The sequence below is a fragment of the Thunnus maccoyii genome, chromosome 12 (genome assembly GCF_910596095.1).
Source record: "Thunnus maccoyii chromosome 12, fThuMac1.1, whole genome shotgun sequence".
In the NCBI taxonomy this organism is placed as follows: Eukaryota; Metazoa; Chordata; class Actinopteri; order Scombriformes; family Scombridae; genus Thunnus; species Thunnus maccoyii.
The window spans coordinates 11,099,757-11,243,935 of record NC_056544.1 but is presented as its reverse complement, the minus strand read 5'-3'; the positions used below and the strand labels follow the sequence as shown (position 1 = coordinate 11,243,935).

Here is a 144,179-nt window from a genome sequence, read left to right as displayed (position 1 = left end):
TGTAAAGAAATGTAAGAATTCGGGCCACAATTCTCCTTAAACCAATAAGATTGTGTTGAGCTAATAGGATTAGAAAAAAACCCCTAAAAACTAAAATAAATCTTCATTAGTTTCTAAAATGGTTAGAATAAGCATTGGAGGATTATTTATACCACCATCAGGTGTGCAAATGTCACAACAATATTAATTCAGTATAAAGACCACAGACCTCTAACAAATAAACATTTCACAGCCAAATCGTGACATTAATCTCAATATGTTAAACCCAATGTTTTTGTGTGTTACTGCATAAATCAGACGTTTAGTGACAAAGAGCTATGGCATATAGGCCTGCATTAGTAACTGTGAGAACACCGTATATTTGAAACCTAAATGCCATTACAGGTTTATTACTGTAGGTTTATTATAACTGTCCAGCATCCTCATTTTCCACATTATTATTATACACTCTATAATTCTGCATGATTTTTCGACACCATTATTTTTCAAAGACGTGTGTAATTTAAGACTGGTGTAAAAAAAAAAAGACAAAAAAAGAAAAATCATGCTAAATCAAAGAAAGCAGTACCGTCCTGTGTGGAGGAAATGACACGGCGCTCCTTTTTCTGTTTTTCCTGGCTGTCTGGTCACGATTCAAAGCCCTCACAGTGGGGAGCTTTGTGTTGATGCTGCTGCAGTTGAAGTCCCCCCCCCCCCCCCCAACACCCTCCACCCCTCCCCTCTTTCTCCTCCTCTTCTTTCTCCTCTCCTCTTTCTCCTCTCCCTTTTTCTCATCCCCCTGCTGCTCCTCCTGCTCCTCCTCCTCCTCTTCTCTCTCGTCTCTTTCTCTCCTCCACCCACGCACGGCTCTCCACGACCAAGAGTCTAAAAATAGCATCAGGAATCCCCGCATCAATTCAGAGGGAGGAGGAGGAGGGGGAGGAGGAGGAGGAGGAGGAAGAGAGGGGGGGACGTCAGCGCACACAAGGTCATAAAACCCCCCTCCAGTGCTTTTCTTGATTTGTCACAGCTCCCATCAGCGTTTTTTTCTCCTCCGGGAGACCCATGTCAGATTTTATTTTATAGTCCTGAATTGATAAAAGTCGAAATCGTATCGATCCCTTGTAAATTATATTAAACGCCCCCTCCTATAATTAATTTCATGTCACAGAGGTGGCAATGAGATTTCACTGCAGATTCAAGGCAAAAAAACCCCCCAACAATAAACAAACCCCCCCCCCAAAAACAACCTAAAACAAAATAAAAAAAGACTTTACATGGCTGAAGGTGGGGTTTCTTTTAGTGCTTAAACAGGTGGAGGAGAGGAAGAAAAATACACGAGCAAAGAAGAGGGAGCAGCCAATAGCTGTAACAATAAACTGAGCATGTGCTTGCAAAAAAATCCAGAGCGTGTATTCCCCGTTTTTCCATGCTACAAGCGACAGGGGACTGCAATGACTGGGAGAGCCCCTATTCTTGGTAGAAGACTATTGATTTTCTTGCTGTCATTTATAATTATCGTTGATGTGTCTTCTGCAAGGAGAGAGCCTGTGCCACCTTCATCAGATAAAAGGTATGTTCTTCTTCTTTTCCTCACTGCCCTGCCTTGCAGTTCATTTTCTATCAGTATTAGTTTAAAAAAGGGTGTGTGTGAAAAGATTGCATGATGAAATTGCAATTGCAGGGTCTAATTTCTGTAGCTAATAACCTTTATAGCCCACCTCATTTGCATTTTTACATCTAACAGCACTAGTGCATGACTTTTTTTTTTTTTTTAAAGGGATGAATTTTCTTATCAGACACCTTGAGGAAGCAGAAATGGACCATACAAAGGGATGTTCCCAGCTTTAGATTACTCTGATAGTGTGAGGTCGCCTGTGTGTGTTTACACTTTTCTGTCCTTGTGCGGATGGTGTGAGGTGATCAATTGAAGTAGGAAAGATGTTTAAGTGTGTGGTTTCTAAAGGATGTTTCACAAGATGTGCTTTTTACAGAGTAGGGTACAGTCCATCTCTGCCTGCTGGTGGTGAATATGGGGGGTCTGTTGGTCATCTCCTTTGTGTTTGTTGTGGCTCTGATGATGAGACAGGGACCGAGTCTTTGAACCTTTGCATTAGTGATGAGCTTTCTCCTCTCTTTATCTCTCATCACCATATTTTACAACTGGGCAAACTGAGCCTCTCTCGTCAAACGCTGGTCCCATCCGCCCACACAGGTATGCACATGTGTTCACATGTGCACGCTGATGCACAAACACACACCCGAAGGCACATGTTTTGAACACACAAATCCTTACACCTATACATGCAGGGGCACACACGTACTGTACCTCACACACACACACACACACACACACACCATTATAAATTATCCTGTTTTTTTTCTGTATCTCTTTGTCCTCTTCACTTCCTCTCATCATCAACTGCTCCATTTAATGCAGTGACATCATTGTGCTCTGTGAACAGAGGTTGATGGTCCAGTGCTTCTGCCAAGGCCATGCCGGAGAAAACAGGGCAGGTGTTTGTTGTTGTGCACCAAGAAGACGTCATGTACAACCAGCAGCAGACAAAACCCAGAGACACTTCTGTCATTGCTGCATAAACACTGCTGCACCTTGATTAGAGGTAGGAAAGAGATGACGTGTAACGTTTTAAAGCTAGTGAGATAACGTCTCAGATGGAGATAGATGACTTCAACAAAAATGGAAAAACTTTGAAGAACATCTAAATCTGTTCTTTTTTTATTTTCTTTGTATAGAGATTTTAGAATCAGTTTTTTTCTGGCATTGCCACTGACAATAAGATTTTTCCTCCTATTGTCAGTCATAATCTCATAATTAAACACCAGAGCAAATCTAATATTACAGTAAATGAATAGAACTGTGCTGTGATAGCCCTTCCTTTAGCCAGCTGAAGAGGAAACAAGCACAACAACGTGGTGGTATCTGTGTGTGTATGTGTGTGTGGTGGGGGGCGTTTTGTGTGGACTAAGGTGACTAATTGCTCTCTTGTTCATCCTCTGAGATGGATGAGAACACTCACCCCTCTGCTCCTCTAAGCTTATGGCCTTGTGTCAGGATTACCCAGGGAGGTTCTTGAGTACCTCCTTATTCCTTCAATGGGATCTCATCTCATCTCATCTCATCTCATCTCATCTCATCTCATCTCATCTCATCTCATCTCATCTCATCTCATCTCATCTCATCTCATCTCATCTCATCTCATCTCATCTCATCTCATCTTGGGTGTTTACCTGGCATGTCTGTGCATTACAACTGCTGCCTGTACAGGCCACTTCATCATTCCTTGCACCTTGGCTTTGCTTGTGGCGGTAATAGAAAACACTTCATCACAGTTGTCCGCCTTGCGCAGGTCTTTTCACTCATTTATGGGACTTTGGGATGCTAACTTGTCACACTGATATTTAACAATGGCTCTCCCTGTACCTGCCTCCTCCTGAATGATGGCGAAGCTGCTTAGTCATTTGAGTAGCCGGAGCGAATCTAACTAATGATCTTAGCTGTCAGAGATAAATTCCACCACTGGGCGCGGGGCCCTGCCACTGCCGCTGCTGTGGCTGGCAGCTTGTATCTCCCAGACGCGCTGTCTCAAGCCTGCCCCTCAGTATCATCTCACACTGGCTGCACCAAGTGCAATGATGCCGCAGCCAGGGTTGAGTCACGACTCGTCTCGTATCTCTCAGATCACAGGTTGTTATCATGTGTGAAGCATATCAGCATTTACACAGACCAGCCGCATCAGTCCAGCTGAATATGTGTCACATTATTCACTGGTCACAAGGCCTGCTGTTGCTACTGCAAGCCCCCAAACTCTTTATCCTTGAGGCATCACTTCAGTTAGTCATAGCTGAGTGAGATGACAGCCAAAGCTGTGACATGCAGCAAATTGACAGAGCAATTCAAGATGGCTGCCCTCAATGCAACATCACACAGCAAGGCAAAGTGAATCAATGCAAAGAGGATCTGATTTTGCTCCAAAATGCATGGCCAAGAAGAAGTGTTCTTGTAAACCTCTGTCTGCTGAGTCTGTCTTTTTAGCTAATTCCTCAAAGCGCTGTACAGTTTTTGTTTCTATTTTGTTGCCACTCTGTCTAATGTATCCATCTCCACAACGGTTGTTGGTTGCACTGCTTTATCAGACAGAAAAAGTTCTTAATACAACAAAGAGGAAGATGAAAAGAGTCACATGTGGGGCATGTATCTGCATGAGAGATTCAGAAATAAATATGAAGTTGTATCTTTATTATAGGAGGGCAGAAAAAGTTGATATTTCTCTCACTCAATTCACTTTCAAACCCATGATATTAACATCATTTCAACTTCTAAAGTACAGTATCATAGTAGAGTATAGGAGTAAGTCAATTCAATTTTCATTTATAGAACCCAAAATCACATATTTGTCTTGGAGGCCTTTAAAATCTTGCACAACATCCGACACATCTATCCTTAGACTGTTAGTTCAGATAAGGAAGCTCTTTAATGGGAAATCCCAGGGCTGGAGGAAAAGGAGAGGATGGATCCAACTTCCACAACTAACAGACATAGTGTAGAGACACAGAATAATATTAAGTATATTTTAGGGATTTGCAGAGGGCCAAGTATTTGTATTTGTATCTGTATTTGTTGAGGCAGCAAAATTATTTGTATTTGTATTCGAATAAAAGTGGAAAGAGGCTTAAAAATCCTGTTATAGTTTTTACTATGCTTTTAATTTTAGAAAATTAAAGTGTTTCAACAAGTGTTCATGAATAAACTACCTTACAAAGGAGAGCCCCACACCGGGTCTCGCACTGGAGTCTCCCTGATCATAGACGACTGTGCTGACTACTGAGCTAAAACTTTTCTCATCACTTCATTGCAGACAGACCTCTTCCTATTTATACACCCATAACACAGAGACAGCACACCGTGTAACATGTAGGGAAGAACTTCAAAGGTGATTCTTGCTTTGCACTTTTCATTTATTGCCTATTTTTTACAACCCAACTTTGTGGAAAGGAGAAGGGGAACAACACGTTATTTAGAGTCCCGTGAGAGCACTTCATGTGTGTCAGTAGCTCAGTTTTATCTCTGGGGAACACCCCTAATTCTGGGAGTGATGCCCAAATAAGGAAATGTGCGTCATGTAGCAGGTGGATGTGACTCCCCTCGTTGAGACCTGCTGATAGATGTAACAGCGGAGCAGAGGAGAGAGACTGAGATAGTGATGTCATCAACCTGCATGCTGGTATTTGACATGTTTTTTTGACAATGTTTTTTTTTTCTTCCCAAAAACAAGTAATTTTTAAAATATTTGTATGAAACAAATATTTGTAAAAAACCCACTATTTGTGATTTGCTGCATAATGTATTTGTTTTCAAGCACACCTCTAGTACATATTAAATGTAATGAGTTTAAGAATTTAAGAGTGAAAATATTGGGGCAGTGATGTTCCCATTTTTTTTTTTTACAATCCTGCCTTTTATTAGATGATCTTCTTCTACAACTGCATACTTTAAAAGGACAAATTAGCTTAATTATTTCATCAAGAGATATCCTACTGAACGTAAATGTGGGACAATATTTGCAGACACAGAGACAGAGTCACCTGGATAATTTCAACAGGATAAAGCTCTGCTTAAGCAAATAAACAAAAACTGCCGTTCACTATTAGAGGAGCACAAACTTGTCTTGGTGACATTATAGCAGTTTGGTGGTCAAGTGGTTAGAGGGAGTCTAATCAGCAGATGGACTCTAGTTTGATCCCCCCAGACAGCCATTTGTTATGTCAAAGTGTCTCTGAGCAAGGCACAGAGGCTCTACCAGTTCAGTATAAGTCACACCATTTAAAATCATGGAAAGGTAAAACTGCTGAGATTAATATTTATTAACACCCGGTGGACACATTTTGCAAAATACAGTAAGATGCCAAGAACAATAAAATACCACACTGTGGCCTGCATATATCTGCAGGAATAGAGATTATAGTCACACATGTGACTGTTTTCTTATCTAGATGATTACGTGTTGAGATAATAGGCTAATCTCTGTACCTGAGTGTAATTATTTCTGGTTTACTTCACAGTACAACACATTTTCTGTCTTCCTCTACTTCTTTTCAATTGAACTCTTTTGATCTGTTTGGTGCTGGCACACCTGCTCTTTTTAGATACCCCCCCCGTCCTATTTCTCTCTCACACACACACACTTGAGTGTGTGCGTACTATCAGTTTCTCTCTCGCTCTTTCTCTCACACACATGTATACATGTACACATCCCTCCGCTTCACCCCGGTTGGTTTTCTCTTTCTCTGTAATTACAGGGTTCTTATCTACTTCCTATGTTACGTGCTGCAGTCATTGGCCCCCTCCATGTTTCCTCCTCTACCATTTTAGTGTCACAGATCTTCCGCTGCTCTCACTCCAGAAGCCAACAATGACAGAGACAAAATATATGCTTTTTAACATGGTTGGACCAGCCAAGTCTGACGGCTGCATTGGACAAATCCAAGATGCACTAAATTCTGGTGGCAGTTTTTGCTAGAAAGAGGCAATTTGAGTGAAATATTGCAGTTTTATTATGGCTGTGTGTGTTTGTGTGTGTGTGTGTGTGTGTGTGTGTGTGTGTGTGTGTGTGAGGGAGAGAGAGAGTGGAAAAAGCATGTCAGAAAGAAAATGTAGGCTTTGGTGTACACGGCTGGTTGGTGAATGAGTATTTGTGTGTGTCCAGCAGTTGTAAAGTTTGATTTAATTATTCATGTGGAAGCAGTAACATTGCTTCCCAAACTAGCAAATGAAACTCCATCTTGCCAAGGAACTCACACAGGTCGCAGCAACCAATTACTTAATGAAAATGATCAGGTTTCTAATGCAGCCCTGGCCAGAGCTCTACTCCAAATTCCTGCAGTACTTCATGTAGCTATAAAACAGAGTGTACCTCAGCTTTCTTCCAGTGGTTAGAAGAAGTGTGCCACCGCTGCAGTCCTTAGACCCATCAAAACTCCAAATGGCTGAGCTAGCTTTAAGGAAAGTATTATTACTTATTAAGAATGGCTAATGTATGATGTAAAAGTTGGCTCCCTCTCCATCTCTATCCCCTCCTGTCTCTTTGGCTTAGTCTCAGCTTCCCTCTCTCGTGTGCTAACATGGTGTGTTTATGTTGCTTGTGCTCATATTTCCCCATATAAAAGGGATGTTAAAGGTTCAGGAGAAGCAAAATAAGAACCCCCCCCCCCCCCCAAAAAAAGACAGTGACCACTCAACATAAGCCTATCATAGGCCTGAGAAAATAGAAAAGCTATCAGTTTGTCTTGAATATGGACACCGTTGTGACAGATCTCAGGTCATCATGTGGTTTTTTCCAAAAGAACCACATTTTATACTTGGTAAAGTTAGAAAACCACCACTTGATGAGCTGAGAGGTCTAATAGAAAGTTCAGCCAAAGCAGAAGTTCAGAATATGAAGCTTCAGAGGTTGAAGTCCCCCTCCACTCAAAAATGTGTTTACTTATTTTTACTTCACTTGGATATTTGAGCTTCACTGCGCAGAATGATGTATGTGCAGAGTTTGACACTAGAAGGCTGTTTTCAAATTCATCTACAGAAGGAGTTTCTTTGCTCACCTTAAATCTGAGTTTAAGACATAAGCATTAAAGCATTTCTGGAGGGGATCTTCACGTCTTGAAATCTTTTTTGCATGACATTCCCTGTGTGTTACTATCTATCCACTGCAGGAAAAACTCTCAGGGGAAACACAGAGGGAGGATTGTGGATATTGTCTCCTACAGTCTTACAGTGGTCACCTACCGAGGGATGATTACAGCAATACATCATAACTTTTTCAATGTATATATGGGCATATAAGTATTTTTACACTAATACAAGCTTGAAAAAACCCGAATTTACTACTTAATCCAAGTTTTGTGTTAACAAAAGAATAACCCTAAGAGGTGATTTCTGATCGAAATCCGCTGAACTATTGTCCCTCCTCTGCCTGTTTGACACCACAACAAAGGTTAACACGCGCCCTGACTCCTTCAGCACCAGGGACAGCGCCGTCTGTGCCCAGTGTCACTCTGTCTGCATCTAGCCCCGTGGTCACTAACCCTGCATGTTTATCTCCCCACTCTAACGCACCTGATTCTAATGATTAATTCCTTATCAAGCCGCTTGATAACGAGTTAATAATTAGAAACATGTACGTTAGAGTGGGGAGATACCTAAAACATGCAGGGCAGCTCCAGGAGCAGGGTTGGTGACCACTGATCTAGCCGGTTTCCCGGCTGCCGTGACATTAAAGCATTTCCCATGTCACTGAGAGCATGCAGCAGCAGCAGCAGCGAGCAGCGAGCAGCGGCTCAAACACACACCAGACCTGCGCGTCGCCCGAGCCGGCTCTGCATGCAGCACCCATTCTAAATATTTCTGCCTGGTAATACAAAACCAGGCATATTCTGCTAAATTATTTAATACCAGACTGCAAAGCTCAGGCTGTAAAGCATGAGGTAATCGTTACAGCCCTGTTCATTGTATGCTTTTCTATTGGCCAACAAGTGGAAATGTGTTTTGTGTTTAGATATCTAGAGTGTGTGTATTGTTCCTTTTTATGATTTTTTTTCTTTTTGGACGTCAAACTAAGAGGGGAGGTGATGATTTAGAGTTTGTCATAAACAGTAGTGGCGTTCAGATATATCTGGGCAAAGCATAATGTTTGACAGGCCCGTGGATCTGTTTGGGTGACGTAGCAGTAAAAGTGATTTCTGATTATGCAGGGTGGTTATGGCAACATTGACAAAGTCGATCCACTGGGTCCACAGTGGATTAAGATGATCGACCATGTGAGCAAGATTAAAACACCTTTCTACATCTTGATAGTCCCATTCTTGTAATATCCTAACACCCTTAAGTGATCGATCCGCTGCAACCTGTGCGCATAGCAGGCAATGGACCGATATTCAGTCGAAGGCGGTGTTTTGGCTGTACAGTGACGTTTTAAGGCAGGTCCTGGTCAAACCTACCAATGATACAAGTCGGTCCTATTCTGCTGGGACTGATCGCAATGAACGGGTGTCGGAGCTCTGCACGGCAAAGGAGCAACCACAGCGAGACGAGGCGATCAAGGGGATGCGGCATCGGTACGCGGGAGCTGTCCATCAGCACCAAATCCCCGACGAAAAGCAAGGAAGCAGCAAGCAGAGCCGAGACCCAGTCGCTCCTGTTTTCAGCCTGCCGCCCCCGCCCTCTTCTCACCACCGAGACCGCACTTCGACCACCGCCGCTCACCGCCAGAGCCTCCAGGAGCTCCCCTGTCTGAGCCAGCCCTCCCGGAGACCTGTTCACAGCGGCGACCCACTACCTCTGGCGTGCTACGACACCGCCCAGCGACCTTCACACCGAGGCAGTGAACCCAGCACCGGGCAGCCGGCGCACCTGCAGCAGGATCCCTGGGCCCCGGCCGGCTCTCAGCAGCAGCAGCAGCCGCCGCCGCAGTCGGAGAAGCAGCCTGTTTTTCCAAGCTGCCACTGCAGTTTTTCCGAGCAGGAGGCGAGCCTTTCTCAAGATCAGCACCATCCTTTCGATCCTCTCCCACCGCAGCCCTCCCCACCTTTTCCGCCGCCTATACCACCGCCACCAACGTCGTCCTCCTCCTCTCTGCTGTTTTCCCGGGAATCTAAAAGGGGGGATCGTCTCCGAAGGAGTGCCAATAATTACCAACAGGCAAGCATCGTGGAACGCTGCAGGGGAGGAGGAGGAGCAGGAGGGCACCGAGACCACAGGCAGTTGTTGCAGCAACAGCAGCAGCAGCAGCAGCAGCAACAGCATCAACAGCACAGTCATTTAAGACTCCAACAGAGGGACCCCTCCCCTGAAGGAATCCGTGCAAACTCGCAGAAAGGGTGCTCTTTAAATGTATGTGAGTCAACCGAGGCTAACAGGAGAGCATTCGAGTCTCAGACTCAGGACCTGCAGCAGCAGCAGCAGCAGCAGCAGCAACAGATCCCACAATTACGAGCGCAGCAACAGCTACTGGTGGGGAGCAGCTTGCCTATCAACTACTGCGCCAGCGGCTCAGGAGAGCTATGTAGGACTCACCAGGCTCCACTGCTGCAACAGCAAGAGCAGCAGCAGCAGCAGCGGCAGCAAGGCGCACTGGGGCTCTGTCCCCAGCGTCCGCAGCACTGTGAACAAGACCGCAATAAGTCTGGGAGGATCACCGCGCAAGGAGATCAGGCGCAGCCACACAGCCGCGACTCCCGCGTAACCCCCCCGGTAACACAACAGGCATACGCGGAGAACTCGTCTGCGACTGGCAGCAACAGCAGCAAAGACAGCCCCAACTACGGCTCGAGCTATCACCTGTGGCCAGAGAGCCCGCATAAAGGAGAGGAGAGGATACGCATCGACCTGCATAAGGTAGATTTTTCATCTTGTCTCATGCGATATCACGGCTAATCATCCTTTAATGACACAAACAAACTGGTCTTAACGTTTTCACTCAATGACCACGCCTGTCATATGATTTTGATAGAGCACAGGCGGCTATGTGTGTGGTGTGCGCGCGCTTGGTATTTGTGTGTGTGTATATGTGTGTGTGTATAAAGGCAGCTATTTGAATCGTCATTTTATGTCGAGCAGCTTCTCCAAAAAGCACAGATGCAACTATGATACATGTAACCAAATGCATGACATTTCTTATCTAAAACGATTAGTTTCATTTGGTCACACAAGCACGCGCGTGCACGCACACGAATTCTCCCGCGAACACACAAACACACACAGGCGCGCGCGCACACACACCTGTTCCATGTTGCAGTGTTGTTTTGGGTAGAACAGCTGAACATATTCTAATGACGCTGGCTGGCGGGTGAGTTAGAAACAAAGCGTATGTTGGTTCATCAGATCAGAGAGGTATCTGAACGGCGGAATTTTAATATTTTGGCTTCCAGACAAGGCTCTGACACAATGGTTGGCTTCGTATCATTAGGCCTGTACCTGTCAGTGTGACCGCTTCTTGGCAGGGAGCTCAACATACTTCCAAACTCACTTTACAGTAGGCTATGTACTCTATGTGCAGCTTGGGGAGCACTTAAAACAACATCCAACACCATATAATACATTATTTGTATAATAAAAATAAAAGTAAAGACATTTTGTGGAAATAAAAACCTCCAAAGGGATTTTTTCATCTCAAATAAACGACAATCAAGAGGACAAACCCGTTGATCGATTGAAAGATTCTGAATAACAACAAAGATGAAAACATCTTGAGGACATAATGTCAGGCAAGGTTCACAAAATAAGTGAAATAAGTGGTGAGTGGGATGTATGGGGTGTATGTGTGTATGTCAGCATGTACATATGTGTTAAAATAGAGAAAGAGAGAAGGAACAAGGGAATAAAGTTATTCTGAGGGATAATACAAGGTCGGTTCAACAGATGAAACATCTAGGCCTATTTCAGATTATTAAGAGATATAGATTAACTGGCAGTCCCGTCGAGATCCATATCTTATGGAGAACTAATGATTTTAGGAGGGTGTTAGCTGCAGCATGAGAAATATTTGAATAGCTGTATAAATATGTAAAAGTACAAGTTTGTCATGTGTTTTGTTGGGGACAGAATATTTTGTCAATGGAAGTCTGACTTCAATGTTCTTTGGCTGCTCAGAGTTGTAGAACAAATTGTTTTGGTGAAGTTTGGAAATCGAAGGGATTTGAGTAAACCTGGAAACCAAACTGACATTGTAAGGTTAAACCAGAAAAGCTAAATTAAGCTACAATGTTTTAAAAGACATAGTTGAACCAAAATGATGATTTTTATTTTCAAAAAATAATCAGCTCAGTTGCCACTACTGTTATTGTTTTTCTCCTCAGTATTTACTCCAGGTGCTGGCGAGGTGAAGCTTTTATATCACAGGATAGGAGAGAGAAGAATAGGAGGCAGCATCTAAATAGGCGCACAAGGCTCCTTTTTAAAATGCTGCAGCTGTTTTCAGGGGCTGAGCTGGCACCAGCAGCAAAAGGTGGTACATCGAACCACCTTGACATGACTGTTCTGAACTTGGCTCAGTTTTGGAGCATCAGCAAAACACCAAAATGTCCAAATGACTGAAGTGAAAGTAAACTTTTTTTTTTTCTTGAAGTTGCCACCTTCTTATTTCTGGTAAAAACCAGAGGGACAACTGTACATTAAAGCAAAGACATGAATGTGGTAATTTTAGAGTAGTGTAGCTAATTCCTCTGGTTACATAACATTACAATTGTTCAGATGTATTTTTTCAGAATATAGAGTTTGCCACTTTTTCTTCAAATACCTAAAGGTAATGTTATATAATCTTACTATTAGACTTCAGGGCTCCATTTTCTTCCAATCTGTTGCCTATATTACATCTTAGAAGTCAGTGGTGTTGCACAATGTGCATCAAAAATCACTGTAAATATGTTTGGATGTTGTGAATCATCAACAAGTAACCAAGACTGAAAAATGCTTGATATCTGTCCATGTACCACTATAAAATGTGGTCTGTTAAAGATCCCCTCCAGACATTTTTCAAGATATTTAAAATGCTCTGCTTTAAATAATTGTTTGTGTCTAATATGGTTTTTTCACAACAAAATGTTTAATTACAATCCTTAAAATGAAATGTAATCCATCTCCCTCATTGAAATATTCAGAATCTATGAATATGCAAGTATTTTTCATTTCAAAAGTTTAACTGCTGGATACAAGATGTCTTCTACATCACTAAAAAGTCCACTCGCAGTGTTTGTGCACTGCAGGCTTCAAGTTTCATACTTGTGCGTACTGTTGCATACTGGACCATGATTAGCTTCCAAACTACATATCACAAATCCTGCTTTTAGGCCCACCCATTAAAATCAGATTTAAATTGGGCACAAAGAAACTTTCCACTCTCAGCAGATTAATTTTAAAACAGCCTTCTAATGTTAAACTCTGCACATACATCACTCCGCACAGTGAAGCTCAAATATCCAACTGAAGTAACGAGAAGAAAAACACATTTTTGAATGAAGGGGCACTTTAAGAATGCAAGGATGTGATACTGTGTAAAAGTCAAAAAGAGTCAAAGAACATTCATTGTTGTTTAAAGCAGCTGGGATTTGTTTTATGTCTTTTCAGGTCATTCTGAATATGACACCACAGGATTGTTTTGTCTTTTCTAAACTGATCTGATGGCTAAAGTGAAATTAAAAGCTGGAAAATGCAGCAGGGTATCAGTCATGAAAGACTATATTCCCAGATACTGTAGCAAAATGAGGCAGCAATATGAAGGAGTCATTGAAACAGACAATTTATTGACTTTTCCATAACTAAATATATTCAGAATGGTAATATGACTTAATTATCACAGCTGCCCAGCATTTAATCCACACTGTAGACTCCAGATTAACTGTACACATTTATGTATTACACAACTATTGCATAATCCCATTTTGGAAATCTGAAAAAAAAAAAAACACAAACTTCCCACTGTTCCCATGACAGACTGCCTGAGTATCAAACCTTTTCCATTTGCTCAGATCCAAAGTATTTTGATACAGCTAGACGTGCTTATCTTTTCACAGATATTTGTGGGATCGTGGTTACATCTTATTGACTCGCCCTTAATGAGACAGCCTCTACCCCTGCTCCCCGTTTGAAATCCCTTAAACAAAACACTTGTGACAGAACAAGCCTGATAAAGTGTATACGATTACAGTAGCCACACAACACACCCTGAAACTTAATAGCTAGCCCACTGAACTGATGGGAGGGAGTACGAAATTGTGTCCTGCCTCAATAACATTGTGCTTTGAAAGGTGCATTGCTGCTCCTATTGTGCTAGCCTGTGTAAGTACTCTAATGCGCGCCACTTACTGCTATGGTGATATCCCCTGCAGGGACACTGTAGTGGCTACATAAACACTGGTGGATTTGTTTGCGTTTAACAAGGCTATTTTTTGAGGATACACAGACATAAGATTTAGCAAAAACCTGTGATTTTCACTTTACAGTTTGGCATCTTTTTCTGTAGTATGACAGACCACAAAATGCCAAAATGCCAAGTTTAAATGACAAGAAAACAAGAAATACAGCAATAATAGGAATTCCACTTTTATCTGTTTACATTTTAGCCTGTTAACATTTTGTTGCTTTGATGATTTATAGGAACCCAAGCCTGCAGAATCCCTCCTGGTGCATTCTGGGTGACTATATGGATCAATGATTTACAGCTGCAAGTAACAACTATTTTCGTTATTGATCAATCTTGTGGTTGTTTGTACAATTATTAACAGGGGAATGTTTTTTGATGATTATGTTAAACTGTCAAAATGTGGAAACAGTGTAAAATCACCACCATCATCTCCCAGAGCCCAAGGTGATATTTTCACATTGTTTGTTTTGTTAAACTAACACTTTGAAACCCCCAAATATTCAATTTTCAATGACATAAAATTGAGAAAACTAGCAAATTCTCTCACTTTAGAAGCTAGAAGCAGAGAATGTCATGCAATTTTCCTTAATAAATGAGGATTCGTCGTTAGCAGGCACAGTGAAGCAACAGAAAATGTCTGATTGTTATTCAGTTTATGTGATGCTGTCTTATGGTTTGAAATACAACAAGTCTTTGTGCTGCTTATTCACTATTTACTAGTATTACACGATGCAAATATAGCCTTTCATAGTTTTGCCCTTGAAGAAAACGCCAAAGTAGAAATCAGATGAAGGGTTTTAAAAAAAAAAGAAGAGAGGAAAATATTCATAGCCTGGCGTCTTCTCCTGTCACATCACCCATGTTTGTTGGGTGTAGCGGGCCTGTAAGCTGCTCCGCCGTAGCGACGTGTGTGTGTGTGTGTGTGTGTGTGTGTGTGTGTGTGTGTGTGTGTGTGTGTGTGTGTGTGTGTGTGTGTGTGTGTGTGTGTGTCAGGCAAGTGCCAGCCCACCTTTCAGGAGAACATAAGGTTGTATGTGTCATTGCAGAATGGATGGCTTGAAAGAGGAGCAAAGCTATTACAGTAAAGCCTTTTGTACAGCTCCTGCCAAACTGAAGTCCAACACGCTTATAATCACCCCATATGATCTAGAAAAGGTCAACACAGTATATATCAGAGTGGCACTTGCAACCAACTTAGTGTCTCTTTGACACTGTCTGGAGGATTTAGTGTGGTTGTGTTTAGAACTGGTTAAGCTTTGAAAAGTAGAGAGTGTGTGATTGTGTTCCCCAGAAACATGAAGATTAACAAAAGTGGAAGCATTTCCTACAAGGGAAAAAAAAGCAATCTAAAGACTTCTTATTCCTTTAAAAAAAAGTGTTTGAAATATTCCCAGTCTGCTGTTTTCATCCATTTAAATCATATTGTTTAGTATTTCGTTTCTTCTCTTTCCAGTCTTCGGTTTTTCTCATCATTTATTTTAAGTGAATCCTCGCAAAGACTGGTGTTTTCCACTTTCCTCCTGTCTAAATTAAGGAAAATGCTGAGGTAATTGGGTTGCCGGCTTTCTTTAAAAAGATAGTTTGTCTTATCAGTCGCATGTTTGTGTTGGCCCTGAGATAATGCTGAGGTAACATTCAACGCCGGAGCTCGGAACAATTGATGTCGACAGATCTGCTTACAGCATTATGATTTACTAGCAGGCTATGCCAAGAGAGACATTATGTTGATTTAAACTTTCTCTATCGGTCATCTCGGCTGTTGTTACAGGGCCCCCGTTTGTTCCATGTTTCCACTGCCTTCTGCGTCTTACAAGGGCAGCCAACACCTTTAAAGTAAACACACTGCTGAACAATTAAATGTCAGACATGGGGCTGATCCTAGCTCACATCCTCTATATATGATGAAGGAGTGCCTCTGCTGTAGATCTCTGATAACACTATTGTATGAAGAGACCTAGGTGTGAGCTGTGGGAGCCTCTTAGATTCGGCTGCAGCTGGCAACACACAGACAGTAAGTATGAACATGAAGCTCTTTAAATAATTGATTGCTGTTTTCCCTATTTTTTTATTTATTTTTTTTTTGTCCGCTGTGTTTAAGTGCTACGCTGTGCTCCTGCTCTGAAATAGATTTGTGTGTTACCATGTGTGTTGCTATGGAGAGATCAGCTTGGTATTGTGTAGCCGTCTCTCTCTGGGGTATTGAGTTTGGTCAAGGAATCATGTGCAGAACAAGATTATCTTTTGGATTTACGATTCATTTCACACTTGCCTTTCACACATGCAATGCAGACATACGGCACCGGTTCGCACACACGCGTACACGTCACACATACACACGCTGTAGGGTAGCCCACACAAACACTGATATTACTGTAAGTGGTGTTCAAATAGTGCTCCACTTGATATAGTTCATTCGCTTTGCGTTTCATTTGAGTGAGCCGGCACAAGGAGAGGTGTATTGAATTACTTGCAGTCCAGTTGAATACAAAGAGTGGAAAGAAAAGCGTGTTGGGGGTTTCCTCAGTCACCGCGAGCCTCGCTGTTTACTTACTGTGTGCTACACGGGTAGAGTCTCAGCATGGCAGATGTTTTCACTCTGCCAGCAGTCAGTGCAATTTGTAACTTGACTGTTCGACCTCTCAAGATGTTTTCCTTTTTTAATGTGTGTTGCACCTTACAGTTTCCTTTTTTTACTCCATAGCATGCCAAGTTCCTACCACAGCTCTTTGCTTAATAAATGGCCGTAGTTCATTTATATGGTAATTCCTGTGAGATGCTAGCCAAGGGATGCCAGGCATATAATGTATCACCACAATGCATATGCTTTATGGCTAATTAGGTTATTGATCTGAGGCTGTTCCCGCGTTAGGGCATGATCACAACACAAAAGAGTATGAGAGTATGAGTAATGCAGCTGTAAGCAGATATTTGTCATTCATTACAATGCTGGGACCTGGAGAGATTCAGATGTGCAATGATGGCTTCATATGTGTGTGGGTGACTGCGTGTGAAAGTGCCGGTGTGTGTTTGTGTGTGTGTGTGTGTGCATGTGTCTTTCTACATATCTTCTCATACTGTCGATGTGCAAGCTCAGTGAGTCATTTCAATATTGCCTGCTGGCTGTTTTCAAATGTTTGTTAAACACAGTGTTTGGTAGTAGTGCAGAGTGCAGTAACGAGATGTGAGATATGTGATTTCATCATACGTTGCTCACACAATTGACTAACGCGTTGCTTGCCGCCTGCCCTTGAAAATGCAAGTTTTGGAAAGCTTCCCCTGCCATTGTGAAATTCCACACAAAGAATGTTTGCTTTGAATGGCACCAGTTGTGCATGTGAATACATACATGTGTGTTTTCTGCCGTATATTCACAATGAACTCTCTGCTCTGCCTGCACGCCTTCTCATCAGGTCTTTTTGCCCTCAGGTCAGAGTTTGACTGCTGATCCCCTGAGCTGCCGCGCTACTTAATTTACAGCACATGATACACAACCGTTCCCCTGTAAAACTCAATCACAGCCTCCTCTGGCCACTGTTAAATATTCAGCGAAGAACAAAAAGGCTTAGCTGATCCACATCTAGTCAGATCACTCTGCCTTTAGCTGTTTATAGAAAATGTGGGGTCTATTTGTTACCTTTATACAAACAAAAATGTTTCTATGGGAATAAGAAAATTATGCCAGACTCTAATCAGGAGGCTTGTGTGTATGTGTGTACAATTTGTGTGTCTAACATATGCAAAGTACTGTGTGCATATGTGTGTGTGTGATTCTCTATCGCCAGCCATAGTGGCTCTTTTCCAACAAGCAAGCTTTACAAATTGAAACAGAAGACGAGTTGAATGAAGCTGCTTTCCTTCAGCTTTGTCAGTCCTCCCTCCCTTCCTCTTTAGTTACCTCAAATCACCTAGCTGTAGAAATACAACAGCTATCAAGGATAACACAGCAACTGTGTGATCAGTTGAGGTTCTGCTGACGTTGACTAGAGGTGATGAAAGCTGCCTCTTTTGCGGAGAAATATTTTTCATGTATGTGTTTTGTGCATTGTGCACATGTTTGTGTGTACCTGTGTTTATGCATGAGGGAAAGAGGAGAAGAGAGTGAGTGAATGAGTGGGAGGATAGCGTTAGTATATCATTATCATGTGGATGCCACAATCTTGTCTTAAGATGGTAAAGGTCACATTAACTCTATTGCAGCCTCCAGTCATGTGGAAGACCCTCTTCTTCAGGAATCTTGTATCACTGCGTTGTAGTCTTCCCCGAGAACGATTTCCTGTTTCACAGCATCTGGCCTCTATGCTTAATTATGCATCTGCAGTCATGTTTAGTAAGAGTGTACAGTACATGTGCGATGTCCATGGATAAAAAAAACTTTGGTTTTTAACAATGTTGTTCATATGTGAATGCTATTTTTTCTCAAATATCTTATTTGGTGAATGAGTGTTCACACAACAAAGAAGCGTCTCTTTTCCTCCCTCACTCCATCTCCCTCTATTTTTCTGTGGTTTATGTTCGTGGTTTCTATGGTGTTTGGCTCTCTGCATGTTGTAGTTCCTATACAGCTGCTCCAGCCTCCATTATCGGCTTCCCTTCCGACTGTTAACCCCATAATGGGCCAGCGGTCTGCGCACTTCCCCTTTTGTCGCTGCCATTTTCTCTTTAACCCTTTCATGAACAAAGCTGCCTCCCATTCTCTCCCTTCTCTTTCTTTGAGAGTCCATTTTCCCAGCACTCATTTCTGCTCCCCAGCCACCTCTTTTTCTCTGTCAGACTGAAAAAAAAAGCTTTTTTAAATAGAATCAATTTACACTAAAGGCCCCAGGGGGCATTAGAGAACTGCAGCACTTAATTTCATAACCAAAAAAGAAGAAGAAGAAAAAAATCACACAGGGAAACTGTAGCTTGAGGCTGTTACCACAATTCACTGAACTTTTATCATGTGAGACATAATAGACTAGCATGAAAGACAGCTTCTCAGTGGAGGACCACAGTTGACTGTAGTACAGTTCAGTGTGGGGTCTGGTTATTGGTACCTAAAAGATTACTGGCAGTGCAGTTAAGTACAGTGTGTGTATTACATTTGGTCTGGAAGCGGTCTGTTGGTGAATACAAATGTGCCGCTTTTCCAGCTGGCCTCTGTTTCACTTCACCAGAGAAAAAGGGGGTTCAGAGACAGATAAGGATATTCAATTAGCTCGACTCTATGGAAGACCGCTGCACCAGTCAGAGCATGCTGGAGCTGGATGACACATGGTAAGGGCTCTCTGTTAGAGTGGAGAAGCAATGAAACCTGATATCTTCTCATTTCATCTTGTCACTGTTTCAGTAATTTTCCCATTGGAATGTCAAATATATACTGTCTGCTTCAGTAGATATCGCTTTTTCCCCTTTTCTCAGCAGGAAGGTCTCATCTCAGAAACCAAAATGGAAGATAACTTGAATACAGAGGAATAAAACTGAATGGTTTTCAGATTAACACGGCTGTTTTTATTGGTGTTTATTCTCCACGTTAAATTGCACACAAGGAAAAACCCATTTGTGTCCATTCATTGGTATTTCAGATTGATTTATTCTCTGTAAGACATTGGTGAGGATTCACTTGACCCTGAAATGCAAAAAAAAAGAGAGAGAGAAATTTCCCCTGATTCCCCCATCACTCTCTGTTTCTCTCCCTCTCTTGTCCTCTAGCTTCTCCCATTGGCTCGTGTCCTCCTCCCGTCATAAATCTCAAGCAGGACGTTTCCAGGCAACTCTCCAGTCAATCTTTACTGAGTTTGTTGTGCTATCGATCTGTCCTGTGCTATAGGTTGTCCTGGCTTCTCTCTCCGCTATTGATGTTTTTCGCCTCGGGGAAAGAAAGAAACTGCCTCAGCCTGAATTTACCGAGGGCTCGTTTTCAAATGACTTACAATCACCTCACAATGAAAATAGAAGTTGTCAGGCGGTGGCATTTATACATTGATATTGTTGTTGGGTCTCAGAATAGTGAAGGCAGTTTGATAGGAGGTAAAGATTGTGGGAATGTAGTGTGTTTTATGGTGCACTTAAGGGTAATAATGTCTGTGAGGAACATATGGATATTGTGGTCCTGTTGGGATGTCAAATAGCCGCCAGGGGAACAGTCACCTAATGAAGACGGTTTAGTCTTCTGGGTCCACATAGACAAAGCTGTATGTCAAGATTTTGGTGGTTTTGTGTGTTTGTGAGTGTGAGTGTGTGTGTCTTGTTTCTTTGACCACATGCATTATTGGTCATTTTCATAGGCGGGAAAAGGTACATTGGTATGAGAGGCCATTTAGGTCATAAATCATACTTGCTTTCATCCTGATGTTACATGATGTTACAGTATACTCTCCTAAACACTTCTATAACTGTATATGTACAATCATAAATGACTAACTACAATATTATCACTAACATTCAACTCTATTTATATGTTATGCTCTCCCATAATATGAGAGGATAATTGTACATGTGAAAGTGTGTGAGAAACTAAGACAATGGAGGGTGTACACATGACATTTAACGCTGAAGTGGTTACAGTCACTTTCTCACACACTATTATTTGACATCGTTTTTCACACACTTTCATCACTCATAGGTTTTTGTCCTTGTCAGTACAGTCTTCTGCATCATAATTTCTCACCCACAGAATAAAAGTACTAACACACACAGTTACAGCATCGCATCATTTCCTCACACACAGACACTCCTGCTGTCTCATACTGTAAACTATTAGTATCCCACACATACACACCAGTTTACCAATTTACTCGCACTACTATTCTAGTATTCTTTTTTTCTTAGACATGTTTTCAGTGTTGTTCTCACCTTATCTCTCTCTCATAGAAACATTGTTCTCTCTCACCGTTAACCCTTTCTTTTTCAAATTACTTTCATTTGCAATTCATTTGTAATCGAGATTTATGTTTGCTGTCAACATTTTGTTCCAGTGTAGGAAGGAGTGTGACATTCTGATATTGTACACGTCTTAGAAAGGAAGTTTACGTGGTGTAGTGGTAATGACACATAGCATGTAACTGCAAAATCTTGATTCGACTACGACGGAGGACCTTTGTTGCAAGTCTCTCTTTCAGTGCTTCCTGTCTGTATGTTGACTGTCAAACTCTCCAATAAAGGTGAAAATGCAAAGATGTTGATTTGCCATAACACAAAATGCTTTAGGTGTCAGGAGACAAAAAACATTTATTGTGAACATTTGGCATATATATTCAATATAAAGATTTTGCACGTAGTGTATGTTCAGTATGAACACGTCTTCAAACAAGGTGGCAGTGAACAATTTCTTGATAAAATGTAATCTGTGTAGCATTATATGTCCCCCAAAAGTAAATGCAAATTGTTGAATATAAACATAATTCTTTAGAAGAGATTATATAAACAACTATAGAGGGTATAATAGTATAAGTGTGCTCAGTTGTTAGAGAGAGTCCTCCCCAAATTGCTCACCATGTACCGTATATATATATATATATATATATATATATATATATACACACACAAAAAAATTGTATGCATATGCAAAAAAGTTGCTTTGAACAAAAATGTCACTAAATGCATGTAATGTATGACAGCAACATGTTTGTGTGACTGAGAATGAATATTTTTTAACAGCCTTACCCTCCTCTTGTATGTCTCAGTCTGTGTGGGAATGTGTCAAGGACTGGGTCTGCCTCTTCACGAGGGGGTTATCAGCACAAATCTGGCATCAATCAAGCAATCAGCCACAATTGGAGTCTATGGAGGCGAATGGGGCAATACCGTTGATTAGTTAAAATAAAGAGGATGCTTTAGAGAGCTCATTAGTGCCACGTCGAAATGTTCTTTTAGTCCTATTTCCACGTTCAATGTCAAACCTCCAGGAGCAGGTTTTATGGAGGCTTTCCAACATCGACATCAACACAGCACATCGGATGTAAGATAATACTCACCCAGCCAACCTGGAATAGGCTCTCTTTAAATTCCAGTGACAAGTAATGTGCAGTGTAATATTTTCAAAGACCTTGTCTGATTTTTTTTTTGTCTGTCTTTCACTCTGCGCCAAAAAAGTTATCACACCATCCTTTTGTTCTTTAGAGGTTATGGGCATTTCACATTTTCTCACTGGACAAAACTTTATTGAAATTAAAGGAAAAACTATATAAAATAGCAAGACAGCAGTAAAGCAAAGATTTCAGTGGAAACTATTATTACCCACAGATGAAAATTCTCCTTGCTGTATTTCTCATAACACATAATGAAAAAACGTTATTATTGAACTAATAAAAGTCAGAATATCCCAATCAAAGTAAAATTCCTCCCCTGTTAGAAGAACTGGTCCATTTCAAAAGATATTTTCATCCATTTAACTAATCCTAATCATTTTATTAGCCTACTTAGATTACTATAGATTAAAAAAAGCTATTTACTTTTCCCCCCCTAAATATCCAAACCTCTCATGCACATGCAAATGAATTATGTCAAAGATACTGTCTTGGCCTCATCTGCTGTTGTGTCATTTATAAGTGGTTTTTACCACTAATGAGTGCAAACAAACTTACTGAGCTTTGGCCATTTTCCAAGTCATATGTCTTTCTTCAGGGTAACCATCATGACATTTACAAGTTTGCAGAGTGTTCTGCAATACTGAGTGCTGTTGATGTCTTCAATTCTCCCATTTAATAACTGCAGGATTATATTCTAATAATACTGTTGCTTCATTAGCAAGCACACCAATAATCCAATCATGATGTTAAGAGATTAAAGGGATAGATTCACATTTTTTCAAGTATGTCTGAAAACAATAGTCAGGTGCTCAAATGAACACTGAAACAGGTTTTGTTTGGTGTATTAAGAATTCCCTCTTTGTGTCTCAACGGACAGGTGCAGTGGACGGATAGTAACAAAAAGAGGGAATTTGGCACAAAAATGTCTGTACCTTTCAAAGATATTGATTTGACTAACTCAGATGGCTGAAGCCTCATATTATCTTCAGATAAACTTTTGAATACATTTTTGCTCAAAACAAGGACTGTGGATTTTGTCCTCCATCACTTACATTGTAAGAACATTTGGAGAAGATCTTCTAATGGCCACTATGAATAGGAAGAATGATTACGGTCCTTTAAGGCAGGTCCATGTTTGTCAAAGTTGAACTGTGTTTTTCAGAACATTTCTTTCTGATTACTTATAACAGGACACTACACTTTACCATTTTATGTAGCACTTCAAAGTGTTGCAATTTTATTTGTACAGGAACATTTTGTGTACTTTGGAGTGTTGGTTTATATGTGTGAATTTTGTGGGCAGCCATAGTATTCAGGGGTTGATCTGGTCCAGCAACTTCAAAGTTCAATTTGCTAATCATTTTCACCAAGCATAGTCCATCCTTTATGGCCCCAATCTACAAATCAAGTTTCTAGCAACCCTCCTCCTTAATTTGCTGGAAATTGAAATTGTTCCTAATGAGGCAGCGGGTGTCCCACAGGGAAAGTAAATCCCCCTCCCCACTCCTCCCAATCAGTTCAAACCCCAATCTCCACAGGACCTAGTTTTTAAGACACACACTCACACAAATACACATGAAATAACCTTGTTGGGTCCTAATTATAATAGCATTGTGTCTCTGTTGAACACAGTGTGTTATTAGTCCTAACAATAACACGTTCCCACAGGTATGTACCCATGTCCCTTTTCTCCACCGAGGTTTTGACTTGTTTTTGGCTACTTTTTGTCTTTAATCTCTAATTGAAGAACAAGAGAGCGAGAGAATGAGTTAGAGTAAGGGAGGCTGAGCTTTGCTACAGGCCGACTATCGTTTGAAACTTTTTTGACTCAGAATTACTGTAAATCTCTTTTCCTTTGATACTGCACATCTAGTAGCTGTTTTGTGTCGCCACAATCCTGCATCCTTCCTGCATTATTTACTTGCTTTCAAATGTGATGTTTTTAGAGCCTTTTCAGTTCAGTTCAGTAGTAAATAGTTTCTCTTTCTTCTGTTTGGCTTGTTTTTCTGTTTTTTTACTGCATATTTTTATCACTGTGTAAATTCACTAAAAAACAAACTAACTATGGCTACATCATGTTTCAGATGATTCATAGTTGGAGTGAATATGATCTTTAAATGATGCCAACACTGAATTGAACAGTAAAGAATCTTGTGTTTTTTTTTTCTGTTGTGAGTTAATGCCGTTGTCCCATATTTTAAGTCTAGTTCTTTGCCTCAGTAGAGGTTATAGCATCCCTCAGGCGGCTGCAGTGCTGAACTTTTTAAAGTGTTGTCACAATTTATCGTGTGTAGATTTTATTGTTGCCTTTTATTCTCTTGTTACATGAAATAAGCTGAGCTGCTGTATTGGGTCTCTCCCCCCCATCAAGGCCACCGATAGTTAAAGAAACTATAGCAGACCCCTACTAAATGCAACTAATTGTCCTCACTGAATGAGGGTGAGCATTTAAGCTTTCTTTAGTGGGTGAGGTGGTGGTCAGGGCAGGTTTAACAGTGCGGTTATAAAATATGCCACAACCATTACATATGTTTCATCTGGTTTCACTCACAAGACCTCAAGCACTCAAAGGCCAATTCATATCAATCCTTGTCCATGCCAATACCAAGAATTATCAGTCCAAAGAATTGGCTGTAAATAAAGATGGACGTCATGACAGCTCCCCAAAAGTGAAGCTAAAACATCTTGATCGCCCTCTGGTGGCTGGCTGCAGTATAGGTCATAAATCCCGCCCCCTTCGTGTTAGTGGATGGGACATGAGCCAAAGTAAAATACATTACGTCAAATACATTTTTCCCAAAGATGGTTTCCATCATTTTTGGCAGTTCTTATCATGCTCATGTTTGTTCAAGTGCTCATTTTTCAGATACATTTGTTTTTAATTAGTTGTTTGATGATATAAAAAGGGGACGTGACATCATGATTAACAAGATAGTGGTTTTGGTTAAATAATGAAAAATTAATTCAATCCCATTTAGCATAGACATTTTCAAGATTTAACCAACACTGCAATCTTTTCTTAAGCTTGACCAAGTGCTTTGATTTGCCTATTTGCCACTCACACTTCAGTTGCCATATACAGATATCGTAGGAGGAACAAATGAAATATGTTGACGTGAATGTATGTCTTGTGCTGGCAGAAAAAATTTTGTTGTTATGTTAAATATAAAAATTTCGTGTGGATAGAAAATATCATCTTGGTGCCAGTACTTATTTTAAAAATAATACAGCCTCCTTGATTTTTCCATCTATTGTGTCAAATCTAAAATGTTTCCTCACCTACTTGTCAGATGGTTTACTGTCGCAATCATCTTTTTCTATGTTTGAATGGTAGTTATGATAGCCCAAATCATGGACAATATCAAGTCTAATGTCACAGTGTCAATATTACATCAATATACAGTTTCTGTATTGTGGTTCTAAAACACATTAATTAACGTGGAGAAAAACAAGACCTATGCATTTCATGTGCTTCAACACACATCCTCACATTTGTGTCCCACACACATATGAGCTGCTTACTTTAGTGCACATCAAGCATTTGTCCACAGACTTACTGTCCGTACCAGACATGTGAAGTCAGCAAGAGTGAGAATATTCTGTCAAACCTCTTTGAACATAAGCTGCCTGCTCAATCCCTTAGACTGTCATGTTTTGGTGAAACAGTTATAATAGTCTGCAACTTATTCTACAGAAGGGCAGGAGCAGCCATTATTTAACAGCAGACATCCCTACAGAGATACGAAGGCATGAAGTATAGGGCGATAAGGCTCGGCACACAGAGGCTTACCCTTGCTACTGCTTCAAGGAAATAGTATTTTTCACCTCGACATTGATAAAGATGACAAATTTAATTAATGGCTTTGTTCTTGAGACATGTACAGGTATTATGTTAATATCTTAAACATGCTATTCATTTTTTTTTTACTGTTTGTTGTTCTGATGAGATCCTACATGAAATATATATTGTTTGTTTCCCTCACCACAGCACTCAGGAAGCTGTGATGGAGGATTTTCCTTTATGAATGTGTGGCTGCAGACTCTGGTTTTCCTCTGTCTTTACCAGCGCTGAGTAATGATCCACATGCTGGTCAGGGATGGACGGAGGAGCCCTGATGCCTGCTGGCCTGTCAGAGAAATGTGACAGCGTCTAGTGTGCAGGGACAAACTGGAGAGTGTAGCCTGCAGCACTCAATCACTCCAGGGCCTGGCAAAGACACCCACAGAGAGCTGTCGTCCCTCTCTTTCATTTATCTCTTTCTCTTTCACCCTCTCTATCCTTCATGTTTCCTCCATTTCTAGATATCTGCCTTATTTTGTTCAGTTCATCCTCCCTTCTTCTTCTTTTGTGAGCCTCCTTTCATGTCAACCTTGTCAGCATCTGTCCGACATTAGCAGACACACACACACACACACACACACACACACACACACACACACACACACACACACACACACACACACACACACACGTGTATCTTCTCAAACAATTTTTTCTCGTGCTTGTTTAGTTGCTGCACACTGTCTGCGTCAATATCCGACCTAATCCAACGCCTGGCGGAGGCTCAGCTTGTTCAACTAGCACACATATGTGCACATCCACCCACCCACCCACACACATACACACACACACACATATTTAAACAGACTGGCACCCACATGCTCAAACTCACAAACACACAGTTCCATTTTTAGGGTATATAAGCATTCAAACTGCAGCACAGTAGCCCCATACAACACTAAAGAATGAGGATTTTCTATTAGATTTGAGCTGGCAGGAGAGAGAGAGAGAGAGAGAGAGAGAGAGAGAGAGAGAGAGAGAGAGAGAGAGAGAGAGAGGAGCAGAGAGTTGCCTTCATTTAAACTGTTCTGCACTGAGGCTTTTCAATTTGATTATGAGGCTCCATTTCATAGAGCCTGGATGCTGCGTGCCATTCAGAATGAAATTGAGCCATTGGTCGGCCGGACAGGCAGCCTCTCTCTGTCTCCTCTGCGGGTGCATCAGGGGACGACAAGGGCACCGCTGGCCCGCCGTGCCCTTCCGCCGTACTGTTTAGTTGGGTTGCAGGGGAAATGCGAAAAGTGATGGAGGCTCGAGTGGCTGGTTAAGTGGAATTGATTGAGTGCTTTGAGGTTTTGGAATGTGATGTGAGGACTCCTGCTGCAAAGTCTGTGAAGGGCTCTTTGGTTTTAACAGAGGAAAAGTCATGTATACATCTTGCAACTTGTGTCTCTCTTATTCTCTCTCTCATTTAGCCTCTTCCCACCAATGCAGAATCTTCCTTTGATGTGTAGAAATGCAGAATGTGATCACAAACTGAGGTTGCCCATATTTGGGTCAGTCCTCCTGACGTGGTTCAATGATGAATGATCCAGAAACGGGTAACTAAAGCTGAGGATGTAACAGCAGCCCTGTACTCTTGGTGTCCATCATCAATCCTGTTCATTTACGTTATCTGAGCAACACTTCCTAGGACGTTCTCCATTTACATCTCAGTCTCCTGTTTTCTCCCATGACTTGTCACAACACGGCCATATTACTCTGATCAACTGTCATGTAATTAGTCATCAGATACCTAATTAGGGGTCCATTTTGTGTCTCATTTTTCAGTGTTTATGTTCACAATATATAGTAATGTTTTAAGGTTTTTAAGATAAATTATCTTTGAGAAAAGGGTTCTGTTTTTTATATTTATTGCCATAGTACCATTCTAACATGATGAAGCTAGGAACCTGTAGATTTCCACAGCCATACTACGTCCTACGAGATCAGTCATTACGACTGATCAACTTTGGTTGATTGTTTGGAAAAAAGCATTAAGTTTTTTCTGCAGTGTGAAAATTGGAAGGGAAAAAATCAGTGACAGCCTATGTAAGGAGTGATTTGTTTGACTTCATGTCCGGTGTAGGAGAGAACTGTCACTCATTTATTGCACAGTCACACTTACTCAGAGTTCAAAGTTCAGAGTTTTGACCTGTGAATCCACACCTTAAACCAATAAGAACATTCATTTTTGTGAGTCATGTTATTTGACGTGACAGTGTCTTGTGTATATTTACATCAAAACGTGTGACTCTACCAAGTGTATCCTAAATGTAACTTGGTTTACAGTAAGTTGTGAGAGCTGTAAAATTGAGGGACAAGCGTGAAAAGAAAGAATCCTCTCTTGTCTAAAGCTAGTGCTTGAATATTCCACAAACAAACAGAAATGCCTAATGCCTCTGACAATGACTCTGTATAATCAAGTGTATTAGAGTAAGAAATCATTCATATTTGTACTAAAAGTGATGCTCATTTGGTCTCTGAGGGCTGGAAAAGATACAATAGTTTTGTCTTCAAAATTTGGGCAAGTGACAGCTGGAACTTTTGAAATGGGACAGCAGTTTTGTCAACTGTTTTGTATTTGGTCTTTAAACGCAGTCTTCAGATGTGGCTGCGCCTTAACTGGGACACAACTATACACTCACAACTAAGTAAAACATGTGCAGTGTTTCACTTACTGTAGTAGGGGGGACCAACCACATTTTGACTCATCACTATAACAGTCAAAAGTAGTTTCTAATGCTCCAAAGTTGTGACAAGACAGCAGTAAGAATGCACTGATGTTCTAGAGCAGCACAAAACAATATAACCAACATTTTCTGTTTTGGGTGAGTTTCTTGGATTTTTTTTATATCAGATATAATCGTCCAGGATTCATATTTACATATCAAGCATCTCAGAAACCCTCTGAAAGTTTGACTATGACTAAAAATACTCCAAGCTAGGGCAGGACTACAGAGATATTTACTTCCTACACAAAAGCAAGAAAGTCTCTTTTGAGAATGAATGACACCAACATGTTGTGACTCTCAGAACCATAAAATGAAAGGAATAAAGATGTTTTGTAGTTTCTCAGTAGCAGTTACGCTGGGGATTCAACACATTAAAACGACTGCCAGGCTGATCAACTGTAAATCTTAGATCTTAGATCTTAATTTATGCACAGTTAAAGGCCAAAATTTCTTAAAATAGCCTATTAAAAGGACCAACAGAAAAATTATATATCAACTTCTTGCCAACAGTATCCCTACACTATCTTATGCTGCTTAGCACATGCGTTGGCTACAATAACAATATTGTTGATACTTTGGATTTTCTCTCGGTCTTTTATCATTGTCTCTACACATCTGTATCATGCACAGTGATATTTATGATATTGATATTAAGTTGTTACATTTCCAAGCCATTCCTAAGATATTCCTTCTTAAGCTTGACTACTACAGTATTGCCCTATCAGCAGCTATTTCTACAGTATTTCCTGTCATTCAAACCCAAAGTTCACTCACTGCACAGTCTTCAAAAGTGTAGAGGGGTCCTAATGGCACAGATTAAAAAGCAATTTAATACAGAAAAGGGGATTAGAAACACTATGGGCTGCACTAATCCTTAACCTTTAGTCCTGTTCTCATGGAGCCACAATATGCGCAAGACGATAGCATCACAGGACTAGAGTTCGTAAATTTCCATTAGGGCCGCCCTTCTTTATTCCCACCAGCACATTTAAAGGCATTAGGCATGCTTTGTCAAGGCTAATAAAAAGGGCCAGCGGTGCTATCACACACCCCCGACTTGTTTCGGAAAAAGCACTGTTCCATGTGAAGTTTTCATAACCCATTATGATAATCTGCCTGAGTCTCTGAAGGGCAGGGGATAGACAGGCAGATAGATGCTTCTGGGGTGACTGCTATACAGCCTTTGTGTGGATGGAACATTTTCTGTCTGCATAGCCGGGACAGAAACTCACAGGCTCCTATCTGCCAAAAACAGCAGAAACGATAGACCACTCAATGCAAGCAGAGCGGCGTCTGTGGTATCAGGTCAGAAAACTTTGGAACTTTTGTACAGGGGATTTATAGTTAAAAAAAAGAGTTCAGTGTATTTCTCCTATGTCATTCAGATTAGAAATTCTGTACAGAACATACAATTTATTGGCTGGACATTATATTTATATGCCAAAATATGCATGTATCACCCTGTGTTCTTACACTTGTCCCTAAGTTGCCCTTTACCTTAACAGCTAGACACTAGCTGTACAGTATACAGTATCCTTTGAGTTCAAAAGAAATGTTTTCCCTTGTTTTCCTCTTAAGATAAGTGGGATCTCACATTTGGTCTCTGCAGCACGCCTGATTTGAACATCTCTGCAGGGGAAGAGTGTTTATCTGACAGGAAACAGGGTCATGCCGAGCATTAATCATTCATATCTAAATTTGTGCAGCGCAAAGATTCAATTTTCTGCACTTTGTAGGGTCCACTATTGGTTATATAGTTTTATTTATACATCAAGGTCCATTCATTATTCATTTGTTTTTGAGCCATCCAATTTTGATGCCACTTTCTTGAAGGAAAGCTTGCAAGATACTGTCAAATAAAGGAGAATACAACGGGGTGTTTACTGTTGTGAACAACCTCTTCTCTGCAACCAGCTCTCACTGCATCTTGTTCAGGAAAGGAGACCATGAGTATTTAGGATTTTCAATAAAAAACTGGTGATATTTTGGGTTCATACTGTATGTTTGGGCACATGTCCTGCTGAGCACTAAATCTGTCTGCTTTTATAACCAAAATTGTTTTGCAAGATCCTTCTCTCTCTTTGCCTTCTCCAGAGCCACAAAGGTATAACTCCCACATCAACGCTCTATTTAAAGTCCAAATCTGTGTGTCTCTTCAACCTACTGTCAGTTATACACCCTTTTTGTTGTGATAGTATTGTATTTAAGACTCTCTCCATTTCACAGGCCACTACCGAGCAGAAGAAGCTGAGCCATGCTGGATCCAAGCCCTCCCTCTCTGAGAGCAGTGGCAGACTCCCTCAGATAGCCATGAACACCTGCAAGTACAATGGCGGAGTGGTGAGACCACTAGTGGGCAGTCTGGCGTCCTCGTCGCGCCGCAACCTTGCGGAGCTCGACTCGGAGACGCAGCCCTTGCAGACGCTGCACAGCTCTGGCCTGGAGGTGGTGGTGTCCAAGGGCAACGGCGGCGAAGACCCCAGCAAGGCCTCCAACGAGAGCTTGGTCAGGGAGGGCAGCGGGCATGGCGGAGGCAGGGCGCCGCAGAAGAAGAACAGGGACATTGGCTACAAGCTTGGCCACCGGAGGGCACTGTTTGAGAAGCGGAAGCGGCTCAGCGACTACGCACTCATCTTCGGGATGTTTGGGATTGTTGTCATGGTGACAGAGACGGAACTGTCATGGGGGGTTTACACTAAGGTAGGTTGTGCATATGTGTGATGCATGAGTGGGAGCATTGTGTTGTCATCGCTATTGTTAATGTTTGAGTTGTGTGGGGTTGGCAGCTGTCAGATTTATGAGGAGTGATTATTAGCACAGACACTGACATCTCTATTTAAAAAAGGTGTTGAGAATGTTGCACAGATACAAATAAAGTCTATCGATTGACATCAATAAAACTAAATTTTTACCTTTTTTAATTTTCTATTCACCAATTTCTTGACTGTAGGCCTGCTTTTGATCCACTTATTGGCATCAGATTGGAGTTTATACAAAGAATTGGTTCCACTACTGGTGCCTTTGTGGCTGTCTGTTGTTCCCTTTGAAACTGGCATCTATAAAATCATCTCCTCACAGCAGGAGAGGGATAACTGGGGAAACAGGGGAAAGAGAAAGAAGAGAGATACAAAGATTTAGACAAAGAGAGAAAGATCAAGACAAGTAGAGATGAAGAGAAAGGTCAATAGGAATAAAAGATGGGAGTAAAGATCCAGATGCCTCAAAGTGTCCAGCTGCATCTTCTACTTTTAGGAGATCAGAGTGGAGACAACGCAGCAAGCTATAGGAACAAATGGGACTCTTGAGCAAAGACACCAGCGGTGCATTTTATTTTCAGGGTCATGGTGACCAGGTCACCACCCCTTGACCTGTTACTGTCCTTCTCTACCAGCCAGTTGGGTCTGCTTTTGTCAGGGTATTTTGCGAAGAACATCTTTCTGTCAGAGCAACTTCTACCACAGCATTTATTGGGCTGTTTACTTGGGAGCTGACATTGCAGTGCACTGCAGTATGTAATAGGTCACAGAATAGGTGTCTTTAATCTTTGGAAACAAAAACATCTTTTAATTTGTACAAACTGAGCAGAACTGAGGAATTCATGTATGGATTTGCATGTTTGAGTTCATTATAGTTCACATATTTAAAACTGCTTAAATCAATATTTTTGTATTAACATTGGAGCAAATGGGTAAATGTTATGGGTAATGTGAAAGGGGTCACTCATAATGACAAACCCACAGCTTCACAGAGGTCTATAGCATCCTTCAGCTAATTGTTTTGGTGTTGCAGCCTGCAACTTTACGGTTCACTCTCATCAGCGTCATTTTTAGGCACAGCATGCAGGTATTTTCAGAAAAAAAAGCTTTAAAAACCCACTGCTCACTATCTACCCAGCACCCAAGTTACTGATTTGCTGGTGAACATTTTACTTTTAGTAATTAAATACAGTAGACCTAATTCTTTGCTTGTAAACCACCAAAGAAGAAAGAGTTTCAGTCTTTTTTCAGACAGGAACATTGCAGTATCTTACTGTCGGGAAAATAACTTCTAGGTTTTCATTGTATAATGGCCTTTAGGATGAATATTTTGCTATTTTAATTTTTAGCTATGCTAGTAGCATGGCTCTGGCAATGTTGGTCTGTCAGTTGGCCTGTTGTTTGTTTAGTCCTCCACTTTAGTCCAGACTGAAATATCTCAACAGCTATTTGATGGATTGCCATGTAATACATTCATGGTCCCTAGAGGATACATTTTGATGAGTTTGGTGATCCTCTGAATTTCTTCCTCCAGTGCCACCAGCAAGTCAAGTTTAGTGTTTTATATCTGGTATTTGATACAGATATTCATGGTTCCCACATGAGTTATTCTAATGGCTGACTTTTTCTCTGTTGCCACCACTAAGTTGACTTTTTAGGTCTTTATTATATTATGTAAAATATCTACAATTGGATGGATTGCCTTAGTTCTATTTAGCAAATGTATGCATGTTGACACAGTAAACCAACACTGAACATGGTAAACATACCTGCTAAACCTAACATTATCATTGTGAGCATGCTAGCATGTTGATGTTAGCATTTAGCTCAAGTGGAGCCTTACAGAACCCACTAGAGACCTGTTCTGGCAAAGTTAAGTTATTGTTATATAGTACTGCAACTATGAGAAAAGGCCTTTTTCGAAACTTGATGGTGCTTTCAAGGATGCTTTGACAACCGAGGTTTAAGAGTCACCTGCCAAAAAGCTTTTAATTCATGATCTTTAATGTCAGAAATGTCGTATGTCAGCTGACTCTGGTAGAGACCTAAAATGTTGGGGAATATAAAAGCTTTTGGTATGCATTGGAAAACCATCAGTGTTCATGTCAAGTACATGTAATTTTTAGGCAATGGGCTAAAATATTCAAAACCCCTGGTATGTTCCTCTAACAGCAACAAGGAATAGATTTTTTCCAGTTGTTTCTGTCTGATTTATTTGAATTTTTGAATGCATTTTTGATTACACATAGGTGTGTGTGTGTGTGTGTATGCTATAGTAAGTTGGTGTGGTAATCTATAGCATGATTTATGGGGTTTTAAGAAAGTCAATAGGTTTGCTGTGACTGTTACTGAGTGGGGTTCAGTCCATTCATCAAGCTGACCTCAGCTGAAATGGAAATGACCCCCCTTCTCTGAGCGGCACAGCACCACTCCCACATCAGACAGGTAGCATGTGCTGTGGATGGTCCATTTTCCATCTCACGTCACATCACATAGCAGACACTTGAGGCTCAGTCAAGATTTTCTAAGCCCTGAAGGAAGGAAACACGTTAAGGCAGGGAGCACTGGGACTGAAAAATCCTTGAACCTGTGGCAGGTGGATTAATTGGTTTACTCAATGTTATTTCACCAGGGACTTCTCAAAACAATTTCAGACATTAGAATGTCTTGAGAACATGTTGCCGACCTGAGGGGCAAAGCAATCTAGTTGATAGCTAAAAATACATTTTGTAATATAGACCACCGAAGGACAGAGTAATATTGAGCAGCTCACACTCACAGTCATCACACTGACGATTATGAACGATATTTCCACTTGTTGTTTTTGTCATTTGTTGTCAGTGTCGTTATTAATAATAACAGCCCAACGATCATTAGCTTGCTGCAGAGCGGCATTTTTACACCATGGCTTTTAAATTGATTTATCAAATGGCATTTTACCAACATAGAGGAAGGGGGGGGGGGGGGGGGGGGGGGGGGGGGGGGGGGGGGGGGGGGGGGGGCGCTCAAGTAATACAGGTTCTCATTTCCTAGATCTATGGCCCTCATGTACACACACAACACTGCAGCTCTAGCATCCAGCTGGTCTATTTATCACCAGCAACGCTCACTGTGGTGCCCCCCCTGCTAATGCTAGCCTTGCCTTTTCTGCACCTACCATTAAATGGAAAGTCCCCCTGTTACTGCTGGTCTTTGATTAATTGGTAGTTTAGATGGTGGGGAACAGCGTCCATAGATAATATCAGGCTGCACCTACACCTGCAGCTGCATTGTTTAGCAACATCCTGACTGCACTGTCTGTGCGGAAACCCCATTATCTGGTCTCAGCTAGACTTTTAAGCTAATAGGTGGTGTGTGCATGTGTGTGTTTCCTGTCGTGTGTGTAGCTGTATATTTTTGTGTGCTTGTACTTATGTGCATGTGTTTATATGGGGATATTTATGCTACTCAACTAAGCCAGGATTAGAAGCATTTGTTTTCTTGTTTTTTTTCCCTTCTAGTGATAATGTCATTATTTCCATCTATTCCAAAATATAGAAAATAATAAATAAATGCAAGTAATATTTGTCAATTCCTATATATGAGATTAGATGTGATGACAAAATGGTTGTTTAATCATTTAATATGACTATTTTCTAATATGTTTTTTTCATGTCTTTTTCTCTCACCATAGGAATCTTCATACTCATTTGCACTGAAATGCCTTATCAGCCTTTCCACTGTTATATTGCTTGGTCTTATAATAATGTACCATGCCCGGGAAATCCAGGTGAGTCTACCAAAGAAAAAATAAAACACATTTTAATACTCAACACTATATCATTTATATTATAGCACCAACTTTTGGGATCAGTGTGGTGATGAGGATGATAATGAGGAGAGATTTCTGATATGAGCCTGGCTAAAAAAAAAAGGGGAAAAAAGCTAAAATATATGTAATTTTTTTTTTTACAAATATTGAAATATTATTTTTGTTGTGCAACATAGTACTTGAAAATTAAGTTATGCTGATAATAATATCTGTGTATGCATTCAATCAAATGTAATTGTTTCAATGTGCTGACACACTTTTAGGGTATTTTCATATATAATCTAAAAAAGCAGTGCATTGATTCCTGATATTATATAATATGATGTTTTCTTTCTAGTCTTTTATGCCTGCCTTGTATCTCAGTTTTTTTTTATTTCCTTTCTTTACTTACTTTGCAAGACATTCTAAATCCTGTATTTATAAATATTTTATTCTAATTCATCATAATGTCTTAAGATCTTGATGAGCATTTCAAATAAAATCTGTGGGTTTGTTTCAATTAATTCCTCCTTGATTTATCTCGGCATGGCTTTGTAATGATGGACACATTGAAGGTGTGTGGGGCTGAAGAGGAAAAGTAGGACAACGAGGAAAAAAGCCAAAATTTCAGACACCACACTAAAAAAGTGACTTATGGGAGAAAATGCTAATACAAGTACTTGTATATGTTTTTCTTCAGCTGTTTATGGTCGACAATGGTGCGGATGATTGGAGGATAGCCATGACGTATGAGCGGATCTTCTTCATCGTGCTGGAGCTGCTGGTGTGTGCCATTCATCCCATCCCGGGCCAGTACGTCTTCACCTGGACGGCGCGGCTGGCCTTTACATACACGCCGTCGGTGGCCGATGCTGACGTGGACATCATCCTCTCCATCCCCATGTTCCTGAGACTCTACCTGATTGGCAGGGTCATGTTACTTCACAGCAAGCTATTCACGGACGCTTCGTCTCGCAGCATCGGCGCCCTCAACAAGATCAACTTCAACACACGCTTTGTTATGAAGACCCTCATGACCATCTGTCCAGGAACTGTTCTGCTGGTGTTCAGTATATCCTCCTGGATCATTGCTGCATGGACTGTGCGCGTCTGTGAGAGGTAAACATAGGGTTGTGAATAATAGATGTTGCTGGGGTCAAATTGAAAAAACAAAATGGCTGATGCACAATCACGCGTTGTGGATTACTAGACACCTTTCTTCCTTCACTCTCTCTGTTTTGTCCCACGCTTCTCAGTGTTACCTTGTTTTCCGTCGCTCATTTGCACTGGTCCACTGAAATGTCTGGAATCATCAGGATAGATTACATATATATACTGTACACATGTGTACAGGACGGCATACACACATGCACAGACAGCCCACTTACTACTCCACTGCCTGTTTAAAAACACCCTGACATACGTTTCATTAGCTCAGCAATCGCTCCACGACTCCCCAATCGTTGTTTTTATTGCTATTTTAGATAGCTTGTCCATAATTCATGAGTGTCTAATTGTTTGTTTGCTGAATGGTTTGTTTTGGTAATGCAGAGCAGCCCCCAGAATCCCCTAACCCGTTTTCTACCCAAAACTGCGCATCAGGCTTCGTCTCAAGGGGGCAGCAACTATTCTCACTGAAAATGAAAGAGGCAGGGAGAAATGAAAAGCTTTTTTTTTTTCCTTTCTCATTTTGCATTTGCATAGGGAAATGAGACGTTAATGCCAGCTTTGATGTTTTAAAGTCATTTTTGCATAGTTGGAGTGGAAGGGGGACGTGAGAAGGGTGGGTGGAGGGTAAAAGATTTATAGCGGCAGTTCTTGTCAGACCCAATATGATACTGTACACGTGCTGCACTGTAAAACTTAAGCATCAGCTCAGAGGAAGGCTTTGCTATCAGTCTTTCAGCCATGCCCTGACTACAGATGCTCAGTGAAGTCCTGCAGCTCACTTTGCCTGCTTTTACTAAGTACCACCCCTCCCTTCCTCTACCTCTCCTCTTAACTACCCCCACCGTGTTAACACCTGTCACTAACCACCTCCCCTCACACGCCCAACCCTCCTCTTCGACCCTCAGCACCTCTAACCGTTGGATGGTGGGTTTAAACCTCACCGGGGAAAGCAGCAGAGAAAAGATCAGCTGACCTTTGACAACAGCTCATCTGGAACACAGAGGCAGAACAATGAGGTGTAACTGACATCAGAGATCACCTCAACTTGAAGTTGGCTCATGTTCAAAGCAACTCAGTGCTCAGTGTGAATACTACTAGTTTTTTTTGTTCAATCCAGCTCAGCAACTTAGTTCATAGTTTGGAAATTTAATGGCTAAACACTTGTTTCACTATCACTCCTTCCTATTTTCAGACTTAGATTCAACAATGAAATAATTTAAATTAACCAAACATATATAATTTGGTCTCTAGTGTTTCATCAAATAAAACAGGAATGTTGCATGATTCATACTAGAAAAAAACTACAATAGTGGACACATGACACAGCACATCCCCAATCCTACAGTATGCTGGGGTCAATTAGGAAATATGGACTTAAAAAAATAAATGATTAGAAGAGAAGCACAGGATCTTTAATATAGTCTCTGTAGATTGTTTTGCTCACACACACATTCACACATTCTGTGACACACACTTTCCATTAGCAGTGCATGCCGTTAGTCTTTTGGTTTCAGTTTCAGAATAACATGTGTGTCCAGATGGGCGTCTATGTGTGTTACTGTGGACGGGTGCAAGCATGCACATGTAGGTGTGTGCGTGTGTGTGTGTTTGTGTGCATGTGTGTGTGTTTGTATAATGTTTTGTTGTACTTTCTATTTCCCCACTATGCTGCTCCATAGGGATACCATGTGAGTCCTCGTTCTCTAGCCGTGGAAAAAAAACAAACAACTTATCATTTTGCACCGAGCTGGCGCCACTGCTGCCCTGAGTGGGTTTTTTTTGGGGGGTGGGTGGGGGGGTGGTAGTGGGGAGAAGGGGCAGCCCCTTTAAAACAATTAACTGATTACCCTTTCAAAACTCAGTGTGGCAAAGGGCCCTCTAGTTGGCATGAAGGTGGCACCATCCTTCTGCTAAGAAAACAGGCTTTTAGTGGCTAGGAGCAAAGCAGAGACCAATGGTGTGAGCAGCACTTTGAAGCAAGCGTCTCTTCGCTATCTGTTCTGTGTTAGGCTGTTAGGGGCTGGAGGAGGAGGTGGAGGAGGAGGAGGAGGAGGAGGAGGAGGAGGAAATTTGTGCTAAAATGGAGCAGCTCCTTCAAGTCACCTTCACGAGTCTGCCAGAGGGCAATTTGTCTCTTCTAATTTTTTTTCTCCCTCTCCTTATGCAATTGTTATAGATCCATATTGCACACGTCTTTTTAGCACCTACTCCAAAGATTTGTCGAGGAGCAAAAGCCTTTCTGTTCTTTGTGTTCACACATTACCATCCCATTATGTGTCTCCTGTCACAAAATTAATTGAACAGTGTTGTAATGGTTTTCCTCAGACTTTTGTTGCTTCTACCCCAAAGATTTTGCTCAAGAAATGAAGACAGTTTGTCTCCTGTAGCCAAAAGACAGTCTGAGTATCCACGAAGAAGACTAATGTCAAGTTATTTTGCATTTGACTTGTGTGTGTTTTACTATCCAGCACAACAATGATATGGTATAAACATTGTTACACAGTCCTCTGATAGGCAGATAAGTGAGGTCATTGCTATCTATTGTGACACAGTAGTTTCTTAAATAGAGACACTTTTGAAGAAGGAATTTGTTCAGTGCTGAATGCAGTGTCTCCAGTTTTTGTTTACATCCATTAACCGAACGTTCTCACCCCCTTTCGTCCCCTCCTCTGGTAAACATTAAAACAGCATGCCAGTTTTCATGTTTACTTTTTAATCCCATCATTTCAGGTAAAAAAAAGGGGAAAAAAAGAGGCGCTTGTTTCCCAAAGTGCTGTGTTTGAGTTTTGTATCTTTTGTTAAATGCGCCGTTACACTGTCACAGTGACCACGCTCCTGAGCCAATCAAAGGGCAGTACGGTGTGAGATTGGACGAGCACGGAGTCTACCTGGAAAATGCCTAGATGGGGGGAATGAAAGACATACAGTCGGGGAGACAGAGAGGGATGGAGGGGTGGAGGGAAGGGTGGAGTTGGGAGGAATACTAATGTTACAGTAGATGGATTTAACGCTGGTCACTGGCCCCCTTTCCCTTCTTTCTTGATACAGCCCATCTTCAGAGCTAACCTACCTCAACTAAGCTCCTTAACTAAGCTCTTTTGGCTTCTCCCTCACTACCACAAGGCTCCCTCTCTCTCTCTCTCTTACTCCTGACTGATCCTTTGCAGATCTCCTACTGTACCCATCTAACGTGGCATGCTTTGCCGTTTTTCCTCATCTCTCCCCACTACTGATTCCCTGTCCCTTTGCCTCCCCTTATCCATAACAAGCAGGCCTAATCTGGCTAGAACTCAGTTACACACTTGCATGCATGCCTTGCCTGCCTCCCTGGTTTCTCGCTCCTTTTTCTCTTTAACTGTTATCTAATTCTCTTCCTCTTCTGTTCTTACTCTGTTATCTGAAACAAAATGCTCTATTTCGAGGCGATGTGAGGCTGGTGTTTCTCACCTCGCTTCTCCAGCGAGGACCCGTAGGCAACATAGAAGACAAGCTTTCAGAAAGTTTAGCTGACTTTCTCTCAGAGCACAGCGCCGGATTATCAGGCTTGAGTTACTAGTCAGCTACACCTACACCCAAGGTCTGACATCCAGATTGTGTCATCGCTTAGCCTCTAGATACAAACAGCGCCAGCCAAGAACAGACTGTCCCAATGTCTAACCAGAGAAACACACACGAGTGCAACAGTGCGACAACTGAACGGACAGAGAGTGTTGCAGTTACTCTTAGTTTTCTTTTTATTGAATTCACATTCAAAATGCAGCAACATGGGTGGCAAGAAAAAAATGCGCACACTAACACTGAATCCCACACTCATACTGTGAACTGTCTATATAGTCTCTTGCAATTTGGAAGTGTCTAATACAGCAACCTAATACCTAATACAGCCCTAACTTTATCTTTAAAGTTAGGGCCTCTTCCACAATGACAGATGGATTTTATGCAGATTGTTGCAACCTCAAGGACAGGTGGATTCTCTATGCTTTGATGACTTGATCTGATAACATGGTTTTAAACTATGCACGCTCTCCAGGCAGAGTATTGATTGCAGCCTATGGCAAAGTCATATACAGAGCCCACAAAGCATATTTACATAACAGAGAATCTGTAAGTGAAAATCGTTCCAAGATATGATCTGCATTAAGGATCATGATGTGAACTTGTATCGTTCTTTGCTCACTTTAAGTTAGAAGGTTCCCTCATGTGATACTGACACATGACAGCCATAATTATTTTTATTTTTTTATGTTTTTGTAGGATTGTGTGGTGTTTTTAAAAAGCAATCTGTTAGCTATACTGCCTTACTGCAGAAATTGACTTGATGCTTTAGTCTTGTGCTCTCTTGATTTGTTTTCATGTAAGATTTGAGCCATGGCAGAGGAAAAAACACACAATAATCATAATTCCACCAACAGCTGCAGAGACACAGTGGTTTTAATAGCTTGCATGTGAGTGCTGCATTTCCGCAAGCTTGTACAAATGCACCCTCTTAACTCAGGTAAAATATATTATTTGTTAATATTAAAGCCACAAGAGAGCTTTTTTGGTCCCATTAACACTGTTCCATAAATATGACAAATGCCTTTGCAGAGTTGACCCCCTTGTCCTTTTACAGCACCAAGATTTTCACAATGACAGCATTTAACAAAACACACTAAAATCTAAAGACTTACACTTTTTGAAGACAAAATAACTTCTGTTCATGCTAATTTCTGTTGCCTATATATCCATCCATACTGCTGTGTAAATGTGTAAATGTGTAAACTCACACGCCATTAAATGTCACAGAATGTGCAGGCAGGTGTGGGTGAGCTGATGCACACCTGTTAACACAATGTAACACAAATAATATTGTGTTAATGTGTGGTGATTTTCTTTTCCAGGCCCACACAAGTAGACTAGACCTTTTTTCTAAAATGCTATTTTGCAAATTAAGTATTCATTTGTCCCATTTAATCTGTTTCAGATAATGGCTGCCAAACTCAGGATGAAACTAAACATGTGCAGATCACTAGTTGAAACTTTAAATAACTTTTTCTGATATTTATGAAAAATTTGTGATTTTCTGTATATGCTGTAATGTGTATTCCTTTGAGTAAGTAAGTAAGTAAGAAAGTTATTTTTTCAACAAATATTTAGCAAAATCTTAAAATGAATCTCTCCTAAAGATGTCCAAGTGTGTCACAGCAGCAAACAAAGGAGAACTTTGCCATTTTATAAGAATGACTTAAAACTTGAACATTTTGTGTGTGAATGTTGTCAGAGATTAAGGAGGCAGTCAGCAGTCTCACAGGTTCTAATGAGCAAGTGCTACCTACAGACTTGGTATTGTGGGCAGAAGTAAAACAGATTAACTATTTTGTGTAGTTAAGGATGCATTGGGATGACTGGAAACATGAAGGAAAATGCTTAAGTGTACTGAGTAGGCAGCAGAGGTGGAGCGGTGGTGTTTCAAAGCTTGTCTGTGTCCCCTGAAGTTTTGACGGCTGGAGTTTGCAGCAATGTAAACTCTAACACTACTGGGTATATGAAGAATTCCCTTAAGGATGTTATTTCTGGAAGCAAAATACCTTTTCAAAATGACATTGGGGTCATTGTAACATTGTTTTCAGAGCATGGACACAGGTTTATTCACAGCTGTCTTTAGTGAGAATGGCCCTACAGAGACCGGCATACCAGAACTCACTTTTTTGGTGTCTCCAGCCTAATTCAGTGGAACATCTGTAATAAGGTACTTGCTATCTGATGACCCCAGAGACATAACCACACTCCAGCACTGAAACATTAAGATTAAGGGCTTCGTGAACAGGGCTTCCTGTCTAGTGGCATTGCAGATTAAGAAGGACGTGCACAGCAGGTCACAGAAAGGGCCTGACTTTGTGACAACACTGACTGAAGTGCTCAGCTTCAATATGAAAGTTTGCAAGGGTAGAGTGCTACAAGACTGTGACAAGGGCTTATGGGATGTCTTTTACTTTATTATTCTTAGCAGAGTGATTTGCAGGTAATCTCAGCAGTTATACCAGTGTAGCAGACACTTGATAATTTTTTGACAAAGCTGGAAAACCAAGTCTTTCCTTTTGGATTCACAGCTGAGCTGGTTGACAGCAAGACATAATGTATAATTCATTATTAAAGTGTGGTCATATTACCATTGGTGCTTTGCTCATAATAAATATACAGTAGGTGTAACAGGGAGTGATACATATAGAGGTGATGGTTGTCTGGTTTCTGCAACACAACAAATCACAAAGGCTGTCTTGTGGTTTATGTTTTATGTTCAGTAAACTTGTACAATCATAACACACCTGGTGAGACCGCCATTCCTCCATGTTTGATTTTCAGATGAGGGGTCAGTGTGACATTGAGCCCCTCAACTGGTCAGGTGTGTTTAACAATTAATTGACCAGAGTTAAAGTCAGCCACAATGCCAAGAGATGAAGATGACTGCACATACCACAGTACTTTATGTCCTCCACATATTCAATAATCAATAATCTGCTTGAAATAATAATATGTGTCTAATATGGATCTGAATGAGTCAAATTACCTCATTCAGATCCTTAAGATTTGAAGATCTCCTCCTCCCTCATTGAAAAACCCAGAATCGATGAATATGCAAATATTTTTCATTCCAAAAGTTTAACAACTGGACACAAGATTTCTCCTACTTCACAGAAAAGTCAATTTTCAGTGTTTGTGCACTGGAGGCTTCAAGTTTAAATATCACACTTGTGTAAGTTGCACACTGGACCACATTAGCTTCCAAACTAGTTGTGAAGTCACAAATCATGCTCGGATGCCCATCCCTTAAACTCACATTTTCAATGAGCACAGAGAAGAAGATGAATATGAAAACAGCTTTCTAGTGTCAAACTCTGCACATACATCATTCTGCACAGTGAAGCTCAAACAAACCAACTGAAGGAACGAGAAGAAAATCACATTTTAGAGTGGAGGGGGACTTTAAATGAACGGAACAAAAAGATGAATGAAGATGAGACTGTACTTTCAGTTCAGTTAAAGCCTTTCGTAAGTTTAGTCAAGCTTTCAGTTCAGTTTTTACAGTTGACAGGGAAACCAGTGAAGTAAAGTAGTACAGATGTAAAATGTAGGGTGATTCAAATGTGTGCTCATATACAGATGTTTGCAGTAGGATGAATGTGTTTTTTCCCAAACAAGCTAAAACTTTCCAATTTCCTTTCTCAGTACATGTTCCTGAAAGATGCTATATCAATTTAAAAAATAACTTTAACTACATTAAATAAAACTTAGAAATGTAGATATTACAATGCTTGTATTATGCTAAATAATCATCTCATTTGCTCTGCAATTAAAACATAACAATATAAGCTGGACTGATTATAAATGATTTTTTATTTATGTTTTATCTTGGAAGCATATCATATCATGCACATATCATAAAATTGCTACAGTCTGCTGCTTGCTTGCTTGCTTGCTTTACATATTGGCTGCGCTGGAAAAGAAAAATAAAAACACTGTTAGGTTTGCAGTTTTTTAATTAGGTCATCAACACTTTGAGTTTAATCTGCTTGTGTTTACTGCAACTAACACACTCCCCGAGGAGCATCCCAACATATTTGTCCCCAAGTAATCTTAGTCAGCGCTCAGATTCATTTATATCAACAAGACTTGCACTTGTTGGAAAAATCTTTTTAATTTGTTTTTGTTGATGTGAAACCAAAATGCAGGAAGATGAGGGGAAGCGCTCGCAGCTCTTGAATGTGGTCATTTGCTTTGCTGTAGTGGCTGACCGGCAGAGGAAAGCAAGGATGTGTATATCCAGGAGGAAGTTTGAAATACAGATTTTAGTTCAGGTTTTGCATGTATGAATCTCTATTAAAAGAGACACACTTATTTTCTACCTTCTTCTTCCTGATGTGAATTGTATGGACACAAAACACAGTAGTGAAATTTTTATGTGCTATTGATATCTCAAACAGCTCTCTTCTTTAGCAGCAATATATGTGTCATGGCAGTTTCACAGATTTCATGTATGGTAAGTGCGTTATTCCAGAAAATGACACCCATGCTTTTGAAATAATTGCTGACCTTAAAAAAACTAGACTAAAACTAGAACTAACTTTGCATTGAAAATAATTAAATTGTATAGTCATGCATTTTTTAAGTATCGTGGGATAGACTTTTCTACATTTTCTTAAATTGGAAAAAAATATTGAAGCATTTTTTAACAAACATTTCAAATAATCCAGCTGATTTGTATGTGAGTGTGTGTGTATGTTGGCAGGTGGTGTGTGTGTGTGGCTTTTTCCACATTTGATCCATCATTATTCTGTTTGTTTGGAGGTTGTGCTGTCAGCTATAGCCGTTGTATTTCCTCAGAACTCACCATATGTACCATGAGTTCGTCTACACACAATGGCAGAGGAAATTAACCTTTTTTTTTAACTCTATGGAAGTCGTTCATGAGTGCACATGCTGTCAGTTTTACATCTCAGTGATGGGCAGGGCTGACTAGATCGGTTGATACTTTGTTGATAAGAAAAGTATTATAATGAACTGCGCATCAGAAGTTGATGTTGCTGAATATAATTCTTGAGCAGTTTAATTAACAGATGTAATCATGGAGATTTTACCGTTTTTGTTTTATGTTGTGTGAATCATGCCGTAATCCCTCCTCTAACCCTCACCCACTGCAGAAGCAAAGAGTTAGAGCCCATTTGGATGTAAATTACTGTATTATTTTATACTATATTGGATAAATAATGTCATCTCTGAAATATTTGAGTAAGTGATGGTAGGATAATGCTTTCGCTGCAGAGTGTCTGTCAGGGAGAATTTAAAAGTGGGGGATAAAACTGTCTGTTGTAGACACTATATACCTCTTGTCCTGGAATAGGTTGAAAGTGGTGCCAGCTCTTCTCCATGCTATTCCAAAACTTGACACAGTATATTGAGAGCCCCAAAATGCTATTGATTAGCCCCCCATCAGCCTCTGTCTCTGGTCCCGTATTGCTGTCTCCCGCTCTTTTTCTGAGTAGCGAATCATTGAAATATATGTGTTGACAGATATTGCCACATCTAGCACTAGGAACACAGATAATAAAACAATCACTAAAACCATTTTATTGTTTAAAAAACGATGCTTTCTGCATTTTTGACAAGCATATTTATGGGTTATATTTACAACAGAGAGACAGCCACTGTATTATACTGTAATAAATTGTTCACTGTGCTAAAAGGTACAGCACATTTCTGCCCTGCCTTCAAGACATGACTCACTCTCTGCACGCCTTGATGACAAGATGAATGAAATTAACATACTAGTCACTTGTAATTACAATATTTAGCCAGCTGATCAAGTTAAACCCCCTGGCAGCTATCAAAGGGCAGCTGGTGAAGTGTTGGGATGCAGGTAAAAGAGACAGGGGTGTCAAATTCAATGAGCTTCTTCCTTTGTTACTCATCCAATCCTACCCCATTGTTTACAAATGAAAGCAGTCCGAGAAGACGTACAATCCCCTTCCACCTGGTGATACTGCAGCATTTGTCAGAGGTGGTTTTCATTTCTAAATGGACCCCAGGTTTTCCCATCGCTCCCCTGCTCTCAATATACTGGCTTTGAAGCATGCAGGATGCAGACATCTTTTTTATTCCTGCATGGTATTGTACAGACTGCTTCTCTGCATGTCATTTAAGAAGCTTGAATCCCACAGATCGCACACTCTTTTGTCATTCTAAGGGAAAAAAGTGCTCATAGTTATTTTTCCCCCTGACTTTGAGCATGAATAGACACTTGAAAGTGAGAGTTTTAAGAACTGCAGAAGGCATGATTAGTTCATCTATAAGACTGATAACAATGGACTGTCTTGGAGGAGAGGGAAGTGTGGGTATTTCTACAAACCCAACTCAGGTTTTTGACCTCTGGTGGAAAGAACAACTAAAGAAATTCATAGTCTGGCCCCAGGTGTTCCCAACTGTACGTGTGCGCTAATTAGAGGTGATTGTTCTGGCCATTTTGAGTCCACATGCTGGGTCACTGCTGGATAGTTTGAAGTCATTAGCAATTCATGATTGGCCCAGTCAGAATCCCCTTTAGAAAAGCTTTTGCAAAATCCCAAGAAATTAGACTCCATCTACAATGTCTTGTCAGAAGGATGTTAGCGAGATGTTGTCTCAAAGTGTTTAATGAATATTTGATTTTAACTCCAAAATTAAATCTTATCTGATCTCCTCCTAGACAGCTCATTGGGAATAATCAGGCGAGTTGAATGAGGGTGGGTGGATAAGGCAGATTTGCCTCTGTGATGGACTTTTGTCTTGCCGCAAAAGGTATGGGAATGTCATCATCAATCCAGCTTTGTACACTGTGTTTTTTTTTTTTTTTTTATAGAAATATCTTTGCATATGCACTGTGGGCCTTTGGACTGACAATTCAAGCATGGCTGTCAGCTATTTTCAGCAACCAACATGTTTGAAGTGATGATTTGCATTACCAAACCTTTTTTGGGGGCAGCATAAACTCTATGGAGGAAGATTTGCAGTAAACCGTGACCAATAAGCCAATTGTTAGTTTGATTTAATGCAGCAGTATATGCATTTTTGGATGCACTGACATTACATTTGTTGGGTTGTCAAATCAAGTCTGACCTGCGGTATTCTTTATCCAGTCACTTACGGCAACATGGCCTGTCTCTTTGTCATTTGAAACATGTTTTCAAAAATTGTAATTTCTATGCTAATGTGCAACCAGAGTAAGTGATTTAGCCTCAGACCCATTTTTTGAATACCCTTTAATATCATTTCATATCACCAAATGGTTAATTTTTTATATTGACAGACACTGAACATGAAACACATGTTCAGTGGTTTTGCTATCTCTTTGAAATCATTTCATCAATTTTTTAAAACCGATCCTATTTGCTCTTTCCTGAATACATATCAATTTAAGCTTCCTACTCTTTAAACATGTTTCTCCATCAAACTGTCTCAGAGAGAAATGATCTAAAGGCAAAGCACAATACAAATGAATTATAGCCTCTTTTGCAAATCCATTGAACATATATTTTTACCTTCATCGTTTTTTTTTTTTTTTTTACCCAGAATGGACTTTGGTGCATTTTTAGACTGTGTGCCAAACTGGCTTTTCACAAAACAGGTGTAACACCTTGCACCATGATTTCTTCCTCCTCCTCAATCCTCACCACCTCCACCCACCACCCCTGTTTGATTCACACAGCATTCACACATGCCATTCCTCAGCATGCTCACCTTCCAAAAACTGCGTTCAGTTTTACTCATTGTGTGTCTCCCACCTCTGCTTATCTTCGTTACTTTAGGTATCATGACAAACAGGAAGTCACCAGTAACTTTCTGGGAGCCATGTGGCTCATCTCTATTACCTTCCTCTCCATTGGCTACGGGGACATGGTACCACACACGTACTGTGGGAAAGGCGTGTGTCTGCTTACAGGGATTATGGTAGGTTTCCCTTCTCCACACTCAGTGTAATATAACATTCTCACCGGATAACTCTCATTAGAGTTATAAAACCTCGGCTTTGACTACATTCACTGCCGGCTACATTCTGACTTTGACTGATTTACTGAAAAAAGAAGTACACCTTTTACTTGTGTAATTTAAATAGATCACTTAATATGTGATATTTAAAGCAATTTGTGATCCACAAACATTAAAAGGCTGTGACAGTCTCTAACAGGATATTTTAGAAGCCAGTTAGCTGTCGAATAGAACTTGAAAGTGAATAAATGGCCCCTTGAAAGCTTCAAAAATTTTGTTTGCTGTGTTTTGGGCCTAACTGTGTCTTTGAACAACAGGGAGCTGGTTGCACTGCGCTGGTGGTTGCAGTGGTTGCCAGGAAGCTGGAGCTGACCAAGGCTGAGAAGCATGTCCACAACTTCATGATGGACACACAACTCTGCAAACGAGTGAGTCACTGTTTTGTGCTGTAATTGTCATCATATATTGCTGCTGTTTACAGCAAGAGTGCCCAAACATTTTTGGCTTATAACCCCTTCAAACAAAACTTTGTCCATTTATGACCCCTCATCACAGGCTGCATATTAGTATGTGTTGTGAGCACTTTGACCAAAAAGTTTTTTTTTTTTTTTCATTTTTCAGATTGTAAATTTAAGTTTCAGACTTAGAAATTTGAACAGTTTTAGAAGCCTACAGAATTACACTAAAACTAGACCTACAAGGAGGTATGCCACAGTCCAAGCACCTGACAGATGCCTAAAGAAGTAGAAGTTAGGGATGTGCAGAGAGCCCAGTATTTGTATCTGTATTTGTTGAGGTAACAAAATTATTTGTATTTGAATAAAAGTGGAAATAGGCGTAAAATTCAACATTTTTATTACAGTTTTAATTTTAGGATATTAAAGTGTAAAATAAGTGTTAATCAATAAATCAATAAAAACCTTGCGAAGGAGTTCCCCACACCGGGTCTCAAACTCCAGTCTCTCAGAACATAAAAGCTCAGCTCCCCGCCACTGCATAGACAGACCTGTAGCTATTTATACACCCATAACACAGAGACAGCACAGTGTGTAAGGTGTAGGGAAGAACTTCAAAGGTAATTATTGCTTTGCACTTTTCATTTTCCGCTTATTTTTTACAACCTAACTTTGGGGAAAGGGGAAGGAGAACAATAGGTTATGGAGAATCCCTTTTTGCGTGTCTGTAGCTGAGCTTTATCTCTGGGGAACACCCCCATATCCAAGAGTGATGTCCAAATAAGGAAATGTGCATCATGAAGCAGGTGGGTGACTCCCCTTGTTGAGACCTGTTGATAGATGTAACACAGCAGAGCAGAGGAGAGAGACTAAGGTAGCGATGTAACCAACCTGTGCGCTGGTATTTGACTTCCCGAAAACAAATAATTTTAAAAATATTTGTACAAAATAATTATTTGTAAAAACCCACTATTTGTGCATTTCCAAATACCGGATTCAGATTCAGCCACACCCCTAGTACAAGTATCTAAAACTATCCAGAAGTAAAACTTCCCATTAAACAAGTCAAGATAAATTGGAATTGAAATTGAGAAAGGTAAAACAAACAAACAAACCAAAACAAAAAACAAAACAACCCCCCCCCCCCCCCCCCCCCCCCCCCAAAAAAAAACAGAAGTAGCAAAAGTAAGTTTTTTTCTTCTTTCTTATCCTGTTAATCATCTTGCAACTCCTCAGATTTATCTAGTGATTACTTAGGGGTCCTGACTCTTAGGTTGGGAACCACTGGTTTACAGGGTGTATTTTTACTACATTGATACTCATCTTACTACCTTACATAGTCAACATGGTAACTTGCAATCTCTCTATCAGCATCAGATTAACTCAGTGCCACATTTTAAAAAGCTTATACAAACCCACCTGAATTGGCTGACATTTTATCACTTATTGCATATTAATGGCTTAAATGGCTTTATTTTGTTTATGTTTTAATTTCTCTTCGTTTGACTATTCACTGAAACTCTTGTTATAATTCATATACACCTGTGAAGCACCTTATAACTCTTGGAACCTTTTTTTTCTATAGAAATAAAGTTTACTTGCGACTTTTTTTTTTTTTCCACCTTTCTCCTTTGTTTCTTTTTATTTCAGAGAATTATATTAATAATGCATGCCTTACTCTGGAATTTCAATATGTACCAGTGCAACCTCTTAGAGAAGTTCCTGAAACATCACATTCAACCTTGTTTCACAGGTGAAGAACACAGCTGCCAATGTACTCAGGGAAACATGGCTCATCTACAAACACACCAAGTTGGTCAAGAAGATAGACCATGCCAAGGTGCGGAAACACCAGCGCAAGTTTCTCCAAGCCATTCACCAGTAAGTCCTGCACTGCCTTTGATACATGTAAGCTAATAAAATGTTTAAAGGAAATATGACAGTGTTCTTCACCACCAACCACCAAGGGGAAATACTGAGCATGCCCAAAAAATAATGTTGTTGAAATATAGTTATTAAGATGTTCAATCCATGTGATTGTCTTTAATCTTATTTGTGGTACAAAATATTTAAGTATTAGTTGTATTTCCATTAAACTGCAAGAATGTATAGCCCTAGCTGTGAGTCACCTCTAGTGATTGCTACAATGTCCTCTCCTAGAGTACCATTTCCTGTGATTGTTATGCTCACACACATGTCAACTCTCTTTTCACACGCATACATACACATACACAAGCACACAGACTGCAATCTAGTGTAATGGTCCTTCCTATTCCCCTCCCCTACCCCTACCCTTCTCCCTCCAGCCCCCTTTTTACCCTGTGCTTACAGTGAGAAGTGTAATGGTTTCACTCGTTTCGTGAATGTTGTGGGGTTAAAACTCTGTACTGTGTTCTGTCTTTGTTTTGCTCTATCACTGCAGAGCTCAGAAGTAAGTTGAGTCTTCTATGTATCCTCCTCCTACTGTTTCCTCAACATCCTCCTCCTTCCTCCTCCTCCTTTCTCCATGTCTGCGTTTGACATGCATGAAAAAAAGCGTTTGTTACCAAAAAAAAAAAGGGAAAAAAATGCTGGATGCTGAATTGTTTTTCGTTTTTACTTTACTTCAGTGTTCCATTTACTTCCCTCTCCCTCCCATCCCCCCTTTGAATGGAATGAAACAAAAATAAGCATCAACATTTTGCCACCGGTTTCAATAGTGGAGGGTTGTCTGGAGAGAACGTGTGAAAGAAAAAGCATCTTGCACAGAATGAGCTTGGAGCTTTGTTGGCCTGGCCAGCGGTTCATAATCATCTACAATGTACTGTATAATGTTGCCCATGATTAATATAGCTGCTCTGGAGGCTATATTAACCTGCATCAACAGACTTCATCCTACACTCCTGATGATTTTGTGATGACATAAACACACACACTGTAATGTACTGTAGTTCTAATGAGGTTGAAATGTTTGCTGTTGTTTTAATATTGATTTTGCTTTGGTTTTTTCCTTTCTTATATGAGATCAAATGACAAAGCACATACCATCAAATACATTGTGCAAAAAGACACGACACAACACGTAGGTTGGGGTTTTTGTAGAATAAAATTGTACCCATAATGCATTACACTAATAAGTAGTGCTTTTAGCTTTTAGCCCCTATTCTTCGACAGGCATAAGGGATAACAAAGCCGAGCAAACACACACATATGAGCTGAAACGGTTTCCCACAGAGATAGAGCCGTAAGCAAGCAGTCTCACTCTGCTCTGATATACTGATTTGCACATGAATAAATGCCCTTGAATGTCATCCTGTCTCATAATTTGCCGAACAGGGAAATTCTTCCCCTTGCACATCCAGATGATGGCTGTGTGATGCCACCGCCAACAATGACACATTATTCACATCAGCGTTAACAGTTCTTACAGTGCCATAATGTATTTGATCAGAGATAAGGAGGCACAATGTTGAAAGCATCACAAAACATGTCCAGTCTATCATTGCGCAAGTTATTTGAAATGTCTATGTTGCCGTATGTTCAGCAGTGTCATTGGACAGTTTATTTCTGGTTCCATCTTTTATATGTGGCATCCGCAAAAACACACACATCAACTCATGTACATACGCACAATCACACATACAAATCCACTGAAATACCCACATCTCATTGTGCACAAAGTCACTCACAGTCACTGCACGCTTACTGAATGACCAGTGTGTATATATGAAGTCCTACCACTGAGCTGCGTGTAGCACTGACAAAGGTCATGTCATCTTTTTCTGTTTTTAATGTCTTATTTTGGGGCGGTAAGGGTTGGGAATGTTTTAATTTCAAACATGGATTTTTGGAGTTTTCTTATATGGAAGCATATTGCATTCTTACTGGAAAAAAAACTCATGTTTTGTCATAATAGGAGTACGTTTTTTTTGGCCTTATATTGAGATTTTTTTCTCTTGTTTGGAAACCGATTCTTTTTGTGTTGTAACAAGATCATCTCTCAGTATTAAGACTATTTGTCATTGCAGTGAAAAGAACTTATTTAAGGCAAAAATAACTACTTAAAGCATTGTAGCATTATGAGAAAAAGATCTTGTTATAGCAAGAAAAAGACCATGACAAAACATGATAAACACAGTCTTTCAAAATGAATGTAGTATGCTTCTGTAATTTTGCATGTTTTGGTTGGTATGGCAATGACCAAGACCAGGAATGCTTGTATATGTATACATATATATTTCTCCATATATGTATACATATAGATATGTAAAGTGTATATATTTACGATGCATGCAGGCTGTCCTCTCTCTTTTCAATGTCATCGGCAAGAGAGCACTCCTGATAAAAAAATGTGTTGTTCCTCCTCCTTCTCTTTTCCCTATTGGCCCTTTCTGCCCCTTCATGACCCCAAACAACCTGTCTCTCTACGCTCCACTCCTGCACACAACCTCCTCCCCTCTCCTCCTTTATTCCCTCCTCCCCTCTCTACTTTGTCCACTTCCTCCTTCCCTCCTTTTCCTGTTTCCACCTCCTTGTGCCTCCACCCAGACTGCGCAGTGTGAAGATGGAACAGAGGAAACTCAATGATCAGGCGAACACCTTGGTGGACCTGGCAAAGGTAAGTCTCCCTTCTGATGTATTTTCAAGGATACAAAATCTTTTTACACTGAACAGTCAATTACTAAAAGGGGACATATTATGCTTTTTCTGGTTTTCTGTTGTTTATATACTGTTATGACGTTGGCTATCTATGTTACACATCATCAAAGTTCCAAAACTCAAGGTTAGTGTGTAGACATGCTCCCTGCAAGTCAAAAGCCCAGGCTTCAGCCTGCTGTGAACGCTTCGTTTGCAACGTTTTTTCTACCTTGCCAACGGCATCAGCTCATCGCTCATGTCCATTAACAGTTGTCTGTTTTGTAGTCTTGGTTGCAAATGTTTTTCCAAGTGTTGTTTGTGTTATCCACTCTTATATATTATATATATATATATATATATATATATACATATGAGAAGCTGACATTTCGGATAAAGAATGAAAAAACTAGTGAAATCCTACTACTATAGTTTGTTTCATGTTTTGTTGACGTAACCTCTGGAGCCACTGGAAGTCTCCCGAGGGGCAGCTTCCAAGAGCTGGCCAATCAGAACGGAGTGGGCTCATCAGTAGGGGGGCCTTAAAGAGACAGGAGCCAAAACAGCCTGCTTCAGACAGATGCTGAACTGAGGGGCAGCTTACAGAGCCAGTATAAGATAAATAAGGAGTTTTTTGAACTGTAAATTATTAAAAGATATACCAGTAAAGCTCCAGATTAAAAATATAGACCTGGAAATGTGCATAATATGTCACCTTTAAAGGAATGGGATGGAAATTTGGGAATTACGATTATTCACTTTCTAGCTGAACGTTAGATCTGAAAATTGATACCACTCTCATGTTTGTACGCTAAATATGAAGCCACCACCAGCAGCCAGCAGCACATACCTGTTGTAACATTGCGATGTGATATTTTTAGACTTTGGTTTTTGTATAGATTCAACAAGATGTAATGTATTAATTAGTTAGCTTAAGAGTTGTTGGTGGGTGGGTTTTATCATTTATGGACAGAGCCAGGCTAGCTGTTTCACCCTGTTTCCAGTCATTGTGCCAAGCTAACAGTCTCCTCTCTGTAGCTACATATTTACCATAAAGACATGAGAGGGATATCGAACTTATCATCTAAATCTTGGCAAGAAAGCATGAGTGTTTTCCTAAGTATTGACATATTCCTTTAAATTAAAGTTCAATTACTTAAATTAAGAAGTAGGTGACATGATATAAATCTAAATAGCATTTTGTCCAAAAGTCATATACTGTATTGTTTGGAGGGTTTGATGTTGATTGTGGTGTGAGTGTCAGTGCCAGTCAGGGCTTTTGCCACAGATTATTGCGGTATTCTTTTATGCTTTATCTAAACTCAAGGCCATTGGAGCTGGATTGACAGTTCTTAGTTCACTGGATACTCATTTATCAGGAAGGTCCCAGAAGATGGAGGCTGATGGATTCCTGTCTGAGGCTAAACACATACGGTTTCCTTCATCTCTACTGTGACCTATCTAATAAAGGCAAAATGCCAAAAAAAAAAAACCTTAAAAAAAGATACAGGGCATATTTATGGGAAGGTAGTTAAAATAAGGACCAGGCAATAGCCTTTTACAGTTAGGAGTCATATGAACCTTTAACCTTGGAGCCATTGTGTTCTCATGTTAGCGTTGTCTTGAAAGCTTTAGGATAAATTTAATGACAGAACAACATGTGTGACCTTCGAAGACATAATTATTAAACAAGGAGTGCTAACGACTTAAACCTTTATTAACAGACTTTTCTTACCACTTGGGGACAGTGTAATAAAATGTAAACACAACATGGACATATTATCGCCTTATAAAGTTGTTATGACACATGACAAAGTTCAAACAGACAAAGTTTGTGACTAGCTGCTCATCATCAGTGTTATTTCCAGCATTGAAACTGAACCAAAACACTAAGCTGAAAAATGCTATGAATGACTGCAATGAAGGAATGCAGTCATGCATCAGAAGCTTCTGTCCTGCTGTATATAGACGTCAGCTGACCCACCAGAGCAGAGCAGAGAGGGGGTTCAAAGGGAGGTGCATGACTGCAGCCTCATTTGATGTGGATGGCATTTGCACTCCAGTGTGTATTTTAAAAGGTTCTAAGGTCATCTCCTTTAATGTGTGTTTACTTACCCTTACTCTGCTCGATGATCAGATCCGTCTGTGTACACCCTTCTGTACTTCAACTGCTCAATGTCTCCTTTTTGAGCCCTACAGAGAAGTAATCTTTTTGATTTCTGTTTTATACTTAAGACATTTGATTTCTGTGATGGACAAACATCTGGAAAAGACACACAGAAAGGTATAAAGTAGTCTGTGACCTGAGCTGCACTGGTGGCCAGTAAATTGCATGTCACATAATACATAAAATTGCATTTCATGCAGACACAGTGAGATTACCACATACAGTAACACTGGCCCCACTGCGGAACAATAAGTGCCTTAACAATAAAAACAAGCTAATGCATAAGGCATTAAAGACCTTCTCTGGCTATACATGGATTGGAGAAACTGGTTGTTAAATCAGTGGGAAGATAAGATCTATGCTGACTCGCTCAAACTATACAACTCGCCTTCATACTGCTTCCTGTCATCATTTTCTTCTCGTCAGGCTGTGTAAGACTGATTTAGACCACAGTTTTCGTCTTATCATGTAATTTATGATTACATGACAGGCTATTTTTACTCTGGGGAAGTATACATACTGTAAACAATGACAGTTGTTGTTATTTGTATGTAACCTTGGACAAACTTATAAAAAATGTACCACTAACTGATGCAATATCTCTTCATATGATTTTATTGATTCTAAACTGTTTGCCCTCTTTTTATTCATCCTTGTAAATGAGTTCGATGAACATAATTTAATGTTTAATGTCTAAACTTTTAAACATCTGTCTTGCCTGTGCCTTTGTATCTCTACTTGTGGATATTTAGTTATAAAGCAGCTTTTTTATTTCTTTAATTTTCCCTTTGTCCTGCCCTCCTCCTCTGTCATCTTGTTTGTTCACCTCCCCAAACACATTTACTTTCTCTCCTTCATTAGACCCAGAATGTGATGTATGACCTAGTGTCAGAGCTGCAGGAGCGCAGTGAGGAGCTGGACAAGCGCATCGGCACATTGGAGGACAAGCTGGACTCGGTGACTGGCAGCCTGCAGGCGCTGCCCTGCCTCATCTCCCAAGCCATAACCCAGCAGCAGCAGGACTTTCTGGACGGCTTTGTTCACCGCTTTCGGCCCGCCTCACTAGCCTCGGAGCGCTCTGAACGCTCTGAGCGATCCTGGACTTCCACCGCCCGCAGGCGGCGCTCACCCTCCACAGCGCCACACACCTCCTCTGATAGCGGATAACCTTGACAAACCCTTTGCAATCACCTCCGAGTCCTGTCTTTCCCAAACCAACTCATCACCTCATTCTGTTCCATCCTAAACCGTCCCTATAACCCCTGCAAGTCCATGTCTGGACTAATAATGAACCCAAATCTTGACCCCTGACCTGATCCTTGCCCTTACTCTCTCCCTCCCACCCATTCCCTCTCTCCTTCCTCCCCACCCATCAAATCCAAAAACCAATTCCTCTGTGACTGAGCCTCTCAGCACAGGACTGGATCAGAGCTACTCCAAAAGAACAAAGAAAGGCAAACAAAGACTTAAATCAAGAAAAAACACAAATGCATCCAAAAAATGAAAAAGACAAAAAAATTTAAAAATGACTGAAAAACCGAGATAAAGTAGAGATATGGTTTATGTTTTAGCCATTGTATGGCTGTTCAAGTTAGCTTTTTTGTAAAAGCCCTTGTATAGTTAAAAAAATGACTGAGTTCAGGGTCGCTGGGGTGAGAGCTGGCTATCACACCAGAGAGTCCTTAACCACGAGGGAAGAAGTTGGCCTGTGGAGCTGAGGGCCTCGGCTCACCTGCTGGCCCTCTGAGGCCATGGAGGACATCTGTCCACCCATCCGTCCGTCTATCTATTTGTCCGGTGAGGAGAGTGAGACAAAACATTGGATTTCCCTTTCAAAAGACTAGTGTCATGGATTCTTTCCCATTGGTTAGGAAGAAAGCTTTAGGAGAGGCTATGAAAGCACTGACTCCAAGTCAGTGTTTGGAAATGCACTTAAGGGGGAGGGGAAACTGTCACACAAGAGAAGAGCAAAGGGGATGCATATGGCATTACTACTGGGTAGGAAACATTTACACAATTGCCAACTTCAAGGTTTCAGCTTCCTTGTTCTTACCAAGGGAAAAATGAGAGCGACTATCTTTTTTAGTTACATATTGACATGTGATTTTTCAGTGCCTGAATGTATAAATAGTAGAGGGTTATTTAATTACTAATTTCAGAGCTTTTTTACGATGTTAACAGTCTGAATACAGCATTGCATTCCTTTTTCAGATACATTCCTCTCCAAAAATTTAAAGAAAATGTCTTAATGTAATGCATAACATTGCCTCCATTACACAGCAACTCTAAATGTTTTGAAAATCTTTTTTTTCTATTTATACTAACACCGTGAGAAAAGAAAGTTCAGAAAGCAAGCAAAAGTGAGACCGACTGAGAGTATTCTGTGAGTGTGTCTCGGAGAATGAGTTCACTTTTAGCTCAATGCTGCACACTCATACACACAACAATGAAATATGTAGTCTACCTTTCTCACCACCACTAATTAGAGCTTCCTCTGGTCTTCAGATAATGGCATGGCTTGAGGTCTGCTGGTACATACGGCCACACAGGCAAACATCACTGGTCGAACTGAGAAACCAACTCTGCCCCCTTGCATGGTTCTGTGCAAAAATGACAATGGAACTCTATCTTCCTTGGATGGCTTGATGATTTTACATGATTTTGATTTTATTATGTTCACTTTTGTTTGTTTGTTGCCTTTCTTTATCTGTTTCTTTTGTTTATTTTTTTGCTAAAATTCTTTTTTTTTTTCTTTTTACTAGGACACTTAGGGTGTTTAGAGTTGCGGAACCTAGAGAGTTGCAGTAATGTGATTCTGTAATGCATTCCCTGTTTAAAATATGAGGTGAAGAAAAATCGCTATTACAAAAGAATCCTTAAAGGATACAAATAAAAGTGCTGAAGAAACTTTGATGGTTACAGAACAGTGAATTGGTTCCTTGGCAAGTGTAAAGGAATAGCTCAACATTTTGAGAAAATATTCACTTTCTTGCAGACTTAGATGAGAAGGATATAGAGCTACCGCCAACAGATGGTTAGCTTAGCTTAGCATAAAGGCTGGATACAGTGGGAAACAGCTAGCCTGGCTGTGTGCTAGAACCTCTAAAACTCACAAATTAACATGTTATACATTGTGAAGCGAAAAAAAAGTGCAGGTGTAAAAACGACTACTTCCCGGAGTCTCCACTGGTTGCCCGGCAACCTCACAGTGATGCAAACTCTCCAGGAAATAGTTGTAATCCCCCTCCCGTAAAACCACAATGTGTTGGTTTGCACTTTGGTTTTTGTACAGAATAAATAAATGTGACATAATATGTAAATCAATGAGCTTTTGAGTTGCTGGTAGGTGGATTTTGTTACCTTTGGACAGAGCCAGGCTAGCCATTTCTGGTCTTTATGCTGAGCTAAACTACTGTCTGCTAGCTGTAGTTTCATATTTGCCATACACAAATTAGATCGACCCATATAACTCTCTGCAAGAAAGTGAATAAGCATATTTCCCAAAATGTGGAACTTTTACTTTAACATTACAGGCCTCTGTTTTGTCTTTCTAAATGACATTGAAACACATTCACAATGATAGATGAAAAATTAGAAAATTTAAAATATCAAAGGCATGGTATGATGCATCTTAGAGTTGTGATGACTTGTAAATTTTTGATTTAAAGAGAAATATTTAGGATCTTTAAAGTTATTTTTTCCAATGCACTTATAAAGAGCAGATAAGGAAGTCAGCGGGTTAGCGGGCTAGCATGCTGTCCTAAAGTAGTTTGAATGGTAGAGAATCTGAGTCCCAAAAGGATGTTAGTGCTAAAGATCATCTTTATGGCCCCTTAAGCTAACAGACAAATAGGATCATTATTATTTCCTGGATCTTAATTATTTCCGAAATGCTTCGGGCTAAACCGAGTTGAAGTCCAATACTGTGAGATGGTGAATGAAAACATTCTCCCACAGGCTCTGGACTGGCCAGAGAGCACTCCATTTAAGAACATATTCAGTTTGCTACGAGTGGAACTTAATCAAGCATGAATATTAGCTTTTTTTCTTTCAATTTGAGTTGATGAAGCATGACTCTTTACTGCCCCCACCTCTCGCCACTTCTCGTACAGTGCTACACTCCACCCATCAAGTATGAAAGGATCTATCATGTCATTACAGTCTGTGTTTCAATCAGTGTCATCCAATGAGTTAGGACGGCTAATGGTAGACTCTCTGCTTGATTACGACCTCACCTGCCTGCTCGTATCTAAGGTTTCCACCTCTTCATTACATCTGAGGTTTAGTCTATCGTTTGTCATCTGTCATCATTAAGAACATCAGTCCCCAACACACGAAGAAGCTTCCCAAATGGCCTGCAGCAAAGACCTTTGAGTGGTTTGAATGAAAAAACATAGCGAAAGGAAAGAAGCAGGGGAACCCCCAGGTCATGTTCCATGTTGCACTCAGTGTGTAATATTCAGTTACACCAGGAAGGATCACAGATGCTGGAGTGTCTTCCCCAGAGAGAGGTGATGGCACTGGTGTTAAGGACTTCATCCTTCATCAGGCAGCAGCAAAGAGAGTAGATTAAGAAAAAAAAAAGAAAGATGAGGGCGATAGCTCATTTACTGACAGACGGCTGATTTTGGCCCCACGGGGGTTGTGAACAGCAAGAGTGGGTGTCCTGTAAATATGACCTCATTGTAGATGTCACCAAGTAAACGGGACAAATGGTGAACCGAAGAGGTAAAGGTAGCAAGGTGCAATGCACAGCATGTTGCAGGTATGCAGAAGAAAAGCAAAATCTAAAAAAGATATGAAGGGTATGAAATTCTGGCAAATTAAAAGATAACATTTTAGTTGTTTCACACTTTTTTTAATATCTGCTGATGGAGGTATGATCCAGGTTCTGTTGTTTTTTTTACTCTGTTGTAAAGGTTTGTTTTCTTCACTCCTTCTTCTCCTGTCACCAACAAAGTCCTGCCAAAACACAATTCCAATATTTAATGGTGACCCAATTTTCTCCACTAGAAAAAGAATACAGTCTTTCGTAGTGAAGTGAGGGACATTCATGATGTTATTCTGATGATGGTAGATGAGTCAAAGTGATAAATGCATCCCAGAGTCTTTTTTATTATCCTGAAAAGTAGGCTTTCCTCCTAGAGCAGGCATCAGAACGCACTTCTACTGAACAATATCAGAGTGAAAAACCCCAAAAAGTGAAGAAATGTAACCCAATCATTGTTCTGTGTACACTGCCACATGATGCATAATGTACGTAGTAGCACTGGAATAAATCAACTTTTAATGGATGGCAAATGGGTTTAACATGGTATGTTCTCTGTATACTGTTTGCTGTTCCTTCATTTTGCAGGTGAACTTTTGTCTTAGCAAGGAGAGACACCAAGGTCAAATCATTAAAGACTATCTTCAGCTATGACCATAACTCTCTTCTTTTTTTGGCAGTTGAAGATTAACTTTTAATTTTAAGTAATTTCTCATGCTTTTTTCCCCATCACATCAACAAACTCTGGCCATGCATGTCCTCTAATCTGAAACTTTTCACACTAGCACTGAGCCAAGAAAAAGGGGAAATGGCAGCAGCTTAAAGCCAACTATGACACTAAAAGGTGGGTTGGCACGCGTCTTGACGGATACAGACATCACACGTCTCTTCCTGTAAAAACAGCAAGGCAGGGACGTCCTAAAACATGATTACAGGAGGTTGTATTGACATAAACATAAACATCGCTCCAGAGGACACACAGCTGCTGAGGCGCTGTTCCAAGGTGAACTATGGGCTGTACACAACACACACACACACACATACACACACACACAGCCATTAATGTTCAAATAACAAGCTACTATTCATGTCCACATGCACAAACAAGGCTCAGCCTGGTTAATTACACTGAAATCAGGGGGGACTTGGCAGCAGACCGATATCCCGCAAGAGTGGCAGAGTCAGTCACCCTGTAGTTGTTGCTACACAACCCCAAAGACATGCAGCAGTGGAAACGCAGGGCTCAGTTCCTCTGCACCTTATTCCTCCCATGAGCACAGCATGATTTAATTAAATATTGTTTTTATCATTTCATATATGATTTCAAATATGTACTAATAGATCAAAACCGTGTGGAAAAACAGGTCAAATACACTCCAGTTAGCTACAGATACCCAGCTTAGTTAATTAGGCAGGTAAGTCTTCCATTATTTCCTTCTGTAACAAGGTAGCAATGTCAGTCTCCTAATGAGCACAGTTAATTCATTCCGCTACTACCTATTCTTGTGTTTAGGTGTGAAAGGCAAGAAAAGAGGCATCAAATTACCAGGGATCTTCCCTAGAGAGTACTGAAGATCAGCCCTCAGTGCAAAAAGACAAGAGAGGAAGCAGGTTGCAGAGTACTGAAGATGAACCTCAGACTACTGGGGAAGGACAGGGGGAGGAATCAGCTTGCAGGGTGTTGAGGATCATCCCAGAGTGAGAAAAAGGTCCTTCAGGGACAGCTTGCGGCAGGCACGGGAAGTCATTTATTGAATTTATTACAGGCCCACTTTTCTCCCTGTCTGCCCTGGGAGCTAATAGCTAGCAGCTGCATAATGCTTAATGCCCTCCCTATCACTTTCAGCTAACATGATTTGGCATACACTTGGGGAAATCAGAGAGAATAGGAATATTGATCTTGGTTTTTGGCCTTTTTTTAGTGTACGATGCTGTAGTGGCGGAGAGTAGGTGTGAAGGGCCTTCTCATTCCACCGAATGGTTTTTTTGAGTGTCATTTAGTTCAGCATCCATCGTTTCTCTCTCTTTCTATCTTTCGATCTCTATCTATCTATCCGTATCTCTTTTTCTGTTTCTCATTTCTCTTCTCTGAGAGATCCGAGGCAGAATGAACTGATACAAATGAGGTTGTCTGTTGGAGGCTGCCGTAGCTTCCCTGCTTCATTTAGCTGTGAAGGAAGAAAAGAGCCTTTTTTTCTGAGCCTTAAAGCCATGTGTCAGGACTTGAAGCATGGACGTGTAAATATCTACAGTGTATATGTGCATGTGTACACTAGGACACACACACACACATACACACACAGAATATATACATGTGGACACTAATGTGTCCTCCACTTGACAGAATCATTTCAGCCAAGGCTAGAAATTCAGATCTATGATCACATCTCACATCAAGCGCTGTTTTTTTTTTATCAGTTATATCCATCTACTAATACTAGTGTTCAACACTCATCACTGTCTCATCTATAATAATATATATTCCATATAATGCATGATCATCCTGTGCATCAACATGTATTGAGGCACTCCAAGTCAGATAATTGATTGATATACGAATGTCACCTTTGAAGGAGATTTCTCATCATAGCCCAACTCACAAGGTTAAGAAGAAACAGAGAACATTATGAAGGCTTGAAGAAATGCATGGGGGTCAAAGAAAAAAATGCATTAATAGACATTCTGGGAAATATCTGTATTAATTTTACCACTGAGTGTTAGATGATAAGATTGATACCACTTTGATGTTTGCACAGTAAATATGAAGCTGTGACCAAGAGATGTTAGCTTAGCTTAGCACAAAGACTGGAAACAGAGGGAAACAGCTAGCCTTGCTCTGTCTGAAAGTATCTGCCTACCAGCACAACTACATCTTACCAATATATTTGTGAATTAGTGACCACGGCCAAGAAAGCAAACAAGCATATTTTCCACCGTTTCTTCAATATTTGCATTACTCACACATGCTTTTTCATATCTATCTCATATAGTTATATATATCATATAATAAACAGCATCATTTCATCTGTGTGAATTTTATTTCAAAACATACATTTCACAGTAATTTAAATGTTTGATTCATAATTTATTTCAAATATTCAACATACTTATGTTACACAGAAGAACAAGATATTTATGTATGCTCTTTTATGTAACTATTTTACATGTTAGTCCTCTATTTTATATATAATCCATACCCTTCCCTCCACATGATTTTTGCATTGTTCTGCATATTATTTGCGGCTGAGTAGGCACCTGCGTCAGGAGTAGAGGACATGCAAGGCAGCACCAGATGAGGTAGCCCCGGGCCAAGGCCACTGGTGGGACTCACTACTCACTTGAGAGAGTGGGTTGCATTATGTGTTTACTGTACTGTATTGGCTTATGAGTACTGCAGAGTGTGTGTGTGGGGGTGGAGAGGGGGGGGTCACTACAGATGTCCTTGCCCCGAGCTTTCTCTACATGAAAATCAGTGCTGCTCTGGAAGAATCGCTGGCACAGAGTGACGTCACATTATACAGCAGGAATGATCCCCGGAGTCAAATATGGAGGGTTAAATCTGAATAGAAGCCATAGTGTCATTGCTAAAGGGAAGTGTTGCAGTAAGACAGACTGCAAACTGGGTTACGTTAAAAGTGCCTGCAGTTAGCTCCTTGGAAACATTATCTCAATGTATTTCATGAATTTAGCTACTATTCTTTACACATGGCTGAAGAAACATGTCCTAAAGACACTGGAACAATGATGTTAGCTGATGTTCACAAGGGACAGGTCAGGTATAAAAACATAAAATGCAACAGAGAGTCAGAGAGAGAAAGTAAATGGGATAAAGAGGCAGACCACACTCAATAATATACATATATATATATATATATATAGAGAGAGAGAGAGAGAGAAGGAGAGAGAGAGAGAGAGAGAGAAAGAGAGAGAGAGAGAGAGAGAGAGAGAGAGAGAGAGAGAGAGAGAGAGAGAGAGAGAGGTGGCAATGATGTGCAGGAGAAGCACAGGAGCTTGCTGCCCTCTAGTGCCAAACACTTTAGCTCCTCCTGTGAGTACAACACAATATGACACAGTTGAGATGAAAATGAATTATTCATAAATGACGGGATGATAAAGCAGTATTTCACAGATCTTAGATATGAGATGTAATTGATACCGTAGGACTGATATCAAACATGCTTGTCTCAAAAAAATGAGTGTAATCTCCTGGACAAGCTACTGCTGTTGATAGTCTCAAATGATATCCATAATACTTTAAGTACTACTAGACAAATGGGTTTGTATATGTATCCAGAACTTCATGGAAAGCAATACTGTGAATGATCCTGAGGAAATAAAGTACATTGAATTGAATTGTATGAACTCTAAGCAGCCTAAACAGCTGTCCAGGCCCTATCAAAGCACTTGTGGTGAGTTATTTGGATTTATTTCAGGGTAGCTCACACCTCCTCTCCTCTGTTTTTAAATATCAACAGCTAGCCTCTCTTTCTCTCACAGTCAGATTAACCTAGTAGTGCCAGTCACCACCTCCAGCACAGGGGCAGTTCAAGTTTAATGTTTAAGCTTTAACTCCCCCTTTCAGCTCTCCACACTCATTGGCCAATCACCCTGTGTGTGTGCGGAACTGAGCGTCTAACACCAGCAGTGAGTCACCTGAGAGACTGACTAGCTGAGTGGGCCTGGTGGACAGGGAGGCCATTTCACAGTAGCTATCAGTTCCTGTTTCCTTATAAAGTCCTACGAGAAGCTAAACACCTGCATGACCAGACTAAAGTGAGAAGTAGAGGCCAAGCAGGTAAGGAAAGGTGGTGGTTTTCAGATAGTTTTCATTTTTCTCAACAACAAATGTGCTCTGTGTTGTTAATGTGTTTCCACTTTGGGGTGCTGTGACAGTTTCATGACTGTTGCTGTGTATTAAGAGCTTGTGCGGCAGCGTACTGTGAGTCACAGCTCAGCTTAAAGTCCTCTGTTATTAGTTGAGCCTGAGCAGCGCTGTAGCCTGGGATCTTACAGTGGAGCTCCATGTTGTGTCCTCTGTTTGAGTTGTTCTACCGTGTTTCTAATACTGATCTACACAATATGATGATGATGATTTTAGCCCCTGTAATACAAATAACATATATTTTACATCACAGTTGAGTATTTTGCGAATACTGGTATCAATTGTTTTCCATTCATTTCCATTCAATCATTCAATATAAAATCTTTTTAAAAAAAAAAATCAAAGTCACTTTATTGTTGTGACTGCATTACCATGTAATGATAATGTAAGATTTAGAAAAAAAGTAATGTCTTTATGTTTATTGTGATGGATTATAAACTCAAACCAGTTTAAGTTGCGGTAAGTGGCAAAGAAAAACTCCCTCTTAACAGGAAGTACTGTGTAGATAGATAAGCAACTGTTTGCTAACAGGTTTACAACTTAAAAGGTGATAATATGTCAGTGTTGTGTTTGCAGGTTGTTTCTGCTTTTCTCCAATGGTAGAAAAATCACTTCAATCAGATTATATGATTATACACTGCCCTCCATTCAAAAATGTCAGTACAAATGTGAAGTACACATGTAAACGAGAAACACTGGAAGGGTCTTTTAAGATTAATATGACTGCTACCATTACTTCATGCTGTCTTTATCTTAGAGAATGAAAAAAATCTGGGTATCACAATTATATCTCAGTTCTTTTTGTCAATACAACTTAGACATTTATGAAATCTGATATAAAGTTCAAAATTCATAAATCTGACTCTTGCACAGACTTATTTTGTTGTGATTCAGGAGTGTTAATCATAGATTTCAAAGCATGGTACATTTATACTGTATGCTTGCATGAATAAATACACAAAACTAATAATTTATCTTTGCCCACACAGTTTCTCCTTCTTCATGTCTCATGAAGATTCTGTGATTGCTCCTTTTTCAATGAATCACCAAAATCAGCCCGCAGCATGAAAGGCTGGAGCAGGAAATTCACAAGGCAAGAGCCAGAGAGTGTGGTCGGGTCCTCCTCTAGCAAGAGGAACTCCATTAGTGATCCACCAGTGCCTGTGTGGGTTACTCACACACCCACACCAGATAATATCAAGGATGATAGTGACACTTACTCCACAGGCCGCACATCCAGCACTCCACCTTACGCAGAGAAGGAGGATGATGACAAAAAAGGGAGCATGAAGGACAGGCTGAAATCCCTCATCCCACATTCTTGGGGGGGCATTGTCCATAAATGGTCAAGGAAAAGTGACAGTGTAAATGACTCTGAAGCCAGTACCAGCAGGATCCAGATCCTTCCCAATGGGACCAGGGTGAGCCCTCCTGTGAGTCCACTGGTGGAGCGCAGGAACTGGGATGAATCACTGGATGACTCCAGCCAGAACTTTAAGCCTTTGTTAAGGGAGAGCCCCACTGATGATCTGTTTCATCAGGGCCCACGAGAGGAATCTCTGCTGACTAGCATCCACCCTGCAGAGTACTACGCTGAGAAGTTGGAGGTCTACAACCAGAAGTACTCTTACTTGAAATCGTGGCCTGGCCTGCTCAGACTTCTTGCTGGACTTGAGCTCCTATTTGGGGGGATGGTCATTGCTTGTGTCATTGCCTACGTCCAGAAAGATAGTGAGTGGTCCAATGCCTACGGCCTCTATAATGGTGTATATAACAATGGGCAAGGTCTGTCTGGGTACAGCTACAGAGGTCCTATGACTCCCTTCATTCTGGCTGTAGCTGGAGTCTCCTGGATCATAACACTGATTCTCTTGGTGATGGGAATGACTATGTATTATCGTACCATCCTCCTCGACTCCGCCTGGTGGCCTCTCACAGAGGCCTTCATCAATGTAGCGCTGTTCCTGTTCTACATGGCAGCAGGAATTGTGTACCTGAATGACTTGAACCGCGGGGGGCTGTGCTACATGACTATAGGTATCAACCCCATCATGGCCAATCTCTGTCGAGTTGACGGGGGCCAGATGGCGGGAACTGCTTTCATCTTCATCAACATGGCAATATATCTGGGAAGTTTCCTGGTATGTCTGAAGATGTGGAGGCATGAGGCAGCACGCCGGGAGAGGGAATACTTTGAAAACAAGGTACAGTTCACTTCTGTGGAAATTTTAGATGAAAGACAAGCTCATTTACTTCTAAATTCAAAGTGTGAGGGAAATAATCTTAAAAAAATATAAAAATGCTTATGCCTCTTATTGAAGACCTGCATTTAGTTGTATATGGGAGCTGCTCCGAATAAATACAGTTTTTCGCCCTTTGGTTTAGGGCCAAAATATGGAGATCTGTAAAGACACCGTTGAAGTAGTCGAGCCAACTGAAGATAAATGCATTGACAAGTTTTTCCAAATCCTGCTTAGACATAAGTCCTTTAATCCTTGAATTATTCTTAAAGTGATAGTAGGTTGACTTTGTAATTGTTTGTAATTGTTGAAATTCAGGTCTGAGTGCATGACTACACTAAGATTTCTGGCTTGCGTTTGTGGTTTTTAACACTATTGATTGAAGATGGGCACTAACTTTCAATCACTCTTCTTTGGCTCCAAAAACAATTACCTCAGTTTTATCTTTGTTTAATTGAAGAAAATTTTGGCACATCAGATAGTTGATTTGTTCAATGCACTTACTCAGTGCTTGTATTGGACCATAGTCTCCTGGTGATATGGTTATGTAAATTTGTGTGCCATCTGTATAATTATGGTAACATATTTTGTTGTTTCCATACTCTGATCTAGTGGGAGCATGAAGATGTTAAACAGAAGAGGCCCCAGAATGGAGCTTTGGGGAACTCCACATGTCATTTTTGTCTGCTCAGATGTGTAATTACCCATAGACACAAAGTAGTCCCTGTCCTTTAAGTAGGATTCAAACCAGTTTAGTACTGTGCCAGAAAGTCGCAGTTGAGAGTAGTAGAAAAGTTTTCCAGTTGGCCTAGTGATATGTTGTGGTCGACTGTGTTGAAGAATCACAAGAATATGTGTGGTTAAAATAGAATGCAACATATAGAAAACAGTGCGATGTTCTCCTCTAAAGTGTTCACTGTCACTGGTTTTGGACAGAACAGTCAGCTACTGAAGATTTAACCCATGCTTTTTCCCCTTTACTCTGTCTCTGTTGCTCTATCACACACACAGGTCTTAGGTCACATTATGTGTGAGAAATAGGAAATGTCTAAATGTATATTTGTCAAGTTAAGAGTTATTTTAAGTAGACATGTTATATCAAACACCACATTTATAGTAGGAGAGAGTAAGCAATACTTTTACCGACTGCAAACCAGCCAACAACAGGCCCAAAGCAGCAGGGCAGAGCAAATCCAATTTATTTTAAAGTCAGTCAAGACAATCTGCAGTGAGCGTGCTCTTTTTTGGAATTGATATGTCAGCTTTTTTCTGCTGGCCAATGCCATGGCAAACAACCAGGATTCTTTCTAAAGCTGTAAATCACTGTTTTTTCATACCTTTATTGACCATGCAGCCCTCTTGGTAGAAATGTGCCTGAAGTAGATAAGTTAAAGGTGAAGTAGACTGAATTGTTCTGCTACTATGCGTTTGATGCTTTTTCTCAATGAAGAACATATTGTACCTGTTACAATATATCCAATATATACAATGTGTCCCACTGGTGTGGCAGCAGATACATGTGTCCCATGGCATGCTGGGTAACCCAGTTAGCTCAGTGTCTTTAGTATCCACACTGCACATGTTTATTTTTGATTTGACAGCACACTACTATGAGCAAATAACTCCTGATAGCTGATAATGGTATACTAACATCAACACTGTTATGTTACAGCCATGTGACTTAAATCCTAATAATGGACTCGCCATTGGCATCTGATATGATTTAATTAGCACAATACACCAGATTAGTAATCCAGTAAATATCCAATTCAATATTTTAAAGCATTAGATTAGACTGACAAGAAGTGGTGTCTGCTATCATTGGCACAAACACATAAGTCAATTTCTCTCCATGTTAATTCATACAGATGACTCAGATATACAAGCAATACATCTGCATGCTCAATACAATATAGTGATATGTGCAAATAAAACAGACACAATGTTGTTGATATGTACCAAGAACTTGATTGTTCCCTTCAACAGCTATCAAGCTTATTACTATTTGCAAATGGAGAACATGGAGTGCAGCATCACAGCCACCATGGGTGAGAAACAGCATGGTCAGCTAATATATTATGTCAAATAAGAGAGGCTGAGAGGCCAGGAGTGAACATAATAATTTCATCTCCCAGCTGAGGGAATGCAGCTTCACAGGATTAGCTTGTCAAAGCAAAAGAATGGGCAGGTATTTTTCCCCTCTAGCTGTGCTTTTTTTGTATTTCTCTGACATTTTGCTTAACCTAAATTTTTCCCATCGGCCTCTTAAAAAGCTTGTTGTAATGATGACACAGGCCTGCACACACAGTGGCTTATGTTCATTTCATTCGTTGGTTCATGTATTCTGAATGATACTCTTAACCTTCACCTTTAGCCTCAAGAAGAGCATCATCACTACATCCCACTCGCCCCCCAAAGAACAAAACGCATATCATTCAAGGATGAAACAGATAGGTCTCTGAGTAAAGATCACATTAATCAGCATGCACCAGTCTCTGAGGTCCATAAGCATCCAGTCAGTCTGAACAGAACCACAGCGCCTGAATACATCCCCAAAGTACACATCATCGCAGACTACATCATGTGAGTAAACTTTTCAAGTATAGATGTTAAGATATTCTTTCTTAATCTGACACATCACAAAAAGAAGAATCAGTTCATACATGTCATGCCACTTCTCAGTCTTCCCTAAAATCCTTTCCTGTAGGAAGTATCCGGAGATCAGCTGCGTGGAAGAAAGGGAAAAGTACAAAGCTGTTTTCAATGACCAGTATCAGGAGTACAAGGACCTTCACAGAGACATCAGCACCACCCTCAATAAATTCAGAGAGCTGGATGATATGATGGCTCGACTCCTCAAAGATGGAAAAAGCCAGCAGGTGAACTGATATACTATACCAGGATTTAATATGAGGTCAAAAGGTCATGATTGGACCTCTTAATTGTACAGAGAAATTAAAAATCTCCATTCCTACATTGAGTTTGAGTGTTTTATGTCATGTGCAAACCATTTGATTATCATTTCTTTAGGATCGGCAGAGGATTCAAAACATTCTGAAGAAGTATCAGCAGAAAAAGAGTGTAAGTGATGGAGTCCCGACGCTTTGTGTGTTCACTCTGAAACAATTAAAAAATCATTCTTAAATTTTAACCCAGAGATGTGTTAGAAATGCTACTGTTGTGTAAACATCCAGGTAATATTTGCTTTTTTCAATAATGCTGTCCACTGATGCAAATAATATAACTCTGGAAATTCTCATTTAACACAGCTGCATTATATAAACAAATCAGGCAACAGCTATCAGAAGAAAAAGAAAATAAATTAATAATCAATAAATTATTCTGTGTGTTGGTGTGTGTGTGTTTTACAGGAGCCTGCATTCCTAGAGAAAAAGGAACGCTGTGACTATTTGAAAGCCAAATTAAGCCACATAAAAAACAGAATCCGCACTTTTGACGAGGAAACCATGGCAAATGGTCGGACATGAAGAATACCAGAGAGAGAATATCTGCAGACATCATGACAAGACAAAACAAATAACATATTTTTTGAAATCTGTGCTTTGTCTCTTATTTGTGAAATGTTGCATCAGTATATTGAATGCATTGGGACTATTGTGTTTTAAGTGAAAAGCATATTTTTCTGAGATAGACACATGGATTACGGACATTTTTTATGGGTATCAACATAAGGTTAGAGTTAACATGAAACCTTGTGTATGACATAATAATAACACCTGTGCTACAGCATCATAATGGATACATGATACACTCCATCATGACATACAGTTTTCATTGTATGTCATGATGCATTTTCTTGCTATATTCATGTAATTTGTGTCAATGATGGGAAATAACATGCCGATTTAATGTTTATTTTCAAATTCAAGTCCTGCCAATTATTGCAGTTTTTACAAAATGTACTGTATATGAAAATTTGTTTGATAAAGTTTTTTGTTTGTTTTTTGATTTTTTTTTCTGTATGCTGTTTGTTATTTGCACTACCATTTCATATTGTCTTTACAACTTATTTTTGGTTCTGCGTTGGCAGCTTCAAGACTAATGTAGGCTACTTGGTTTGGTTCTCACCACCTAACTATTAACTGATCATTAGGTAATCAATGTCTTTTATGTTTTTTTATTGTCTTTTCGTTTTGTGATTTTCTGTATAAGCACCAAAGAAAAATATCTGTATTATAATTGTTGTTGTTGAAGAATCAAGTGAGTATTGAAAGCTGTGAATCTCAGCACCCTGTGAAGTGTTTTGAGTTGTTAGTGTTAATCAAACACTCAGTAAGCACACAGTACACATCTTTTTTACACCTTTGACTTATTATACTGATATTTAGCTTACTAAAAAACACCAGAAAGCAATTTGGGTAATAGAAAAACACCAAAGTTGTGTTTTAATCACTGTTTAGGTTTGACTGTTGGACACTGTGGCAGTCGTCTGGGTGTACATTTTAGACAGCAGCTATCATCCAAAGGACTATATCCAAAACATATAACATGACAATTGATTATTTCACCAAACTACAAAACTTAAAACAAATCTATTATTACTTCCCTTGAAACAATTGTAACTGAATGCACACTGCGTAAATTGAAATCTCTTAAAATTGAGTTGTCACTTTGTTGCTTTGTCTGATTAGTATAAAACATCTTAGTGATGACATATTGTAATAACTTTCCATCTCATTTATCATATGGAACCAAATGCTATTAGATGAAACTCCCACACTTCTGCTGAGTTTTACTGCATCCACTCAGCTATAAAAACACCATATATGCCTACATTATCATCAGTGCCTAACCTACAGTTTCATAACAACATCAGAGTGTATCGAGCTATCATTACATTGTTTTTCTCCTCTTTTTTATTCTGTTGCGTCAAAGGAGACAGCAGCATTTCTGGTCATTTGGACCTTTTAGTGCAGCAGTACAAAGCGGTGATGTTTGCTGCAGACTATTGGCTGGTGAAAAGTAATCTAGACACATGTATACTACAGTAGAGATAGTAAAGCCACAGTTATTGCCTACTGTTCAATCACTAAACCAGAAGTATTCTGGGTGTTGGTTCACTGCATGTTGGACTATAAAGATACAGTGGGTGGCTGCTTTCAGTATCACACTGACACTATAAAACATTAGTTTGCACTTCAGTATGTGTGGGGTAAGTTTTTAACTGTATAACCACTTAGGACAACAGCTGGCTACATAATAATGACTATTAAATGTACTACTACTAATTACCACTATAATAATAATGTTATTATTGGTAGTAGTTTTTAAAAAAAAAAAATCATATATGGTACATACTTACTATATACTCCAAATATGTAGGTCATTAGTAAAATATCCAAAAAACATCCATACACTTTCCAAAAGGCACAGGGTATGACATGAACTGGACTGGAGCTGATGGGGAATAATTTAAACTGAATCTAGCTGCAGCCTGTGAACTATGAGACATCATGTGAGAACAGGAGGTCAGTATGAGGTGAAATGTGCACCTGCTGAGACACTGAGTCGCTGCGGGCCCACGGTGAGTCAGGAGACTCCGCATGCTTCTTTCCCGTTTTTTTAGAAGAGAAGGTATCAGCCATGGAAAATGACGAAGTTTACGATCGTCAAAGAGCTTTAAAGCGGACATTACGCCTATAGAGAGCAGACGAGTGTGAATGTGGACGGGTGCAAAGTTGAAGAACGCTTTTTAGTATCTGGGTAAGTTGTGTAATGCCAATACTCTACTTTCATTGTTACTGTTGTTTGAAGGTTTAAATAAATAGCTCCTATTATATTTGTTCAATGATCTAAAAAAATCAAACATTTAAAGTTAAATTTGACTTTGAAGGATTTGAAAATGCCCACTTTTAAATAAAGATGTCAGATCTTTCACTTAAAATGGAAAGTGGACAGAGGGTAAATATGACAGTGTGTTTTGATGTGCTGTATAACAGAGTGGATGAGATTGTCTCGTTCATGTGTTGAAGTACTTGCGCCTCTTTAAGAGGACAGAAAGGGGGTTTACGGTTTACACTGAAAAAAAACTGTGAAACTTTTACTTTTGCTGTTCTCTCTTTCTTTGTACAATTATGTAAAGTTAAATCAGCTACAATATGCAATTAATCAAAAACAAAACAAAACAAAAAAAACCCCAAACAGTTCTGCCATGCCTGCCTGGGCTTATTTTGTAGCGCTCTCTCTCTCAGTGGGGCTGACTCCCAGCAGGTGCACAGGTAACATACTGTAGATGCAGCACAGGGAAGGAACACCTCTGTGTGGCTCTCCCTGCAGTAAACACCATGCATGGCTGCCCCAGCTCGCCTCTTATCTGCTGTCTGTCTGAATTATTGAAGCCTGTTGGGTTGAGTTCCATTGGAGTGATGAAGTGTAGATCAGCAATACCGGAGAGAGGGTTCAGGGATGGGCTGAGGTGAATGAAGGGCAGAGAGGTGCATGCTGTGCAGCAGACAGTGCTGAAAACATTTAGTTACATCAAATTAACAGAAGCGCTGAAAGGACTGAGAAACAAAGTATTTGTAATAAAATTATTTTATTTTTTTGTATTCATAATTTTCATTTAAAGTCATTTATCTAATCAAGGAATCACTTTAAAGTACTTATCACTGTTAAATGCGTTTAAATGTTAGTTTATAGTGGTACTGTGACATGTATAAACTATGTGAAGCTATGTAACAAGAAAACTCCTTTTACCATGAATTAATTTCATCATATTTTCTCCTCCTTCCTCCAGGTGAAACTGCAGGAATATCTACTAAACCATGTATGAGCCTCGGTACTATGATAGCCCCCCTGTGTACAGCCCGCCTTACAGCACCGCCTCCCACAGCTTCTATCCCCCGAGGAGCGTCCACACTCCCCAGAGCCAATATGTTCCCCCCACCTACAATCTCCCACCAGACTCCTACTACATGGAGGGGAAACCTCAACACTTCTACCGCTGGTTTTCTCCCCCTGGTTTCGTCAAAACCTTCCAGGGAGCTACAGTGCTCATGTGTTTCCTCATCTTCGCCTTTGTGGCATCAACCTTGGTGTGGGACATGAATGGATTTGGGTATGGGGGCTACGGTGTTGGGGCCACAGGGAGTGGTGTTTCAGGGACAGGGTCAGGATACTATGGAGGCAGTTATGGCTACAGCGGCTCCTACATGACACCACATTCTGCCAAGTCGGCGATGATCTCCATGGCGGCCATCAACTTCCTGGTTTCACTGGGGTTCCTGGTGGGGAGTTTCTCACGATCGGGGGTCATGAGGGGATGCAGGTTCTACCTCACTGTGTTCATCAGTGATATCATCTTAGCTGTCCTTCAGGTGAGTCTACCTCAGACTAATGATTTAGTCCACTTCCCAGACTGGCTCACAGGACAACATGTGTCAGTTAGCTTTGGTTTATACATGCAGGTGGAGATTCTAATAGTGATGTTGTAGTTAGAGGAAGAGGCCATGGGTGTTTCCAGCTCACAAAGTGTTGCACTTCTTATTCAAAAGCATGTCTTGTAGCCATGTTGCATTCTGGTCTATTGATTCAATCTCTGCCCCTTCTGACACTCACTTCTCTTTGTTGCTACCATTGAATAATTTGTTTCCCTTCTTATGAGTGTGCAAAATTATGAGTTAAAAAGGAAACTCTTGATCCTGACAAATGTATATCAAAGTCACAAAGCTGTTAGGAGTCACCCATATGGACCAGCAAGCACAAAACTATGACCTGACAGAGGCTAAAAGCTGGCTCATTAGCTGCTAAACGCTCCACTATGTTCACCAGCTAGTTGCTAATAGTCGCCTCACTGCTGTTTGGTGATGGGAAGGTAGTATACAGTGGGTTTTAGGAACTTTTTTTCGCTAGAAACATCTGCTTGCTGCAACCAAAAACAACAAGAGAGCAGAGAGAGTGAGTTGAGTGATAATTCTCTGTGGGTTCATCGCTATAAGTGACACCTTTCAAATTTGAGATAGGCCTAGTCATTTGATCAATTGTTAATACAAAAATATGGATTATAGTCACTTTAAGCTTGATCCATTACTATCTAATGTCCACCCCAACATCCTGTTTTAAAAGAAAAGTAAGTACATCACAATAAGGAAGTTATGATACCATTTCATGTGACCAGACATTATACAAAATAATCTGGGCAGAAAAATGAAAAACAACCAGTTCAGAGGGGATATGAAATATTGTTACAATTTCATACCCCCACTTTAAATTAATTGGCAACTATTTTGATAATTGTGTCATTTTTGTAAGCAAAAATGCCAAATATTTTCAGCTCCTGAAATGTGATGATTTAGTGTTTTTCTTTGTCATACATGACAGTGAAGTGAATATCTTTTGGTTGTTGGCTGTTGGTTGCACAAAATAAGACATTTAAAGATATAACGTTTGGGAAATATGAAAGGTGTTTTTCACTATTTCATGGACAAAATGATAAATCGATTAAGCAGGTTAATCAATAATGAAAATAATTGTTAGTTGCAGCCCCAGTGACATATGTCATGAAAGTGCTTGTTGTATTTTCTAAAATGTTGCACTGGCAGCACTTTTCAAACATAATATATAATGGCATTTAAATCACAATTGTGATTGATCCTGACTTTCTATCTTTCTAGGGCATCATCGACATCATCTTCGTGATCGGGGTGAACCCGATGTCTCAGAGCTCACAGAGCATGCTGTACAACCCCATGCTGATGATGTGCCAGAACATCCAGGGCAGCCCCAGCCTCAGTGGCAGCGTGGGGGCCGGTTTTCCCGGGGGGTTCCCCATGTACAATCAATACCTGCACCACTACTGCTACATGGACCCCGAGGAGGTTAGTTGAAGTGTCCTATTTTATTCTATTCTCTTCTATTCGGTTTTATAATTTACTCTCTTTCCTCAGGCGGTAGCATTAGTGTTGGGTCTGATGGTGGTATTGTCCCTGTCCCTGTCTGCTTACTACGCCTACAAGACCCGCAGCAAGATTTGGCGCCACGGCAAAGCTAACATCTACTGGGATGAGCCGCTGGTCAGGCAGTCGGAGGGGCAGGATGTACAAGACTGGGTGAGGAAAGTCTCAGCCTCCTTTATTATTTATTTCTTCATGGTATGGTAGAAAAGGATGAAAAGACTTTGAAGCCATGTGGTTTATATTTATTTCTAGTTTATCTCCAGCTTCTTCTCTCCAAAGAAACAAAATCCTGAGTGACTTCACTGCTTGCAATCTCATGTTTATTCTTTTCAAGTTACCAGTCAGCATGGTCATGATTCTTTTTTCTTGCAAGTGACCAATAGGTTTCACAAGCTCCCATTATGCTGTTGTTGACTCAGAGAATATTGGTCTTTATCTTTGGCACACCCAAGTTTCACTCTGACTAATCATTAACCAGCCTAGTGATAACAGATGCAGAGAGACCCATAAAAATGGGTGACAAGCAACAGGGCACAATCTCTAGTGACAAGAAACAGGTCACGAGACTCTTTTATAGTAATTAACCTCATGGTTTAGAGCCAGGTTCATATTGTTTGAACAGATACTATATGCACATTTCCTGTACACAGTCATAATCACACATGATGTAAATGACTCAGTGTGTCCCTGACTAAAAGGTATAGTTGTCTCTAAATTGAATATGCAATATTTGATAAATCCAGTATAGAAAGTAGGGTAGAAGTAGTGAACCATGCAGGTTCAAAACACACTGCACCATAAATTTCAACAAAGAAAGCCATCTATAAACTTTCTATAGCAATGATCATTTTTCTTTGGTTATGTATTTATTCTTCATTTTTCATTAATAACATTCTCTACATAATTAATCAAAGAAAATGCCAGAAAAGTACAGAATCCTCTTTAAAGCAAGGCTCTGAAGACTTTGTACCATTTATGCTAAAGCTGTAGTTGAAATTGTAAAAACATAAAGACTTGATCTTTACATTTGTGGTTTTTAGTGAAATATCTCAACTGCTTTAGGATAGATTGCAATGAAATTTGGTAGGCCTACACTCATTGAAGCCCCCCTCAGGATATAATCACTGAGGTGATTTCCTGACTTTTCATCTAGTGCCACCATCAGGTCAAAATCTTAATCAAGGTCCAAATACCTTAAAAAATGAATGACCTGCTTCAGCATCTGCTGCAAAGTCTTTGTCTTGTTTTTACAAACATCCAGTGGTCCTCACTGTGCATTGTTCATACATACAAGTACAAGAACATACAAGTCTTGATCTCACAAGAGACTCTTGCAACCATGTGAATAATGCATTTCCACTACAGTAAAATGACAACTTCAGTTGTTGTAGCAATGGATAGATGGATGTACAAAGTGTCTGACAGTGACTCTATAGACTGCAGTTCTCTTCCTGTCCTAGTCTAGACCATCAGTGCTCTAGCATTTAGCAGGTAGTCATGCTGCTGTAGAGCCCGGTGACTGCTGTGCTGTTTGTATTTCACAGCGGTAGCCTCATGTGGTATTTAGCAGTGATTAATCTATTGGAGACGCGGTGTACTATGAATGTATTATGTCCACCATGCCTCATTATGGAAAGGGAAGAAACATATTCAATCAGTTTATCCGGTGAGGCCTTGGCCTACATACTGCCTATCATTGTAAAGTGCGTATGTAGTGAGTCGCTTCATCGAGATGCAGGCCCTATTCTGGGGCACTCTTGTATCGCAGTGAAGATGCTTGCCTTGCAGGGAGGCATATATAATGTATGTGGCATGTATAATGTATAAAAAGGGTTGAGTTGCCTCAGTGTTGCTGTGTGAATCCCCACAGAGAGTGGTGGCGCTAAATGATTCAGTCTGCGATGGGGCTGCTTCCCACTACTGCAGATTGGACACCTGGCATAGAAGTCATTTCCTCGTGTTTTGAGCCACATCTTGTGTTTTGAGCCACATTTTCATTGAACAGAACCGGAAAAGTGTAGTAATTGAGAGAAGACGCAATTATAATGCAGAATGTAGAATACTAAATCTCGAAAGGAAATACAGTATAAACTTGGAAAATTGAATGCCGCTTGCATACGGAAAGGGACAGCTTAATTAGTTTAATTAATTATTTACATGACCAACTCTCAAAAAGCCAGAGAACTAAGACTATAAAACACGATATGATGAAGTGTCAAGTGTGTAAATAAAGAGAAGAGAATAAATATCCTATAATGGTTTATGCAAAAATAGATATTTTGTGGTGATATGGATTTATTTTATATTGCGGAACTTAAAGTAGAAAAAAGTGCTGAAATTATTAATGGAATATAATTAAGATTGATAATTGATTCATCTTTTATCAAGCAAAAATTCCAAACATTTGCATCCTCAAAAGTGAGGATTTGGGGTTTTTTGAATAATTTTATTTTACATCACTTATTTGCCCCCCTCCCCCATCCCCATTTCAAGCACTCATGAATACACACCAAATCTGCATCATATTCCATAAGCATATAAACGAGACCAAATGCTGCTTTTTACACATAAATAACTTATTTTAATTTAAGGAATTTAGCTGCATTGTTAACATCATCATCATCATCATCATCATCATCACTACCATCTTCAAAATTTCACTTCATAGATTTTTTAGAAGCAAAGTCATCAATGATGTCATTATAGGACAGCTGCTGGCCAATGTCATGATTGATACTGATTATGGCAAGACCGCTGAGGACGCTCGGTTATGTAACTCCTGCAACACCAAACGACCACAGGGTAGTTAAATGAATATTGGACTAGCAGTCAAGGGGGCCCAACGCACATTCATAGTCTGCGTATAGCAAGAAACGGCCTTGTGAGTATGTCATAACTGTTTACCTTATCTTTCAACACAATTACTTGATAAATACAAAAATCTGCATTTAGAATTAGTTCGGCTACTAAAATATATCCATAAAATCAGTCTGTCACTCTCTGTCTATACAGCACATCCACTTCTCTTAGCTCTCTGGATTTTAAAAACTGTGTCAGTTTCACAAATGCTGGCTGGACTGAAAAGCACAGAAATTAATAGCACTTGAATTTCACAAAGCAGAAGCTGTCACAGCATCATCCTGCAGCAGCATATCGGATTCCCTGCAGTTTCTAGAAGTTTTTTCCTCGTAGAGGATCATCCTCCGACTTGACATTCATGAGATCTATTTCACAGGCTGCTTTTCCCAGATCCTCATCCCGTGTGACAACACTCCAATCCAGATATAGGCCAAAGACTAGAGTTCATTAATGATGCATCATACAGTAAGACAATATATTACGTAAGACATAATGCAGTTTTAGTGTTTGATATCTTTCTTAATACTTGCAGGATGTCTGACCATGCATTTTTGTAATGCTTTTCACCTCTTTCTGTATCTGTACAGGATTTTAATATTTCTGTGTTGCACTGTAGGTGTTTAAATGTTCTGTTTGATAAGCACACTGTCCTGTTTTTTGTCTGAGAGAGAAGAAACCTGATGCTCTGCTGCATGTTTACCTGATAGTTGAGAAAGAAGGAACAGCTAAAATGTTTGTTCCACTGATTTCATTCTTGTCTAAGCCTTTCTCAGTGTTATCATGATGACTGAACACACATACACATGCACACACACACACTCCTTCGCTAACATGCATTTCATGTCAGACACAGTTGAGAAAATTGCTTTTGTGTGTTTCCTCCCAATTTATTGGTTCTGATAGTTGATTTAGGAGACAAACAGGAGAGGAAATAAAGGATTTGAGGTGAGACACTGATGATCCTGGAAACCCAGAGGAAGGGACTTTCTGCTCTCTGGGGTTGATGGATGTTAGAGCTGCTTTTCACTTTACTGCAGTGTGTCACATTGTAGCCAAGGCTACTGTGTGTGTGTGTGTGTGTGTGTATGTGTTTGTTCTTGTATCTGTCTGGCTACATGCATACATGTCTGGCAGTGCCACAGGCTCTCTCACTGGAGTGTTTTTTAGCACAGTGTGCTGAGCTGTGTAGAGGACTCTTCAGTTTTGCACTTTGCTGCTACAGTATGTGACAGATTTAGTGCAGTCTGAGCATCATAGCAATGCAAAGTTCTGTATGTCCTGTAAGTTCTCATGTACACTACTATGCTGTACGTTTTCCCTTGTAGAATAAATACAGATCACACAAACTTGTATTTTCTGTTACCCTTGATTTTCTGTCTCCACACGAACAGAATCAAATTATTTGCACTTTGATGGAATATTTTAAAATTCTAAATGCAGAAATTCATTATAGTGTTTAGTGTTTTCAGCATTCTGCATCTGCATCGCACAGAAACCGCAAACATTAAATATTGAGATTCCACTTTCCTGAATGTCTTAGGTGAATGATGTTGGAGAAGTGCGCAGCACCCAGCAGGCACCGACTGTTGTTATATCAGAGAGAGCAGCTCCTGACCTCAGGGCGGAGAACAGTGTGGTCTCCTACGGCAACAGAGCAGTCAGTATCCACAGAGAGGGAAAATATAACAGCAACAGGTGAGTGGTGATTGGACCTGATGAGTTCATAAAGCAAGGACACGTATTCCTTTTTTGTTTTCTGTAGTTTTAGGCAGGAAAATGCTCAAATTAAATTAAGAGATGAAGAATGTCAATTTAAAGGTTGACTATCAGTACAGGTTGACTTTTCAGTCCAACTCAATTAAGCTTTATTTATACAGCAATAAATGCCACCATGATCAATAAATACACACACAGTAGGAAAAGAAAAAAGAACACTGTTAATCACCAAACTAAATACAATCTCACACTTGACAAAACTAAATATGAATGTGGCTGTAGAATTTCAAGAACTTACACACAATCAAACACTTTGTGTCTGTGTCATTCTTTTTTAAAGTTTTCATGCTGAAAAGAGTAAGTGTGCCGCTGAGCCTCTGTACCAGAACAGCGGGGTCCCAATTTATTCCAGCAGCTCCTCAGATGAAGGTGACAACATCAGGGAACCTTCTCATCACGCTGAGAGGGACCGGAGGAAGGACAGAGAGCCTTGGCCTGCTGCTCAGGAGATGGTGGAGTCCCAGTATGAAACTGGTTACACCACCGGAGGAGACACTGGGAATGAGCTGGACCGGAAAGACACAGATTACCTCTTCAGGTAATCTATGTAAAGATAAAGACATTAAGATAACATATAGACTTAATTTAATTGTGGAATGGAAATGCAAATTAAGTCTATTTTTCCTAAACTGTGTAATTAATAATTAACTAATTTCAAAGATGTTGACAGATGAGTTACTATGGACCATTATTTTAGTTACTGTAATGAAACTGGGACTTATTTTGAGACTTTTATTTCAATGAGTTTCACTGAAGAGCTGAAGAGTCTACATGCTGGTTCAGAGGTTTTTTGCCCCTTTAAAATACTGAGCATTGTTTTTATCATATTATTTTTTGTAGTAGTTGTAGTTTTAGGCAGGAAAAGGCTGAAATTTAAAGATGTTGAATGCCAGCATAAATGTTGACTATCAGCAGCTTGAAGCAAGCAAATCAGCATCAGTGTCATTTTTCAAAAATGTCTATTGGTTGAGCCTAAATTAAAATATTCCAGGCCAATCTGAGATTAATCTTGACTTCCCTCTGACTTAACTTTCCCTAATCAATCACATATTTAATATGTCCTGCCCTGAAACAGACAGTATTCATATTATTTCAGAGGACAATGCTGTAACTCCACAAATACTGGCCACCAGTGTCCTCGAAAGGCACGATGTCCAACGGTTTAAATGTTTTTAACTTAATACTGGTAGAAAGACTGATGAAAAGCTAATTCCCCTCTGTATTTGTCACTGCTTAGTTTTAAATTAGTAATCATTTCATTCTTTCATATTCACTTCATATTAATATACCACTCCAGGCTGTACCCAGAGATAATTTCAGACCAGCAGCGCCGGCGGTACAAGAGGGAGTTTGACTCTGACCTGGCCCGTTATAAGAGTCTCTGTGCTGAGATGGATGACATTAGTGACCAGATGCACATGCTGAACCGAGAGTTGGACACGTTGGACGAGGGCTCCATGAAGTACCAGGTAGGGAATAAACAGGAGGGAAGACCGCTGAGTGGAAAAATTCAGGGCAGACTGCCATGAGAACATTATCATAACTGTGCCTTTAATTATACCCGCCAGTTTAGTCCATCCTCAATGTCAACAACAGTCAGGAGGACAAAACCAATACAGTTTTCATCCAGTTTTATGTATGGGTCATTCAATTATTTAGTTTTCGTTGTTGTTTTTGTGATTAGGATTAAAATATACTTTCAGAATTTGCTTATATGGTTTATGACATAAAGTCAGCATAAGTCACAGAGAGAATTTGTGTTTCCATTCTCAGGGTGTGGCTGATGAGTATAACCGACTGAAAGACCTGAAAAAGGTGAGATAAATTAGATCTGTGGTATCATAATGTGACATTAAAGTAATAGATATGCATTTTGGGACAAAATACATAAGAATAAATTTGAGAATTTAATTTTAAGAGGCTGCTAAAAGATGATGCTAGAGAAAGTGAGAAGAACATATATTTATAAACAAAACACATATCTGATGGATATCTATGTCATATACTGAAAGAAGTTTTCTGAAGGACAGAAGCCACTTCAGAAAGTTGCCAATCTTACAAATCTTTTTTGCAGCACATAAAGTTTACAGCGATTAGAGGGGTATCATGTATGAGCCCAAATAATGTTACCATAAATCAGAGGGATAAATCATGGAATAATATAGAGTTAATAGACAAGACACATTGAACAAACATTGTTAATATGAAGCTACAGCCAGCAGCCAGTTAGCTTAGCTTTAAGAACAGGGGGAAACAGCTACCCTAGCTCTGGCCAAACATAACATTTCTTGGCTAGGTGCAGTGAATTCCTAGAGTCTCTGTGGGCACATAACCAACCATAAAACCACAATATGTAACTTTTACACTTCAGGTTTTGAACAGATTAAACTAATAAGAGTACCACTTTCTAGTAAGACACCCTTTACAAATTGTCTATAAGCATTCATTAATGGCTTTAAATCATTTGCTAATGCTTTAGAGATCATTTATAAGCCATTAATAAGAATGACTTTTGGGTTGCCCGGTTGTGGGAAAACACCCAGCATCACATTGTCTTTTTAGCTCATCAAGAAGAGCCCTCCAACAGTCTGTTTGGGTATTTATCTTCTAGAAAAGGACTGCAGAGCATCTGAAGCAAAAATCCATTTATAACCTTATTAACATTTGCAACCGAAGAATTGATGGATTACTATAAGAACCTTATAAATTGAGAAACCCATAAACAGTTATTAATGGTTTGCCAACATTTATAACTGTATCATTACCAAATAACATCACAAAGCCATGTCAGTAACAAAACATTTTATTAAAACTGAATGATGTAATTTTTGTAAGTTTTAATATGAGTGTGGATCATGTTAACTATATCTGCTTCTTTAAACTTGTCTTTCCTTTAGACCCCAGACTATCAAGCAAAGAAAAGACAGAGCAAAGAACTTCGGCAAAAACTTTTCCATATCAAACGTCTGGTGAAAAACTATGACCAAGGTCTCTGTTAGTGTGTCTCAATAATCCCTTGAAACAGCTGAGGATGATCGCTTACAGTGTTTGACCTGGCTAAGGAATCAAGTACTCACGCAGCATTCGGCTGCTTCGTGTGGGCTCCTGTTTCATTTTTTTCTACTTGGCTGTAAAACTGGTCATATCAATACAACCCTCGTGCTGGCCTCACAGTCACTGAACCTCCACTCTGTTTTTGACCTTAATGTTTACAACTCTTGTATTACTTTTGCAGCTGTCAGAATAGATTACCATCAGGGCTACTGACAGACTTTGCTCTGTGTGGTTGTGATATAAACTGCTTGACAAATGGCACTGAACATTGTGTGAAAATTTCGCCTTTTACTTCACATTGTCATGATTACTTAAATTCAATACATTTAATTTAATTTATGTTACAGCACATTTTAGTTTTGGAAACTAATGAATGTTGACTTTTATATGGAAATGATGTGTGGAATGAATGAAATTATGGGAGGATGAGACAAAATAAAAAAATATATATAATAAAATAAAATAATAAATAAAATAACTGTTAAAACTCCTCAGTTTTTGTCATATGAATACACTTATTCATTTGTGGTACATGTTGCTGTGTTTATTTGGCATTATTCATACAGATGTAATTACAACACTTTTTCAAGTAGTTTGGAAAAACAAACATAACAAAAGACACATTGTCATCTTTTGAATCTTTTAATAATGTTGCCATACACATAAAATTGAAAAACATAAGAACTCATTAACACAAAGATAAGAAAACATTAATAGTATATTTATCTTTTTTTATGACATGGTTGAGTTTGTTGACTAAAAGAATAATATTCAGATAACGTTCAAAAGGCCCGATGGTAAATCAAGAAGCAGAGTTACATCCTTTGACTTTGTGTTTTTTATCAATAAATGCTGAAACACGTAGTTTTTTTATTCTTTCCTTTTTACTTGTGATGTTGTAAATTTGCCTCTTGAAATACCAGCGTGAGGTAAGTCCAGGTGGACCAGCGAATCAGGGCCCGTCCTCATTAAACTCGTGACAGATAGTGTGATGTTTTGGCATTGAAGATCCTCCTAGTGCAGTTTTTCCACAAGATCCTCATCCATTACAATATCGTCTCACATCCTTCACAACAGTAGGTACTCGCTGAGATGCTTAGAGATGCGAGCGTGAACATCCCTTTCTTCCATCTATGACCTATCAGCTGCAATGGCATGAAGCTTCTTTTTCTTTGACATCTGAACAGATGACAGAGGTATTTTCATGTAAATACATATAGAAAAAATAACATTTAGGAGCTAACAGTGAAAGCAATACTTTAATGTTTAAACGAACCTTGAATTACATAATGTAAAAAGAATGAAAACCATCTCAATTCAGCAGAGATTCAAAACAACATTTGAACATGCAAAAAGACAAAGTTGGCCTCAATATATACACATTTCAACATCATCATTACCCCCAGAAACAGCATTGATTGACGTAAACTGGTATTTAACTGGTGGTGTCGGTTATAAACTCTCTGATCACCAAATATATTCAGTAAGCTCATTATTATCATCTTGAATTGTCTTTCATATTGGAACCCAAGTTGAATTTACCTACATGTCAGCCTGCCGTTTCGTCAGTCAAACTCATATTCAAAAACACAAGTGAAAATTACTTCGGGGGATCTTTTAAAAAAGATACAAGACGAATGTTTGTGATGCTCATAAGACTCATTTCATATTTCATAGGTGTCCCAAATTCATACGGAATAACAAGGCAGTTGTCAAAAAAGAAGGCGGTTTCTGGTGAACAACATTTACAGAGGTTTGTGTTTACGAAATATCAGACTAAAGCCTTCTGATGGCTAGTGAGGTATTAGTCCGTTCTCATGTTACTGTGGCTTTTAAAAAAAAAAAAAAGCTTCTATTACAGCGACAGTGAGCCCTGTGAATGAATTTAAATGTATTGTTCATGTCTGAGGGTCAAGCAGTCAAAAGAGTCCATTCGTCTCTTTCTCTCTGCTTTGTGTTCTAATCAATCCATCTAAAAACCATCTTTGAGGATGATATGATAACTTTGGTGATTTTTTTTCCTTGGTTTGATTTCATTTCTGTGCCATTTGAGCAGTTCCTTAGTTTCTTCCTCAGTGTTGAGGTAAGAGAGCAGTTAGTTCAGTATGATCTAAGAATGTCCTCTTCAGCAAAAAGGCCCTGCAGAGAGCCTTACTGTGCCTCATATTCAGTTCACTGCACAACCGCAGCTTTCTGACACTCCAGACTGTTGAATAACATCCATTGTAATAATAATATCGTATTTTAATGTCATGTGGATAAAAAGGTCACTGCATCACAAATGGAAAATGAGCCCAGTGTGGGAAAAATTGTTCTGTTGACTTTCAGTGGCAGGACAGTTTTGTCCTCTAAATGTGATTGTAGCAGGGTGCTGCTGCCCTCTACATGAAACTGCGGTGTCTTTAGTCACTGTGGCATGTGGGTGGTGACATGACTGGCTGTGGTGGCCATATCGGAGCCCAGCATGAGGAGCTCGTATCTGGCCTGAGACCTGGCACTAGAGCGACGGGGCTGGCAACGAGACAGATCCAGCCTGGCACCTGCTCCTCTTCTCTGGAGGCTTGTGTGGAGACAGAGAGCTTGTTTCATGAGGGGGAATAGAGCGGTTACAGTACAGTACATATGACGGCCAGCTGGCACTGCAGTTTGATAACCACACAGATGGATAGTGATGAGTCAAGAGGTTTCCTGTGGGTCCTTGTCGTCACTAATCCCAGACGGAGACCTCGTCCATCAGGGGGCTACTGTCCTGGGACATACGGCCAGCTGATCGAGCTTCCGGAAAGCTGCATGTCACGGATCAGCGTCTCGATGGGTGTCTTTCCTACCAGGCGCATGAAAAAGAGCTGGGAGATGAGGTTGGCGGGAACGGCACGCAGGGCAGGGAGGCGCAGTAGCAGGCGGCCGAAGCGCTGAGGCTGACTCGGGTACTGCATCCTCTCGTACTCTGTCAGAGCCACCTGAGCCTTCTCCTGCAGAGACTCCACGTGGACTGGGTCTGTTAGACCACAGGCATCTGAGAGGGAGGAGGAGGGAGTTACTTAATAGTGTGGGCAGGTTACATAAAGAGTCGTGATTAGCCTAGAGGAGAGTCGAGATCCCTGCAAATAACATGATAAAAAAGCCCCTGAGGGGAACACTTACAATATAGTGCCTCATCACCTTTACACTCTGTGAAGAATATATCATTTAAACCCTATAAACCCCAAAAATAACTTAAAAACGTTATAAGTTAAAAAAGATTTGAATAATTCAGGAGGTGGCACACACAATAAGCATTTTGTTTATACAAGTCTTGCAAGTCTTAAAATGTACAGTGCTGCATGATGATCAATAACAGCACTAACTATTCAGCACATATGTGCTGTAGAACATTACTGCATTTTCATTAATAAGCCAGGAGATGGTGCCATAGTAAGTACATTCACAGATTAATGTGGCAAACTTTACTACAGCTGTCCTGTCACTTTAAGACAATTTTAAAACATATTTAACATTAACAATGTTTAGACAGTCCTTTAAAGTGCCTTAAGACTCACAGTTATCTATCAAAAGTGGCATCTGGGTGGCCTTGTGGTCTGACGAATACCATATAATCACATTCACAGTGTCCCCATTTTGATCTATGTTGCAAGTCTCTCCTCATGTTTCTTGTCTGTTTCTACATTTTCTACAAATGCCTCAATAAATGCCTCCACAAATGTACATAAGTGGCTTCCTAGGGTGGCTTTGCTGTGCGATTTGTATTGATAAAATGGTCAATCACCTGGCGAGAACAGTGCGATGGCCTTGAGACAGCTGTACTCAGCCGAGTCCACCTGCAGTCTGGTCAGCTTATCCACCTGGTCCTGGAACACCCTCACCTGGTCCATGAAGGACACCACGCGCTCAGCAGACATGGGCGAGGAGTGGAAGCCGGCCGCGGCCAACAAGGGAGCCATGTGGAGCGGTAAAGCCGACTGGGCTGCGTTAAGGATGAACAACTCGCTCCAGCTCAGCCTCAGCAGGGCCACCTGAGGATTTGTTAATGTGTTAATCAGATAGCACTGCACTTTTATCATCAATTTTTAATGTGCATTGTATTCATTGTGTATTAATTGATGTGCACATATTTCTTCAATGTATCTTGTCTGTTTCTCTTCAACATTTCCAAGAATATCGTCTGATAACAAGAGAAAAAACTCTCTCTTACTTGTATGAATTGTGCAACACATCAAACATCAGTAGAGTGAATCTGCTAACCTGGTCTGACACAGGCAGCTCAGGGAAATAAGGGATGTTCCTGGCCCACTCCACAGTGCTGAAGAGTAGCCGAGCGGCCAGTTCACAGATGTTATCAATGCCCATGGCATTATCCGGACCAGCCTGCTGGTTGTACTGGTGCCCGTACCGACTGCTGGGGTACGGCTCAGCTCTCAGCAACTGGGAAATGAGCTCTGACACCGGCTGACCTCCACCACTTCCTCCATTGTTGTTGTTGTTATAGAACTCCCCGCCTCCAAGGCCGCTGGCGCCACCTATGGGTGTGATGGAGGGGCTGAGGCTAGGCTGAGGTGGGATGCGACCGCGTTGAACTGCTGTAGTTTGGTTGGGGGACAAAGGGGAGGAGAGGAGAGGAGAGGAGTGAGGAGAGGAGTGAGGAGAGAGGAGAGAGGAGATGAGAGGAGAGGAGAGAGGAGAAAGGCAGACAGAAGACAGAGAGAAGATTAGAGAGGAGATTAAAGCAAGATAAAGAGAGGAGGAAATTGTGAAGGACAAGGGGAGGTAAAGGAGGGGATTTGGAGAGGAAAAAAAGTTAAAACTGAGTTCAGCCAGCGGTATACGTCAGATTATAGACCGACAGGCTTGACCCGATTAGGAAGCTATTCTTCAAGATTAAAAGGAGGCACAATTGAGCCCAGACGGATCCCTCAACTAGAGCGTGAAACTGAGGAAATTTATTCTTATGCTCATCAGGCTAGATGAAGGTTATCTGGGAAACATAGACATGGGAACATAATATCATTTTCCATTCAAATGTTTTTTTTTTTTGTTTCTGAAATATTAGCTCTGCAGGAGAATTATAACATGCCAACGCAGTAACCACAGTATATCTTCCAATAAGGAGATTGCTTCTGCACTCAAATATACCCTGTGAGCCTAAAAACACTGACGTAGGTAAAGAACCGTGGCCGTGACAGACAGCATTACTGCAAAAACTGAAACAGCAGCCAGATGACTGATGAGGCTTTCATTTGAGGTTCTGAATCCATGTGGAAACCATCTGTCCTGCTCTAGTGTCTTTGAGCAAGGCACTGAATCCTGAAGAAGCCACAGGAATGCTGCTCTGTCGCTGACCCTGACCTCTGACCTCCCTGTGGAGGCGGTCAAGCGAAGAGAATTTCTCTACAGGGAGCTATAATGTGTCTCATTAACATGCTTTATATTCTGAGGGTATGAGGAAAAAAACAACAAATCACATACTCTTGTTTTTGAATTGAGACAACCTGTAACTACAGTCACAAACACTAAAGGTTAAATATTTTCTCATGTTTTAAAAGGTTGGGCAATGGAAAACGAATTTAGAAGTATTAGAGAAAATAATGGAAGAAAAGTGACTCTGCTAAATTTCTACCACAAATTATCCCATAAAGTATCTACATCCCGTATGCACAGTTCTGTGCATCTATCGGCATGACATTGAATGATGCCTCACTTGGGCTTCACCACTTAAGGTGAAATCCCATATTGGATTCTGCCTGATTGAGCCAACAAGGCAGAGGGTTTCTGCAGCTTCAACCAGAGGCTTAAGGCTCAGGGACGCAGGTGTCTTAGCACTGTATCCCTCTCAGTCACTCTTACGCAGGCACTAGATTAAGCCACTTAGTACATGGCATTGAGCTGACACGCATCGCTTGCTTAGCCATGATAGGGCCCAGACAGCCATGTGTGGCAATTTCTCTGGTCTGTGGAACTCGTGGAGAAGAGGCAAGATAATGGCAAAGAAAAATTGAACTATTTAACTATTAACTTTTTCTAAGAGCAGCTGTCACAATCACAGTGTCTCCTGTCCTTGCGGTGGGATCAGAATGGATGGTGGATTTATGGATCAGGATGGAAAGATACCTTCTTTGCGCATGCCCACGCGAAAACACTTCTTCAGGCGACAGTACTGGCACTGGTTCCGGTGGTGTTGGTCTATCTGACACTCTCTGTTTGACCTGCAAACATAAACAAATAATTATGGTAACATTTGTGATTGATCAGTTACTATGACTCCAACTTTCAACATTGAGTTTTGGAAATAATCATTCTGTATTAATGCAGTGACAGTCTGGTTCACTGCAAATGTCAGAAAGTGTGATCTGCTTTCACCTCAACAAGTGGCTTTCTGGTTTCTTTTTATAGATTACATACGTGTCTACAGCCTGATAATGACGCTTCCTGTATATGATTCTCCTGAACATTAATTAATACTGTATATTAATAATGCATCAGCAAACTACATTTCCTACTACGGGCATTGCTACGGGCAATGTAATCACATTTAGATAGCAGATGGTTAAATGATTCAGGGTTATTTCAATCACATATCTCAATTGTTCTTATGTGTACTTTACAACTTAACCTTTAATTCTTATTGAGGAAGATCACAATTATAGAACTAAAACACTGTATGTGGTGAATAATTTAGATAAAAATTAAATATGACAATTTATTTCTATGATCAATGACAACAGAAGTTTTTGTTTAACTCTGAAAATGTAGGGTAGATTACAGTGAGACCTTTAATATTGTCCATGTTATATTTGTAGTGTTGTGTATGACATGCTTATTTTAAGCAATATAGCAAAGTAGGGCTGCAACTACTAATCATGGTCAGTATCAATTAATCTGCCAATTTTTTTGGAATATTTGGAAAAAAAATTTGGAATTTTAGCTTGAAAAATGAGTCAAACAATTAATCAACTGTCAAAATAGTTGCCTTTTAATTACTGTCGATCAACTAATCTATTAATCTAAAAGACTTGGAAAAACTACATTTACCAGAATAAAGCCACATGACTCGCTCTGAACTGTAACAATAGAGCTAACATCATCAGAATGCACATAACCTTAGGTTGGTGAGGGGACAGGATGGTTATTTCCCTGCTGTTTTATAAGAAATATTTAATTGTCTAAAGTCCCAAATGTTCTGTACCATAACTTTTCATATAGTAATGACCATAACTTTAATACTAGGTGTGCATCAAGAGGTTGTTTTGCACTTCCTGTCTCAAAAACGAATGCAAGCTGTATAAAATGTTTTTACTGACTATTTAGATATAGTGTGGGTACATTTTGTTGTTCTTATCGTTGTTAGTAGTTTTATTGTTGTTGCTTCATTGTTTTTGTTTGTTTGTTTTAGTTCCCTTTTGCCTTGGATTTTATTACACTATTGTTTTGCATTATGATGTAATGTTTACTTGGGTGGACCCCAGGAAGAGTAGTTGCTACCTCGAAAGTGGCTAATGGGGATCTAGATATGTAAAAATAAATAAAATAAAATAAAAAAGTCTGCTAATTGTTGCAGCTCTATAGCAAAGATATTTATGTAACTGTTATAGCACAAAGTAAGATTATTTAAATGTACATTTCAGTCATCAATTTATAGCCACTGTCTAAAAACCCTTAGATTATACAAAAAAATGGCAGAAATACAGTATATAATGTAGGATCAGTTTGTTTATTAACAGACTAAGATTTAGACTCGGCAATTTAACAACATGTTGGAAAGAGAGCAGCCACATTTCTTATGAAAATCAGACACTACAATGAATGTTATGACTTATATCTCAGCATATACATTATCATCTATCATTAGATATAATCACGCGTTGCTGTACTTTCCAACAACTTATTAAGTGTTAAGTTTTCTCAGAATTATATCGATAAACAAAAAGTTACCCATAATGGCCCTCCCTGGAGATGGGAGGTTTGACTCTTTTTACTGACTTAAGTTTTTATGAGTCACTCACGAAAGAGAGTTGGATTTTTGAGTCAATCGAGTCACTGAGTCAGTCACCCAGATCCTAGAGAATCCCCCACCAGTGAACGAACACTCGTCTACTGATTACAGCCTACAACTCCGACTCGGGCCCCCACTAGTACAAATACATAAATCTCATGAAATATTTCTCTCTCATCCCATCCATGAAACATACCATAAATTCCCGGGACTTAAATAATATATTTGCTTCAGCTGCATCATTGGAAGAAATAAATTATTTTATACAACATATGAATTTAAAATGATTGTATTGCTTCCACTATAAAACGCCTGTTAGATTAATGTTACTAAACACGCGCTGTACTTAATCCCACTAAATAAATGGCTGTTTATGATATGAATAAATTATTTTATACAAAATAATGGTAATAAAAAATAACTCAAATGATCGTATTGATTATCATCTCTGCCAGGTGTAAGCCTGGAGGGGATCATGTGTCTGGTTGTGTGTGTGCGTACGTGTGTGTCCGTAGCTAATCTCACATACTACTGGACCAATCAGCCTAATATTTTTTGCGCACATTTATGACTGTATGCTCAAGGACCTCTCATGGTTGTGGTGATTCACAATTTTTGAAAAAACTATTTTATAACGCCATTTCTTATGAGCCTATAGTAAAGCTTAGACTTTCACCTTTTCAGCAGTCCTCACTATTTTACCATACGCATTACGACATAGCAAAAGGCATTTCTGGCAATCGGCTAGGCTAAAAACAAGGCTTACATCTGTTGCAGGCCACATTTTGGCCTTTGTCGTGGCTCAAAAACTGTCATCCATAGAAAAGTTTAATCTCATCTTGAACCGGAGAATCTGCTGATTAATTCCATGTTTGGTATGTTACGATCCGCTAAAGTTTAAGCACGATACGACATGAATAAATCTGTTTCTGTTATGTTTGCTGCCATCTTGACTGTACACACCTGGTGGAGATCTGCACTCTTCTAGTTTAAAATGATTTTATTGTCATTCTGCTTAAAAGACGTGAACAGCCGTCAGTCCCATCTATGATCAGAACGGTCAGACTGGCATCCAACACAGTCTGCTAATCATAAATTACAGACTGTTGAATTTCATGATTGACCAATAAGAATTGAGTAGTAGTAAACTACTAAAAATGGACAAATTCAAATTCCTGGATGATTACTGACTGTGGCGGGAAACTTGTGGGTGACTGAGTGAATGATTTGTTCAAGCTAGGAGAACAAGCAACGTTACTGAGTTTAAACAACAGCCAAAGTAGTTGCTTTTCTCACAAGTTAATACAGTAATTAACTTGACACAACTCCACAAATACAGTTAATTTAAGTGTTGCACAATAGTGACACATCATCTCACCGCCTTTTCGCAGTTAGCACTAATGTTAGCTAGCTAGCAGGTAGGAGGGGCGAGTCAGTGAATGAGTCAGTGGAGACGAGGACTCGTCACTGCCGAGTCAGTGAAATGAGTCGTTCGTCTCCAACGATTCGTCCACGTCTCGCACATCACCACCTCTCTCACCTGCAAGTGTAGCTCAGGTTGCGTCTGACGCTCCTCTTGAAGAAGCTCTTGCAGCCCTCGCAGGTGAAAACGCCGTAATGTTTCCCGCTTGACTTGTCGCCGCACACCACGCAGTCCACCACGCAGGCTTTGTCATCGTCGCCGGCCTCCATGTCGCTGCCCCCCGCCTGTGGAGACCCGTCCTCCTCCTCCCCCCTCAGGTAGCCCTTGTCCCCCAGCCCGTTGGTGCCCCCGTTGGGATCTCCCCAGCCCCCACTCACCATGGCCATCGCTTGGTTACCGAACCACCGCAGAAGAAAATGGGACAGTCAGCCAAAATTACTGGCTGCTGTCAAGGTAACATAAATATATATATAAAAAAGTCCAGATTGTTTGTTTCCCCCTCACCTGAAGAGAATCAGTATTTTCTGCTTGCCTGTGCTTTCATTTGTTAAATAAGTCTTGACTTTCTTTTTGAGCGTATATACAAACTGAGAAAAAAATAGTCCTCAGGCTAAACAAGCAGATGTAAATGAGAAAAAAATAGGTTACAAGCTTTGAGGAGTAGAGTGTTTGGCAGAAAAAACAAGAACAGTTCAGTCTCCTCCCACTCCACTATGACCTGGAAACAGTCTCAGTGTGGCAACTTTTAGTTTTGCATGCCTGTAGACTTCAGTGTCTCTTTTCTTCTCTTATCCAGCTCACAGACACTCTGTGTTGTTTTCTTCCTCTCTTTTGGACCAATTCCTGAGATGGTGAGTCTTTTTTTTTTTTTTAAAGAGGAGCCCGGTCGCACGGTTTCACACTGCAGCCAGGGAACCTTTCACAGGAAACAATGAGTCAAACATACAGTACACATTCTCCAACAGAGTGCAATGAAAGCAAGATTTGCTAGTTCTTGCAGATGACATGAGGTGAAAATTGTCTACTGCACAGCCCCACATACTCGTTCTCTTTTTCACTCTCACTCATACACTCCCAGCTCTGTCTCTGTAGCAACAGTAATGGCTGAAAAAGGACCTCAGTGTAGCTCGCCTTAGCACATGCCTGGAGAGGCTTTGACCAACCCTCTTAAAGTACCCCTTACACTGAATTTGTCCTTGCTCATGCTAATTATTCCTCACATAAGGCAGCCGTCTACATAAATATCCCCCTCTAAATCTCCCTAGAAATTATGTCAAGCTTACCTCAGAGTAAACATTAATGTGTTATGTCTATGGCTTCCCTCGTTCAGAAGGCGTGCTGGAAAATAAATCCTTTTCTCGCTCTAGATCTTCCTTCCATCCAGCGAGACTGAGAGCGCAGACACAGCTCTCCTATTCTGCTGTAATCCTCTCAGCGTCAGCAGCGGCAGCATTGTGACCCACAATGAAGACATTCCAGATCACCGCAAGCAAAACAACTTGATGGCCCCCACAACAACATCACTTCTCATGTGGTCGTGGGCTTCTTCCTCAAGGCACTGCCAGCTGCGGCAGCTGCAGCAGCAGCAGCGGCGGCGGCGGCAGTAGCAGCAGCAGACGAGGCGACGTGGACTTGCCTGACCTGACTTACAAAATGCACAGTCTCTGTTCAAGTAGATCCTCCACACAAGGAAGTGCTGTCGTCCCCGCTCGCCGTAGCACGAGTGCTCGGTTGTGACAGTGTCCCTCTGTGCTGCTTCCTTCCAAAGGGAAAAAAAAAAATTAAAGAAAGCAGGAGAGCGTCCGTCTGCTCAGCCCTCCATAGTTCCTGTGGTTGCTCTCCAGGCACTCATGCAGGCTTCTCCTTCCAGCCTTTTGTCAGTGCTTGCCCACCAAGAACTAATGACTTGCGGCCTAGCCCTGTGTGCTGCCCTTCGTCCGTTTGTGTGTGTGTGTGTGTGTGTGTGTGTATGTGTGAAGCCTTTCCCTATGGCTCAGGCGAAAAGGAGGTGGGGGTGGTGGTGCTCCTCTTCCCCCTCTCTCTCTCTCTCTCTCTCTCTCTCTCTCTCTCTTTCTCTCTCTCTGAATCAAATTATGATTCAAGAAAATGGCCACAGCGCGAGACTGGCTGGATTTTTTTTTCCTTGCCTCTCTTTCCTCTTGTGTGTCTGTTTTCCTCCAATCTATTTGTTTGTGTGTGTTTGAGAGAGAGAGAGAGATCAAGCAAAGCGAGAGAGAGAGAGAGAGAGAGAGAGGGAGGGAGGGAGGGAGGGAGCAGGAGTGTGTGAAGAGGGGGAGGGGGCAGTCTATGTGTGTGTGTGCTCCCAGGGATTTGACACTGCTATTCAAGCCCTGCGGTTACCATGGTGCCGGCTGCCTTATATGGCCATTGGAGTCAAAGAGCAAAGAGAGTGGGCTGTGTGGGGCAGCATGCACACCCACACACACACACATACACACACAGGAAGAATGTGGAGGATCTCTCTCCTCAGAGATGCAGAGAGCATGACCCCAAGGCCTCAAAAACCACCCCGACACTACCAGATTACCCTGAAGCCCTGCAACAAATACAAGCAAGCTGATCTCCTGCCTGCCCTTTGTCTTTCAGAAAGCAATCGAATGTTGCATCTGAAAGTTTTGCACAATTTAAGAAGACAAGCAAAAGCAGCAGTGACCTGAATGTTATTTCTCAAAGCGAGACTACATCTTTCCCTCCCTTGATGAACACGCTTTGATCCTGCGTACGTGTAGAGAACAGCTTATTGTGCTGGAAATAAAGGTTACCATTTTGTGGTCATTGCTCATTTCTCAAAGACCCTCTGTCTCAGCGCTTTGTGGAGCACACAGTGATTTGTGTTCGAGGTTACCCCAAGAGGTCAAACTGACTTTCACACCCCTGCCACGCTAACGCTGCAGGGTCAAACGCAAGATAAAGGGGAGGAGGGGACGCAGAACAACCCTGGATAAGAGCTTAAGAGATAAGTGATGAATCTGCTTGTAAAATGTGCCGCTCTTTGGGGGTTGGGAGGTTGCAGACGCAGATACGGAGAGATGAAAGTGCCCTGAAAGATTCACTATATGCAACTTGTTGTCTTATCTAGGGAGCGTTTACAGAGATTTTTAAAGGCATTCTTTCCCTCCAAGGACACTTTTATGGCACTCCTAAATTTAAACCCAGCTTTACCCCCTGGAGAATGTGTGTGTGTGACAGAGGAGCATTGTCCTGGCCATTGTGCAGCTAATAGGTCATCAGAGGGGTGTGTGTGTGTGGGGGAGAGAGAAAGAGTGTGTGTGTTAATTTGAATGAAAGTCCCTTTAATTAGGCCGCTGTGCCTGCTTATTGTCACTTCTTGTGTAGGGCAAGATTAGGCTTGTCAAATAAAGGGTCCTTGTAAAAGACTGTGCGTGTGTGTGTGTGTGTGTGTGAGTGTGTGTAAGAAGATGAGATATTCAACAAAGCCGTTAATTAATAGTTTGACACCAGAAACTGCACACTTTGACTGAACTTGCTTTTTTTCAGAGTGTCAAGCTTTAATACAACAGTGAAAAGGCTATTTTGAAGGTTGATTTGATCCATTTTAGCATTTAATTGTAATAATTTTATTGTAATATTTGAATATGCCCTATATTCAGAGTACTTAGTTTTTTGTTATAGGGTGGTTAAATTTAGGTAGGTCGGATCGTCGTACAGGGAAAACTAGGCATGGCTAATCTTGTTTTAATTCATCTCTGTTTCAGTTCTTCTGTGGATTTCAACCCATGGATACCAGATTTTTTTGTGAATATTTCACGTTAGGAGAAAAGTATGATAAGATTCTGATAGTTTAAGCAGAAGAGATGCTGTACATGCCTGTCATTTCCACTTCAGTGTGTGTGTGAGAGATACCACAGGGGGCAGGAGTGACATGACCTTTGAACCAATCGTCAGGAATGTCGAGGAATCCTGAAATGCAAGACTGCAAAAGATGTCAGCCAAGATGCCAACCAGACAGATATAGAGATACACAGACATGAAACACTGGAGCACAACAGCCTAGTTGCAACTGATCTTCATACCAAACATATTAAATGACCCAATCATAAAACTGAAAGTAATAATTAACTATGTGCCATTCAGGGTGTCCTGCCACTTTTAGTATTGTAATGTCAGTCTATGAGACAAATGTTTTCTGCGCTGCATTTTTTGTTGTTGTTGCAGTACCGCAGTTGGCCAGCATGACTTTTTTAAACTTTTATAATGCCATTTATAACATTTGTACCCTCAAATTAATAATTTGTGTTCCCAAATTAATAACTCCTGTGTAGTATCAGTAGTTTGTTCCCTCAAATATATAACTATTTGCACAAATAACAATCATTCCCTTTGAATCAATTATTTTTTATTTTGGAACAAACAGAATCTGTTATGTAAAATATGTTAAAGGGTGTTAAAACAAAGTTGACTGATAGAAGCTGGGTTATATCTAGAAATCTATAAATGATCGAAAATCAAAATGAACCTACATTAAACCCCAGTGACCCATCTGTGTCCATCTCCTGACAACTACCCCAGTTTATTTAGCAATGCATTACTCAGTGCCATGAGTAGTGCACAGCCAAAGCTAGCTAGCATAAAGTAAATATGAAGCACTGAAACAACAACCAATATATCATCATAACTGTGTGAGAGAGTGCTGAGGGGACAAGTACAAAGTAAATTAATGTGATAGCTTATTGCTATTAATTTGAGGGAATTAGAATCTCTCATACTAAAATAACTTTATAGCCCCGAGTAGCCACAACAACATATAACCTCAGCTCCTTCTGCTTAATTTGATACTATTACATTGAAGGCACTCGTTTTAAATCATTTGGGAGCACTAATGATTTAAGGGAACTAATTACTAATTTTGTGATTTAAATGATCAAATATTTTACCCCCAAATAGTCGCCATATTATTACCTAACCAGTAATGTGGTCTAATAAAAGTAGTTGAATAATGGTAATTTTTTTGTTTGAATAGTTTATTCAAACAATTGATTGATTGATTGATTGATTTTTGGTGCTGTTTAATTGTATTACATTACACTGCGAGGTGTTTCTAGCTTTTGTTCATCCCATTTATGTAATGTGAGTAAGCAAACATTATAACCTGTGTGTGCTGTAGGTATAATGTATTGCAGGGCTGTTGTATTAGACTGTGTAGGTTTACCTAATAAAGTGGCAACTGACCCAATGTTGAAGCCTTCAGCAAACCAGCAATTTATAGCAACCAAGCAGCAAATGGTTGACAATCACTAATTTGTTAAAATTTTTGCTAGCATCTCACACTTTTGTTAACCTTTTCTGCATTGACCAATTTAAACTCTTATATGGCCTTGCTGGCTTTTATTTTTACTGCTGCCATTTTTTTGTGTTGTGTGAGTTTTAGTCACTTCTATTTCTGTTTTCCCTGGGTTACACACACCTGTTGAGTATTCCTGGACCACCCACAGATAAGCAATTCTAAATAACTACAGCAGGTATACCCACATATGTGTGCACCACCATGTTTAGTTTTTGAAAATAATTAGCTGCCAACAGTTTGTGTCTCGAGCGTCACAGACACTGTGATGTATTGAGAGCAACTCAGGACGCACCATTTAGCTTAACATTGGCCAACCGTCTTTGTTCTGCCGGCTGTCTGTGGCCCGCTTCATTGGGGTGAAAGGTCTCAAAGTTTGTTGTGGATAGAGGGAATATAGTTTATAAGTCATAGCCATAATTTGAAACATTTCATTGAGGTTGAGCGTTTTTGACTGGGGTCATAACATGAGACCTATTGTTCTGTCAAAGGTCTGTCATAACTTTGATGGGATACGGTGAATGTGTAAACTGTTTTTTTTTTACTCCAAATCAGGAGTATTGAGCGCTGAGTTGCATGGATAATTTTTCTGTGTACAAGGGTTTTGGGGTTTTACTACTATCCTGTACTTGTGGCCTGTAGTTTGCATGAAAGTTAGTGACACATAGGATAATTTCAGATTTCTACCTTCATACATCAAGCATTTTACATGTTTATCTGCACTCAAATGTTTGATTACTGAGATTATGCATTTTTCATAATTTGTTTCTCTAAATTTTCTCCAAATTAGTATTTTATTTGAACGTATACATATATTTTTACATTAGTCAATTTTCTAGATTTTAGGGGATTCTCAGCAGTAATCCAGATAACTCGGTAATTCTGTTTTTTTCCTGTGGGAGCAAATGTTTACATCATCAAAAACATGAATAACATTACATTAAAGAGTTTCTCTTTTGTCTAATTGTATGCAGTCTGCCTTTTTATACCCTGTGCTCCTGTTCAGAAAGCCTATCAATGGCCCTATAGGTGAAGTTTAGGATGACCCTTCATTTTTTTTGGCTTTAAGCAGTCAGACTTTTGTTAAAGTTAAGATTACAGGGTGGGTCATTTAACCCCGCCAACTGGCATTTCTGGGCAGGCCCATACACGACACCCCCAGCTATTGATTCAGTTAACATTTCAGCTATTTAAGTTAACCTTTAAGGTCCGTACAGAGGACCTCCCTCAACAAATACGATCACCCCCCACCATGTGTTTGAATGTCTAAAGTTAGGCCAGCCTCTCTCCCCGAGGCATCCCCAGCAACCACTGTAATTCAATCTCAGGGTGTTAGCTGCGTTCTCTCAACCACATCAGCATATGGAAACTAAGTCTTTACTTAAAGTAATCATGAGGCGTCTGTGCAGCCTTCCCGCAGGAGGACGGCGTTTTCATCACGCTCTGATGGCCGTCAAATGTTTAGACTTGCAGTGACAGCTTCTCCCTGAGACCAGAGTGACCTGTGACCTTTGAGGAATGGACAAGCCTGGAAACAAAAACAGAGGCCTTTTGTGCGGGTCAAAGGGAAAACATCTGCTGGGCTGAAGACACGGGGGGGTGGGGGGGACTAACTGTTGGGTATTCATCATTTTGTTTTTTCACTCACCTTTGATTAGAGGTACCTGATGGGAACACACGGAAAGCCACTGTACATCACATCATTACGACATAAATCCTCCATATTTTACCCATTAATGCACCAGCTGCCTCTTGGCTCAACAGGAAATATTGATTTAAAAAAATTTAGATAAATACAATATGAGGGAGAATTTCTTTGATATGAATGCTGCACTCACTCTTATCACATCAGCACAGGAGCCACTGGTCACAGCCAGTCTTTCATTTTTAAATTAGATTTGAGCCTGAATAAATGATCTGAGAGGATTGCACATCACAGTTCCAGTTGAGAAAATTCATTTGAACAATTCTGGCTTTGATATCATCATGCATTGTCATGATAAATGAGTGTCTGAATTTTTTTTAACCCCACTGAAGCAGTACAGTATCTTTGTCTGTCACATTTAAATTCCACCAATGGGATGTAGCCCAATCAGGTGCTGGGGTGTAACAAAAGAAAGCATTTCCACTCTCTCTGTTTTCTTTACACACACTCAGTTACACACATGCAGTTATTTAGCACCATATTGTTTATTTGTCTCCCCTGTAGTATGGTATTGGACTACGGTATTTACCACTTCCCCTGTGCTGCAGCTCTGTCCCCTCTGTATACTCTCACAGTAACAGAGAGCTCTTTCTTCACGCTCGCCACTTGATATAGCACACGGCTGTGATATGAGTAACCAGATCCTTCAGAGCAAGTTACCAATTAGCCAAACCTCTCTGGAGGGAAACCTCATGGTGTGATTCTACATGTTATTCAGGGATTATCATGAGGAAGATAGCTTGTTGTAGCTGTTTTATAAGCACAGGTAAAACAGTACAGCAGGTAGGTGGAGTGAGGAGGAAACAGCAATTTGATTCTTTTCCAAATATAAAATTTACCCTACTGAACATTTGTTAAGTGTGGTCTGCAATTTTGAATACTGTTGGACCACAGTAATAACGGACTATTTTTTGTTTTTATATTGTTATAAAATCATGTACTAGTATAGCTGTGTTCATATCATCAAGCCATTATAAATGCACATTTCTGCAAGATTCTGGGTTAGTTTACATTTTTCATACTTGGAGGATTGTTGTTAGTTTAACAATTCAGGAGCATAGACTATAGTGAGACTTGGTCCATCAAATATTGAATACAAATAATCTGATCTAAGCAGTAAAAGCCATAAATAAGTAAAATACAATTTTTTAACATGACATATCCTTTACAGTTGCTTACCTTGTCTCCCATGTACTACCATGTTGGTGGTTTTCTTAAGTATCATTTACTTCTGAAATCTTGTAGCTCATTCACATACTGTACATTCATTTGCTACATTTATCAATAGGCAGTCTTCAGCTGCAGTTGTATTAATTCCCCACTAAGTGGCAGTGTGCTCCATGACAATTGATACTGTGTCTTGAATGATGTATTGAGATCATCCTCTCACTGTGCTCTTTAAAATACTCTTCAGGCTATGTTACTACTTAAACTACTGATTTCTGACCAGCTGCATGTAAAAATAAGTTCTAGTAACCAGGTTACAGCAATGAATGTGAACACCAATATGCTTCCAAAACCGAATACTAGTGTCTTGTGTGCACATGAACATTGTTTATATGTGTATATGTCACTATTATAAATGAGTAAATGGGGGTTTACATTTATAAACATGAAAACACTCACAATTCTCTTACATTATCCAGCTGTTTAATGCATTGACTGTTTGGAGGTAGTGCTGAAAGGAGCCAGACACTTTCCCACTACCATTAATGTTGACAGTGCAATGCAAAAGACTGGACCCCTCATGAGATTTTTCAGTATTTTTTGATTGTCTGAGAACTATACAATATCTTCCATTACGCAATTTATAAGAAAAGATTTACCCACGTTATGACACTGAGACTTAATTGTGTCAATGAGAAATTAAAAATTAAAATTCCATCTTCGTCTTACGCTGCTCTATTAACCTTTTATGGTTCAGTGCTGTGTCTAAGTAACATACGCATTTTTGGCCTTTTACACCCACACAATACATCCTCAATTATGATGCAGTACTTAAAAAAAAGAGGCAGGGCCCTTAGAAAACCAATAGCAGGGTTTTAATTTGTGACACGACTCTCTGGAGGCAATGTTGAGTCCCTTTTTTACAGCCTTCATCACATGGTTCAGATCCATCATCTCTCTCCACAAAACTGGCCTTCTGTCATTTTACAGTCTGGAAAAAAAGTGAATTCACAATAATAGATGAATAAAGTTTAATTTTTAATCTTTATTTGATTATTGAGTAATGGATAATAAAATAATCCATCCATCCATCCAAAATAATAAAATTGTTAAAAATCCAAATGTTGCCTTAAAGCAAGATACCATTGTGAATTCCCACCATGAAATTTTTTGGTATTGTGTATTTAGGTTTATAGACTGTTCAAAAGCATAACAGTAATCATAATTTTCTTTTTATCTCTACAAATTAGCCTAGGTAAATTTGATAATGTTAGTTGTAATAAAGTTCAGGTTATTGCACTGCATTGCCTACTATAACAGTGCACTTTGTCAGTCCTCTCTGCGAGCATATATTTTACACACATTCTTCTTCCATTTAGAGAATGAACGAAACACCATTCGAGGGTTCTTCATAGAAGAAGGTAGAATTGGCACTCCCAGTTTATTTTAGTGAGGAAAGTGAGAGTGAGGGTGAGAATGAGCCTGAGAGCGAGGATGAGGAAGAGGAAGAGGAGAGTGAGGGTGAAAGTGCAATGACCAGTATTACCAGTATAAGATAGAATTTAAAGGCAGCAACACAACAAATGGTGGCAACATATGTCAGGAAAAACACACACCAGGAAACTGAAATTAAGCATTTAAATGTAAAACAAATGAACAAACACTGACATATGACTCACTTTCTTGTTTTGAAGAGGGTTACAATAGTTTAGTTTGATAGATTGTTGATGTAAAGTTTGCTAAAATATATTTACACCCTTTAACGCATTCATTCCTATAGGCTGTTCCATATTGGTACAATGTTGTCTGAGGGTAACATTCAGACAAACACTTATAAAAAGAATTCATTTTTAATGTTTTTCAATTTCAAATGGCATGAAGTTTAAGATGATGAGACAATTGAATATTTACCATGAGTACTGTAATAAATTTTATTCAAATTTTTAACAATAACTCTTTTTTCATTCCTTACCATTATGGTACTGTGTTGCTTTAAGGTAACGCACCCTAAAGGGGTTTTCATTATTTCTTGAAAATTTCTTTAAATTATGTTTACTTGGTCTATTTCATGACAAAAAACATTACAAACATTTTTTTACTGGCATCATAATGCGTACCATAGAGGGTTAAAGAGGACGTTATTGTGTATTTTTAGTCAACACAAACTCATCTCAGTGGATAAAGTGTTCGGTGTACAATGTGTTTGTATTAAAGAATTGAGAGCACAGTGTGGAAAATGAGATTCACTTAAATGACTTGAAGTCAGAGTTTTAAAGAAAATATGAACACACAACAATACCCTCCTTTTGACTTTTTTTTTAACCACCTGAGCACTTTGAAAGATAACCTACAGGTGAGTCAAATTTTAGGGCTCAGATGACTTGGTTAAAGTCATCAAGAGATTGGAGTCAGAACTGCTTACAAATAACAAAATGTTGGACAGAAATTCTTCCTACAAACTGGCATCTTCTACAACTTCATGACAACACAAGCCGTTATTTAATAGTAATGTCAAGAACCTCTATTTCATGCTCAACCTTAACCCTGATTAACAGCTAGGGCTTAGAAATCAGTGTAGAAGGGGTAACTTCAAAAATACATATATTGTCAATCTCTCATATCTATTTTACCAAAGTGGTCCTTACAGTTCTTCATAGCTGAAACCCAAAGAGCCAGAAACCCCAAAAAGTCTCTACCCACAACAATATGCACAAAGTTAATGATCAAAACAAATGTAACACATACTATACTATATATACAGCATATAAAGAACATGGCAGCAGTGGGATTTTATCAGCTTCATATCCAAATTTGTAACTGTATGATAGTAATGTCAAGAACCTCTATTTCATGCTCAACCTTAACCTTGATTAACAGCTGACAGGAAAGAAGCAAGTGGACACTGTTCAGTTTCCTAAACACTGCCAACACAATAGAGCACTTTTCCCTCACTACTCGTGCCACCAAGGGTGTAATCTGTGACATCCATCCTTGCAAAAACTGTACATTCTGTGAAGCCTGTATAACCTCAGCTATAGCAGCAGATGTTACACTTACAGTAACTGGGTGGTGTGTGGGAGAGGTACAGCTTTGGCTTGTTCACCCTTATGGTGCTGCCAAATGCTGTTACATCAACATGGGGAGCTTTTGAAAACAGCTCTTGAGTTGAGAGATAATTTTGTGAAATATGCTTATCTGCTTTCTTGCAGAGAGTAGTATGAGAAAACCGACAACACTCTCATGTCTGTCCAGTAAATGTAAAATTACAGTTAGCAGCTGATTAGCTTAAAGGATTTGGGCAGCGATTTTCAACATTTTTCTTATTGTGAACAAATCTCTATGGAGGACCGAACTGACAAAAATTTCTTTAAATTATGTTTACTTGGTCTATTTCATGACAAAAAACATTACAAACATTTTTTTACTGGCATCATAATGCGTACCATAGAGGGTTAAAGAGGACGTTATTGTGTATTTTTAGTCAACACAAACTCATCTCAGTGGATAAAGTGTTTGGTGTACAATGTGTTTGTATTAAAGAATTGAGAGCACAGTGTGGAAAATGAGATTCACTTAAATGACTTGAAATCAGAGTTTTAAAGAAAATATGAACACACAACAATACCCTCCTTTTGACTTTTTTTTAACCACCTGAGCACTTTGAAAGATAACCTACAAGTGAGTCAAATTTTAGGGCTCAGATGACTTGGTTAAAGTCATCAAGAGATTGGAGTCAGAACTGCTTACAGGAGATCACTGTATGTCCAGAGAAAAGCTCTACTTCAAACAATACACACAAATAACAAAATGTTGGACAGAAATTCTTCCTACAAACTGGCATCTTCTACAACTTCATGACAACACAAGCCGTTATTTAATAGTAATGTCAAGAACCTCTATTTCATGCTCAACCTTAACCCTGATTAACAGCTGACAGGAAAGAAGCAAGTGGACACTGTTCAGTTTCCTAAACACTGCCAACACAATAGAGCACTTTTCCCTCACTACTCGTGCCAGCAAGGGTGTAATCTGTGACATCCATCCTTGCAAAAACTGTACATTCTGTGAAGCCTGTATAACCTCAGCTATAGCAGCAGATGTTACACTTACAGTAACTGGGTGGTGTGTGGGAGAGGTACAGCTTTGGCTTGTTCACCCTTATGGTGCTGCCAAATGCTGTTACATCAACATGGGGAGCTTTTGAAAACAGCTCTTGAGCTGAGAGATAAACAGTATTTCAGTGGTTTGGAAACATTTAGATAAACAGTTTTATCAGAGCTACTGCGCTGTAAAATCATTCACAAGCAGCTTCTACAATTATCGAGCCTCTTATATATTATATTAATCATACAGTTACAAATTTGGATATGAAGCTGATAAAATCCCACTGCTGCCATGTTCTGTATATGCTGTATATATAGTATAGTATGTGTTACATTTGTTTTGATCATTAACTTTGTGCATATTGTTGTGGGTAGAGACTTTTTGGGGTTTCTGGCTCTTTGGGTTTCAGCTATGAAGAACTGTAAGGACCACTTTGGTAAAATAGATATGAGAGATTGACAATATATGTATTTTTGAAGTTACCCCTTCTACACTGATTTATAAGCTGCAGAGCATGTGACTATTTCAGCTCTCCCTTGTTGAGGCCCACACATAAGTGATCCATCTCAACAAGCCTCCATCTTAAAGTACTGGAGAGTGCAGTCGGTAATGCCCTTCACAGAAGATACACTTATATCCTCTCCATACAGGATATATCCATTCTAGGCACACACACCACTAAAACTTTGACCATACTTCTACCTAAGTAGCTCAAAGTGTAAGAAAGGATATTACACTTCCATGTTGCACAGTTTTGCTGTTTTAATGAACTTGATTTAAAGCAGCATGTCTTTGCTTTCCGTAGTGGAACAAGCCTGCATTTGTTCTCTTAGTTTCTTTTATTTTTTTATAATCTCACAATTACTATGAGTTACTTTTTAAAGGAATAGTTTGACATTTTGTGAAATATGCTTATCTGCTTTCTTGCAGAGAGTAGTATGAGAAAACCGACACCACTCTCATGTCTGTCCAGTAAATGTAAAATTACAGTTAGCAGCTGATTAGCTTAAAGGATTTGGGCAGCGATTTTCAACATTTTTCTTATTGTGAACAAATCTCTATGGAGGACCGAACTGACAAAATCAAAAATATATAAGAGACTCAATAAGAAATTAAGATGCCATTAAATGCACCAAAAATAATATTAGAAATAAACGTAGGCATTAAATTCCCGCATATATGTACTTTCCCATTTAATTTTTCGTTTTATGTATTAGTTTTTGATTTTATTTATTAATGTATTCATTTTTAAATGTATTTATTTATTTATTATTTTCCCTTTGCACCCCCCCCCCCCCCCCCCCCCCCCCCCCCCCCCATTTATTTCCCGAAACTTATTTATTTCTATATTTTTTTATTTCTTTATGCATTTCTGCTTTGTTACACAAATGAGGGAGCTGTCATTCAAAGTGTGTCATGGGGTCAACTTTTTGCCTATTGGTTGAATGACATCAGAGTACATAGATCGACAAGGTGGGTGTCTGGTGTTGAATAATGGGAAACACTAATTCTGAAGCACTATGAGTTAACAGTTTGAGTCAAACATACAGGCTGTATTATGTGTGGCTTGGAAAATAGTGATATGGGGTACTGGATTTGATGAATTGACTGTTTATCAGACCACAGTGCACCACAGGATGGATAGACATGCCACCGAGGTCTGCCTCTTGAAATTCAGTTTCGGGACATTTTGAAGGTTTGCACCGTCCACCAGCACTGGCCGATCTTGTCTCAGCATCTCCCAGCACCGACGTCACATCAGGCTGCCCTGTGAAAGCGACAGACTTTGGCAACATGTCTATCTGTCCTGTGGTGTGCTGTGGCCAGCGTGCAGCTTACCTCAGTGCAGTGCAGCAGTCCTGGGAAAAGAGATCTGACAAGGAAGAAAGAAAAAGGCAAAACAGGATCTCTGAGCAACTAGATGACAGACTCGCCTATAAAACTGTCAAACCATACTCCTTAATGTTTCCCATTACTCAACACCAGACACCCACATAGTCAACCTGTGCCGTCAACCAATAGGTGAAAACTTGACCCCATGACCCTCACTTTGATTGATGCCACCCTCATTTGCATAATGAAGCAGAAATGCATTAAGAAATGTAAAAATACAGAAATAAATAAGTTTGGGGAAATAAATAGGAGGGAAAATGCAAAAGAAAAATGATACAGAATAAATAGATAAATAAATGAATGAATTTAAAAACAAATTAATTAATAAATAAAATAGAAAATTAAATGGGAAAGTAAATAAATATGGGAATTTATACAAAGGTAAATAAATACAGAAGCAAATTAAAAGAGAAATATGAATTTAGAACAAATATTTTTAATAATATTTTTGGTGCGTTTAATGGCATATTTATTTATTTATTGAGTCATTTATTTATTTTTGATTGTGGCAGTTTCGGTTCTCCGTAGCCCACCAATGAAGTCTTATGGAAGTTACCAGGCCCAGCCAAGAAACAGTCCAGAACAAACAGCAAATTGTCATTTTTACTCTTTTATCTTTGTATGGATTATACAAACAAGATATAAGATATTAATTAGTGAGTTTTACAATTGCTGGTAAGTGGATTTTGTTACCTTCGGACAGAGCAAGGCAGCTGTTTCCCTCTTTTTCCAGTCTTTATGCTAAGCTAAGCTAACTGCCTCCTGGCTGTAACTTAATATTTAGAGTACAAACATGGGAGTGGTATCAATTTTCTCATCTAATTCAAGAAAACAGATACCCATATTTCCCAAAAAGTCAAATTATTCCTTTCCCACATTTTCATGATTTGGCCTAAAAAGCTCATATAACTGAACCTCTGTTTCGCTATCTGTCAGGCAACCTCTGGTAAAACTGTTTTTTTTTTAATTGAAGTAGAAATTGAACAATATATGGCAAGTGATAAATCATCAGTAGTGGGCTCTTTAGAAAACAGAGCACACAATGTAAACAGAACGATAACTTAATAAAAGACAATAAAATAAAATGGAATAAAACAGTTAAGGGTCTCCTAATAAGGTATCAATAACAATAGTTTTTTTGCTGTTTTCTTTTTTATATACTTCAGTGATTTGCAGTACAGTGCTAGTTCTCTCATAAAAACCACTAATAGGCGTTGTGTCTCAGTACATATACATTTGTGGATAAAAGATTTACCCAAAATTAATTTTAAAAATTCAACAAACATTCATTTTTGTTATCCTCGATGACCTCTGGTTAAACTGTGCACTCAATAGTTTGGGCTACAGTTTAAGTCAGGCAGTAAAACCCAAAGATCATTTGGACAAAATATAGTGTGATTTGTAAATTCATGCATACAGTTTGCTGGACATCTCCTTCTCTAAATTATAGCTATCTGAATATTACTACAACTTAGTAAAGTTGAGTGGAGTGCCTTCTCTGTCTTTTTAAAAATATTTTTATTGCATGAAAACTAAAACATGACATTAGTGAGACTGATGTGAGTGAATTATGCAACAAGCCTTTCTAACTGACATAAGAACACTGTCTCAGCCAAGTTGGAATCAATCCATGAATGGATCCAAAATGTCACAATATCTAAAAACGAAAACCCTCCCATTCCCGGTGTTTAGTCATGAAGATAAAAACAAACTACTCCAACCTCAATTAAATCAACACGGTGACTGTTTAGGTCTCATGTTTGTGTCTGATATCCTGCGTTTGTTGGTGGCTTTTATCTAGGATCTTGTCCTCAAAGTTGCTGCAGGTTGGGCCATCAACAGTTCCTCTATGATTTACTGCTTCCTGTCAAGATGAGGCCTGGCACGTCAACAATGCCTGGCAGGAAAAAGTTGCTGCTGTTGCTGTCAGGCTCTTAACATTTCATTTAAACTTGAGTGTTGCTGTGTGTGAGTTTGTGTGTGTGTGTGTGTGTGTGTGTGTGTGTGTGTGTGTGTGTGTGTGTGTGTGTGTGTGTGTGTGTGTGTGTGTGTGTGTGTGTGTGTGTGTGTGTGTCCTGTGAGACAGAGGGCAGCTTACCCACGTCATCATGTTGGACTGAGACTCGGGGCATCAAAGAGCCACTGAACGAGAACGTCAGAAGAATAACATGAGCCATTGTCCTCCCAGCCTGCTGTGCACCGGAAAACACTGTTCATGATCCCATAAAAATCTTTTTGGCACATGGAGATGGAGATGCACACATCAAGTCCGGTGAGTTATTTATGGCCCGCAGGTCATAGAAATAATAAACAGAAGGTGCTATCAATGTAAATGTCACCTTATCAAAAACACAAACATTAGAGTAATCTATTTTGCATTCCCACTTCAGAGCTTCATACCAATTTGCTCAACACTAACTGCTCATGAATGAGATCCAATCTTTAGATTAACATTCTAAAGATCTAAAATGTTGTCTGTCTTCTGCTTTGACTGGGGGCACAACACTTCCAAAAGCAACACTGAAATGGCTTAATGTGTTAAACACAAACTCAGACTCAAAAACTTAATGTGTTTGCCCTTAATGTTCATGCTTGCATACTGTTGATAACCTCTGTAGTAGGGAGGTTCCAGCCAGTCGAGGAGGCAGATACAGATGAAGGGAGGGGACTGAGGCCAGGACAACTTCCCATCATGGGAAGTGTGTGGCCAGAGCAGTTTATAAATTCCTACTCATGTTTACACCTCACCCACAATCTGATCAATCCTCATGTTATCAACGCTGCTGAGAGGAAACGTCTGGCCCACATCTTTAGTGTTTTGGGCTTTGTTCAGGGAGGAAGGAGCGCTAGCTCTACAAGAAATGGATTGTGAAATCTGCAGGCTGGTCTAAAATATTTCAGCATTGTCTTATCTGTTCATTTGGCTCGTAGAGTGCTGAGGACGAATGTTTGTGTTCTCTGAGTTGGAGATGAACCTTGCTTGAACTTGTCTTGGTCGCTCATAGTAATCCTCAACCCAAGGACTGTACTTCTCTCTGACTCTCCTTTAGCCATCAGCACCAATGTACAGCAGTGGCTATTCCCAGGTCTCCAAGTACAGCCCACAAGCCCAAAAGAAGATGCAGTACCGCTCAAAGGGCAAGAGCTGCGGCTACTACATGCGCATTGTCTTCTTCTTCTCTTCGCTCATTCAGTCTCTCATCATAGTCAGCCTTGTGCTCTTTCTGGTCTATGGTAAGAAGCAGGACTCGGCATCCACAACGCGCATACAGGACCTGGAGGAGAGCTTCAGCCGACTGTCCATAGAGAATGTTGCCCTGAGACAGCAGAGGAAGAACCTGACTAACTTTCTCAACACCTCTCTGACTGAGAAGACCCGTATCGAATGGGACCTGGTCAAGTGCCGCCATTTCTCCAACATCTCAATGTACCTTATCGACGATCTCAACAAGAAGTTGGTGAGAAACTGAAGCTAAGCCTTTTTAATTATATTTAACATGCATGCAAGTTAAGTTATAGATAAAAGGAAAATGGATATCTTTGTCTGTGGTGTTTATATTTTTCGGGGGATTCTGTATAGGTGTATAATTGATTTCTGTTTTCTTTAGTCAAGTGCAGCCTCAGCAGATAAAAAGTTGTTAAAGCTGGTGCTGTTAAGATAAGTTTAATGGTGTCATACTGGTTTCAAATACTGATTATTGTCTAATTACTGTTAATTGCCTTTCTTTCCTCAATATAAACAGCAACAATGCTCTGCAAGTTTGATGTCTTGCAGGAACACTCAGATCACAGGTAGTGTTGGTTGCACTCCCCCACATGGAAGTAAGTATGACATTTCTTCAATACAAATTCCTAAATATTCAAATAAATTGTTAATGCTATTTATGTTGACCCACTTCTTTTCCCTTTTGCTATTTTTTATTATTTTTTAAACAGGAACAATGCCAGTCGGCTTTGTGTTGCCGAGTGATACGCTGAATGCCAGGCTTCAGCTATTAGAGTCCAACTTCACACAAACAATGCAAAGGATGAGGATGGAAAGGGACCAGATCGCCAAAGACAGGGACAACATTAACTTGGAGGCCATCCGTCTGAGGAGGGACAAATCTACATGTGAAAGGGAGTTGCAGGTCTACAGACTAAAATGCAAAGAAGACTTTATCCAGTCCTTGAGTGGTGTCTCCAATGTCTCCAAGGCCTTCCTACAGAAGATCGAATCCCTCTTCCCTACACACATTGCCTTCCAGCTCACCTGTCAGAACCAGAGGGACCACCTAGAGCAGATCCGCACCAATTGCACCAGCCTGTCCAGAGAGGTGGAAGACAAGTTCCAGCGCTACCTGAACAGTGTGGGGGAGCAGGTGTCAGCCATCCAGGCTGAGAACAGCCGCTTAAAGGCAGAGAACTGGCGACTGTCTGAGGACTACCGCTGGTGCAGCCAGAACCGCTCAGGTCTGATTCAGGAGCACAGGCAGAACTTCGAGAAGTTTCAGCTGAAACATGATAAGGACAAGGAGAGACTCCTGATGGATAAGATGACGCTTCATGGAGAGATAGATGTCCTGCAAAAGAAAGTCAATTTTAAAAATAAAGAGGTTGAACACCTTACACAGCAAATCAAGCAGCTCAACATGTCCTGTATGTTTAAGGTAAGAAAATTCCATGAACATGTTAGAAGCTCTGCAGGGATGTCAGAATCAGCAATGTAGTTGTCATCTAAATTAAAAAATCCCCCTGTATGTAATGGTTTGCATACATGTGTGCCGCAGTCAGGTCCTTTTCCTTTCTTTTGTTGTCAATGATACACTCCACCTCAACAGTATCAAAAGACATATTTGCTTTTTTAACACCTGTAGAAATGTTACAATACAAACAAAGCCCATATCTCACTTCTCTGAGACTAGATCTTACATAACATGTATAAGATGAAAGCAGCCTTATAGGTCATTGGAAATAATCCAGCTCTAAGTGCAGAGGAGGAGGTGGAGGAGGGAAAATCTCCACCAGTAAAGAACAAGAGGGTATAAGGGTGAGAGCTGGGCAAATATTTCTGTCTGTTGTTATGTTAAGTGTCTGCCATTTATGTTAGGAAGTATTTAGAAGCTAGACGTGACGCTCTCTGGCTTTCTTTTAAGCAGGGAATTAAGGGTTTTCACTGTTAATCAGTGCAAGTTCAAGACTGTAACTTATAGCATTAACATACACTGTGACTTAAAACAGAAAATGCATTTAAATCATGTTGTGTGTCAGATCAAAATAGTTTGGTTGTATCATGTAATGTTAATGAAATCCATTTATAAATACATAGAAATACTTTGATCACTTTTTCCCATATTAACATTGCTCTCATTTGATTTCAGCCTGGTGGAGGCTCCATCCCCGGGATAGGCCAACCCAGTCAGGCTGGGGCATGGAATACTTTCAACGGGGGGTCCAGCTCTGCCTCATCCAGCTCTTCTGGTTTGGGTCAACTTGGTAGGGCAGGGTTTGGGGTAGGCTATGGATCAACCGGGTCAAGTGGGACAGGATTCAATAAACCAGGATCAACAGGGCTAGGCTCCTCAAGCTTTGGATCAACCGGGTCAAGTCCAAACCTTAGCTCAACTGGGTCAGGATTAAATAAACCAGGATCAACAGGGTTAGGCTCATCAAGCTATGGATCAGCTAGGTCAAGTCCAAGCCTTAGCTCAGTTGGGTCAGGATTCAATAAACCAGGATCAACAGGGTTAGGCTCCTCAAGCTATGGATCAACTGGTTCAAGTCCAAACCTCAGCTCAGCTGGGTCAGGATTCAATAAACCAGTGTCAACAGGGTTAGGCTCCTCAAGCTATGGATCAACCGGTTCAAGTCCAAACCTTAGTTTAAATAAGCCAGCAACGAGTGGTAGAAACACACCAAGCTTTGCGTCATCCTCGGGGTCCACTGGGTCAAGTCCAAACCTTAGCTCAGGTGGGTCAGGGTTAAATAAACCAGGATCAACTGGGCTAGGCTCCTCAAGCTATGGTTCAACTGGGTCTAGTCCGAATCTTAGCTCAGGTGGGATAGGCTCCAATAAGCCAACATCAAGTGTGAAAAGCTCCCCAGGCCTTGGCTCAACCGGGTCAGCGAGTAAGAGTGGGTCAGCCAGCTCTGGATTATCTTGGTTTGGGTTAGGATTAGGCAACAGTAACACAGGACAAAGTAAGCCAGGAAGTGGAACAGGGAAAGGAACATCAAGTGGAACTGGATCTTTATTTGGTGGCGGAAGGACGAGTGGATTGGGAGGTGGCCCAGGTAAGAATGAATAGTTGTAGTAGATGCAGTGGGATTGTCCGTAGTTTATTATTACCATTCTGGGAAATTTTCTCGATAAAGCTTTGGTTCACCCAAACTACAATATATACTGTATGTATATGCAGTGTCTCCCTGGATAATCCAAAGAACAATTGTTGACAGTAAGGTCAAGAAGCTGCTGTTGTATTTGTTAAATGTAACTTCTCAATGCTTTGGGCAGCACAAAGGAAATTATATTAGTAGAGTTAGGTGGGAAAAATATCTTTGGAATTCAAGATACATACACAAACCCAGACAGCAGATACTGCACATACTTAACACAACCATCCATTTGTATTCAATGTATCTATGTGATCATTTCATGATCTCTCATGTTTGTACCTCTGCAGAGATAAGACCGTGTGTCATTCAGTAGAAATGCTAGCAAAATGTTGGCAATTTAAAAGCATAAAAGCAGCTTGATTGATTACCCGCATGGCAAAGTAATGACACGTGACTGTTGTCTTATGTTTAACCAACAGTCAGTGTTACTCAGCATCTCAAAGATCTGCAACGCATCATCAACCCTCCTGGCCCAGAGTGAGTACTGAATAGTAGAGCCTTAGGATGTGAATGAAATGAATGAAAGTGTTGCTGTCTGAACAGTGTGTGCATAGAGAGCCCAGTGAACTGACCCTTACATGATAAGACAAGGCACATATTTTTGTTATTTCAAAAGAAATGAAAAGACCAAGACCAACATCTGACTGTTGACTTCAGCTTTTCAATACTTTCTGACTTCCTTACCCCGCCTATGGCTCTCAGAACAAAGGCCATGGGTTCCTACTGAAGATGTAATTATATTTAAAAACGGATCACAAATATACAGTATGGTTTCATTCTTTTTTAAAGGCTAAATCATTTCCTAAAACAACTGTGCACTGTAGTTTTTAGCAAAGGTTATTCAAACAGGAATAAATAGTGCATTTGTTTGGGGCTATTTTCAGCGGTGGATTTGGTGCACTACTTAGTATTTGTGGCAGCAGGACAGTGCCATGTTCATGGTAATGAAGAAACACGTCAACCAGTCCACAGGCTTTGACGATAGTACTTGTTAGTAGGATCAGTTCACTGTTGGTCTGGATATTTGTGACAAAATATAGAATATCACAAGATTAATCCTTTCACAAAGTGCTGTGATGTTTTTTGTTATAAGTTTGATGCACTCGGTCATCAGCATCAGATCTTCTTTCTTTCTTTCTTTCTTTCTTTCTTTCTTCCTTTTTTCCAGGGAGAAACAGGATCTTTCCAGAATGTTGGGTTAGTCCACCTTGATGAGGAAAACCAAAAACTGCAAGAGATTTATCCTCATATTAAGCTATTACACACAGCTAAATGTAAGCTTCTCATATTGAGTTCACATATTGTACACAGTATCAATCAATGTACCATATAATATACACTGTTTATGATTGTTTATACTACAATATGCATATTTAAAAGGAATTTGAATAACATTTGCACTTTTCAATGTAAAATGTGAACTTTGTGTGTTAATCATTTGTATCTACACAGTATGCAACTTAGCATGAATAAGCACATAGTATTTTTACACTGTGAACATGTAAAAATAAAGGCTTTGTTCAAACTTAAGCACATCAACTGTGCCTGTCTCTTCTTTATAAACAAAGCTATTTGAGATATTACCCTATTCAGAGCCGGAAATAACTGTTTGTCTCCATGTGCGTCACCTATTGTGTGACTAATTGTCTACAAATGACTCCCCACTCCCCCCATGCGATGTGAAAGCTAGATCTACTGGCAACATGATTTAATCCTTCCAGCATGTTTATGTTTACCTGCCAACCTGTCCGTGGGTCGGTGGAGGCAGATGGGAGGAACCCCCATGAACACTCTTGCATACTGTACATGCTGTTGTTAAAAACAATGTCCCGTCTCTTAACTGTAGAAAACACAGATATCAATACTCTAAATAAAATCCTAATAAATCTCTTATGAAGAACACATAAGGGGGGGAAAGATGGAGCTTTGACCCTTTCCATTACAAGTCTAAAAATAGCAATTGTAGCCAGATTGTATCTTTAATCTTTGGTGATTCCTTGGGTTATAAAACAAAGAAATAGATTGTACCCCCCTCACCACATCAGTAAGAAAATACAAACAGGGTTGTTTGTAGAGAGAAATCCCCTGTTTGAATATTTAGTATATGAATGGAACGTTCTTTACATCTCTGCAATAAAAACTGAATGTCATTTGAATCAGTAAAACAAAACCATGGAGCCAAAATGGGGCAAGGAAACAAACGATCATGAGAACAGACAAACATCCTGTTCGTTGTACTGTGAAAGGATGGGAACATACTGGTAATTCAAGGAGTAAGAGTGTATTGTGTTGGTGCCAATTAATAAATACAGTACATAGACTTGAGCAAAGGCAGAGCTCCTGTCTAAAGGATATCCTTTGTTTAACATCAAGTGTTTTTCCACGTTGGGGTGTGCAGTTTACTGCAGGAGTCACTGTGAGGATATTAAAGGTCAAGTGGTTGGATGCTTCTGGGAGTCATTTTATAGGATGTGTTAAAACGACCACTGGAAAATCATCATAATGATACTGGTCGGCGCAAACATGTTTCCTGTAACCTCAATGTATTTTCCTGTCGAGTCATGTCATTTCTTTATTCCCCTTGCTCAATAACACTGTTGACTATTGTTTCAGAGCATGTTTTGCCTTAAACTGACACAGTGCACTGACAATAAATATTACAGAAGAATTAATTAATTTGTACTTACAATTTCATGATCCTATAATATACAGTAGTCAAAACTAGTAGACTACAGACAGAAAATACACAGTTAAGTCTTGCCTGCATGCATAACTTCAGCAGGGTTTCAAAATACTATTGCTAAACAATCATGTTTTTGTTCATAACTTTTATGTTTTTAATCCAACTGTCATCCAAACAGAATTACATACTTCCAGCAACCCTGCGCAGACATACTGGAGCTCAAAGGCTATCTACAGCAGCAATAACTGTTAACGGAAGTGGAGTTCTACTTTCCCACCTTTTATTTTCCTGGCCGCTTTGAGAATGAAACAACCCCCTGGGGTTTATTTCATTATTTTTTTAACAGTAAAAATAACAATTATATTTTGATTATGTTAATACATGTGACCATTCTGGCTCAGTTACAAACTTTTTTACTGCAGGTGCCTGTTCTACGAGACAATACAAATCACAGAATAGGTACAGAGAAAAAAGTTTTTAAAAAAAATACAATTACAACAATGATACCAACCTATAAATACACAAGAAGACAGTGGAAATAAGTGTTCAGCTTTAAAGGCAAGAGTCAGGAGAACCCAAACAAAATTTGAAGGTTATGACCCTTGTACAAAGTGGATTTAATTCTAAAATGAAATTTTTGGCCATAATCAACTAAAACTGGTACTGGTTTAAATGCTTCAAAGGCTCGGGTAAAACATTACACAGTGTACACAGTACATATTAGACAGTGAACCGATGGAGGCAGCTGTTTTGAATCTGACAGTTGAACCCAACAGTCAAGTTATTTGTGTAAAACGGACTGGGTGTACCATGTCAGCTTGTGAGCGTTTAACACAAAGGCTCCAAGAGAGGGTTTGACATGTATCTCAAAACAATTGGCTATCAAAATTGTTGACATAATCTTTTTGTCATTGACCACAATTTTGCAATAAAACAGACACCAGTGCCAAAAATGTTGAGTTATAATTTCATTATATGACCTATATTATTATAACACTAAACACTTTTCTACTTGGCTTTTACATGAGGTGTGAACAATCCTTTACTATCCATACTTTATTTCTTAAGTCCTTATTTTACAAGTAGGTCATTATTTGGGCCAAGTGTGCTACTGGGATCAAGAGCATCCAATCAGTCTGAGGCTACAAGACTTCCACATATTATTAGAGTCATCACTGACTGTACTTTGGGGATCTTGACTGTCAGCAGTGTGGACAGCACTCAGACCACTGGCGACGATTACGGGCCATTGTGTCACAGCCTGGCCGGCCACCTTCCTACCCCTCCTGATGCAGGAAAGGGAATGGGTGTTTATAATTACGACCTCCTTCCTCACCTGGGGTTGCAGGACTCTGACCTCTTTTGTCTGTGGCTGCTAATGTTCCCTTTTACTGTGTCTTCTAATTGCATTTCCTATTTGCCTGGCCTCTCTCAGTCCCATGGCTGCCCAGGCTGGTAAAGACATCAGGGGGCAAAACCCTTTCTCTTGTGCAGATACTATACTGTTGAGGGGGGAGAGAGGTAAATACTGGAAACAGCTGCCTGGGAGGGAAAATGTCCCCCAGCACTGGGGATCCTTTTGTGTTGAAGTCCTTAAGCGCAACCCTGACTTTCACCTTGGAATCTTTCAGCAGAAGAGTTATGGAGAGGAAAACACGGGTTCGTTTAATTGCTTAAAGAGGATGGATTTGACTTCATGTAACCCCTGTTTAAGCAGCTAGACCTACGTAGCCTTAGTTTTATGGACAATCCTGCAGTCGTCAAGTTGTGCATGTGATGTCAACATAACAAAATACTGCAGCTACAACTTTTCTTAGGCTTTTTGAGTACCACGATCAGGGCTCATAATATATCATCTAACTTAGTTTTGTCTCTTTTTTTCCCTCTTATGCTCCACTGTAGATGCAGGTGATGGCTAGCATGTGTAGAAAAGTCCCCCTCCACTCAAAAATGCGTTTAACTTATTGGTTCATAATATCATCATGTTTTTTAACTAGTTCATTTAACTTTTTTGTTGAAAAAACATATCAGATGCAACTTATCATTCAATGCAAAGCATTTTTGTATGTCCAAAAACATGTCTGGAGGGGGCCTTCAAAATAATGTCAGTTTTTGTCAAACCTTCAAACATGTAATATGTGAAGAAATGTTAGCAGCTACCATCAACATGCTAAAATGCTCACCATGACAATTCTAACTTGTTGATATTTAGCAGGTAATGTTTAACAAATTCATCTTAGTTTAGCATATTAGCATGCTTATTGTGATACAATTTTGACTTGATGATGGCACAAGATGAAAAGTCAGGGGACCAGTTATAAAATATATCCCATTCAGATTTTTACACTAACATGCATGGAAGAATAATATTAAAATGTTATATTATGCTGTTATCCATTTGTCTGTATGCTTATCAATAGTATGTACCAAAGCCAAACTATACAGACTGGAAAGAAGAGGCTTTATTAAGGTACAAATGACCTTTTCCTCAAAAGTTATTTGTTGCATACACCGTGGATGTCATGAGCTGAGATGCTGTAGGCCCAGACCAGCTGCAACAATGTCCTATACATCATTGATTATCCATCACATAGTGAGAGCCTACACCACAGGCAGGGATATAGAGAAGATTACTGATCATCTAGTCCGCTAAGAAAGAGTAACAGAGTTAAAGCCACTGCAGTCATATGGTTTCGATCCCTCACACCCACTGAGACACATCAGTCATTGCAGAAGGTGTATATGTACACACTTGTTGACAGCTGCTAAACTGGTTAGGCTGACGTTAGGTGAAGTGATGAACCTGGCTCAGCAGAAGAATGTCGACTGTCTGACCCTGTCATACTCTGTAAAAATAAATAATTGGACATAATAAATAAATAACCTCATTTTACATGAGACCAAAGATTAGTCTGTTTCCTGGTTGCTAATAAATTGTCTGGAGGTTATCAGTTCTCTCTTTATTTTGAATTAAATAGAAACTAAAACCAAAAGAAGTGAGCACTGTGGAACAATTATTTCTTAAGTTTGCAGGGGTCCAGTCGAAAGTTTTGACAGAGATGCCAAAGGCCTCACCTTCATTTGTTTCTGTTATCTGTCCTTGACACTAGAACTGGAATATGGGAAAGTACCCAAAATTCCCATGACTTTGGACATTTTTTTTAGAATCTAATCTGTTTTTTTTATTGTTGTCGTTTTTTGGCTATACAAATAAAATTGACTTGACTTGATTTGACCTAAAACTGGCTTTGTGGATAAAAAGGAGTCAGCTTTTTTCAACCTAAAGGTCCAAATTTGTCTTCAGAAACTGATGCAACAGAAAATCAGAAATACTTAAATGCCACCGTAATAATGTCGATGTAATGTTTATTGTGAAGTAATCTGAATGTAAACCTTCCCTGGTGGCTTTAAGCCTTATTCTGTCTACTGACTCCATCTAGTGTCCATAGAAGGTCATTGTTGTACTGGAAATTAAGGGATCACAAATGTGTAGTTACCTTCTGGTTCAACTTCTTTTTACATGTTTGAAAAGTATGTATTTTACAAAACATGAAGGAGGTAACTTTGTGGCATGAGTGAATTTATTGAATAAATATCTGTCGCTGCCAATAAATTCAGAGGAAATGGAGGCTTTGTGATGATGTTTTTAATCATTTTAACCAGCAGCATATGTTCTTGAATTACAAATTGCTGGGGAAAGAGAATCCATCAAGAGTTACTGTTTTAAAGAATCAAATCTTCATTCTCCTCCTCCTCTCTTCATTTACCTGCCAGTTGATAATCATGGTGATCAGTCCTTCTCTTATATATCCTCACTGTGCTTGAGGCAGTGAAATAACGACACATAACACCCTCTTCCAACAGGCAAGGTTGAGAGAGAATTTTTCTGTCCATGTGTTGACATGACAGTGACAACCTGTGACAGGCAGACAGACAAACCTTTGGGTGATGGACCCAGTAGAAGGTTAGAATGAATAATTGATCCCAAGAAATCAAATCCTGACATTAGCTTTCACACAATGGCTTTTATGGTTATTGTTGAACGAGAATTAGACATGCAAATTTAAATACCATATGGTATTAGAATTACACTGTCATTAAACCTGTTCACCTATCGAATTGATTTTAGGATGCAGTTTTGGAAAAGTGCTGGCTGACAATACGTGTTCATAGGGCTTGGAACACCCTTGGCTTGGCGTGCCAGTCAATTTGTGAATAATTAAATCAGTAAATCAGCATTGTTTGGATTGCTGTAAGGCTGCATGAAGAACATGAGTGGAAAGTGCAAACTGTAAATTTCCATGGAAGCTCTGAGGAAGGCTACAAAGCTTTTTGCAACTCAAACAGAATTAAAAATCTCTATGATCATATCAAGATATGATAACCTACAGTAAAGCTCCATGATTATATCAACATATGATTGACTATATCTATTGTTATATCAACATATGATAAACTATATCTATGGTCATATCAACATATGATAACCTACAGTATATCTCTATGATTATATCAACATATGATTGACTATATCTATTGTTATAGCAACATATGATAAACTATATCTATAGTTATATCAACATATGATAAACTATCTCTCTATGGTCACACATTATATAGGATATACTATATCTCTATATCTCTATGGTCATACAGTACATATGATACACTACATCTGTACAAACATCCTACATATGATATACTATATCTGTGGTCCCACTTCACATCTAAACTCAGAAAATGCAACTGATTAGTTAATCATTATAATATCTTACACCTGTGACTGTGCTGCAGGACTGGTGTAGGTGAGGAGTAAGGAGGAGTAAGTTTGCAACACCAATTAGGCAACTCTGTCAGGCAACAGTGAATTAAGTGTATGTGTCTGAGTTCAGAACAGGTGTGATGGTGTGGTGATAAAGGTGATGACAGGGCTTCAAACAACATACTTTTGGTCAGGCCATGTTGAAGATAAAGGGTCTTATCTTACGCTCAGCGCCCGATACAAAGTGCGATGCAAGTGTCTTTGTCCCCTCCAGCACCCATGTTGTTTAAATAGCAGATGCACTTGTGCCCACCAAAGCACCCATGGGCGTGTTGGTCTTAAAATGAAGTGTAGTCAGGCGTATTGCTGGCGCATTGCTATCTTGAGGCAGCAAAGAGCGATTGCACTATTGACCAACAAAAACCTGGTCTGAAATTAATGGCGCATTGTTTCACTGTTATTTTAAGGGCGCATTATCAAGATAGTAATATGCGCCTACATAGGTGGGTGCACAACATACACTCTGCTTGTTACACACACAGGACACGCAGCAACGCACAGACATTCAAAAGATTACAAATAAAAGGATAACAACGTGAAATATTTTTTTGTGTACATCATCATATTTTAAAAAATACATGTCATAGTGCTTAGTCATAATTTTTTTTAATCAGAATTAACTTGTCGGAGTAATGACGGATAAAATTGTCGGTAACACTTTATAATACAGCCCGCGTTTTACGGTGTAACTTCCCATCACTTACCATGTAACTTACCGGAATTTACGGACAGATGGCTGTACCTGGGGCAGTTAGCCTGCAAGAGCCAGTTGCTCACTCTCTGCATTCACTAGCTTCAAATCACCTGCTTCTGTCATATTCTCCTGTTAGGTGAGCAGTCATATTTATGATGTGCAACATTGTGTGTCTTATCGTAATGTGTTGCCTGCCTTATGGTAAAGTCTTAACAACCAAATTCATGTGTATTAGCATGCTAATCGCGAGTTATGCTAATCGCCAATTAGCCACCATGCTTGGCGAACTTCGGCAAGGTTACAAGTTACCTCTGTGTCCAGAATGTAAACTCACATGGTCCATGCTGTTTTAAATTAAATGCTGAAGGAATATGTTACCTTAGATGGCATATTTTACTCTACTTTAGGGAGTAACATTAATGTCTGTTTTTTCATTTAATATATAGTGAGTTACAGTTTGTACTGTGTATTAAACCTAGAGCACAGTACTGTTTATTACCTAACACCTAACAAGTACGGGAAAGAAATATAACACTTGACTATACCTTACATGCAGAGGTATGAGTATGTCCTGAAAAACATACCAAATCAAATTTAAAAACAAAATCAATCTCTGTGTGTCCCAAGCCTTGAAACCATGGATCATGTGGACAGAACAACGATGGCTCTGACAAGCATCATTGCCGAGGTACAGTATGTGCACTGTGTGTGAAAATGTTATACCTGTATTTGTGGTGCCATCGTGCTTTTTTTAAACTGTTATTCACTACTACAAATTACGTAATATCAGAATAACTTGTAACTATCATTTTTAATTGTGGGTGTGTGGATGGGGGTGGGGGGGGGGGGGGGGCGTTAATGTAATGAATGCTGTTATGTAACAATTGTGTGCATGTGTGTTTTAGACCTCACTATACTGTAATACACTTCAATAATTGTGATAACAGGTGGATATAGCTTCAGGAGGGGAAAACTTTGGTGTCTCTAGCCACACTGAAGGGACAACCCTAAAAGATTTCGCATTGCAATTTAAAGGATTTGTGGATTCCTGCCCTGCATAAAATCATTCATGCACTATGCTGAAGAACAAAATAAAAAAGACTGCGAAGAACTGATGAACTCCTCCCACTAAAGTGGCGATGTAGAAAGAATAAAGTACCTGAAAATTGTTTTTTTGTTGTTGTTGTTGTTGGTCTGTAACATTTACAATTTAAACATAGTTTCCTGTTTTGTTCTTGTTTTTTTGTTTTTTTTACTAAAATTAATCATTTTATAACTACATTTTGATAGATTAGTTAAGAGTTATTTTGTTGTTTAAGTTTTATATATAGTTTTTGTTAAGTTTTATATAGTACAACTTATATAGAATATTTATATTGTATAATAGTAGTTTATATAGTTAAGAAGTTATAAATGAAACATATTCCATTTAATCATGTTCAATAATGTTTTCTCATTGTCTGTTCAAAATGTTGGTCTGGTGTGTTGTTAATGACACGTTGCATGTTGTTAGATTGTGACATGAAAGGTAACAGAACCAAACAGCTAAGTAAGGACGGGAGAACATAATCCAGCCCGCTCCCTGTCATTACCATGTATTTATAGAGTAACTAGCCAGTACCTACAGAGTAAGGACTGGGGAACAGTGTGAACTTAATAATACAGCCCGCTCTCTGTCCTTACCATGTACTTAAGGTATGATAAATGTGTAGACTTTTTTGTAAGTATGTTTGAACTGACAATAATTCTCTGGCCTGCAACATGTAGATGGGTTCTAACTTATTTTACAAACACACTTAAATACAAAAAATAAAATAGTTCACCTGGCTTTTATTTCATTTAAGAAGCACAAAGCACATTATCTAGCAATATTTTAGTATACTGAGCCTGAAATACTGCAAAATCTTGTTCTAAATCGTGTCTACATTCATGATATAGGTGGCATTCTTGGTGGCCACTGTCCATATTTAGTGTAGCAAACAAGACTAAGGGATCTTTTCATGAGTAATGAGTTTGTCACCTGTACATTCAATTAATTCAAGACTGGATTTTTAATGCTCGTAGCACTCTGATGTTTTGTTGTAACTTTTGGTGTAACCCAGAGTGATCCTGCATTTATTGAAGTTGCTGTTTTACAACAAATAGTGAGACCACTGCATTGAAAAGAGTATCACCACAGAACAGGACAGAGAGTCCCAACCCAATCGCCAGAACAAAACGTTGGCATTGAATGTTTCTGCAAACCACAGAAACGTTGAACATATACATTTCAACACGTGTAATATGTTATCATATCAACATTTCTTCAAATGTAGCATATTAACATTTCTACCTGTTGAATAATGATGTTTTATGGTGTGACAACACTGTGGTTAAGATCTGGTTAGGTTTACGCACAAAGACCACTTGGTGGTGAAAGATCATGGTTTGGGTTAAAATAAAATAAATAAAATAAAAACGGCCAGTGTCTCACTAAAAACACCCAGTTTTGTCGAGTGAAACGGAGTGGGCACTGGTTTCGAGGTGGTCTCGAACTGTACACTCTGCTGATTTGAAGAAAACTTACTAACCATCCACCAACCCCTCCTCCTCCTAACATGGAAAGTCAGCTCATATAGATCACATGTGAACTACATCACTTTAGAAATGTTGAGATGATACGTATTTTGGAAATGTTGATATGATAGTTTGTTGAAATTTTGATATGATACATTTTGTAGAAATGTAGATGTGATATGTTTTGTTGACATTTTAATATGATACGTATTGTTGAAATGTTAATATGCTACGTATTATACATGTTAAAATGTAGATATTCAACGTTTCTGTCTTTTGAAGAAACATACAATGCCAACGTTTTATTCTGGCAACCAGGCTGGGAGTCTACCCAGCTCATAATGAAAGTGGGAGATTTTCCCTTTCAAATGGTTCGGTGGGGAGTTGACTTCTAGATTTTGCTAATAAGCAGTACAATGGAAGCCAAATGCAATCTATTCCAAAGATCTTTTATGGCAGAGTCTGCAGGAGCAATGACAGGCATCTCTTCTTGAGAGAAGACCGTGATGCGCTTGGAATGAAAAAAAATACACAAGATTTTTTTATAGTATCTTAACTGTGGGATGACAACCGCTTGTTCATTAATTGTGTTAACTAATCTCTGATTCCTAAGAATAAGAAAGAGACAGACTCACCTGGATTCCGAAGTTGGTATGAGCAAACCCTCGGCCTGCAGAACTGACCTTTGTAACCCTTTAAGTGGGGATTGATCAGTGATACCCAACAGACTCAGAAAGAGAAAGAAACCATTTCTGACCAACAATTTGAATTATGGCCTGAACTAAAAGCATGAACTGACCCTCAGGCCACTTGGCCCAGAGAAAAACAACTCCCACCTGAGATGGAAAACAGACTCTCTTATCTCACCAAACCCTTAAATTAACCCACATTCCTGAGGACTTTGTGAAGCCTCCCTGCAAATCTGAGCCAAACCTGAAATTCATGTAAATTAAATGTCTAATCATTATGCAACTTATATCATCTTATTTAAGAAGAATGGTATAACTTTCATAGTTGTGTGACTATCTACTAAAGAGATATAGGACTTTGATTTTATTAACTTTATGCTACAGGTAACAATACTGCCCTCTATTGACAAGAGTTAAATTCCCTTATTTCAAGAGTTAATGAATGTTTGGTAACCATGTTACCGGCCTGATCCCAGCTCTTTAATGCCAAACACCGCTGGTGATGCTGCATCAAACAACGCTGGACCTGCCAAGATGATGCCTCTACCATGACGAAACACTTCAACAGTAAGGCATAACATGGCTTTGTGATCAAGGGTTGATGTCGAATAACGTTAAAATTAAAAGAATTTACTTAGAGAAGTTGAATTAGCTTTCCCTTAGCATTCTCTGGTGCAACACGTTAAGCCTTGAGTCATACACTTCGAGCCACTCTTGCTGAATAATTTTCTTTATTATTTTTATTACCATTTATAGACCTTATTTATTGATTGATTTTACTTTCTTTTTATTTATTATTTTCTTTATATTATCTTATGCTTTATTATGTATCCTCAAGACGTTTAGCTATTAATAAATGTCTTCATTTATCCTAAAAGTGATTGGTTGTTTCTTTGAGCTGCAGTAAACAGAGTTCACTGTTTGGAACAAGAACTTACAAGTATGGGACTGATCCATTGATTAAATTGAACAAGGGTTAGTGCTCCCTCCTGGCACTAACAAATCCTAACTAAAAAGGAGGTAGTGGCCCCAATAACATGTTAATTGATTAAGTATTAATACTCCAACATAACAGACAAAGGGCGGTTCATGAGTTATCGGAGAAAACAGGTGCATTCTGTCCTGAGTCTTGCACAAAGAAACACAACAGGCACCCCCGCTTCCTTGAGCCTTCTTTTTAATTATACTGGTACATCTACTTGCAGTTACTTTTAAGCATCCTCTTTTGACACAAAGCATAAACATTCAAATGCGTATACAAAATATTCTTCCACATTCGCCCCTTTGAGACTTCTAAGTGTCAACTTTTGGCTTTAAACGCCAAAATACGCTTTAAACGATTCAGTAAAAGGGGACCTTCAGAACACGTTATTTAATGCATTACAATGGTTTTAAACATAAGAAATACAGACAGTAAGCAAAAGCAGAAGTCTTCCAATGTCCCAGGTCAGACTGGATAGTGTGATGACAGGTTACTAGCACTTTGACACGTACCAGAGCTCGCCACTCCCCATTCATTTTCCCTGACTATGTGTAATGTAATTATTTTTGGGGATGAGCCTATAGTTGGAGTGCACCCCAGAAGATGCTAATCGTTATAGATAGTTAGTTAGTTAGTTTATTGCCCCCAGGATTCATATCCCACATTGCATATAATAGAACATCACACAACAGACAGTACTCATTGGTGGACATCAGTTCCATGTGAGTCCAACAACAGTACATACATCATGAACATCACACAACAATGACAGACAGTATTCAATGGCATTCAAACAACAGCAGGGTTATCAGCGGGTTATCTTGTTAAGTGCTGTTATAGCTGCGGGTTCCAGGCTTTTGGCAAAGTGAGCCCTTCTGCACCTCAGGGACCTGTACCTGTACTCAGAGGGCATTACACTGAAGTGGCAGCTGAGTGGGTGGGTGATGTCCTGGACTATTGTGACTGCAATGCGTGGAATGGTCTTACAATTGAGCTCTGAGAGGTTGGGTGTGGGGAGACCTATTATCTTGGCAGCAGTATAGGTTATGCATGTTAATTTTGTACAGTTTGTGACAGAGAGCATGTTGAAGAAATAGGTGGAACACCACAGAATCACCACTCAGCAGTGGAGACTTTTTTTAACACCTACATCAGTGAGTAGGGTGTGTTACATGGACACATTGTATTTTATGATGGTATAATAAAATAAAATGGTATAAGAGAGAGATCAAGAAAACAATCAGGATCATTTAGCATTCATAAACTAGAATCCTTTATTTCATTCCCATATTGTTCTGCAACAAAGATTTGACAGTCTCTGGTTTGTTGTGTGTGTGTGTGTGTGTGTGTGTGTGTGTGTTTCCCTTACTATTCGGAATGCATACAGCAGAAGTCCTCCCAGGGCCATCAGGCCCAGGAAACACATCAGGAACTGCAAACAGCTTCTTTACCACGTAAACCTCAGTTATACTTGGTTGCAGATGCACACACGGACAGCTGTGGACACCACGGATGCATAGTTGTTCTTATTATACCATCTAGAGTCTGCTTACTTTCTAGGTGCTGTTGTAGCATGGTCACAAAAAATTGGAGTGTACACGGATATCCACACAGAGCCGCACGTACACTCTCTGATGATGAAATTTCCGTCACTTGGACCCTGGTGGACCCTGGTGTACCTGCAGATGCGGAAAGCATAATACTGGCCTTAAACCTCCACTATCTGCAGGATTTGGGTGCAGATAGATTGAGATTCTTGAATCTTGAATCTCAAAATATGTGGGCATACAGGTTGAGCGAGAGGTGTGGTCTATTCCTCTTATTATATATGTCCCCATGCTTGCCCAAGACAGTCAGACAGACAAAGGGAAGTGGAGGAGACGGAATAATACCAGCAACACAAGAGGTAAAATGATTCATTCATCTTAAAATAATCTATGGGTAATTAGATAGTAAGCATGATATTATTGGCAAAAATGATTTTAATGAGTTTTAGGCAGTATTGCTGGAATAGGTGGTGGGTTAGTTTGTGGTATGGGAAAGATAAAACATAATGCAGAATCATGCTCTATGAATACCAGTGTACAGTCAAAATAATTTGCATAATATATGCAGGCATTATTTAGCACTGAATCAAATAGTACTAGATTGATGAATATTATGACAATCGGATTAACGTGTGTGTGTGTTTGTGTGTGTGTGTGTGTGTGTGTGTGTGTGTGTGTGTGTGTGTGTGTGTGTGGAACAGCCAAACTCTTGTTTGCAAAGCCTACATCCATGGTGTCTTATCTCAATTATTTCTCTGTTCTCGGTTGTCACCTGTCTATATGCACAGCATGTTTGTTTGTGGCTTAAATTTAACATTAGTCAACAATTAGGTATTTATCCATCAACATTGTAGCACTTGTAACAGGGATCAAACATGAACAGTGTCTCTAGTCTCTAGAATATCAGAAAATAATTTTGGGGGGTAAATTGAGCCATTGACTCAACTTGCCCCAACATCACTGGCACGTTTTACCCCACAACCTCCATTTTGACAAAACTGTTTCATACAGTGGCTCAGATCCACAGTTATGCTAAGTTTATGACCTTGTTTTGTAGCTCACACTGGCTTAAATTAACATGTAATAATGTCCAAAACGTATCTTTTTTAATTAAGATACAAGACTGATAACTTTAGTAACATGATGAATTCACTTGGCATGACAAAAATCTTTTTTTTTGCTCTGTTTTGCTGCACTCTCCATGTGATTGAGTCCAAGATGGATTAAGTAATGTGAACTATACTTTCTTAATTTGTGGCCACATGATTACTTTTGTTTATGGTTACCTCGATAAAGGGAGTGGCTCATTTTACCCACTGGCTCTATTTACCCCGTTCTCCACTTTTGAGTTGGTTCAGTCCAACCCGTCGTGAGAGAGACAGACAGACATAGCGGAGCGTTTCCTCACAGCGCCAAACTGTCTGAAATTACAAACAGTCCAATGTTCAGCAGTGGAAAGTGACTTATTTAAACTTCTACAGGATACTCTGCTTTAGTTTCAGTTTTAATCTGACTTTGGATGGAATTATTTTTAAATATGATGACCCATCACTCCGTGTAATGATCTCTCCTCCGGCTGCTTTGTGCTGTGCTTTCAATATTATGATTATTCTCTCATTTTTTCATACAGGGTAAATAGTAATCTGCCAGTTTACTCTAAGAGGAAGTAAGGTTTAGTCCTCCAGTAAAATGGCCGTTTTAAGTCTTGAGGAGCAAAAATCACCTTCTGAGTTGTGCATTAAAATAGTCCTTGATTTAAGATAATGTGGGTTAAAATAATCTGCTTTTGAAGTTATGATTATTAATTCCTGTATAACATTACAACTACATCAACTAGTGGTGCTAATAGCTCCCACTAGAACCTGTGTGTGGGATTGGAATTAGATAGTTGTTGTGAGGCCATTTCATTCATCCAAATTGTTTTTACTTTTGTAGCAATTGTTAGACTTTGAAGATGGCCTTGTGAGGATTGAGAATAGCAACCCTCAGGTTTAACATTGTATAACCAGGTTTAATTATACAAATCATATTGTGATGTGTCGTAAGACTATTTCATTTGTATACATTTTTTGTCCTGCAACCTACTAACATTTTAGGCTACATAATGTTTTTATGAATATAATTTCAAATATGAACTAGCCTTCTTCTAGTAATAATTCCCTGTCCTCATCCACCCAATTATACACTGTTCTTGATCCATTTCTGGTTTTCATAGCACCCTCAATCTAACTAATCTAGACTAGTGCAGGTAGCTGTTTAGGTATGGCAGAAATGCAGGCAATTTGTTTTAAATTAAACAGAACGTGTATTTTCTAAAACAGTTTGAGATGTAAACTTAAATTGAACCCACAAAAGATCTGTCTTATTTAACCATTCTCTTTTTTAGAATGGGCAACACTGCAATCACCATTCACCACCCAACTAGTCTGGAAAGTGGAATCCCTTACCTTGAAGCCGAGAGATGGTGCAGCAGTGGGCTGTGGCGGCCGGATTACATTCAAGAGGAATGTGTTGGAGAGCGAATGGACCTACAAGGTCACTAGACAGTTCTCCTCAAACTTTGAAATTGGTGATGAACTAACCGTCAAAGCTTCCGACCAGCCTGAGGCAACCCGTAAAATTGCTGCAAAGTGTGGTATCTCAGTGTCTGAAGTAAGAGAGACTCTAACTCTTATCAAGAGCATTATATCTGATGAAAATACCTACTCCGAGCTGTACTGCTATGTTGACTACAATGGAAAGGATTGTGGAAGGTACCACTGGACCAAGAATGATCTAAACCTCCAGGCTTGCCACAGATGGGCTGAATCCTCAGAGATGATTATTGACATCACTTTCTAAAACAAGTTGCAAGTCTCCATTTTCTCTTCACCAGTTTTACTCCACCTCCCTCCTTCTTGTTTGGACTCATACCTACTATTCAGTATTGCTTGTGGTAATAAATTGGTCTAATTAGCTGAATTTCTTTCTTCATAAATATCATTGAAATCATTGTAGAGGTTTCACCTGGGAACCACTTTTACTTCCTGGGGGAAAGGTACAGAGCCTTGGTTGCCCCTGCACTCTGCACCAGACGAAAAGCTCTGATCAAGGGCTGATGAAATGGAAATTTATACCTTTATGTTATTGTCTTAAGATGATGTTATACTGCCTTATAGTCAAATGCACATTGTAAGACCATTTCTTCTCTGCTTCCTGTGTAAAAACGTACCTGAAAGGTACCATCAAATTCTTCATTCTCAGCAGAGACAGAAAGGAACTGCCTAGAGATACAGTGAATTCATTAAAAATTAACTGTTAGAGTGACGAATATGGGATGATTGTGATGCATGCAGCTGTATGTCCAAATACCGACACTGAAGTTCATACAGTATCTCTTCCAGCCTAACAAACTGGGGGATCTGCATTTGCACTCTGGATATTGCAATAAATCTCTGAAAGACAACTTGCTCTCTGTGAATTCATCTTAAATATCAACTACAGCTTTCAATGGGTCGCAACGAGTGAGCTGCTCTCCCAAGTACGAAACCCTGACCCAGAATCTGGTGGGCTACAAGTGATTTTGCACCGAAAGACACACACACACACACACACACACACACACACACACACACACACACACACACACACACACACCTACCTCACTGGTGGACTGAGCAGAATCAGGAATACTGTGCATTACAGCTCTTGTTGCTGTGTGGGTTACTGGTCTCATGGTAAATGAAGAATAAAAAGCTTACAAGATCAAATGGAAATAAATGAGAAATATCCACCAGTTGTATTTCCAAAGTTGTTATAAACCATAAGAGGATATTATGAATGTAATGTGATAGGGAAAATCTTGTACTTGTTGAATAATTGTTGAAGAGATTCCACAGGCTCCAGTTGATGCTTACTTGAAGATATGAAGTTTATTGAGAAAAAATATCTGACATCAGAGAAGCCTTTGGCACAGTGTACACATGGATACAGTCATACCAAAAAACTTAGCACAAACAGGAAAACAATCACTTCTTATAGAGTTGCTCAGGTCACACCACCAGGGAGGGGAGAAACAAGAACACTTGTCAGAATGAACTGTAATTGGAAAATATGCAGGCAGCTATTGTTACCCATCCAAGGTTACCACCTTATCTCCCAGCCTGGCGCCGTGAACCTAAAACATCTCTTGTATGAGACCTTGGAGGCCAGAGTCAGGCCCTGTAGATGAAATCATCACATCAAGGCTTGATTAGCACATTCTCATGAAAAGACATGGCTCATAAGTTGAACATTTCCATAAATCGAACATTGAACATCTCTCCTTCACAGATGAGCATTTTTTCTCTCATAGTTCCCCCCTTTGTTGAGTTTATACCTAAACACTATCAAGAGATATCCTTCCTGCATGTGACCTATGAGGTCTGCCCTATATGGCCAAAGAGAGGCCTCACTGCAAGTAATTCTCAAGCATGATCAGAGATTCCTTAAAACACAGAACAGTGCAAAAGGATCTCAGGAAGAAATCACAGGTCACATATTCACACATCAGGCCAAACATCCCCACATTGATTGATGAGAGGTAGGTAAAAGACCTGATGGGACTGACTACCCTCGACAGACAGAACAAAAGGAAAAACCTCCCGAGGCAAATGAGGAAATCTATTTTGTCGTGCCTTTACCACAAAACAGCAAATTTAAAGAGGGTGGTACACTGATTGAACTTAATCATCTCAGACAGTAAAGTAAACCATTAAACATTATACTAACTACATATGAGTGAAAGAAAATAAAATCATCTTAAATGGTCCGTGCATGAAGTAGGTATAATTCATTTGCAGTTGTTCACGTTGTATAATGAAAAGAAACATTTTGCGGGGTATTTCCAGATTTCATTGTCTTAAGAAGTGCAATGCGATTCAGCACGCTAACGTGTCCGCTTGTTCCATTATCCAACTTGTACAAAGAAAATGGAAACAGGAAATCGGGAGCCGGAAACATAGACGGCTTGCCTTCAAAGTAAAAGTTGCGCGTTTTGAATATTTTTGTACAGTCTATGGGTGCATCCCAAATCTCTTAAATTGCATCCACGTTTCCCTCACTTGCGTCTTTTCCTTGCGTCTTAGTCCCTCCCACCGTGGATGCAAGGAGAGACGCAAGGAAACCAAGCGAGGAGAGAGGAAACAGCTGTAGAAACTTATGGAGTTTGTGTCTGCACACATGTGCACTGTGCTAATACTAATAAAGGTGCACAGTTATCACCACTAGAGCAGCAGTTTCCTTTCTGCAGCCTGTTACCTGTTTAACAAACACCTAAATAAAAACCTGCATTCTGCATTTATATTATGTCCTGCTCAGAGGCACAGGAACCATTTCTACTCACGGAATGCGTTTATACTATTCATTGATTATTTGTATCTGTATTTTTTGATAATCCTGATAGTGAATTCATTATTCAGTTACCCAGAATATGATCATTTCTTCTGAACACTGGAAAATATGTATTTGGCTAAGTGTTTCAGGGAAAATGGAAATGATGTAACTCATATCAAACCCGACGCTCAGGAATTTTCAGCCTCACATGTGACTGAATGGAAATGACGATAAATGATGTAAAATATAAATGTGTTTAACTGTTATTATGGATAAAATTAAAGTCAGGAAGAGTCTGTCTGTCAGCAAGAAACAGTTTAATGGAGGAAATAATAGATCATGAAAAGAAAAATCTTTCTAATAAATGAAGAAAGTTGTTTATGGTTCTTTTGTTGATCAGGTCGACAATTAATAGATTTTAACTACTTAACTATGAATCAGAAAACAAGTAAAGCATAAAACTTGGGAGTGATACATTTAAATTGAATCTATAATCTGTCTCCACTTCGGTATGAAACTGCAATGATGTATCAGATCAGTCTGATCAGCTGCAGCGTCCAATCAATAACTGATATCCAATAAGGGAGCGTGTCGGCTGGTAAAAGTCTTCCTTGAAGGCTGCTCTCATGTTTCCTCGCTCCTCAAAGATCCCTCCTCGTTCCTCCGAGCAAAATAAGAGACTTGGGACGCTCTTCAAAATGGCGCATCAGGAACAACTTCCGGTTCAGGCGTGGCGCGAGGAGCGAGGAGCCATAAAATAAGAGACTTGAGACGTACCCTATGTTTTGAAGCGTGTGGCAGCAGCTCAATTTAAGGAGATCTACACAAAATTAATTAATTAATAGCCTAAATAACGAACATAATGTATAACTTCTTTTACACACTTTGGTGTTAAAACTATGTTAAAAAACCATAGGACGGAACCGACCCGGGGATTTTCAAAGTATACGCAGCGTGTGTTACAGAGATGCACTGAGCTGCTGCAGACATTGGGTACGTCTCAAGTCTCTTATTTTATGGCTCCTCGCTCCTCGCCTGAACCGGAAGTTGTTCCTGATGCGCCATTTTGACGATTGTCCCAAGACTTATTTTGCTCGGAGGAGCGAAGGGCGAGGAAACATGAGAGCAGACTTCACAGAAGTCTTTTACCGGCCGACACGCCTCCTTATTGGATATCAGTTATTGATTGGACGCTGCAGCTGATCAGACTGATCTGATACATCACTGCGGTTTCATACCGAAGTGGAGACAGATTACAGATTAAATTTAAGTGTATCATTCCCAAGTTTTATGTTTATTTAATATATTCATCATATAGTTAAAATCTATTAATTGTCGGTCTGATCAACAAAAGAACCATAAACAACTTTCTTCATTTATTAGAAAGATTTTTTTTCATGATGTTATTTCCTTTATTAAACTGCTTCTTGCTGACAGACAGACTCTTCCTGACTTTAATTTTATCCATAATAACAGTTAAACACATTTATATTTTACATCATTTATCGTCATTTCCATTCAGTCACATGTGAGGCTGAAAATTCCTGAGTGTCGGGTTTGATATGAGTTACATCATTTCCATTTGCCCTGAAACATTTAGCCAAATATATATTTTCCAGTGTTCAGAAGACACCCTGATCATATTTTTCTTTTTTTCTTTTTCCACGTTTTTTTCAGATTTTTCTTTTCGTGATCTGTTATGTCCTCCATTGAACCGTTTCTTGCTGTCAGACAGACTCTTCCTGACTTTAATTTTATCCATAATAACAGTTAAACACATTTATATTTGACATCATTTATCGTTATTTGCATTCAGTCACATGTGAGGCTGAAAATTCGCGAGCGTCGGGTTTGACATGAGTTAGATCATTTCCATTTTACCTGAAATTTAGCCCAATATATATTTTCCAGAGTTCAGAAGACACTCTGATCACATTCTGGGTTATTGAACAATGAATTCACTATCAGGATTATCAAAAAATACAGATGCAAATAATCAATAAATAGTATAAACGCATTCTGCGAGTAGAAATGGTTCCTGTGCCTCTGAGCAGAACACAGCATAAATTCAGAATGCAGATTTTTATTTAGGTATTTATTAAACAGGTAATAGGCTGCGGAGGGAAACCAGCTGCTCTAGCGGTGATAACTGTGAACCTTTATTAGTATTAGCACAGTGCACATGTATGCCGACACAAACTCCATCAGGAGTCTCTACAGCTCTTAAAGTCGACTGACAGCTGATCCAGCTGTGATCAGCTCAGATTCTTTGCGTCTCTCCTTGCATCCACGGTGGGAGGGACTAAGACGCAAGGAAAAGACGCAATTGGGGGCAACGTGGATGGAATTAAAGAGACTTAGGATGCACCCTTAGACATAAAATAAGAGATTTGAGACGTGCCCTGCGTATTTGTTGGTCAGCTGATCTGACGGGACAGTGAACAGTCGGGCTGTTATTGTAGCAGCTACAGTCCCCGCAATCAGGTAATTATATTATTATATATTATATATAAGCAGCCTATATCAATGATCATTGTATTATTTTCAGCAACTGACAAAAACAAGTAATAAAAAACTGACAGAGCAGAACTTTTCCTCGAAGTGCCAAAGTGTCTGAATTAACAAACAGTCCAACGTTAAGTTGTGGAAAGTACTTTATTTAGACTTATACAAAATACTCTGTTTTAGTTTCAGTTTTAGTCTGACTTTTGATGGAATTATTTTGAAATATGATGACCCATCACTCCGTGTAATGATCTGTCATCTGTTTGCTCTGTGCTGTGCTTTCATTAATGTGGTTATTCTCTCTTTTTCTCATACAAGTTGACTCTAAGGGGAAGTAAGGTCTAGTCCCCAACTAAAATGGCCATTTTAAGTCTTGAGGAGCAAAAATTACCCTCTGAGTTGTGCATTAGAATAGTCCTTGATTTAAGATAATGTAGGTTAAAATAATCTGCTTTTGAAGTTATGATTATTCATTCCTGTATAACATTGCAACTACATTAGCTAGTGGTGCTAATAGCTACCGTGAGAATCTGTGTGTAGGATTAGAATTAGATAGTTGCTGTGAGGCCATTCCATTAATCTAAATTGTTTTTACTTTGTAGCAATTGTTAGACTTTGAAAATGGGCTTGTGAGGATTGAGAATAACAACCCTCAGGTTTAACAACCAGGTTTAATTATACAAATCATATTGTGATGTGTTGTAAGACTATTTTATTTGTATACATTTTTTGTCCTTGTTTAACCTTAAAGATGTCCTAGTAGCCTGCAACCTACTAATATTTTAGGCTACATAACGTGAATGATGAATAATGTTATGAATATAATTTCAAATATGAACTAGCCTTCTTCTAGTAATAATTCCCTGTCCTCATCCACCCAATTATACACTGTTCTTGATCCATTTCTGGTTTTCATAGCACCCTCAATCTAATTTATCTAGACTAGTGCAGGTGGCTGTTTCTTAGGTATGGCAGAAATGCAGGAAATTTGTTTTAAATTAAACAGAACGTGTATTTTCTAAAACAGTTTGAGATGTAAACTTAAATTGAACCCACAAAAGATCTGTCATATTTAACTATTCTCTTTTTTAGAATGGGTAATGCTGCAATCACCATTCATCACCCAACCAGTCTGGACACTGGAGTCCCTTACCTTGAAGCCGGCAAAGTACTGGAAAAAATACCCAGCATGATCCGATTGGAGAAGAGAGATGGTGTAGCAGTGGGCTGTGGCGGCCGGGTTACATTCAAGAAGAATGTGTTGGAGAGCGAATGGACCTACAGGGTCACTAGACAATTCTCCTTAAACTTTGAAATTGATGATGAACTAACCGTCAAAGCTTCCGACCAGCCTGAGGCAACCCGTAAAATTGCTGCAAAGTGTGGCATCTCAGTGTCTGAAGTAAGAGAGACTCTAACTCTTATCAAGAGCATTATATCTGATGAAAATACCTATTCCGAGCTGTACTGCTATGTTGACTACAATGGAAAGGATTGTGGAAGGTACCACTGGACCAAGAATGATCTAAACCTCCAGGCTTGCCACAGATGGGCTGAATCCTCAGAGATGATTATTGACATCACTTTCTAAAACAAGTTGCAAGTCTCCATTTTCTCTTCACCAGTTTTACTCCACCTCCCTCCTTCTTGTTTGGACTCATACCTACTATTCAGTATTGCTTGTGGTAATAAATTGGTCTAATTAGCTGAATTTCTTTCTTCATAAATATCATTGAAATCATTGTAGAGGTTTCACCTGGGAACCACTTTTACTTCCTGGGGGAAAGGTACAGAGCCTTGGTTGACCCTGCACTCTGCAGCAGACGAAAAGCTCTGATCAAGGGCTGATGAAATTGAAATTTATACCTTTATGTTATTGTCTTAAGATGATGTTATACTGCCTTATAGTCAAATGCACATTGTAAGACCATTTCTTCTCTGCTTCCTGTGTAAAAATGTACCTGAAAGGTACCATCGACTTCTTAATTCTCCATTCTCAGCAGAGACAGAAAGGAACTGCCTAGAGATACAGTGAATTCATTAAAAATTAACTGTTAGAGTGACAAATATGGGATGATTGTGATGCATGCAACTGTATATTGCAATAAATCTCTGAAAGACAACTTACTTTCTGTGAATTCATCTTAAATATCAACTAGAAAATGCAATTTCTGTAGAAATTGCACGTGATAGCTGAAAGCGGATTCAGATTGCCTAACTGGAAGCTGAACACTATTGAAAAATCTACCAAGATTAAAATCAGCTATGGGTGGAATTGAATTTACACCCTCATGTTTGTATGACAGACATGCTATGCACTGACCTAACATGTCACACAGCAATGCTAGGCCAGATTCTGGTGTTTACTCTGTCAATTGCATGAAATTGACAAAAAAGTAGTTTAGCTAAGCTCATTAAGCAGATTGACATCACCTGGAATCTTTCATCCTTAAACTCTACGGAGTTCTGCCCTAAGCGGGACTTGAACTTGCAGCCTTTGGATCGAAAAGGAGTTGAGAAATATGAACTTTAACCATTAGACTACTGACACATGCTGTTTTACATGGGAATAGTTGTATTTAACAAGTACATCAATCCACATTTTAGGTAATGTTAAAGTAAGCTAAAGACGAATTGAATTATGGTACATGATAGAGATGGAAAGCAACTTTGTACATGAGAGCAACATTATTAGGGCCACTGCAGTGAGCAGGTATCAAACACACAACCTTGTCATCTACAGTGAAGCTGATCACAGAGCAGCTTTCTAAACCACTGAGACAACAGACATTCACAAAAACGAGATGAAAAAATCTCCATTTTGATGATGAAAATGTATTTGTCTCAAACTAGAGCTTGAAGCCCAGAGATTTGTACATCATTAGTGAAAGCAAGATTAGTTTAACATGAGAATGAATAATATGTGTAAAAAGTGTTTGAAGGAAGAGAGAATCTATAAGTTTAAGAAACTGGAGTGAGAGGAGACACACATCCTGCAGACTGTATTGCAGTCAATGAGAACATGACAGCGACTCTCTAGCAATTAAGGTTTAGATCTCAAAAACTATAAGTCCTATGTGAAATGTATTTACATTTTGAGAGAGAGGAGGCTTGTGGCAACATACTGACGCAAGATATGTGCTTGAGGAGTTAAAATTGTGGGAGTGACAGCAGTTTAGAAAAACATTTCTGGCCTAAAAATATCTGTGCCCTCCATTGTGCCTGATCACATGACACACTGGTAAGACCTGAAAAAGTCTGCAAAACCCCTGACTTTGGGCTTAAATTGCTGAAAAACTACAAAAGATATCACTAAACAATCTGATAACTTTGAAAGTTCAAAGTTTTGTGAACATTTTACAGTTTGAATGGCGTCTGTACGATAAGGGACTTCCGAGCAGTTGAGTGTCAAAGTGTCCAAGGTTCCAACTCAGTTGGACGGTTTGTCCCATAGACTGCCATTATAAATTTTAATGTTTTAAAAAATTATCTAAAATCGCTGAAACATGTTACATTTCTGAAAAATACAAGCACACATCTGCTGAATGAGTTGCACAGATTGACAGTTGAATGGTTTAATAGCACAAAGTATGCAGCAGTTGAAACGCGGCAAAAAACCTACGGAAGACGGAATAAGAATAAAGAGTGAGAAGAACAATGAGAAGAACAACTACAGCTTTCAATGGGTGGCAACGAGTGAGCTGCTCTCCCGCGTGCGAAACCCTTAATTAGAATCAGGTTGTCTACAAGTGATTTAGCACCAAAAGACGCACAAACACACACACATATTCATAATTATTCATAAATTATATTCATAACATTATTCATCATTCACATTATGTAGCCTAAAATGCTAGTAGGTTGCAGGCTACTGGGCCATCTTCAAGGTTAAACAAGGACAAAAAATGTATACAAATGAAATAGTCTTACGACACATCACAATATGATTTGTATAATTAAACCTGGTTATACAATGTTAAACCTGAGGGCTGCTATTCTCAATCCTCACAAGGCCATTTTCAAAGTCTAACAATTGCTACAAAATAAAAACAATTTGGATGAATGAAATGGCCTCACAACAACTATCTAATTCCAATCCCACACACAGGTTCTAGTGGGAGCTATTAGCACCACTAGTTGATGTAGTTGTAATGTTATACAGGAATGAATAATCATATCTTCAAAAGCAGATTATTTTAACCCACATTATCTTAAATCAAGGACTATTCTAATGCACAACTCAGAAGGTGATTTTTGCTCCTCAAGACTTAAAATGGCCATTGTAGTTGAGGACTAGACCTTACTTCCCCTTAGAGTCAACTTGTATGAGAAAATGAAAGAATAATCACATTAATGAAAGCACAGCACAGAGCAGCCAGATGAGAGATCATTACACGGAGTGATGGGTCATCATATTTAAAAATAACTCCATCCAAAGTCAGACTAAAACTGAAACTAAAGCAGAGTATTTTGCAGAAGTCTAAATAAGGTACTTTCCACCACTTAACACTGGACTGTTTGTTAATTCAAACACTTTGGCACTTCGAGGAAAAGTTCTGCTCTGTCTGTTTGGAAAGGATTGTGGAAGGTATCACTGGACCAAGATCTAAACCTCCAGGCTTGCCACAGATGGGCTGAATCTTCAGAGATGATTACTGACATCACTTTTTAAAATAAGTTGCAAGTCTCCATTTTCTCTTCACCAGTTTTACTCCACCTCCCTCCTTCTTATTTGGACTCATACCTACTATTCAGTATTGCTTGTGGTAATAAATTGGTCTAATTAGCTAAATTTCTTTCTTCATAAATATCATTGAAATCATTGTAGAGGTTTCACCTGGGAACCACTTTTACTCCCTGGGGGAAAGGTACAGAGCCTTGGTTGACCCTGCACTCTGCACCTGACAAAAAGCTCTGATCAGATGATGTTATACTGCCTTATAGTCAAATGCACATTGTAAGACCATTTCCTCTCTGCTTCCTGTGTAAAAATGTTCCCGAAAGGTACCATCAAATTCCTAATTCTTCATTCTCAGCAGAGACAGAAAGGAACTCCCTAGAGATACAGTGAATTCATTAAAAATTAAATGTTAAAGTGACGAATATGGGATGATTGTGATACATGCCGCTGTATGTCCAAATACCGACACTGAAGTTCATACAGCATCTCTTCCAGCCTAACAAACTGGGGGGTCTGCATTTAATAATAATAATAATAATAATACATTTCATTTGGAGATGCCTTTCAGTCACCCAAGGTCACCTTAAAAGAAATAAAAGCATAAAAGAATCAGAAAATAGAAAATAAAAAACAAACGAACAAACAAAAAACATTAATTGATACAAAACATCAGCATAAAAACAGGTGAGGTGCACAATGTCCAGTTATAGGGAGTATGCCAGTTTGAACAGATGAGTTTTGAGGTGGGACTTAAATGAGGTGATGGAGTCTGACTGTCTTATATGTGGGGGGAGAGAGTTCCAGAGCCTGGGTGCTGAGCAGCTGAAGGCTCGGGCACCCATGGTACTGAGGTGTGAAGTGGGGATGGATAAGAGTCCAGCAGAGGTTGAGCAGAGGGTGCGGGACGGAGTGTATTCATGAAGGAGGTCGTGGAGATAAGTAGGGGCTAGGTTGTATGAGCTTTATAGGTGAGGAGGACGTTTCTGTAGTGGATGCATTATTGTACGGGGAGCCAGTGAAGTTGGATGAGAACAGGGGTGATGTGGTCGGATGATTTGGTACGGGTGATGATCCGGGCGGCCGAGTTCTGAATCATTTGCAGTCTGTTGATGAGTTTGGTGGGGAGTCTGGTGAGGAGGGCATTGCAGTAGTCAATGCAGGATGTAACAAATGAGTGAACCAGGATTTCGGTGGTGGATTGGGACAGTGATGGGCGGAGTCTGGAGATGTTGCGAAGGTGGAAGAATGCAGTCCGGGTGATGTTTTGAATATGGGGTGCAAATGAGAAGGTGCTGTCCAGAATGACGCCGAGGCTCTTGACTTGTGGGGCGAAGGGTACAGGGAATCCATCGATGATGATGGGTGGAGCTGGGGTGAGTTGGGATTTGGTGAAGGTGGATTTGGAGCCAATGAGCAGGGCCTCGGTTTTATTGACATTCAGTTTCAGGAAGTTCCTGCTCATCAAGCTCCAGATGTCGTCAAGGCAGGTGATAAGGGAGGTGGGGAGGATGGCAGTGGTGGGTTTGGAGGAGATATAGACCTGTGTGTCATTGGCATAACAATGAAAATGGACCCCATGGTGATGGAGGAGAGTGCCTAGGGGGAGGAGGTAAATGATGAAAAGAAGTGGACCCAAGACTGACCCCCAGGGGACACCCAGTGAAACACCCGAACATCCAGACTTGTGGTTCCTTAATTGCACAAATTGTTGGCGGTCAGTGAGGTATGATGTGAACCAGGAGAGTGCAGCACCAGTGATCCCAATGCCAGCCAGGCGGTCTCGGAGCATGGGTGGGAGATGGTGTCGAATGCTGCACTGAGGTTGAGGAGAATGAGAATGGTAAGTAGTCCTGAGTCAGCTGCACGGAGGAGGTTGTTTCAGTGCTATGTTTTGGATGGAAGCCGGATTGGAAGGGTTCATGGAGGTTGTTTGTGTCAATGTGGGACTGTAGTTGTGCGGCAACCACCCTTTCAAGTGTTTTGGCGATGAAGGGGAGGTTGGAAATGGGCCGGTAATGGTTACAGTCAGCTGGGTCAGCACCGGGTTTTTTCAGGATGGGGTGATAGCAGCCAGTTTGAGAGTGGGAGGTACAGTACCAGTGGTAAGGGAGGAGTTAATTATGTTGGTGATCATGGGGCAGATGGATGGCAGACAGGCTTTGACAAGGGAGGTGGGAAGGGGATCGAGCTGACAAGTGGTGTTTTTGGCTTTATGGATGTGTTCTGAGATAGTGTGTTCTGATACTAGGGTGAAGTCGGAGAGGGAGCTGATGAGAGGTTGGCCAGTGGTGATCATCCAGGGTGGATCATTTGAGGTGCACGATGAGGCCAGTTGTTGGTGAATGGTGTTGATTTTAGAGCTGAAGAAGTCCAGGAAGGCAGTACACTGATCGGTGGAAATGTCTGGAGGGAGGGTTTTAGGTGGCTGAAGTAAGTGGCTGACTGTTGAGAATAGGACTCTGTTGTTACCTGTACCAGTGTTGATGAGGTTGGAGTAGTATGAAGATTTGGCAGTGGTGAGAGCGTTCTTGTAGTGATGGAGGTAGTCCGAGTACATTTGACTGTGTACAGTGAGTCCAGTCTTTTTGTAAAGTCGCTACAATCGACGGCCAGTGGCTTTGAGCTGGCAGAGGTCATGGGTGAACCAGGGTGCAGTGTGAGTAAAAGAGACTGAGCGAATTTTCAGGGGGGCCAGGGTGGTGAGGGAAGAAGAGAAACAGTTATTTGTAAATGTGTACTCTGGATATTGCAATAAATCTCTGAAAGACAACTTGCTTTCTATGAATTCATCTTAAATATCAACTACAGCTTTCAGTGGGTCGCAACGAGTGTGCTACTCTCCCGCGTGCGAAACCCTGACCCAGAATCTGGTCGTCTACACGTGATTTAGCACTGAAAGACACACACACACACACACACACACACACACCTCACTGATGGACTGAGCAAAATCAGGAATACTGTGCTAACTTCAATAAAGCACTACAGCTCTTGTTGTGGTGTGGGTTTTTGGTCTCATGGTAAATGAAGAATAAACCATTTACAAGATCAAATGGAAATAAATGTGAAATATCCACCAGTTGTATTTCCAAGGTCATTATAAACCATAAGAGGATATATCTTTATTCCTCTGTAATTATTAATTTAAATTTGCACTGTAACCATAGGCGCCTGGTTATGTATTAAAATGGGGGAGCAAACTCCTGCATTTCTGTACTACCTAAGAAACAGCCACCTGCACTAGTCTAGATTAGTTAGACTGAGGGTGATATGAAAACGAGGAATGGATCAAGAACTGTATATAATTGAGTGGATGAGGATGGGAAATTATTATTAGAAGAATGCCTGTTTCATATTTGAAATTATATTCATAACATTATTCATCATTCACATTATGTAGCCCAAAATGTTAGTAGGTTGCAGGCTACTGGGCCATCTTCAAGGTTAAACAAGGACAAAAAATGTATACAAATGAAATAGTCTTACGACACATCACAATATGATTTGTATAATTAAACCTGGTTATACAATGTTAAACCTGAGGGCTGCTATTCTCAATAATCACAAGGCCATCTTCAAAGTCTAACAATTGCTACAAAGTAAAAACAATTTGGATGAATGAAATGGCCTCACAGCAACTATCTAATTCTAATCCTACACACAGATTCTCGCGGTAGCTATTAGCACCACTAGCTAATGTAGTTGCAATGTTATACAGGAATGAATAATCATATCTTCAAAAGCAGATTATTTTAACCCACATTATCTTAAATCAAGGACTATTCTAATGCACAACTCAGAAGGTGATTTTTGCTCCTCAAGACTTAAAAGGGCTATCGTAGTTGAGGACTAGACCTTACTTCCCCTTAGAGTCAACTTGTATGGGAAAATGAAAGAATAATCACATTAATGAAAGCACAGCACAGAGCGGCCAGATGAAAGATCATTACATGGAGTGATGGGTTATTATATTTCAAAATAACTCCATCCAAAGTCAGACTAAAACTGAAACTAAAGCAGAGTATTTTGCAGAAGTCTAAATAAGGTACTTTCCACCACTTAACACTGGACTGTTTGTTAATTCAGACACTTTTGCACTTCAAGGAAAAGTTCTGCTCTGTCTTTCTCTCTCACGACTGCTAGCTTACCAGCAATGGTACATCAAAACCACTGATTCTCCCCTCCACAGACTTACAAAGTTTTGGCTCATCCTTTGTTTTTGTTTTTTGTTTTTTTTTTGATATGTTTAGACCTTAGTACCTCAAAATTCGA

General features: G+C 39.8%; 5 protein-coding genes and 2 long non-coding RNA genes across 10 annotated transcripts; 5 read left to right on the top strand and 2 right to left on the bottom strand.

The window, feature by feature from the left end:
* Nucleotides 1-15,848: 15,848 nt before the first annotated feature.
* kcnn1a (potassium intermediate/small conductance calcium-activated channel, subfamily N, member 1a) lies at nt 15,849-56,299 on the top strand. 2 transcript variants are annotated; one of them, XM_042429881.1, is made up of 9 exons: nt 15,849-15,924; nt 30,701-31,174; nt 34,904-34,999; nt 35,721-36,139; nt 47,509-47,650; nt 48,007-48,117; nt 49,898-50,025; nt 52,672-52,741; nt 55,787-56,299. In XM_042429881.1, exons 2-9 carry the CDS (start codon nt 30,785-30,787, stop codon nt 56,090-56,092), a joined length of 1,662 nt encoding a protein of 553 aa, XP_042285815.1. In that variant the 5' UTR covers nt 15,849-15,924; nt 30,701-30,784; the 3' UTR covers nt 56,093-56,299. The 2 variants fall into 2 exon arrangements, with proteins under 2 accessions (XP_042285815.1, XP_042285816.1); XM_042429882.1 differs by lacking the exon at nt 15,849-15,924 and adding an exon at nt 30,479-30,578.
* An 8,119-nt stretch (nt 56,300-64,418) lies between these two features.
* LOC121908817 lies at nt 64,419-83,724 on the top strand. The gene is made up of 15 exons (XM_042429120.1): nt 64,419-64,488; nt 65,565-66,779; nt 69,190-69,398; nt 69,523-69,694; nt 69,846-69,896; nt 70,187-70,292; nt 72,482-72,498; nt 73,610-74,152; nt 75,449-75,652; nt 75,722-75,883; nt 80,130-80,284; nt 80,646-80,903; nt 81,663-81,834; nt 82,139-82,180; nt 83,263-83,724. The coding sequence occupies exons 2-15, from the start codon at nt 65,640-65,642 to the stop codon at nt 83,362-83,364; spliced, it is 3,333 nt and encodes a 1,110-aa protein (XP_042285054.1). The 5' UTR covers nt 64,419-64,488; nt 65,565-65,639; the 3' UTR covers nt 83,365-83,724.
* Nucleotides 83,725-83,964: 240 nt separating this feature from the next.
* Nucleotides 83,965-94,207, bottom strand: nr2f6a (nuclear receptor subfamily 2, group F, member 6a). Of its 2 annotated transcripts, none has more exons than XM_042429366.1 (6): nt 94,113-94,207; nt 92,947-93,745; nt 89,525-89,619; nt 87,662-87,996; nt 87,186-87,432; nt 83,965-86,435 (listed from the first exon to the last, which is right to left on the bottom strand). In XM_042429366.1, the coding sequence occupies exons 2-6, from the start codon at nt 93,213-93,215 to the stop codon at nt 86,161-86,163; spliced, it is 1,221 nt and encodes a 406-aa protein (XP_042285300.1). In that variant the 5' UTR covers nt 93,216-93,745; nt 94,113-94,207; the 3' UTR covers nt 83,965-86,160. The 2 variants fall into 2 exon arrangements, with proteins under 2 accessions (XP_042285300.1, XP_042285301.1); XM_042429367.1 differs by having other exon boundaries at nt 87,662-87,993.
* On the top strand, nt 87,696-95,032 carry LOC121908279. The gene is made up of 4 exons (XM_042428183.1): nt 87,696-87,820; nt 93,061-93,282; nt 93,626-93,680; nt 94,197-95,032. The coding sequence occupies exons 1-4, from the start codon at nt 87,696-87,698 to the stop codon at nt 94,434-94,436; spliced, it is 642 nt and encodes a 213-aa protein (XP_042284117.1). The 3' UTR covers nt 94,437-95,032.
* Nucleotides 95,033-107,578: 12,546 nt separating this feature from the next.
* Nucleotides 107,579-114,926, top strand: plvapa (plasmalemma vesicle associated protein a). 2 transcript variants are annotated; one of them, XM_042429946.1, is made up of 8 exons: nt 107,579-107,696; nt 109,108-109,293; nt 110,072-110,479; nt 110,765-110,843; nt 110,958-111,670; nt 112,382-113,294; nt 113,816-113,873; nt 114,565-114,926. In XM_042429946.1, the coding sequence occupies exons 2-8, from the start codon at nt 109,264-109,266 to the stop codon at nt 114,596-114,598; spliced, it is 2,235 nt and encodes a 744-aa protein (XP_042285880.1). In that variant the 5' UTR covers nt 107,579-107,696; nt 109,108-109,263; the 3' UTR covers nt 114,599-114,926. The 2 variants fall into 2 exon arrangements, with proteins under 2 accessions (XP_042285880.1, XP_042285881.1); XM_042429947.1 differs by lacking the exon at nt 107,579-107,696 and having other exon boundaries at nt 109,104-109,293.
* A 6,521-nt stretch (nt 114,927-121,447) lies between these two features.
* On the top strand, nt 121,448-122,766 carry LOC121908999. Its single transcript, XR_006099343.1, has 3 exons — nt 121,448-121,731; nt 122,223-122,283; nt 122,543-122,766. It is a non-coding gene; the product is annotated as an uncharacterized LOC121908999 (long non-coding RNA).
* Nucleotides 122,767-126,000: 3,234 nt separating this feature from the next.
* LOC121909117 lies at nt 126,001-130,712 on the bottom strand. The gene is made up of 2 exons (XR_006099369.1): nt 130,376-130,712; nt 126,001-126,718 (listed from the first exon to the last, which is right to left on the bottom strand). It is a non-coding gene; the product is annotated as an uncharacterized LOC121909117 (long non-coding RNA).
* Nucleotides 130,713-144,179: the final 13,467 nt, after the last annotated feature.

Bases quoted from the DNA above. Each gene is read 5' to 3' on its own strand.
- plvapa (XM_042429946.1), top strand. From the start codon at position 109,264: ATGGAGATGGAGATGCACACATCAAGTCCG. The intron at 110,844-110,957 runs GTAAGTATGACA...TTTTTTAAACAG, and splicing joins TTGCACTCCCCCACATGGAA to GAACAATGCCAGTCGGCTTT. The intron at 113,874-114,564 runs GTGAGTACTGAA...CCTTTTTTCCAG, and splicing joins ATCAACCCTCCTGGCCCAGA to GGAGAAACAGGATCTTTCCA.
- nr2f6a (XM_042429366.1), bottom strand. From the start codon at position 93,215: ATGGCCATGGTGAGTGGGGGCTGGGGAGATCCCAACGGGGGCACCAAC. The intron at 87,997-89,524 runs GTATCTTTCCAT...ACCAAACTACAG, and splicing joins CGTGGGCATGCGCAAAGAAG to CAGTTCAACGCGGTCGCATC. The intron at 87,433-87,661 runs GTTAGCAGATTC...ACAAATCCTCAG, and splicing joins AGCTGCCTGTGTCAGACCAG to GTGGCCCTGCTGAGGCTGAG.
- LOC121908279 (XM_042428183.1), top strand. From the start codon at position 87,696: ATGTTCCTGGCCCACTCCACAGTGCTGAAGAGTAGCCGAGCGGCCAGT. The intron at 87,821-93,060 runs GTACGGCTCAGC...CACACCACGCAG, and splicing joins TGCCCGTACCGACTGCTGGG to TCCACCACGCAGGCTTTGTC. The intron at 93,283-93,625 runs GTAACATAAATA...TCTCTTATCCAG, and splicing joins AATTACTGGCTGCTGTCAAG to CTCACAGACACTCTGTGTTG.
- kcnn1a (XM_042429881.1), top strand. From the start codon at position 30,785: ATGAACACCTGCAAGTACAATGGCGGAGTGGTGAGACCACTAGTGGGC. The intron at 31,175-34,903 runs GTAGGTTGTGCA...CTCTCACCATAG, and splicing joins CATGGGGGGTTTACACTAAG to GAATCTTCATACTCATTTGC. The intron at 52,742-55,786 runs GTAAGTCTCCCT...CTCCTTCATTAG, and splicing joins CCTTGGTGGACCTGGCAAAG to ACCCAGAATGTGATGTATGA.
- LOC121908817 (XM_042429120.1), top strand. From the start codon at position 65,640: ATGAAAGGCTGGAGCAGGAAATTCACAAGGCAAGAGCCAGAGAGTGTG. The intron at 69,399-69,522 runs GTGAGTAAACTT...CCTTTCCTGTAG, and splicing joins ATCATCGCAGACTACATCAT to GAAGTATCCGGAGATCAGCT. The intron at 81,835-82,138 runs GTAGGGAATAAA...TTCCATTCTCAG, and splicing joins AGGGCTCCATGAAGTACCAG to GGTGTGGCTGATGAGTATAA.